The 139782-nt window shown below is 45.9% G+C and overlaps 6 protein-coding genes and 1 long non-coding RNA gene across 18 annotated transcripts; 5 read left to right on the top strand and 2 right to left on the bottom strand.

Annotated features, from left to right (window-relative positions):
- Positions 1–3816: 3816 nt before the first annotated feature.
- LOC140643600 (excitatory amino acid transporter 4-like) lies at positions 3817–23049 on the top strand. Of its 5 annotated transcripts, none has more exons than XR_012039601.1 (12): positions 3817–4169; positions 8270–8527; positions 9411–9548; positions 10366–10570; positions 11454–11496; positions 12107–12447; positions 14727–14960; positions 16026–16220; positions 16670–16804; positions 18229–18859; positions 20662–20689; positions 21359–23049. XR_012039601.1 is itself a non-coding variant. In XM_072845636.1 (12 exons), the coding sequence occupies exons 2-11, from the start codon at positions 8314–8316 to the stop codon at positions 20664–20666; spliced, it is 1614 nt and encodes a 537-aa protein (XP_072701737.1). In that variant the 5' UTR covers positions 4181–4347; positions 8270–8313; the 3' UTR covers positions 20667–20689; positions 21359–23049. The 5 variants fall into 5 exon arrangements, 3 of the variants coding, with proteins under 3 accessions (XP_072701737.1, XP_072701736.1, XP_072701735.1); XR_012039600.1 differs by lacking the exon at positions 3817–4169 and adding an exon at positions 4181–4347; XM_072845636.1 differs by lacking the exon at positions 3817–4169 and adding an exon at positions 4181–4347 and having other exon boundaries at positions 18229–18332.
- Positions 23050–24360: 1311 nt separating this feature from the next.
- Positions 24361–49268, top strand: LONP1 (lon peptidase 1, mitochondrial). 4 transcript variants are annotated; one of them, XM_072845223.1, is made up of 18 exons: positions 24361–24751; positions 26975–27063; positions 27473–27592; positions 30213–30441; positions 31008–31069; positions 31660–31789; positions 32188–32271; positions 33977–34197; positions 35782–35920; positions 38023–38201; positions 40794–40881; positions 42318–42440; positions 43214–43330; positions 44259–44399; positions 44485–44650; positions 45670–45878; positions 47190–47354; positions 48927–49268. In XM_072845223.1, exons 1-18 carry the CDS (start codon positions 24371–24373, stop codon positions 49089–49091), a joined length of 2808 nt encoding a protein of 935 aa, XP_072701324.1. In that variant the 5' UTR covers positions 24361–24370; the 3' UTR covers positions 49092–49268. The 4 variants fall into 4 exon arrangements, with proteins under 4 accessions (XP_072701324.1, XP_072701326.1, XP_072701327.1 ...); XM_072845225.1 differs by lacking the exon at positions 24361–24751 and adding an exon at positions 25009–25060; XM_072845226.1 differs by lacking the exon at positions 24361–24751 and adding an exon at positions 25053–25071.
- A 1218-nt stretch (positions 49269–50486) lies between these two features.
- On the bottom strand, positions 50487–53018 carry RPL36 (ribosomal protein L36). The gene is made up of 4 exons (XM_072845228.1): positions 52889–53018; positions 52719–52813; positions 51214–51348; positions 50487–50618 (listed from the first exon to the last, which is right to left on the bottom strand). The coding sequence occupies exons 2-4, from the start codon at positions 52809–52811 to the stop codon at positions 50529–50531; spliced, it is 318 nt and encodes a 105-aa protein (XP_072701329.1). The 5' UTR covers positions 52812–52813; positions 52889–53018; the 3' UTR covers positions 50487–50528.
- Positions 53019–53166: 148 nt separating this feature from the next.
- LOC140643456 (uncharacterized) lies at positions 53167–57608 on the top strand. The gene is made up of 2 exons (XR_012039583.1): positions 53167–53507; positions 54076–57608. It is a non-coding gene; the product is annotated as an uncharacterized lncRNA (long non-coding RNA).
- Positions 57609–67806: 10198 nt separating this feature from the next.
- LMNB2 (lamin B2) lies at positions 67807–110375 on the top strand. The gene is made up of 12 exons (XM_072845227.1): positions 67807–68109; positions 76156–76292; positions 89042–89198; positions 89868–89993; positions 92477–92647; positions 99568–99693; positions 99892–100112; positions 100723–101014; positions 101535–101642; positions 102482–102601; positions 103722–103823; positions 105053–110375. The coding sequence occupies exons 1-12, from the start codon at positions 67909–67911 to the stop codon at positions 105092–105094; spliced, it is 1803 nt and encodes a 600-aa protein (XP_072701328.1). The 5' UTR covers positions 67807–67908; the 3' UTR covers positions 105095–110375.
- A 2333-nt stretch (positions 110376–112708) lies between these two features.
- Positions 112709–113492, top strand: TIMM13 (translocase of inner mitochondrial membrane 13). The gene is made up of 3 exons (XM_072845745.1): positions 112709–112949; positions 113115–113183; positions 113260–113492. The coding sequence occupies exons 1-3, from the start codon at positions 112812–112814 to the stop codon at positions 113356–113358; spliced, it is 306 nt and encodes a 101-aa protein (XP_072701846.1). The 5' UTR covers positions 112709–112811; the 3' UTR covers positions 113359–113492.
- A 1478-nt stretch (positions 113493–114970) lies between these two features.
- On the bottom strand, positions 114971–139481 carry TMPRSS9 (transmembrane serine protease 9). 5 transcript variants are annotated; one of them, XM_072845766.1, is made up of 19 exons: positions 139098–139480; positions 130357–130524; positions 129329–129476; positions 128793–128860; positions 128178–128356; positions 126963–127004; positions 125757–125928; positions 125223–125497; positions 124910–125046; positions 123365–123683; positions 122339–122510; positions 120584–120855; positions 119718–119854; positions 118784–119144; positions 118573–118689; positions 117754–117925; positions 117161–117426; positions 116463–116599; positions 114971–115969 (listed from the first exon to the last, which is right to left on the bottom strand). In XM_072845766.1, exons 2-19 carry the CDS (start codon positions 130494–130496, stop codon positions 115808–115810), a joined length of 3276 nt encoding a protein of 1091 aa, XP_072701867.1. In that variant the 5' UTR covers positions 130497–130524; positions 139098–139480; the 3' UTR covers positions 114971–115807. The 5 variants fall into 5 exon arrangements, with proteins under 5 accessions (XP_072701867.1, XP_072701870.1, XP_072701868.1 ...); XM_072845767.1 differs by having other exon boundaries at positions 114972–115969; positions 128178–128353; XM_072845768.1 differs by having other exon boundaries at positions 114972–115969; positions 129329–129456; positions 130373–130524; positions 139098–139477.
- Positions 139482–139782: the final 301 nt, after the last annotated feature.

The raw sequence follows: 139782 nt of genomic DNA, 5'->3' as shown, positions 1-139782 counted from the left end.
GGGACCTCCAGAGAGCTCTGCGGTCCCAGGGGTGATGTACTGGATGGAGGCCCTAAGAAAAGGCTGCACTGTTGTTAGTGGTTTGCAAGCATCTAGTTTCATCTGGACCATGTAAAGTAGTCAAATGCATTACCTCTTCACCCAGCACAGCCTAACCCTGACCGTTGCCTGGACAAAACCAGACCAAAGATCTTCTGCAGTTTCCCCTCATGCTCAGAAAACTCACCGTCCCATGACCCCAGAGGCTGTTGCCTGTGACTGGAGTGAGGGCAGAGCCATAGGCAGGCATGGAGTAGATTTATTTCTGGTAGGCTTAAATGTAGTTTCTGTTCCTGTTGTGAAGGAGTGCTAAGGCATGCGAAGCTCTGTCTGGACAATGAGTTTACCCCGCTGGTTACAAACATAACAGTGAAACAGGTTCTCTGTGGGCAGGACAAACTGTCTGTTCTCCCTGGCAGAAACTCAATACATTGCTGCTATGCAGAACTGACCTTACCTGGCCAGCAGCACTGCCCTGACCTCTTGGGAGCTGTTTTCCACGTGGAACTAGGCCCTCTCTTAGCTTGTAGCTCTGCATAGGCAGATGCAGCCCATCTCCTCCAGGTTCCCCCAAAATCCTGCCCCCAGACGCAGCCCTACGGACATATAGCATTGGGCACTACACTGCACCAAACACTCCCAAGTTTCAGACACCATTCCCACAGGCCTCTGCAGGGCTACCCCACACACCATGAAACAGGTAGACCGAGAGTCTATGTGCCTGCCCGGTGCACAGACCAGATTCATGGCCTATGCATTCTCTCACATGTGCACCGCTCAGGAGAAACTTGCTTGCGGGCTCCCATGGATGCAAACTGCCTCAATACAGAAGTGCAAAATCTTTCACTGCATGAAAAAAACTTAAGAAATACTTACAGCCTGCTTCTTGATGCTGCTGTTTGAATAACTGAGTGCAGGAACATTTCAGTGATGGCAGCTTTATAAAAGTCAAACATTGGTTGTTTTTTTTTTCTGAAGCTCAGCCTGCACAAAAAGCAAAGTAAGAAGAAACCAAAGGCTTTGACAGTTGCTTTCTAACAATCTGAGTTAAATGCAAAATTCCTTCAGCAAACAACTTAAAATATGCCCCAACAATTTCATTTTTTTCTGTTGTTGTGACACAGCAGGTGTGCATGTGGAGTCTGAATACTAAAAAAAAAAAAAAAAATCCAATTTTGAGCATGTAATGGTTTTGAGCATTTAATGTTGCAACATAAAAGCTGTATTATTCCCCACAAGCGTAATTCCTGCCTGGGCACTTTCACTTTATCACAAGACAAAGTCCGACATGTCAACCCTATACCCTTGGGGGCCAACTCCAAATGTCTGGCCTCCAAGAAAGCCTTGTCAGGGAGCAGTGTGGGCTCATAGCTCCCAAAAGGACTGGGAGCCGAGCACAGGGAGATGCCCAGTAGGGCAGGGTCTGGCCAGCAAGGATGTAGCCACGTGGTGCCGGAGCAAGTCAAGCAGGGCAGGCCTGGGGGTGCCACTCATCCTCTCAGAGATGGAGTATGCTCTGTATTTCTGGGTGTCGGGGTTTAACCCCAGTAAGCAACTAAGCACCACCCAGCCGCTCACTCACCCTCCCCCTGCCGGTGGGATGGGGGAGAGAATCGGAAGGGCAAAAGTAACAGAATTCGTGGGTTGAGATAAGAACAGTTTAATAATTTAAATAAAATATAGTAATAACAACAACAACAACAACAATAATAATAAATTGTAATGAAAAGGAAAACAACAAAAGAGAGAGAGAGGAACAAAACCCAGGAAAAACAAGTGATGCAACTGCTCACCACCTGCCGACCAATGCCCAGCCAGTCCTCAAGCAGTGATCACTGCCCCCCAGCCAACTCCCCCCAGTTTCTATACTGAGCATGACGTCATATGGTATGGAATAGCCCTTTGGCCAGTTTGGGTCAGCTGTCTTGGCTGTGCCCCCTCCCAGCTTCTTGTGCAGCTCCTTGCTGGCAGAGTATGGGAAGCTGAAAAGTCCTTGACTTACTGTAAGCACTGCTCAGCAATGACTAAAACATCAGTGTGTTTGTTATCACATTATTCTCATGCTAAATACAAAACACAGCACTATACCAGCTACTAGAAAGAAAATTAACTCTATCCCAGTCGAAACCAGGACAGTATGTCATCATAAGACCATTTTCTTTTCTGTCCCCCTAATTTCTTGCATAATAATTCATAGCATTTTCTGTCAACCTGTGGTTTCATGTGATATTTCCAATATCTTTTTGAGTCACTAGAGTGTACAACTAAGAGTTATTCTTCCTGTGTTTACTGCTTTTCACTTATTCACACAGCAGCTTATCTTCCAGGTCACTTGTGAGCAGATGAATAGCTCAGCACTCTGCAGTTTCTTATTGGACCTCACAACTGAAATCCCTCTATTGGCAAAAATAGCCATTAAATTCTACCCGTTTTGGTTTTGTCTGTCACCACAAGTGATCATAAGGGAACCTTCCCTTTCATCCCATGATATATCCATTGCTTTAAAAACCTTTCATACAGGATCCTTGCCAAAAGTATTTTTAAAAATCTGGTTGATCTGACACCAAGGTTATATCCTTACTGATGTGTTTTTTTCTTCAGTTAGATGCATTTGAAGATTGCCTTTTACTTCTGCTGCTCTCCCTAGTTCTCAATTTTGACAAGCTGGCCTTTTCTCTGGGAGAGGGGCATGGATAAGGATGTGGGGAGCTGTGTGCCTTTAAAGAATCTGTAGTCAAAGCATACATTCAAGGTAATTTTTCAAGAAGTTCCTCTGCTGTGTGCAATATTTTACTCTCAGTTTCTAAATTTGGAGCTGCTCAGTTCCTGGTGTTTCAGGGGATGAGACTCTCCCCACATGCCACCAGGCTTCAGCGGAGAGATGGATGCAGAGCAGAGAGCTCAGCCCATCTGCTGGGGCTGTTTCATCACTGTCCTTACCACCACAGATGGATGGGCAGACTCGGGTTTGTGCCCAGCATTCCCCATTGTGCAAATGTTAAACAAACTTGCAAAAAAGCACTCAGTAGGTTGTAGCATATGGGCATATTTGCATTCCCTTGTCACAGATCTGAGAAGAGCTAGGATACGCTTCGGAAAATGAAAGGAGTTTCATGTCCTGATGTTGCTTACAACCTTTTTACAATAAAGCAGTATTTAAGGACAAGGGTGCACATGGGGGCCAAAAGTATGCAATTTGTGTTGAGGGGATGCAAATATGCCCTGATGGAGGGCCACACTTAGCCCTCCAGCGAAACTGCCTCCTGGTGAGTGTGCGATGGCTAGCTCCTCTTTCCCTTCAGCCAGAATATTACCTTCTGTCTTTAAAACATGCTCATGGGAAGGTGCTGCACACTGGATGGTTTCAGCTTTTCTGACGTTGGCTGCTCTAGCAGAGGCAAGGCATAAAGACAAGAGGTGTTCTTCAATGTACAGTACAAGTTGGAACAGCTGCATCTCAATTGATTCAGATATTTCCTGTTTTCTAGCTCTTTATAGGTCCTTAAGCACTATTGCCCTCCTCCCCCCATGTTGGAAATCTTCTCCCTGGGTAGATGGGAAGGTAACTACACAAAAATCTGGAAAGAGCAGGACAAAAAAATATAGTGCAAAAGTCTTCCTTCCCCATTTTTTACTTTCACCATCTTCTGACTGATGTCCCTAAAACAGCCAAAATTCCACTGTTTATGTGAAACCTCATTGCCAGGAACTAGGCATTAGTTTTGCAACACTGAACTTTCTTGCAAAATATCCTGTGCTTCCTGGTTCTAGCCTTGAAGTTACCTCCAAAAATGCTCTCTCAGATATCTCAGTGCTTCTGGCAGAGTGGAGCCTGGAGAAGCAGCCATGAATAGGATAACCTTCACCAAGACAGTAATGCCACCTTCTTCCTCATGAGAAGGAAAATCCAAGCCATTGACAGACAGTTGATCTGCAGAAGTATTTTGATGACTTTACTGCAGCAGTCTGAGAACTTCCAGCTGATGCAATAGAGAATATTTACACAATTTCAGGCCAGCAATGCAGAGGGAATGTGCTGTGGAGGAGGCCGCTGTATTGCAAAATATGCAGATGGAGAAAGGGAGCAAATCAGCAAGAGGGTGGGGACATCACAGGAGCAAGTTCTGCTGGTGAGTTCCTTCTGTGCGATAAGTTTTGCTCTGAGAAGGCTGCTGAGCATATGGTGGAACATGGGATCAAATTACTAATCCTGAACTTTCCCATATCAAAATAGAAATTTCATTTTGTTTGCACAAAAAAACGTTTTCCAGTGCACGTGGATGGGGAGACATCTGGAGAAAAGTGCAGGTGAGTCCCTTTATATGTGTAGGTTCTGCCCCCACCTTTCCTGTACAGGAATTCATGCCGTTGCTGTGGTATGGTCCAACTCTAAGAAAGGCAAGGTTTGGAGGAGAGGCGAGTCTGAGTTTCTGTACTCCTTGTTCAATGCGGGTCTCCTCAGGTCACCATGGCAAACGGGAAGCCTGGTTTGCATGTAGCAAGCCCGTGATGGGTGATTTCAGAGCCGTCAGTGTGACTGTTTTCACTTCACTAAAGGAATGGGAGCTTTGCATGTCCAAGTAAGGTAGCACTTCACCTTACCAAGGTGTGCTGGGTTGTTGGTGAAGAGTGAGTGATTTGAGAGTAAGAAAGAGAGTTTTGGGGGCTTGAAACTTTCTTTGGTGGTTCTACTTTTAGAAGTTATTGCCTTAGGTGGTAATCTGCTGTAGGAAGTTGCACTGCATCCCTGCTGACTGGAAGCTAGCCAATATTATTCCAATCTACAAAAAGGGCATGAGGGAAGACTCAGGAAACTACAGACCTGTGAGTCTAACCTCAGCACCTCGAGGAATTACAGAGAAGATCATACAGGGTGCTATTGAAAGCCATTTAAAGAACAATGCAATCACCAGGCACAGTCAACATGGGCTCACAAAAGGAAAGTCCTGTTTAACTAATTTGATATCCTTCTATGGTAAGGTCACCCACCTCATGGATGAAGGGAAGGTGGTGGATGTAGTTCTTCTGGATTTTAGTAAGGCTTTTGATCCTGTCCCTCACAGCATCCTTCTGGACCTTTTGTCCAACTGTAGGATAAACAGGTTCATGGTGCGCTGCGTGAAGAACTGGCTGAAGGGCAGAGCTCAAAGGGTTGTAGTGAATAGGGCTACATCTGGCTGGTGACCGGTCACCAGCGGTGTTCCTTGGGGCTCAATTCTAGGGCCAGTCCTGTTCAATATATTTATCAACGATCTGGATGCAGGAGTTGAATGCACCATTAGCAAGTTTGCTGATAACACCAAACTGAGAGGTGCTGTTCACTCTTGGAGGGGCAAGAGGCCTTGCAGAGGGATCTAGATAGATTGGAGCATTGGGCAATCATCAGCAACATGAAATTGAACCAGTCCAAGTGCCGGATTCTGCACCTGGGAGGGAGTAACGCCAGGCACAAATCTAAACTGGGAGAGGAGTGGCTGGAGAGCAGCCCTGCAGAAAGGGATCTGGGGGTGCTGGTCGGCAGGAGTCAGCAGTGTGCCCTGGCAGCCAAGAGGGCAAACCGCATCCCAGGGTGCCTCAAACACAGTAGAACCAGCCGGCCAAGAGGGGCAATCATCCCGCTGTATTTAGTGTTGGTGCGGCCTCACTTTGAGTACTGAGTGCAGTGCTGGGCCCCACCATTTGAGAAGGATGTGAAGGTCCTCAAATGCGTCCAGAGGAGGGCAACAAAGCTGGTGACGGGGCCGGAAGGCATGTCCTCTGAGGAGCAGCTGAGGGCTCTGGGTTTGTCTCGTTTGGAGAAAAGGAGGCTGAGGGGCGACCTCATTGCTCTCTGCAGCTTCCTGAGGAGGGGACGTGGAGAGGGAGGTGCTGATCTCTTCTCCCTGGGATCCGGGGACAGGACGCCTGGGAACGGTTCAAAGCTGCATCAGGGGAGGTTCAGACTTGACATGAGGAAGCATTTCTTTACCAAGAGGGTGGTCAAACCCTGGAAGAGCGCTTCCTGGAGAGGTGGTCCATGCCCCAAGCCTGTCAATGTTTAAGAGGCATTTGGACAATGCCCTAAATAACATGCTCTAACTTTTGGTCAGCCCTGAAGTGGTCAGGCAGCTGGACTAGATGATCGTTGTAGGTCCCTTCCAACTCAAATGTTCTGTTCTATTCTATTCTATTCTATTCTATTCTATTCTATTCTATTCTATTCTATCCCTCCAGCCACTGACAGTGCAGACAATTACTTTTCTCACCATTAGGGTAGTAAGCTCTGGGACAGACTTCTGGAGATCCTGCAGACAAAAGAAGATAAGATGGATCACAAAAGGGATTATTCAGTGAGTCTGTGATGGCAAAGGGTGAGATCTGAGAGGTGTCCTCTTCCTTGTAGGTCCAGTGATGACAGTAAGTGGCAAGACAGGAAAATACAAGATGTGTGAAACTCCTGGCTCATTGGAACCTGACAGCTAATAATTTTGTTTGTCCAACCCTATATCTGGGAGGCTACTACATAAATAACATAAGTCTATTCTAGGGCACAGGGGACTGAATCCATAGTTTCTTAACCTACTGTGGAGTTCAGGAGGCACAAACTCAATGAACTGAAGGAATATGTACTTTGCAGTTTCTTTCTCTCATGCATAGCTGTGAAAAGTAGTAGGACTGGCAGTGAAAAGGAAGAAGACAGGCAAAGTTTTCACTCAGTCTGATCTATATTGGCTCCATCAACAGATAAAAGCAGGGTGGTGTAATAAGAAAGTGAATGTGTGATCAAGCTAGAATCAGCGGACCAAAATTCACAGAATGCTGTTTGCTAATCCAAAAGCTTGAGTGACCACAGCAGCACTGCAAGGTTCCTGCAGCAAAAGCCCAGAATCTTTGCCAGTGCCCTTCACACAGCTTAGCCTTGGGAGGGCTTAGGGGGACTTGGCTGGGCCATCTCAGGTGTCTCTCCACTCTCTGAACCTCATGAAGGCATTAGCATCTCTGCAAACAAATCTTCTATCTGAATGGAGGTTTTCCTCCACCTGTCTGTTAGAAATGACCTTGCAATCTTGTACCATGAACCAATTCCTCTTTAAGGTGATGTCTTCAATTCATGATAGGCGTTCATCTGGGTCCAAATGGCAGACACTAGATGTATATTTTATAGAGAATGTAATCCCAGTTGTGATGGTTTCTTTGACTTAAATTTAGGATTGCAAATGGAGTAGCTCTTGCAACACCAAAGAAAGGTCTTTCAGCACCTGCTGATGTGCTAAGGCAGCTTTGTTCTTCTTTGGTTTCATCTAGCCTTGTATTTTCTTTGCAAACTCTGGAGAACAACAATCACTTTCAGACCTTGTATCTGTCAAGGCACAGTGACAGTAGGAAAATGGCACCTGCATAGTCAGGCAGTAATCCTCCTAATGATAAGAACTGTTGGATTGCTGGTGCCTTCTAGCACTCCAGAGTGGACTGGTATGACTGTGTAGCCCCCTTGTTCTTTTGTTTTGAGGAATATGGGAATAATATAAAACAGTTAAATAACAGTAGACTGCTCCAGACCTTGCAGCCAGTAGGTAATGGAGCAGAACTGGTCCTTTATTTACCTCTTTGGAGCAGGTTTGATCTCGATCTCAGTATTTTTGAAGACAGGACAGCAGGTTAACCCCAACAGTGGAGTTTGACAAGAGATACTACTTGAAAGTCCTGTTGTGCTTCAAAGGAAAGTCAGTAAAGCATTATCCTCAGGCTCCACAGAAGGCAAAGGGATCATGTTCCTTTCTGCAGAAACAGCCGGTGCCACTCACTGTCATGGGGAAAGCTGTTCTGGTAGGGGCCTGTCCATCTAGGAGGTATGTCAGAAATGCTGTTTGCTGCTTGATCTTGTTTGGAACAGTTTGTGTACAGGAACTGGTTTTATTGCCAAGTGATAAATATTCATTCCTGTCCAAAATGATAAAACTCCTAAGAACAAGCCCTTTCTGGCTGCCCAGGCCACCATAAGCCCGCTCCTCAGTGCAGGTAGGGTGCTAGAGGCCAGAGCTTCTCCAGAGACAGCAGAGCAGTCATGACAAGACCCTGGCAGGCCTTTAGATGCCTTTCCCCAGGGTCTGCTCCTTGCAGAGGGGCAGAGGAGCTCATTAATAAACTCTAAATAAACCTGCTCAGGGCCCCAGGGAAATGACCTAAAAATGAAGGCAAGGTGTCGGGTGCTGCAGCTTATGCTTTCCCTCCTGTGCTTCTCCCTGCCCAGCATAGGCAAAGCCGTGCCTTGGGGACTGAGCAGCCGTGCTGACCATGAGCGAGCAGAGTCATGTCAACAGCCTGTTCCTCAATGAGGACGCAGCCAAGCGGCTCAATGCTGAGAGCCGGGTGCAGCGCTTCCGGCAGGCAGTGCAGAAGCGGGCAGCGCGGGCCAAGAAGCGGATGCACAGCATCACTGCTGACAGCGCTAAAAGCTTCTTCAGGAGAAATGCCTTCGTCCTCTTCACCATTGCTGCAGTCTTACTAGGTATGGAGCTGGTGGCAATGCTGGTCACCTTTTATAAATGTGGGGAGAAGTTCGTTTATTCTACAAAGATTTTATTTTATCATAACGATTTGGCTGGGGAGGTGAAGCTGGTGAGCTGACAGCTCAAAATGCTGTCCAAATCAGAAGTACTTTTGTGTGCAAGGACAACAGACCTTCCAGAGGGCGTGTGTGAAGGAGTCCTTGTTGATCCTTTCTGGCTGCAGCTTAGGAACAGTCACAACAGAAAGGGTTTGATGATACAGCTCTACCAATCCTCATAAAAAATCATCCAGGTTTGTTCAGAGGCTTCTTGTGAGTGCAGCTGCAGGCACCAGGCACAGGGGCTCTTCAGATTCATCCCACAGCTTTAGCCTGACAGTACCAGAAGGGGGAACTAATGCAAAGGGCTGTGATACAATGGAAACTAAATCTGCCCAGCAGATAGCAGATTGTCCCTAGCTTTTGATCCAGGCTATGTGTCTCTAACTCACTGGCTGAACTCAGCTTTAAGACGTGGGTGGACAAAGTGTCTGAACTGTGTAGTCACACTTAGGTTAGGCTGGGAGAGCCTTTTTTTGTGTCACAGCATTTTTGTGTTCATGAGCTTCCTGGGAACAGACCCCAGAGGAGCAGCAGGCAGAGCAACAAGGAGAGCTGTGGTTTAGCACAAGGCTCCTGTGCATATAAATATGTCAGAGGGAGAGAGAGACCATACAGTAGAAACCGGATCACAGCCTTTTAGAAAAAGAAAGACCATTTGCTCCTTTGGGGAGAGGAGGAGCTGAAAGGAGATGAGAAAGAGAAAAGCCATGCTGTAGGACTGAGGGACAGACCACTGGATCACACTGTCCTGTTTCCATTCTCATCCCTTGCTGATCCACAGGGATCATCCTGGCATTTTCCCTCCGGCCCTACCAGCTGACCTATCGCCAGATCAAGTATTTCTCCTTCCCCGGCGAGCTGCTGATGCGTATGCTCCAGATGTTGGTTCTTCCTCTCATTGTCTCTAGCTTGATTACAGGTGAGAAGTGCTTTCTGCTGCTTTCAGCCAAGGTAATAATCAGGAAAGACAGATGCTAGCTGTTGGAGTACCCCTTTGTGCCCCAGCTGGGGTGCTTGAATTAGCTTGGCTAATAGTGACTGTAGGCCTGAACCTACCAGCTGTAGTGAACATGACTCATACCCTTGCTGGCTCAGTAGTGGGGAAAAGAAACAGAAGGCCTTGTGCTTTCTCAGAAGACTATGGAGGACACAATGTGGTGTTTCCAATGCCCAACACTTGAGCACTAGCAAGGATTTCATCCTACGTAACCTCAAACATCAATAAGTTTGTTGCCCAAGTCAGCTTCAGGTTTCCTCCAGCCTAGGGAAGGTTAATTCGTGTCAGTCCAAAAAAGCTGGAGTTGATCACCAGCTGGAGAGCTTGTTTCATCCAGGTCCTCACAGAAGACATGCCAGCCAGCCAAGCTTTCAGACAGCAGAAGGGACTGCAAAGCATTCCACCCGCTGAAACATCCCACCATTAGGGACTTAAAGGCCCAGTGTACTGGGAGGGGATTATTTCCCTTCTGAGAGCTTTAGCAGGAAATTGCTATATTCCCAAATGCAGCCTAAGACCCACCAGTGCTATGCTTCTTCATAACCACAAACCACATTCTCCCATATTGATATCACCTTGGAGCTCCAAAGGCTGCCCCTTGTACGCTGTGCTTCCTAGAGACCCCAGCTCCCCGTCCAACTCGTGCATGTGCCCTGCACACTTTGCATCTTCCTTGGGCTTCCCCCTTCCCTCTAAGACAATAGACCTTCTCACCTTGTCACTCTGTGTGACTCCCCAGGAATGGCCTCGCTGGATGGCAGAGCCTCAGGGAAGATGGGGATGCGGGCTGTCGTCTACTACATGGTGACCACGATCATAGCAGTCTTCATTGGCATCCTCATGGTGATCATCATCCACCCAGGAAAAGGATCTAAGGAAAAGCTTCACCGAGAAGGCAGAATTGAGCAGGTGCAGACCACAGATGCCTTCATGGACTTGGTGAGGTAGGTGAACAAGATGGTCTCATGTTGAGACCATATCAGTGAGATTACATTCCTCCACGGAATGTCCTTTTAAAGTGTCACAGCTTTAGGCATACACTCTTAGGGAAAGAGGTTTATGGCTGAGTCTTGCCCAGCCTACTACTTCTAGCTCAATCTAGCTAACTGGCTTTGCCACTCTGAGATTGAATGCTTGGCCTGGAGCTCTGGAGTCCAGCCCTTCTGTTAGAGGTTTTAATGCAAGAGGCCAAGGTGCGCTCAGCAAAACAAAAGTAATGAAAATTATCAATGACTGCATGCCCTTCAGAAATTCACCCAGCAAAGGCCACTCCAAATATCCATCTTCACTGACCCAAGTAAATCGAGGAAGTGGTTCCTGAGACAGTCTCTCCCTCCCTTGCTGTGACCTTACACAGTGAATTGCAAAGCTGTACCATCTCAAGTGGTATGAAGCTATGTTTCTGAGGTACAAGATAACAGGGAGCTCAAATGACAGCTGTAGAGATGAGGCTGAGAGCAAAGCAGTATATTAAAAATTGTAATATGGTACGGTTCGGTTGGGTTTGATGATGCTTTTACAATGGACCCATATCCCCGTGCTGTATGTGTGTAGTCTCTTTCCACATACCTGAAATACAACCTTCTGGAGTCTGAAAAGATGCAGCGGGAGTCTGAAAAGATGCAGGAGGGTGCCTGGCTCCAGATCAGCATATTCCCACCTTCTGTCAGTCAGACAGAAAGGGCCCATCTGCTCTGTAGCCTGAGCTGGCACTGTGAGAGTTGTGACCTGAGACACTGCTCCAGGACAGAGGTGTTGGCCAGGAAGCCCATGTTTTCTTGCTAGTCAAACAGCACAATAACTCTTTCCTTGTTCTGTCTACTGCAGGAATATGTTCCCGCCCAACCTGGTAGAAGCCTGCTTCAAACAGGTATGAAATCCCACCTGGCCTATCACTTCCCTTTGCATCCTGTGCCCTAGACCATGGTCCAACCTACTTCTCTGAGGGATGGAATAGTAATTGCTTTATACTGCCTTCACACCTCCCCAAGTCTGACTTCTCCAGGAGGCCCTGCAGTAATTAGTCTGTATTACAGCATCCCCCACGCAAGCTTTTCAAGCTGTCTGTAGATGGGGCTTCAGCCTCCATCCCATACCACTCAGAGTCAGGAAGGGTTTGTGTGATCTCGGGTAGCAGGCTTGGACTGGCAGTGAAATGGGAGCAGATTCTCCAAGGATTTGTCTCTTCTGTAGTGCTAGTACCCTTGGAAGCAGTATAAAGGGTTATCAGAGAAGCCAGAACATCTTGGTCCTAGGGATATGAGATGCTCCAATGGTCTCTTTTGACCTTCAGCTGTATGAACTTTTTGATGAAAGTGCTAAGCTAGGGAGCTTGAGAACAGGCAAGCGAAGTTTTCCACACAGGTCAGCAGTGAACTTGCAGTATTTTCTTTAGGAAGGGATGCAAGAGCCTAGCATGTTGTCCTGAGCTCGTGAACCAGGGCCTGTGAGTGTGCATCTGATAATCTGTGTTTTTTCAGTACAAGACGCAGTACAGCACCAGGATATTCACCAGAACCATCCTTCACAGCAGCAATGTCACAGCAGGTGTGACAACCACTCAGATCCCTGTGCCTGAGAACTTCACCAGCATCCTGGAGAACATCACTCATGCCCTGGGGACCATCTCCGAGGTGCTGACCTTTGAAGAAGTCATTCCCATCCCGGGCTCAGCCAATGGGGTGAACGCGCTGGGGCTGGTAGTGTTCTCCATGTGCTTCGGTTTGGTGATCGGCAGCATGAAGCAGAAGGGACGGGCCCTGCGGGAGTTCTTTAACTGCCTCAACGAAGCCATCATGAGGCTGGTGGCCATTATCATCTGGTGAGGAGCACGGCCGGTTGGAGCAGGAAGTCTGCAGGTGCAGTTTCCGCTGACCTGATGAGAAGTGGGGTAGCTTTAAGGATGACATGCACAGGAAAAGCAGACGGGCACAGCCCTCCTTTGGCTCCATCAGGCTGGAGGGAAAAGTCTGGATGGGATATTTGTTCACATTTCATTTCCTGTTTTTTGTTTTTACCTTAGAAATATCAGGTACACCAGGACTTGCCTTCCTTGAGGCTGCTGGAAACATCCTTGGAAGACCAGAGCTGGAGTGGAAGATCTCTTAGCCTTACCAACAGGGGTAGGGTGTGAGGCTTTCCCACCAAAAGCTTTCCTTCCAGCTATGTTCCAGGGGCCTGACTTAGCTACGAATCACAATAACCTAGTGCCACTTTCCTGCTACTCAAGGCGGCACCTGTATGCATTAGCTGTGAGAGCTGAGCTGGGTTGGCAAGGTCAGCTCAAAGTTACTGCCTTTCAACTTGAGGTCTCCCAGATCCCAACTCCTCTAGACCTCAGCTGCTTGTTGCTTTCTGTGTAAGGCTGCCTGTGCTACATGGTCCAGATAAGCAAGGCATTGCTGAGACGGGTCTTCTCTAGAAGGCAGCATTTTACCAAATCTTGTTATTTTAATCTCTTTACCCATCTAGGGATCAATGTCTAAATAGGAGTTTGTGGTAGGTACCACGAGACAGGAGAGATGCAGGGCTGGCAGAATATGTGGAAATGTCTGACAGGGACGGGATCTGTCAGCCCCGCACCCTCTCCTATTTTAGATCGCTCCAGCTTCCATTCCCTGGTCTTCTAGTCACAGTCTTTTATCTCAGCCCAACACCCTGGGCACAGAGGGACAGGCCTTACACAGAAAGACACAAAGGGAAAGAACAAACCTGAGTTCATAGCAGAGCGCTGGGGAGCCCCAGCCCCTCTGGGATCTCTTCCTCCATGGATGAGCCAGGACTTGGGGCTTTGCTTTCCTAAGAAAAGACAAGAGTTGCCCGAGGGCACAGAAGGGAGAGCACAAGCACAGTGGAACAAGTAGACCTGCACACTACTCCCAGAGACAATTTCAAGGTGCCTTCAACATGCCCTCCTTCAGCTCCCCCTTACAGTGAAGGAAGGCAAGGGTTACATTGGTTATACTCAGGAAACTGCCTGTGCACATACAGTAGGTAGTGTCTGGAGAGACCTCCTGACTTACAAAATCCTGCTGGTATAGGAGGCAGGGCTGTCAGCTGCAGCCCAACACTCCTTCCTGAAGCCACAGTCTGCAGAGCATCCCCCAGGAGCCTGTTTTTCCTGGGGAGATCTGGTCACTAGCTGCAGCCAAGAATGTCTTCTAAGAGGAAGGTCAGAGGAAATGAAATATTTGTGAAATCCTTTCCTGAAACTTTTCCAAACCTCCCAGGCTAAATTGGAGTTTGGCATGTGGACCTCTGAGCCTTGTGCATGAATTGCATGTGAGCTCTTGAGCTGTAGAGGCCAAGCCCTGAGAGGTGTGGCCGTGGAGCTGGGATTTTCTTTGGTCCAGTTATTTGTCCATATTTAGTTTAGTGCCCATGATATTCTCCATGTCTGTGTTATGGCTTCCTTTCTGTGGAGCCTCACTGCTGCTCATGAGATCCATTGTTATGGAGGGGGAAAAAGCCATAAGGAATGGAAAGGATAGCAGTGTACCTCAAAATGGGTTTTTATATAAGCCATGGCTGCTTTCACAGGTGTTGGTGTGCCCAGTCCTTGCTACACCAGATATGGATTCCCTATATGTTCCTATTTGCTAAATGTGAACATCTGAAGATAGCAAGGCTGATATCTCAGAGCCTATAGGACACTATTGCTTTTACTCCCTGATTCCCTGTTTCTCCTGTACTTCCCTGTGCCTCAGTAAAAAAATACTCTCAGCCCAAGCTCTGTTAGGAAAGGAAGGGACTCTGAAGACTCCTCTACATAACCTCCCCTATCAATTCTACAAGGAGTGTTGTGGAAACATGTAGGGAACCCAGAAAGAGGAGGAAACCTCTACCAGTGCCCAAGCTGTGTGCACAAGAGTGCTGGGTTCCCCGACAGTGCAACAAGTGCTATCTTTTGAGCATATGGTGAACAAGTCCCAGCTCTCTCCAGGTTTCCAGAAAATAAACCAGAAGAATCATCCAAAAATTAGGCTCAGTGAGCGCTTCTGGTTGCTGGCTTATTGGGGATTTGTCCAGACAGCATGAATTAATGCTGGTGTGAAAGTGTGAGCACCAGTTCTGAGCATCGTCCTTGTGTTTCTGCCACAGGTATGCTCCAGTTGGGATCATGTTTTTAATTGCTGGCAAAATCCTGGAGATGGATGACCTAGCAGTGATGGGAGGCCAGCTGGGGATGTACACACTCACCGTCATCGTTGGACTCCTCATTCATGCCCTCTGCATCCTGCCCCTGCTCTACTTCATCGTCACTCACAGAAACCCCTGGGTATTCATTGCAGGGCTTCTGCAGGCCCTCATCACAGCCCTGGGCACCTCCTCAAGGTATGATGGCTACATAGGAGTAGTGTTGGGGCTGGTGTGGATACTCTGGGGCTGCTTCTCAGCACTCAATTGCCCTCAGTGCAGCACTGCAGTCTCGCAGTTTCTAGCACTAGCAGCTTTTTGCACTGGTCCAGCCAAGTTCATTTGAGAGTGGAAAGATTCCCACTCCCCTGCTCAGGAGCCCTAATCACAGGGCCATCTCTAACCATCAGTGCATGACCCATATTCCTCCTTACCAAACATGGTGGTGACTGTCCTTGCAGCACAGAAATGCTGAGCTCAGGACAAATATCAAATCCCACTGAATTGCAGTGTTATTCCCCTTGCACATACCTCTCACACATATGTACTTACACACATTTGCACATTTCTCTCCCAGGCACACATACTGTATGCAGCCGGCATTAAACTCGCAGGAGGCCTGGGCAAAGGCATAAACTCCCATATGTTCAATGACTCACACTGCCATGCAACACAGCCAAAGCCAGGAATTGTAGGTAGCTGTTGTTTCACTAAGTGCCGTGTTTTTTGCTGTGTTCATTTCCTGGCAAGCACATAACAGTCTCTCCCCCATGCGTTCTCACAATAAAACACACTGCATTTTTCCTGCCCATGTTCTCTTTCAGAAACAATTCTCTGGTTTCTCTGCAAGATATATTCTCACACATGGGTCATTCTTGTCTTATGCACTGAGACGGGGTGAGAAAGGGCTCAAGTTTTTCTAATAGCTGGAAAAGGAGTTTTGGTCTTGAGGCTCTGTCCTATGTACCCCAAATCCTCCAGCATCACCTTCTTTTGGTGTTATACCAGCATCATCAGCCTCAGGGCTACACAGCCCCTGTCCCAGCCCCCTGAGGAAAGCCATGTCTGAATGTGCAACTGCAGTGTGCACCATATCTGAGGAAGCCTTGCTTAGACTGTTCTTTCTCCTAGCAGCTTCTGTCCTCTGGCTCACATGGCAGGGTGAAAAAGCAGGTGGGTAAGGTCATAAACCAGGCAGAGGCTTAGTTGCTCTTCTGAAGTCAGCATATACCCAATTCATGTTGTTTTGTAAATTCCTTTCAGCTCAGCGACTCTGCCCATCACCTTCAGGTGCCTGGAAGAAAACAATGGTGTGGATAGGCGCATCACGAGGTTTGTTCTGCCTGTGGGAGCTACAATTAACATGGATGGCACTGCTCTGTACGAGGCTCTTGCAGCCATCTTCATTGCACAAGTCAACAACTATGAACTTGACTTCGGGCAGATCATCACAATAAGGTGACTTTTGAAAGAGTTATGGGACTACAGGAAGGGCATCAGTTTTGTTGGCTTATCTGAGGTGTGGTCAGGTTCCTCTTTTCCTCAGAAGATACAAGAAAAAAAAGTATGGAAAAGAAGGGTGTACCACACCTCCAGGTGTAGAAGCGCATATGATTTGGGCACCATGTCTCTGAGGCTCCACTTGAGCCTTTATTGCATTTCCAGGTCTGGGCCATCCCTTAGCTAGAGCTGGAGTGTGCAGTCTATTATGGATGAGTGCCTGGCAGGGGGGAGCCTGGCTGCTGTGTTGATGTCCCATGTGTCACCATCCTGCTCAGTGACCAGGGCAGGAAGGCTGCCGAGATGTTTTGTAGATGATGAGTTTGAGCTACTTCCTGACATTTTTGCAAATGCGACTACCTCTTTTCTTCCCTTTGCTGATAGCTGTGCTTTCCTGTTCCCTCCAGCATCACTGCCACAGCAGCCAGCATTGGAGCCGCAGGCATTCCCCAGGCCGGACTCGTGACTATGGTTATAGTGTTGACATCAGTGGGGCTGCCTACTGAAGACATTACGCTGATCATCGCTGTGGACTGGTTTCTGTAAGTCCTCTGCTCAGCAGCATGCACTGCTCTGTGCTCCCTGCCAGTGCTTACGGAGTTCATCTGTACTCCCAATGTCTCTGCTACAAGCAGTCTCAGTAACCTGTATCAAAACACACCTGTATCCATGAGACCTTTGCACAGTAGCCCTCTCTGCCCATGCTGGAGTCTTCACCATGTACTTCAGTGACCCAAGGCATCAGAAGTCACTTTCAGATCAGCCTGGTCACCAAGCAGAATTTCCTTAGTTTGCTTTATCTTAAAAGGCACCCAGAAACTATCTCCAGACTGATAGGGACAGGTTGTGCTAATAATAAGTAAATACACACCACAGAGTGATGGTTCTGCGCTACCAAACACGGAAAGTGGAATGAGACTGGGCTGTACAAAGTCGCGGAGTGTTTAGATGGGTGCAGCTAGTCAGCTACATTGCTCCATTTCACCTTTCTTTCCCTTTTAAACCTTGGGACAAGTGATTTCACAGGAGCGCTCTTAGGAACTAGATTGAAGAATGCATTTGTGCACAGTCCTCGCTCTCTCAGTCTTCTCAAGCACAACAAAATCCTGACTCAGGGATACACTGTCAGTGTTTCCTCTGTTCTTCTGTATCTTGTATTGCTGGTTTGTAGCCAAAGCCCAAGGTCTGCTCCCAGCCATGGCTGAGCAGTTGGAAACAGAGTCTTGCCCAACACCTCCACTTCTCCTGTGAACTGTGCATAAGAACAGACTTGGCTGGAAAAGGCCCTGCCTCCTAAGACGCCAGGTTACCTCTTGTACTTACCAAGAAAGGTTGGTTTCACTCAGGTACCAAAAGTCTTATCTGTTATTACTGCTGAAGGATATGATGGGTTGCTGGACAGGTGATAGCTTCAGCTCTTACATACAGTTGTGGTTGTGGAGAATATCTCATTGCAAAGGGTGTTTTAGATTTGCCATTTTGCACAAAGAATCTGGTGCCTTGTCTTAGTGTGTACTGTCCATGCTGAGGAAATCTGGCTCCACAGCAGCACTAAGTCATAGGTTTGCACCAGAATTTCTGCACTTTTTGTAAAACAAAATGCAACTCAAGTGTAACAGATGTGGCGAGGCTCATCTGAGTCTGAAGAAAGGCTTTAGCAGCCCTTTGGAAAGGAAACTGTCCATGTGGAACCACAATAATGCTGCCCTCGTTTTGTGGCAAGTCCAAAACTTTTCAGTGAGAAACTGAGAATGCAATAGAGCAGGAATGAATGTGAAGCCTGTGCTCAGGGCTATCAATCAAGGAAGGGTTTCTGGGAGTCATTTTCCTGTCAATGTTGAAGTGTCAATTATTAGAGTGACTTGAAAAGTAGAAAAAGTTTCATTGAAGATGTTTCTTGAAATAGTCTTCATTCTCTTAGCTGTTACTAAGAAGCTATATTTCATTTTTCCCTCTGATTTTTCAGGGACCGCCTTAGAACGACCACCAACGTCCTGGGGGATTCTCTGGGGGCTGGCATTGTGGAGCATCTCTCCCGGCATGAGCTAGATGCGCAGGACTGCGAACTTGGTAATTCTGTGATAGAGGAGAAAGAGCAGCTCTCCCACCTGGTTTCTCCACAGAAAAACACCCACAGGCACCCCAGGAGTGAGACAGCACTGTGAAATCGGGCAGCAGAGTACAGATTAATGCTGTAAAAAGCCAAGACTTGAAACAGAAGTCCATAGTGGAGGACACAGAAAGATCCACTCTCCAAGATGCACACTTTTCTCCCCCCTCTGCCACATGCAGTCTTCCCTGATCCCGTTTCTCCCCCATCTCTTTCTGACTGGCATTAAAGAGGAGAAAATTAAACTGCAAAGAAAGATTTATTCCACAAAAGCCTGATTTAGTCGTTCTTGCAGGGTCCAAGAGTTAGACCTGGGTAAAGAAGACTCAGTGAATGAGCTGGACTAGGAGCTCCTTTGTTTCTCAGCTAAAGTATGAGCACAGCTAAGTGGCAAGGTGGGCCGGGGACACGACCACCTGTGGACTGGCACCAAAATGTTGCCATGATGACTCCACCCTGCAGGATACAGCTGCAAAGCCTTCTCTTGGTCAGTGGCTCCCCCAAGCATGTAAAGCTTTTAGCGTTGGCCATTTGGAGAGCTCTAGAGAGCCCCAGCACTCCTGTTCAGCTCTTCACTGACAAGAGTGTTTATGATAAACACAGTGTCCTCCTTGCTCACAGTCCTGGTGTTTGCACAGATATGTGGATGATGCTTTCTGAGAGCTTCTCACTCCTCTGGCAACCCTTCTGGCTGCAGCTACGAGGGTCACCTAGCTCCTCAAGGAATGTGGGACCATACAGCAGGGACAGGGCTTACTGTGCTGGCTGGTAGCACAAATAGGGGTCGATTGGCTTTTCATTAGTGGAAGCTACTAAAGGATTGTGAAAGCAGCAAACAATTAAAGAATTTATTATATCCATTATTCAGCCTCTGAAACAGCTCTCCCTTCTACCAAGCTCTGCCAAACACCAGTTAACTTAATTTCTCTTTAGCAAGCTGTTCTCCTCTTGGTGAAACCAGAAGGGGAAATGCAAAGTTTAAGAACAGTTTGCCCACCTGAGCAGCTGGGTGGTACCTCCATGCCAGGAATGACTCCCTGCAACCCCAGATTTGCTCAGGAAACAGTTTCATTCCTCATCATAAGACTCCTAAGGAAACTGTTCCTTTGCTCATCTTTGGCTATTTTCAGAAGTTACTTCCCTTCAGTCACATTGCTCCAGAATGTGCTACAAAATATCTGTCTTTCTACAGCTCCTTATCTCTTATAGGCAGTACCGAATCACTTCCCAGCACTTGTACAAGTTTGTCAGACCCCAAATTTCTAAATTCAGGATAAATTTCCCAGTTCCTACCAAATGGAGCTCAGCTTCTCTTTAACACACTTGGACATAAGCCCACATGACATCTGAAACATCTCAGACGCTCAAGCAAGAAGTAGGGACCTTCATCCATGCTCTATCCCCCTTCCCTGGCGTGGCCACGAACACAGCCTGTATTTCTCACTCCAGTGAACAGGACCAGCAGGGCTTGCTCCATAATATCTAGGTCCATGAACATGCAGAAATTAATGTCTAGACACAACCAGGAAGACGGAAAGAATCCACAGTTTTGGGGCTACTACAGTGTAGCTGTCCTGCTTTAGAAATGGCTAAGCCCAGAAACAGCAGCAAGCAGGCTCCTGTTGCACAGCCGAACTATCTAAACTGGGCAGCTTTTACTTGAGGTCTGCTCGCTATTCTAAACCCAGTATATCACTTAAACCCCTCTACCCTGGCTTTCCACACTGATCCTTTTCATCCAGAAGCCCTAGCCTTACACTCAGAGGTGCACCTAAGTGGACCTCAGGAAGAAAGACCTCAGAGGCATCAGCTGGAGTCAACTTTGCCACCTGCTCGTGCTTAGCTCCCCAGCACTAACAAAGCTTCCTAAAACACATTTCTTGAGATGTCCAAAGCCAGATCCTGAGGCTCTTTTTGGTCCTTCAGGAATTGCAGGATTATACATTGGTACTGCCACATTCCACATCCTGTAGGCAGAGTATTCTATTTTTATGGGCTGGATGATTGTTGGGAATCTGAGATAAATGGACAAATGCATCTCTTTCACATAAAAGTGGATAACAGAGCAAGGTAAATAGAAGTGTATTGTAGCTCCATTTAGTAGTAGTTGGCCCCAGACCCTAAGGCAGCAGGCTGTTTCCTGACTGTGGGAGGCAGGTTGCTTATTCTGACAAGAGATCTGCTCTAGCAGGGGGCAAGCGAGCAGGATAACAAATTATTATCCTCCTCTTTGCAGCATTTTTTATCTTGTATGAATACTATTATAATGTCTGCTCTTCTCCTTTCTAGACTAAACAGACCCAGTATACCCTCACAGGTAATAATCATTCACGTTGCTCTCCTCTGGACTTTTTCCTCGCTGTTCCACATCTTTCTTAAAGTGGAGTAACTAAAATTTGATACGACAATCCAACTAAAGATTTATTAGTGCTGAGCACTGAGGAAAGAATATTTCATGTACATTTAAGATTTAGACCTTAGACTCAAGTTACCATAGTTTAACAGCATGCTATGCATCAGCTGATCAGGATAACTGTCCATGATGCATACATACAGCAAATTCAAGTCTGTTCATCTTATCCTAAATCTTAGTGAGGTTAGACTCTTACTTTGATGAGATGGCTGTATCTAAAGACTGGATCTTAATCAAAGAGTTTTAAGATACACTGCATTAGCTTGTATCTATAGTGGGTTAAGACAGCACTAGCTTATCATTAACACAGCTCAGCTGACATGAGTCTAAACCTTCATAAAGAACAGACCTGCTTAAAACCTAATAAAGTGCTTTATTTTTTCACAACAGCATGATAGCATTGACTCCAATCCAGTGGTAATACATGATAATTCCTGCATCATTTTAAGCAGAACTGCTGCCTAGCTAGTAATTTCCCAGCCTGTGTTTGTGCAGTTGATTATTGTTACTTAAGTATAGTAATTTATATTTGTCTATATTGAACTGCATCTTGGTTTTCTTTTTTTTTTTCAGACTATTTGTCCAACTTCTCAAGAAAGCATTGAATTCTAATCCTGAAGAGACTTCCTGTATATGAACTGCAAACTGACGGATGAATTGGAAGAAAAGATTGTTGGATTGGATTATAGCTCAAATGGGAATTAATACTGGGAAGTCCTATGGGTTGGGTTATAGAGAGAGTCAAACTACATGAACATAAGGGTCCCTTCTGGCTTTATAATATATGCACGTGCTTTCTGGTTTAGAGATATTGCAAAGGGTCCTTCCGGCCAGATCATTTTTAAAAGCTATCTGGAAGGATCCTAATGATACTTTACTAAAACTCAGCAGGAGTCTAACCTGTTTTCAGTTGCTGTTAGCAGACATGTAAATGTATCACAAAAGGGGCTCTCCATACCACATTGCATCAACATGATCTCAGATGTTCCCACAAAGTAGTACACTCCAAGCCTTGCCATTTGTGATTTCCTGCTTCCAACACAAGATTAATGGAGCACAAACAAGTAGAGGTCTCATTTTCAAATACTGCAAACCAGCCTCCCATGGGGAATTTCTGAATTCAGCTGATAGTTTTTAGCTCTGGTGTTTACCCATGTTGTTAACCAGTTTATGATTGGAATTATCTGTTTACAGTACCTGAACAGTAAAGTATTGTCAGAAATTTGCATATATATATATATACACACATACACCTCTATATATATATGAAAGGGGCACATGTGCACAAACATACATATACATAGAGTTAATTTTTTTGTTGCTAATCCAAGAAGGCAATACTAAACTCTCACTCTGCAAAGCTGCATACCTCATTTTGATGCCCACCTTGATTTACCCAACTAATCCCATCCTTAAAAGAACAGAGGCTATTTTGGCTGTTTTACTTCATTCCAGTCATGAGTCTTCCAAAGCAAGGTTTACCAGGAAGGAGCTCAATGCATGCTGATTTTGAGTTTTACCTGCTGGTGATGTAATGAGAACTTCTCAACGTATAGAGAAAATTCTCCACTTCATCTTCGACTCCCCTGCACATATCCCAAGGACCCACATGCCCGCTGCATCTGACTTGGCACGGAGGCAGGCTTTAAGAGCTCAGCCAAGAATACAAAGTGTACTCCTTCCAAACCCAACACTGACCTTGTACTAACTCAGCCTTCAAAACTGGATAAATTAAAGTATTAAATAATTTTATCAACTGTCTTTTTAAATTATCAGCTATTTGAGAGTTTATGCAGTCTTTTATTTACTGCAGTCCTGCTGCTTCTACTTGCAGAAACTTTCAGAGTTTCTCCTATTTGCAAACAGGTTTATTCCTAACGATTAGATGGGCAACATTTGGGATGAAACAGAGAGCTATCTCAATGCATGCATACATAAGGAGCTCTTGGATTAGGACACATCTCTTCAAAATTAATCTTAAGAGAGAAAATCCATGAAGAATATGGCTTTTCAGATGATAGGCCATGTGTCACATTATGTATGTGATACGTGCACATTGTTTCAGGAGTCAGATCTGCCCATGAAAACTGCCCTGAAATTGTATGTCCTTCTTTTGCTCTGCCCAAGGAAGAAAGAGATAACTGGAAATCAGTGCTGTACAGCGTGTTCATAGCATTCTGGCAGTTTGACTATGTTAATTCCCGTGGGGTTTTTCTTCACGCTGTGAGTTTCAGTGTTAATAAAGATAGTTGCATATTTGAAAAATAAAGGGAATATTTTCCACAATGCTTTTCCATGATGTTTTTTTTTTATTATTTTTCCTCAGGACCATGACTGTACAAAGTTAGGGATGTTACTTTTAGCATTATATATTACACTTCCTTATCTCCATGTGAATGGGCTGACAGGAACCTCATGAAGTTGAACACAGAGAAATGCAAAGTCCTGCACCTGGGGAGGAATAACTCCATGCAGTAGTACATGCTGGGGGCCACCCAGCTGGAAAGCAGCTTTGCAGAAACGGACCTGGAAGTCCTGGTGGACACCAAGTTGAACATGAGACAGCAGTGTGCCCTTGCCGCAAAGAAGGCTAACAGGGGCTGCATTAGGAGGGGTGTTGCCAGCAGGTCAATGGAGGTGATCCTTCCCCTCTGCTCAGCACTGGTGAGGCCACACCTGGCATGCTGTGTCCAGTTCTGGGCTCCTCAATACAAGAGGACATACTGGAGAGTCCAAGGAAGGGCCACAAAGATAATGAAGGGACTAGAGCATCTCCCATGAGGAAAGGCTGAGAGAGCTGGGACTGTTCAAGCTGAAGAAGGTTCAGGGGGATCTCACCAATGTATATGAATACCTGAAGGGAGGTTGTAAAGAAGATGGCGCCAGACTCTTCTCAGTAGTACCCACTGACAGGACAAGAGGCAATGGGCACAAACTGAAGCACAGGAGATTCCCTCTTAAAACAAGGAAATACTTTTTTACTGTGAGGGTGACTAAGCACTGGCACAGGTTGCCCAGTGAGGTTGTCGGGTCTCCATTCATGGAGATATTCAAAAGCTGTCTGGACATGGTCCTGGGCAACTGGCTCTAGGTGACCACTGAGATCTTGGCCTACTGAGGGTAAGGTTGGGGCAGTGGCCGGACACATTCATGGGATCCCCTGAGCCCTTTCTACAGTGGAGTTTCTTTCATTTTTGGCCGCATACCTCTTTCCCTCCACGTCTCTCCACTCGTTTCAGCCGGGATGGTTTGGCTTCTGTGCACCCACTACCCCCAGCAGGGAGTGGTGAGGCTCAGCGGGTGGCCAGGCTGACACCACGGCCGCGGTGAAGAGTCACCTCAGGAGAGCGCGGGAACCCGGCCGCTGCCTGTCCCCCCAGAAATCCCTCCCGGCCCCCGCCGCGCTCCCGCACGCAAGCAGCGCTCGGCCGGGGCCGGGGCGCGAACCCCCGAACCCCAGGAGGACTCAGACGTGCGCGCCGCCACGCGCCCCTCAGCAAGGCGGGCCCTGGCGCTGCCAGAGCCTGCGCGCCGCGGCGGGGAGGGGAGGGGGGCGGAAGTGTCGCAGGGGCGCGCGCCGGCAGCATGGCGGCCGCCCGCTGCTTGCGGCTGTGCGGGCGCTGGCGGCCGGCGCTGCTGGGGCCCGCGCGGCGCCGCGTCTTGGCGGCCGCCTCCTCCGCGGCCCCCCCGGCCCCGCTGGGCTCCGCGCCGCGGGCCCGCGCCGCCTTCAGCACTGGCCCGCGATGGCACCAGCTGAGCCCCGGCGGCCTGGCGGGGGGCGACGCGCTGGAGGGCGGCGGCGGCGGCGAAGACGGTAGCGGCGGCGGCGGCGGGGCGGACGCTGGCGGGGCCGGGCCGGTCATGACGGCGCTGACGCCGCTGCTGGTCCCGGAGCATTTCCCCAACGTCCCTCTCATCGCCGTGACGCGCAACCCCGTCTTCCCGCGCTTCATCAAGATCATCGAGGTGAGGGGCCGCCGAGCCCGGCCCGCCCGCGGCCCGGCGGAGCGGTCCTGGGGCCGCGGGCTCGCCCTCGCCGCCCCAGCCGGCTCGGCTGGAAGGGGAGAGCAGTACCGCCGCCGAGGGGTGCCGGGGCCGTGCGGCGGGCGATGGCTCCGGGGCGGTTTTGCGCCTGGCTGCCGAGTGTGGGGTTGCCTGGCCTTGGCGGAGCGCCCTTAAAGGGGGGACGCGGTCTTTTCGGCCGGCGTTTTCCGGTGGGCGTGTAACCGTCCGTGACCAGGCGCCCAGGGGCGTGAGCTCGTCTCCCGGCTTCTGGTAATACCGAGGTGCTTCTCTCCTCAAAGCCATACTCTTTTGTCTTTACGGGTTTCTTTTAACCGTAGAGTGCTGGGGAGGGTAGCAAGGTGTGTGACGCTCTACGGCCTTCTGCTTCTTAGTGTTTGTTTCGAACTATATAGCCTGACCATATTGGAATGGTGGTTTCTTTTGGGGTAGGTACGGACTTCGGGTTTCATAAGTATTGCATCAGAGTCGGTAATGCTGCTTCTAACGGGGAAGGTCAGTGATTCACGCAGAAACTCTTTCAGAGCTTGCTGTCTTCTCCGTGTTCTTTTTCTGAAGGTTAAGCAAACGTGTCCTTGCTTTAGCTTTATGGGCTTGTGTCATAGCACCAAGAACAATATTTGTGAAGGCAGTAAACTGTGAGCTGCAAGAAGAAAGCAGGAATTCAGTATAGAGCAACACTGCTATGGTGGGAGAGGGTGCTGAGAGATGGGGATGGTAACCTCAAAATTTCAGAATGCGATCTTTCCCCTGTGCACCTCTATATGTATTTTTAAGAGCCATAAATTTCATCTTTGATACATGACTTGAGCTCACAGGCCAGAAATACTTTTTCCTCCTGCAATGCAATCATTTTGGAACAAGTACTCATATTTTTGTTCCTCACTAGTGTTTTACCAATCTGATTTTGAGGTAAATGTAACAAGAACTGAATCAATAGTTTCCTGTTCCTGTGGTGTTATTTATCATAATGTTATTTCTACTGTAGTATTTTTTGCATGTCCAAATCTAATATGCGCAACTTTTAGTGTCTTTCTAGATGCGTTGGGGGAAGGAGAAGATTATATATTATTATTATTATGATCTTTAGGCACGCAATCATATGACACTTTTATGTATAAGTCGTTAATTTCAATGCATAGGTCAACAGTGTTTTACAGTAAGGTAATTATTAAATGCTCTCTCTTATCCTGTGCATTCATTGTGCTGCCATTTAATACTTTATTTCCTGACACTGTGAGGTCTCTACAGTGAATATGGAATTATTGATTTTCTTCTTTCTGTTAATGTCTGTGACACTGGCAAGCATAGTTTTGCTAGACATGGTGCAAAATTAAAATAGGCGCGCCAAGATTAGAATAGGCCAACAACGGTGGTATTGCTCACGCTGCTCTGTCAAGACCATGTTGTTTCTTGTCAAAAGCATTGAGCAATGCAGCTTATGTCCATCACTTTGAAAGAACACTCAGTGGTCAGCAGCGTGACTTCATGCAGCAGCAAAATTCACAAGGAGGTATTTTCTCGGTCACTGAGAGTTCAGTCTGCTGTGATAACACTTACAGTGCTGCTGGGAGATCTGCCAGGGACAGATGTGTGGCATCCTGAGAGCAGAGGGGAGTAATAAAGTAAAGCAGGAAGAAATACTGGCTGGGACTCAAAGCAGGGACTCAGGTAGGCTGGTGGGTGTAGCAGAGCAATCGAACAGAGGGGGCTTTGGAGAAGAGGATTTAAACTAGGGTGGGTGGGCAGAATTCAGGCAATTGATGGGGAACATTGAGCTACCTCCCCAGTAGGAGTGGAGAGCTGGGACGTACAGGTACGGAAGGAGAAGAGAACAGTGATAGCCACAGAAACTCTTATAAAGTGTTGTTCAAGTGACTGAGAGGTTTCTTGCTTGTAAGACTTGCACAGATTAGGCCTACTTTCTCCCCCTGCCTTCGAGCTTGTCTTATGTACTCGGTGACTTGCTTTAAATACTCCAATTTCATGTTTCTCTAATATTCTTCCAGTTCCATATTACTGTCCCCTAATGAGGGCAAGACTAGAAAAATCCAAGATTAGACTTCATAATTCGGTCATAGGGTGTCACCATGCCTGGCCTTATACACTGAGGGTGCAAAACTTCTGGAAAATCCACCTCTGACTTCATACCTATTGTTGTCCTAGGTAAAAAATAAGAAGCTGGTTGAGCTGCTGAGGAGGAAAGTTCGTCTTGCCCAGCCTTATGCTGGTGTTTTTCTTAAAAAGGATGATAAGTAAGTCGTTTCTCTTGATCTTTTTAAAAATTGTAAAATAAGCTATTTCCAGTACATTTACACTAAAAGCTATGATCTAAAATTCCCTGCCTTGGATACTATTACAGATATTGTATATGGGCTTGGACCATCCTCTTACTATGACAGTTTTCATTGCCACCACCAGCACTGCTAGGAGCTTGAGTCTTGCTTTAGAAAAGACTATTATTATTTGGGAGGGAGATGAACCATCCAGGTAGTTGGGTGATTTGGAAAGGGGCTACATGGTGGTAACAGTGGGAATAAAGTGAAGTGTCTTTGCTCCTGAGTCCAGTTTAAAGTTCTGCAACCAGTGATTGTTTCTTTCTTTTTTAATCTTACCTGCTTTCTCAAGATTCTGAATGTCTACTTCAATCTTTTTCCTCAATAGCAATGAATCTGATGTGGTAGAGGATCTGAATGAAATCTACCAGATGGGAACTTTTGTACAGATTCATGAAATGCAGGACCTTGGAGACAAGTTGCGTATGATAGTCATGGGACACCGAAGGTAATTACTTGTACTTCCACTGCATCTCACCAGACTTCTTTATAAACAGATATATCCCTTTATTGTTTTCACCACGTATATGCATTTTCATACACAACTCGTGTATGGCAAGCTTTTGCTTTGTTACCACTACATATCCTGATAGTGCTTTGGTGCTCCAGCCCCAATATTCTATGTACTATTACAGATGTGACAGGTTAGCCCCAAAAAGGAAGAGCTAGTGCGTGTCATTCTCATATAAACTCTAATGTGATGCAACCAAGCATTCATTAAGCTGAAGTTTAGCAGTTTATTTGACAAGTACAGCAAGGTTCAGTAATGGTGAAATAAATTCTCAGGAACTAATTCAAGCCAGTATTTTTGCTTTAAAAAAAAAAAAAAAGTGGTCCAGAACTGTAATTATGTCTTGTCTACATAATCTTGTCCCAGAACTGAATTGAAGAAATAGGATTATTGTTGGGAATAGAGTTTTAGCTGTTTGTGCCAAGTATTTTGAGGTAAGACAATATACAACCATGGTTTTAAAAGCATCAAATAAGTAATTGCCATTAGAAGGGAAAATACAAGGACAGAAACATGGCAGAGGAGACAGATTCAGGGTGGGTTTTGCTTTGAAGCATTGCTTTTTTCTTCTACTTTGCTTCAGGTGCATTTGTTCTGGACAGCAAAGAATGGGCAGTATTTCTCGAAGCTGAATTTGCATGCGTTTGCAAGTCAGCTCCTTCCAAATGAAGTCTTAGACGTCCTGCTGCATTATCAAAGCACAACCTTGTTTGATCAGATTTTGGAAACAGGAAGCTATTGGTTTTGGTTTACTTGGAATAGAAATATTTTCCTATAACTTGGAAGTTGTGGGGAATTGGTCTTTATTTATTTGATTGAGACACACAGCACTGGTCAGTCGTGTCCACAGGAACCACACTGAATATCAGATCTGAGGAGCATGCTGCATTTATGGGGAAAAATGTAGAAAAGGAAACTCTTATATCAGCAGCCAAAATATGAAATGTGGTGTCCTGCAAGTGTGGGTCCTCTCATTTCTAAATACTTCCCTTAGCTCTCCTCATACACCTTCTAGCGTGCATTCTGGGTCAGGGCAGCAGCTTCTGTAGTCAATCCAGAGATATTTACATGCTGACTGGCCAGCTGGCTGCTGCCAAACTCTTTTCCAGTTGCTCTGTGAGGGGATGTTCTTCTACCCAGCAACTGATTTCCACCACCAGCAACCCCCACCCTCCAGAAAATGTTTTTGAACTTCATTGTGACTGTATTCTGTTGACAAGAGTAGTCAAAATTAGTCAAAAGTTGCTAGTGGCAGACAGTCGGAGTAGTTGAGGAGGTCTTATTTTTTGAAGGAGATCACATGGAAAATAAGACCTACACCCTGCATGTAATGGCAGTTATCTGGTGAGCTGGGAGTCTGCTACATCACAAGGTTTTTTTGGACTCCTTATTCACAGCCTAGTAAGAGCACTTTGTCAAAGGCTATTGCAGTTCCTGAGTGTTTGTCTAGCGCTCATCTTTAGTGGGGAAACCTTTTAAGCCAGTAGAGAGGGCAAGATTTTGGTCCCTTTCTGGAGAACTGTAGGGCATAATCTATATTGAAAACATCTGACGTGAGGTTGTATGCACAGCAGGCAAAATTCAGTAAAGTTTAAAAACAGTAACAGGGAAACTAATTTTTTGGAAGGTGATTATGCCATGTGATCTAGCCTGTCCCTTTTAGGGATTAATACTCAATTGTTGTGGAATATATTGTGGGTTTGATCTCTTTCAAAATCATAATCTAGGAAATCTCTTTGTGTAATAGGCCAAAATTTCAAATGTCTAGGTATGGAATGACTTCAAGGTCCGTTATACACATGGTGTATAATATTTAGTATTACAGTAGATAATGCAGCAGATGTGGTTTAAAGCAGAGAGATTGATTGCTGAGAATCAGAAAATCGAAAAAGCAGAACATTATATTCAAAATTAAAGTGAAACAGTGAAGTTGCTTTTCAGGAGAGACAAGAAGAGGGTATGAATCCACATCAGAGTTGTTCGTTCATGTAGCTAGAGAAACCAGTTCCTGAGCAGATATACTAAAAATGATGCCTTGTTAATTGTTCTATTCATGTGCTGCAACTTCTCACTGAGAAGTCAGCCAGTCTGTGATGTTGACCTTTGTGTGCACGTGTATGTTCACCAACATTATTTAGATTATTTTTCTTTTAATCATTAGAAATCTGGTTTGTAGTTCTGCAACTGGTTTAAGCTAACACAGTTTATGATAAAAGTGCTGTCAGCTCCCCTTGGCCTCTCATTCACACACCAATAGGCTAATTCCGTGGTCAATTAACTTTTTTGTATGGCAACTTACTTATTGTAAATTTACTTAGTAAGTCCTATCAATATCCACCACTTGATTATTACTGTTCTACTAAATCAAGCCTTATTTTGACAAAATGAACCAAAAGCTAAATCTTGTCAAAACATGTACAATCAGTCACCTTTATCAAAGTTTGAAATTTTAGTTTACTCAAAAATACGACTTAGACTCTTTCCTTTTCATGCTGAAGAGCTGAAATCACATATAACAGAGGAGAACTGATTGTAGCCAATTTCTTTTGGTTTTCAGAATTCGTATAAACAAGCAACTAGAGGTTGAGCCTGAGGAGCCTGAGAACAAACAGAAAGTTAGAAAGAAACAGAAGCGCTCTAAGAAGGAGGCTGAAGAGGAGCCTGGACCAAAGGACCAAGCTGTGGAAGTGGTACTAGATCCTGTAGCTGCTTCCTCCCAGGAAGTTCTCATGGTAGAAGTAGAGAATGTGGTTCATGAAGATTTTCAGATCACAGAAGAGGTTAAAGTGAGTGAATTAATAATGCAAGTCTGGCCTTGTCCTGTAGAGTTGTACCTACTTTTCTTGCTTAAAAGGAAGAGTTCTGAAATCAGGCTCTAATTTCAGGCCTCAAAAACCAGTTCCTCCTCCTCACAGTCACTGGATGAGGGGAGTATATGAAAATAATGATTTGTCATTACAGCAGCTCAATTCCTTAGAACAAGTCACTTCAAAAAGTTGCTGAATGAAGAGGTTGGGCTGTGCTTGAATCTGTGTAATATCCTCTATCAAACTGAGTCTTTGCTCCAAGGTGACTTGAGGGGTCAACCTGATCATATCTTCTGGCCAAGAAGCAGTTAAATTTTGTGCATGCAGGAAGCCAGCCTATACCCCTTCTTGCCTTTCCTTGTCTCCCAGGAGGAATAACTGCCCCAACGCCAAGTACCATTACAGCACAGCATTGCAGATGGGTGGCCAGGGGCTGTATTTCTGTGCTCCCGTGCTGGAAAGGTTGGGGAATGTCGTATTTGTACTGAGGCCTTGTCTGTCCTTTTCCAGTCTTTTTGTTGATTAAATCTTTGTTGTGTTTATAGGCACTTACTGCAGAAATTGTCAAAACAATCCGGGACATCATTGCCTTGAACCCCTTGTACAGGTATGTATTTCCCTTGTTGCCCTGCTTTGGAAACAGCGTGTTCTTAGGCTGGAGTACGCTGAGATTTTCTATTCCACTTGTCCTTTTGCTGTAATGAAGAAGAGATATTTGCTGAATCGTCACCTAGAATTTTGTTCTTGGATGCAAGCTTTATCATCCGTCGTTCAAAACAGAGGGAAAGTTTTGAAAACGCGATGTGAAACTTAGATACGAGGTAGGATGATAAGTCCTATGGCAGGTGATCTGGGTCTAAGTGGAGCTCACTGCAATAAATATTGTGGTCAGATCCATGTAATATGAGCACAGTAAGAGTCTTGGCATACTGGCACACAAAAATTTTACATAACTGCTAAGAGAGCATTTCATATATTTGGTTTTATTTATCAGTGATCATTCCTTTTATGAAGTGATTTATGTGTTTGTTACTGAGTATTGGCTAGTCAAATTAAAAAAAAATGAGTTATTTTGCTGTGAAACTGAGCTGCATTTCATTTCTTTACTCTGTCAAAACACGTAAATAACTATAAGGATATTCCCTTATGAATGTAAAAGTTTACTGAGCATTTTGTGTTTTATTACCATTTTTTCAGAGAGTCTGTACTTCAGATGATGCAGGCTGGACAACGTGTGGTAGATAACCCTATCTATCTGAGTGACATGGGTGCAGCACTAACAGGGGCAGAGTCGCAAGAACTTCAAGACATCTTGGAAGAAACCAGTGTAAGATGAAGCTTTTAACTAAACCTATGCTAACTGAATCAAAAGTGTGTCTGTTATATGTTATGGTTTCTTTGCCAGCCTCAGTACAGAGAGTACTTCAGTACTATGTTTGATGATAGGTTAATATCAGTCACTAGGTTCCTGTTGAAGAATATAGTAAGTCATTAATAACTTGCCTTAAGGGAAAGGCTGGATGCTCTGCACCATTGGTGGCAAATAATTGTCTTTCGCTCATTGGTTGCATGCTGTGGAATTGCTACACGGTTCGTCTTTTTACATCTGCAGGTGCTGGAGAGTTCTCCCAAACAACCTATTGGGAGCTTTTTATTCTGCCTTTCTCACAGGGAGTTGCCAAGAGTACAATGTGTGAAACATCATTTTGTGTCTATCTTTTCCAGATTCCCAAACGACTTTACAAAGCCCTTTCCCTTCTAAAGAAGGAATATGAGCTGAGCAAACTTCAGCAGCGTCTTGGAAGGGAGGTAAGTTTTTCAAGTAACACATACTTTGTATGTATATATATCATGTCCACCACTGTGATGCTTAGCATGGCCAGTGAAGAATTTTAAAGCAAGACAACGGTACACACTCTAAAGGGAGGTTATTTTAGAGTTAAGATTTAATATTCTTTTTTCTTCTTCTGTTAGAAATTTGATTTTTCATGCACGTTGTAAAAGTAACAAGACGTGAGGCTACAGCATCTGCTGTTAAAATGTGTCCAAGTTGTAATTTCATGCAAGCAGGTAAATCCTAGAGGACTGCAGTTTACCAAGCATCTGTGTAAAAATATACAGCATAATACTGTATATAGCACATAATACTCTAAATAGCACAGTGTTATTTTATAAGACCCTCTGCTAACCACTGTGAACTGCAGTTGTTCGTGACTGTTGTAAGTTTTAATCAGAATACAATAACTGCATCAAAATGGTAACGAAGTATATGAAGTACAAAGATTTGTGTATACTGAGTGAAAAGTTCCTGCATTTACTAACTCACAATAATTGGGGCTTTTAAAATTAATGTTAAGTGGAAAATGCTTTTGAGCCAGGGTAGGAATTGTTGGAGACTTAAGCAAATTGCACACGTGCAGTCTGTGGGACCAGATGGGATGCATCCAAGGATGCTGAGAGGGCTTATCAATGTCATTATTTTGTTGTCTCAATCATCTTTAAAACATTGTGGTGACTGGGGAGGTTCCTGGTAAGTGGAAAAAGATAAATGCCCACCTTCGAGAAAGAGAATCGGGGAGACTACAGACATGTCAGCCTGCCCTCAATCCCTGGGAAGATAATGGGGAAAATCTTCCTGGAAGCCCTGTACAGGCAAATGAAGGAGGACATGATTTGGAAGAGCCAGAAAGGATTCTCCAAGAGCAGACTGTGCCTCATCAACCTGATTGCCTTCTCTGATACGAAGGCCTAGAGCACAAAGGGAGAACAATAACTGTTGTATACCTTGACATTAGCAAGGCCTTTGTTGTGGTCAGCCGTAGTATTCTTATGACCAAATTGGGATGTTACAGACTGGAAGGATGTAGTAAAGGTGGGTGAAAAAATTGGCTAGACTACCGAGCAGAAAGGGTTGTGCTCAACGCTATGAAGTCTAACTGCAGATAGCTACTAGTGGTGTCCCTCAGGGAGTTGATAAGAACCTCCTCAAGTTCAGCAAAGAGAAATTCATAGTCCCACACCTGGGTTGGAATAGCTGTGCAACAGGACAGGCTGGGTGCCAACTAGATAGAAAATAGCTTTGCAAAAAAGGACTTTGAGGACCTGATGTACAGGAACCTGACCATGAATTAGCAGTCTGTCCTTGTGGCGAGGAAGGCCAACTGGATACTGGGCTCTATTTGCACTTGTGTAGACAGCAGGTCAAGGGAAGTGGTTATTCTCCTCTATTTGGCACTAGGGAGATCACGTGTGGCTTACTCTGCCCAGCTTTTGGTCTCCCGCACATAAACAAAACATTGAAGTACTGAATTATGGTCAGCGGAGGCCACTGAGAGGTGGAGGGAGCCGGAGTACATCATAGAGTCACTTTTTATATTAGAACATGCTGCAAATTATTTCCGAGTAGTATTTTCAGTTGCTGAGAGAGTCATAACTGAGAAGTATTTGGAAGCATTTGATGTTTGAGGGGTTGTGCCAGGATCAGAATGGTTACTATATTTGTTGCTGTGTCTAGGTTGAGGAGAAGATCAAGCAAACACATCGCAAATATCTTCTGCAAGAGCAATTGAAGATCATTAAGAAAGAGCTAGGTCTGGAAAAAGAGGACAAGGATGCTATAGAAGAGAAATTCCGTGAGCGACTAAAGGAGCTGGTAGTGCCAAAACATGTCATGGATGTGATTGACGAAGAGTTGAACAAGTTGGGCTTGCTGGATAATCACTCCTCAGAATTCAAGTGAGTGCATGGCTGTGTCCTCTGCTATCAGGGTTAGTTGGGAGAATGAGAGAAATCCATACAATTCTGTGAAGCTCTTACCTTAAGAGGTTCTTTTCTCTTTTTGTCATAGTTGTTTTCCCTGAATGTAGCATATGATCACATCCTAGCTATAGGATTGTTCTCCAGATCTCCTATGTTTTACTGTAATTTACCTCTTTTGATCACTTTAGGTCTTCTCTTGCAGCCTAATGCTGTGGATAAGAACTGTGCAGTTCCTTACCCCTCATGAAATGTGCAGTGATTCCTTCAGCCCTTGATTTTGGCTCTTCTCTCTTGTACTTAGGTGTTTTCATTAGATGTGAGAGAAGCTAGTTGCTAACATTGGCTAAGCTACCTAAGGTAGTCCCTGAAGTGTTGGGGCAGGGTTGGAATTGAAAGGAGTGAATAGCTTTTACCACATCATCTGCGACATGCATTGTCAGAAACTGAGCTTGCTTTGAACATTTCTTGTCTGTTGAGGTGGAGTGTGCTACACAATATTAGCAGCAGCACTCATCAGCACTTTAATGTCCTGGATCTTTGCTTCTAAAACAAAGTATCTCTTATGGAGTAAAAGACTGTGTTTGAGGGCAGACTGTGTTTGAGTGTCATTTGGATGAGAAACATCTTGATAATCATGTACTAGGAGGAGGAGGAAGGAAGCTAGGAAAAACATGCTGGGCTTCACAGCCAGCATAGTACCTTTCCCTCAGAGTAGTACAGTGGCAGCAAGTTTGCAAAGGAAATACTTGGGAGAAGAAAGCCAAAGCTCTCTTGGTGTGGTGACTGCCATAGAGTGAATCCTGGGACCAGCCAGCCAAGCATGAGAAGGCTGTGCTTCTCTGTGTTCATGACTGCACACAATTTACTATTTACTGCATCTTGCAGACCTCCCTGTACATTTGAACCCCTGATCTGAGTGTGCAGAGTTTTAGAACAGATGAGTGCTGCTTTTACACACTTGTGTTCTCCTCAGTAGTAGTCTGTTTAAACTATTATCTCTACTGCTAGCTTCTGCACTAACATCCTTATCTCCCAGTCTTAAACCTTTCCCTGTCATATTGTACATCCAGCTGGTTTTCCTTGCTTCTGAACCAGGAATTCTATCTTCTTTATGTTGTCTTGGTCCGCTGGGGAAACAGAGAAAACTGGTTTTCTGTTTTTAAGTTTCATGACCTGATCCAAACAGTTGACAGTAGTGCAGAGCTTAGAAACAATCCTGCTCATCTTCAGACAAGAATCAGAACACCAAAAAAGTCATACAGAGAATTTGTGTGCAGAAACCTAGGTCTCTGCATGGTATGTTGGAGGTTCTTTGTCTCAGGAAAGGAAAATCTGTGAAAAAAAGCTTGGGGGGGGGTGGGAGGAGATGGGGGGACAAGGGAATTAAGACCATAACGAAAGGTTAGCAATGACTGCCCAGATAATGATGTTCTTTTCATAGTCTCCCTTCCATGAGAAGTTTATATCCCACTTGTTCTGGATGAGGTTATTTTGGAAGGCAGCAGAGGATGGCATGAGCTGGTTGTTGTCAAATCACTCTCATTTGTGTGTTTCTGTCAGTGTTACACGGAACTACTTGGACTGGCTGACATCCATCCCGTGGGGTAAGTGTAGCGAGGAGAACCTGGAGCTGACCAGAGCCCGAGCAGTTCTGGAGGAGGATCATTATGGAATGGATGATGTCAAGAAGCGAATTCTGGTAAGGCAGGAAAAGGCAGTGTGTCCCATTTCACATTCTGCTTAGCATCAGGCATTTTGGTTGTGTTTCAGATTGCAGCTCTCCATTGAATTTGTATTAATTCATGGATCAAACAGAAAGCTGAATCAAAGAATGGGATGTTCTGGTGATCAGTTAATGTCTTTAATTGTGGCAATTATGTCATATTCTGATTTTGAACAGCAATATACAGTTTTGCTACTTAATGCTGAGCAAGTGAATAAGTGTCCAAGGGAAGCAGTCTCTGGATTTTAATCAGTTTGTTCAGAGACTATTAAAATGGTTCCGCTTGACTGGCAAAGTTACTGCCTTTCCAAAAGACACTGAACCTCTACTTGTACCTCTCAAATTAAGAGGGAGGGAAGTTAGCTAAGATGCATGTTTGCCTCACAACCTTTACCTGTCCCCAGAGTTGTGTTGGATACTCAAGGGTTTATAGTCTGGGCAATACAGCCCTCATATAAGCAGACAGGGTAGTTTTCAGTGCTGCCTTGTTCCACAACTTCTGTCACTTTTGCCTGAGGATGTCCCACCTGAGCTTGCTGTGGTTAGGGAAGCTGTTTTAGGTAAGAGTAGATACTTGCAACAGGTTGCAACAACTTCAACAACTTGCTGTGGGAACTGCCTTCCTTTCCAGGGGACAGGAATAGGTTCCTCCTTGTAGCCATCCAACACATTCAAGCAGTGGAAGACAATCCCAGTGCTGGCAGGATTTGTATCATACTGGGCAAGTGCGTGAAAGTGCCCAGTGGAGGGAAGACAGGTGCAGATACTGGCTTTGCATTAACAAATCGTGGTGAGAGCTTAGCAGACTTGGTGAAGCTGTTGAGTGTAGCTAGCCTTCAACTTGGCCATTTCCTTCCAAAGAGTGCAGTAAGGCAGTTTCTCTTACTGTTCCCGCGTGCTGTATTTAGCAGAGCTTTGTGTTACCTTGGGGACAGCACTGATGGTACTTAGGCCACCTCAGTAATTGTTGTGCACAGAAACCATATAGGCATCTCCTAAGCTAACAGTACGATGTCATTACATATAATGAATAGTAAATTCTTAGACATCCTGGGATTTTGCTTTTATTAAATTGCTTTGTTCCAGTCTCTTCTAGAAAAAGATAAAGGTTGTGAAGTATTTCCTCGCTGACAGCCAAAGGGGGCTTCTTTCCCTAGTAGTACCCAAGACTTGTGACTAGATCTTGCTATGTGATTTATTATTTTGAATGATTTATGGTAAGCCTGTTGTTGCACTATTGTTGTTGCACTAAGTCAGCACTATTCATGCTGACCAGGCCCAGCCTTTATACAGAAATAGATTGAGTTGCATCATACAGGTCTGTGGCTTTGATTATTGATGTGATTAATTCCACGCAGAGGAGGTTCCCCAGTTGTAGCAATATAAGCGAGGTTGATGACTTTAAGGTACTGAGGAATATCTCCGCAAGTTTGAGCCTGAATTAGATTGGTGCTATTGTCCTTGTATAGTATTGCTGTGGAGTTCGGTGCTGTAGGTGATAGAGTTCAAGGCTCATCTTTACTAAATAACTGCCTTGTTACAAGGGAACCACATCTCTCTGCCCACTTGCACGGTGATTTCTCCACTGTAAGCGTATGAGCAGTTGAGACTTCAGTTCTGAACTGTGATCTTTCGATTTCTCAGCTGCTGAGTATTATTTGAGGGTTGCCTCGCATAGGAGTGTGAAAAGACGCAAGTTTAACTTGGCAAAGAAGAAGTGGTACAGTAGGAGATGCTCACATGTAGCTTGAGAGACTCAGGTGAGAACTAAGGAAGCTGGGACAAGAACTAGAAGTCTGTCTTCCTGCTCCAAGACAGTGGAGGGAGAGACTGCTTCTCCCGGTGAGATGAGTACAGACCACAAAACCCAGGGACAACCAAGTGTGTAAATAACCAGAGGGAAAAGAGTTGCACCAGAATCCTTACTTAGCTTCTTCCCTTGCCCTCCCCAACTCCTTTGAGGACCAGTGTTGTGTATGATGTGTGTTTTGTAATTGTTGCTTGACCTGATAACAAATATGTTTTGGTGTTGCTGCAGTTGCCCTCTGTTCACTACTGGTGCTTCATTTGTTCTGCAGGAATTTATAGCAGTCAGTCAGCTGCGAGGATCCACCCAGGGGAAGATCCTATGTTTTTATGGCCCCCCTGGGGTTGGCAAAACCAGCATTGCCCGCTCCATTGCCAGAGCCCTAAACAGAGAGTACTTCCGCTTCAGCGTTGGAGGAATGACTGATGTAGCAGAAATAAAAGGACATAGGTCAGTGTAACTGGAGCAGTTTCTCTATCCAGCAATTTTTACTAATGTTGTCAAAATAGGAACCTAACTGAAGTTGGACAATGTGTGTAATTTTCACTTCTGTTCTGCCAACCCTTGCTGACAGGAGTTCGGATATAGGAAGAAGTGAAAAGGATAGCAAAGGGCAGAGTTTGGAACATAATCATATTTGTGTCTCTAAGTGCATTCGCTTCCTGCTTCTTGTGTATGCTTATGGGAGATCTTTGAAAAGCTGTGTGAGCTACCCAAAAGCACTGGACTGATGCCAAATGCTAATTCATGTCTGCCTATAAATGCCAGCACTAGAGAATGGTGACAGTTTGAACAGGGTCATTCACGTGTTCAGGTGTGATTGAGACTTGTTTTCTGAATGATCAGGAGGGAGGTGCTGCATGAGGAAGACTTGGGAACGAGTATTCATGGGGAGAACAAGAAGACGTGAATACAAAAATCAGTAAATCTGACCCTGCCATGGGTTTATTTTCCTTCCACATACACCTGAAAACAAAACTAGCAGTGTTTTCAAACTAGTAAGTGTAGCTGTTCTGCAGTATGAATTGAACCTGCAAGGTTCTGCCCTATATGATACAGAAGCAGAGGAAAATATTTTACATACTTTTCAGGATGTTCTCTGCTCTGTGCCTCTTGGCATTCACTCTGTTGTTACTTTCTTGCTCTGCTTCTGCATGTTCCTGGATGCCAGTTCCCTCTAGCAGAAAGATTGTGTTTTGCTGATAGCAGTTTGTTCCTTCAGTGTATCTCTTGATTTACACTGATCTTCCTTTTTTGTCACTACCAAGGGAATGAAACGTTCCCTTTTCTAATGTTTCTTTACCCAAAAAATAAGAAGTCACTATTCAAATATCTCTGTTCTCAGCCTTACCTCTTTGCTTCCCTCTAATTTAAAAGTGGTTAAAACTAAAGATAAAAACTGCAGTCGGGAGTATTCTGACAAAATTAATGTCTGATAGAATCATAGAATCATTAAGGTTGGAAAAGACCTCTAGGATCATCTAGTCCAACCGTCAACCCAACACCTCCATGCTTACTAAACCATGTCCTGAAGTGCCACAGCTACACGTTTTTTGAACTCCTCTAGGGACGGTGACTCCACCACCCCTCTGGGCAGCCTGTTCCAATGCTTGACCACCCTTTCAGTAAAAAAATTTTTCCTAATATCCAATCTAAACCTCTCCTGATGCAACTTGAGGCCATTTCCTCTCATCCTATTGCTAGTTACTTGGGAGAAGAGACCAAAACCCACCCCACAAACCAGGATGCCATTGGCTTTCCTGGCCACACTGCAGGCTCATGTTCAGGTGGCTGTTGACCAACACCTCGAGGTCCTTCTCTGCTGGGCAGCTTTCTAGCCACTCTTCCCCAAGCCTGTAGCGTTGCATGGGGTTGTTGTGACCCGAGTGCAGGACCTGGCACTGAGCCTTGTTGAACCTCATACAATTGGCCTCAGCCCATCGATCCAGCCTGTCCAGATCCCCTGCAGAGCCTTCCTACCCTCAAGCAGATCAACACTCCTGCCCAATTTGATGTCATCTGCAAACTTACTGAGGGTGCACTCGATCCCCTCATCCAGAGCATTGATAAAGATATTAAACAGAACTGGCCCCAGTACCGAGCTCTGGGGAACACCACGTGTGACGGGCTGCCAACTGGAGTAAACTCCATTCATGACAACTCTCTGGGCTTGGCCATCCAGCCAGTTTTTTACCCAGCAAAGAGTACACCCGTCCAAGCCATGAGCAGCCAGTTTCTCCAGGAGAATGCTGTGGGAGACAGTGTCAAATTCCAGGGAGACAACATCCACAGCCTTTCCCTCATCCACTAGGCACGTCACCTGGTTGTAGAAGGAGATCAGGTTGGTCAAGCAGGACCTGCCTTTCATGAACCCATGGTGGCTGGGCCTGATCCCCTGGTTGTCCTGCACATGCCTGTTGAGTGCACTCAACATGAACTGCTCCATAATTTTCCCTGGTACCAAGGTCAGGCTGACAGGCCTGTAGTTCCCTGGATCCTCCTTCTGGCCTTTCTTGTAGATGGGTGTCACGTTGGCAAGCCTCCAGTTGTCTGGGACCTCCTCTGTTAACCAGGACTGCTGATAAATGATGGAGAGTGGCTTGGCAAGCTCCTCTGCCAGCTCCCTCCATACCCTTGGGTGGATCCCATCTGGCCCCATAGACTTGTGAGTGTCCAGGTGGTGTAGCAGGTCATTAACTGCTTCCTCCTCGATTATAGGGGGTTTATTCTGCTCTCCGTCCCTGTCTTCCTGCTCAGGGGGCTGAATTTCCTGGGGATGACTGGTCTGACTATTAAAGACTGAGGCAAAGAAGGCATTAAGTACCTCAGCCTTTTCCTCATCCTTGGTAATGATCTCTACTAGAAACAGACTAGGTGAGTCTTGGTGCTTAGTATCATGATGGAGAATACTTTTTATAGATGTAGAATAAATATAGACTTGTTTCCCAGCAGGATATACCTGTTCCATCAGCTGCATGCTATGTTGTGTGATGTGTGCTGTACTTTACAATGGTTCCCTAAATACAGTCTCTGGTAAAACAGGAGGACATATGTTGGAGCAATGCCAGGAAAAATCATCCAGTGTCTGAAGAAGACCAAGACAGAGAATCCACTTATACTGATTGATGAGGTGATGTATCTTGTCTTTCTTCTAGTTTTTGCTCTTAAAAACATGTATCAATTCTTAACCCCAATAGGAAGGGTGAAGCAGTAACTCTCCTAAAAATCCCAGGGTTTTTTTTTTTATTTAAATGAGGCTGGGCTCTCAAGTTCTTTGGGTGACAGTGATACCTTAGACCCTTTGTTTTCTCTTCCTACGACAGGCTTCAACTTTAATATTTCAGTTGTGCCGTTCTCATTAAATTGCAGTTATTTGGATTGTGAGGATCCTAATGGAGCTGGCTGGGTAGTCAGAGGCTTCAGTAGCTCTCGTGTTCCCTACCTAGATGTGGGTACATCATTGTGCACAAAACCACTATTGCCCATGTGATTATTAGAGTCACTCTCTCAGCAGGTCTAAAGCAAGACTATAACAAATAAGGTGCTTACAGTCAGTTTGTGGTCTGATTTGAGAATGAGACAGGGCTACCAGCCTACTGCTTTGTGGAAAAGCAAATAAGGACAGGATATAATAGCAGGTGTTCGGAATAGACTAAAGGTCTCTCTAGCCGCTTTGTGTGCCATGCCTGGGAAAGACCAACAGCAGATGTCTTGGGAATGGTACGGAGGACCAAGAAACTGGGTAATGAGTTGCCGTGTAATGTAACCAATGAGTATCTTGATTTGAAAGGTAATGAAACCTGTAGGTCATGACGCTTAAGTGGTGTTGGTGAGGAGCCTTGCGTTGGCTGTAGTAGCAAATTGCATTATATGCATCTAGTTAATGCTGCTCTTTAGGGAGAAAAAGCAGTGGAGAGCAGCCCTGTTGTGACCTCTTCTTCCGAGGACATGAACAATGCTGAAAGAGACAACAACCTTGGACAGGTCCTGGGCAGCCAGCTCTCGGTGGCCCTGCTTGAGCAGTGGGGTTGGACAGGATGACCTCAAGAAGTCCCTACCAGCCTCAATCAGTCTATGATTCTGTGAAAGCAGCAAAGGCCACTAGCTGAGCTGTGATGAGTGGCTGTGTATAGGCACTCTGCACCTTGGGCGGAGTAAGGAGAGTGTCTTAGCTTACATATTAGGGAAATGGTATAAGCTAGCACCTGTAGTCCTCCCACTGGGGAATAAGTATTCTGGTCTGTGACTATAGCTTAGCTTAGCTTAACGAGTAGTAGCCCACTAATCCATGATAATTCACTTGCTTTTGATTGTATGCACACTCCCTGAGACTTCATGGTGCTTCTCTACAATACCGTTAAAGTCCTGTGTCTTGTCAGGTGTGTCATGTGCTCACATGGTAGGATAGTGGGGACTTGGGTGAATGCACAGAAAACTAGTAGACTGGTAGTGGCTGTTTATGAACAAACACATGAAGATTTTCAGATGGAGCCTTTAAAGAATCTTTGCATGATAATTTATTGTGGTGAGAAACTACTTAGAGCATTTAAAGTTTTTCTCCCATAGGTGGATAAAATAGGAAGAGGATATCAAGGGGATCCATCCTCAGCCCTTCTAGAGCTGTTGGACCCAGAACAGAACTCTAACTTCTTGGATCATTACCTTGATGTTCCTGTGGATTTATCAAAGGTATTTCTCTCTTCTGCAGAGGTTGTAGAGCTGGAATGTATGAATGTGTATCAATGCAGAGATTTCCCGTCCATGAAAAGATGCTGACGTTTTAGTCAGTTGGAAAGTCAGACAGATGGGATTGAGACACAAGTGGTATAGGGCTGTCTCTGCAGGAGCAGCCTTTAACCCAAGTGTCTGTACATATGTAAGAGAACACGATAACCAGCGTATGTCCTATAGCCCTAACTCCCTGTAGAGTTAGGGACACAAAGGTGCATGGTGTCAGCTAGAAAAGGCAGGAGTTTTTCTTCTACGTAATAATTGGCAGAGTTCCTATCAAGTGAGGTGGCCTCATGCTGCTGTCAAGCTTTTGAAATTGGTTGTCTTCACACACTGTTGCACTTTTTGTGCAGCTTACATTAATTGCAGAATCGATGGATTAGAAATATATATCCATAATTTGGCCGCTTCTGTGCTAACTTCATAGAAGGTAGACATAACTTAGAAGTGAGATCTAGATTTCCCCGGGCAAATAGTTTCCTGGTCCATATTGGACCATTCCAATTTCCCAGTTTGTGCTGTGTGTATTTCTAAACATTTATTTTGGGGGTAGGGAACATCCTACTACATAGTTCTAAAATCCAAAACTTTTCCTGTAATAAAAACTAGATTCCACAGAGATGATCTTGCTCCGGCCCTTCAGACAGCGAAGCACAGAACTGAGGAACTATTGCTTGGACTAAAGCAGCAGGTTAATGAAAATGCTTAATAGGATCTTGTAATATTTCTAGGTACTTTTTATTTGTACTGCTAATGTAACGGAAACCATTCCAGAGCCACTGCGGGATAGAATGGAAGTGATCAATGTATCAGGATATGTAGCAGAAGAGAAACTTGCAATTGCAGAGGTAAGAGAAACCACTGATGCACTGTGAATTACATCTGATAAAATATTTTTGGCAGATTCAGGCTTACATATTGTTGCCGTGAAAAGCCGAAATCAGGACTCAATAGTCAGGATGACTATTAAGCAGGTATTCTTTATTGCAGCGCTGGGCAGCACTGGGGATCGCTCCGCCAGGTTAGCACAGCACATCAGTTCACACAGAAAAATCATACATATTCATCAGATTTCCTGAAAAGGGCAGTTTTATGGTGATGAGTTCCCAGAATTCATTTACGTAGTCCAAGCATGCGCAGTAAAATTAGGGTTAGGGTCTTTTCACCCTCCCAGTGGTCTTCCATAGTCTTCCTCATGTTGTCCATTAGTTGAACTTTGGGCTTCCTTTGTCCATATATAGTCATTGAATTAGCTCATCAGTCCTTCGGCCTCGGAATGTCATAAGGGGGTTGATTTTAAACTAGTTCTTTGGTGCTTCGGCACAAAGGTCCCGAGTTCCTGTTATCAGTGATTTAATTAGGAAGCCTAACGAGCTTGCTCAAGGCCTGTTTAGTCCTATGAGGTAAGAAGTTACAGGCAATGTCCTATCATCAACTCCGCTCAGCAGGTAACTAAAACTATCTTTGCAGGGGAAGAGAACAAAAGAGAACAAGGATGCAAGTGAAACTCACAGTAAGGTCTTAGTCAGGGATTGTCAGGGATTTAACCCTTTCAATCTTTACATCCAACTGTGTGCAAAAAAAGTTATGCACATGGCATTTTGGACAGAGTTCCTCTGATTTGAACAGCCAGTGTTCAGTAACTCCAGTGTTCCATAGGCTGTGGACTCCAGAAAATGGCATTGAGCTAATAGCAGAATGAAGTTGAGTGAATTGGAACCACCAGGCTTTTGTCACAAATACTAACAGAAGGATGCGGGGGATGATTTCTTTCAGAGGTACTTGGTCCCTCAAGCACGAGTTCTGTGTGGCTTGGATGAAAACAAAGCCAAAATCACATCAGATGTCCTGACTGTTCTCATCAAGCAGTACTGCAGAGAGAGTGGGGTGAGGAATCTGCAGAAGCAAGTAGAAAAGGTGAGGGAAAGTTGTGTGTAACCATGACCACTGTGCTTCAGCCTTCTCAGCTTTTTCTACAGAAACAAATTACTGTCCCGCTCAGGTACTGAGGAAATCTGCCTATAAAATTGTGAGTGGAGAAGCAGAGACGGTCCAAGTAACACCCGAAAACCTGCAGGACTTTGTAGGAAAGCCCATCTTCACTGTGGATCGCATGTATGAAACCACTCCTCCAGGAGTAGTGATGGGTCTGGCCTGGACAGCTATGGGTGAGACAAAATGACTTTTGGGTTAACGTCTACATTTCCATATAATTTTTCAAATATTGAATGTGATAGTCAAACTGAATTTTCCCTACTGAGTCCAGTGAAGTTCTTTTACTGGCACCGGTAAAATTAACTTCTGTGGCCTTTTAGATCCTCACTTCTCCATCCCTGAAGAAGGGACCTTTTCTTACTCCCTTACCCAGGCTCATTTTAGCTTCAGGCCAGCATGTTTTCTCTTTATGCTCCATATCCTGTATGAACCACATAGATTAGGAACAGCAATGACTAAAAGCATAAGCCTTTTCAGAGAGGACAAGACCTTGTCTGCTTCCTTAAAAGCAGGAGGTGCCATTCTGACTTACGGCACAGCTGAGGCGTGCTGTATCTCTTCAGTGATGTCACAACACTGACTTGGCTTTCAATGTCAAGGGCAAATACAGGTATTCTAGCACTCTGTTGGGGTGGGTGCAGTTGGCTGGTTACCATTCATCGGATTACTCCCCTGGTAACTTGGGGGCTTATGTGCATCACGGTATGGAAATACAGCACACAGCAAAGGATATGATGCCTGCATACTCTAATTGACCTTGGGTAGAATTGAAGTAGTTAAGAGGGAAATGATCAGTACGGCAGAGAATGTAGGTAGATGTCTGACACTGGAAAGCTGAACTGGCTAGAAGTGTGTTATGGTATGAGGTCATCTTACTTTTTGGCTACGAAGACCCTGAAACCATTATAAGAGCTGATTATTTCCACTAAATAGGGGTTGCATCTGTATCAGTGGAGTGTGAAGTCCAAAGAAGCAATGAATGGAGACTGTCAGTGCAGTGCTGTTGAGATTTCTAGCTAGCCTTTCTGAAGGGATTCAGAGAGCAGGTTTCAACTGCTCTTTACCCAAGAGCTAGCATCTCATCAGAGAGCACCAGTTCCAAATTCCTGACACTGCTTCTGCATCACCAAAACCTTCTGGTTTGATTTTCCTTTAACTTTTCTCCGGATGTTGTTTTTCTTTTCTTTCTTAGGAGGTTCCACTCTGTTTGTTGAAACATCCCTGAGGCGACCCAAAGACAAGGAGAACAAGGATGGGTCCCTTGAAGTAACAGGGCAACTGGGAGATGTAATGAAAGAGAGTGCCAAAATAGCTTACACGTTTGCAAGAGCTTTTCTGATGCAGAAGGACCCCAACAATGACTTTCTCATGTCTTCCCATATCCACTTGCATGTGCCAGAGGTAAACTGATGCAGAATTCACAGAGCATGCATAGCAGCTAGGCTGGTTTGCTCCCCTAGCCGTGAAGCTGGAAAGCACTTCATTTGTCCATATGTTGTGCAGAATGCCCTCTTTTAGCAGTAAAACACAGAAAAGAAGACATTTTCCTCAGGATCTTGTGAAAGCATTCTTATGAGCTGTTTCCATTCCTTTCTGCAGCAAGCATGTGGCGATAAAAGAGGGGCTTGGATAATGCTGTAAGGAATCCTAGACTTTTGTTGTAGCTGTTGGCCCTGCTGTGCAGGTGGGGAAACCATGGCATAGAGATCAGTGATTTGGATAAAAGCTTGCATGCAGCTACAAGGAAACCAAAGCTTAGGTCTCTGTGTTACCAGGCCCTCAAAAAGGCTTCAGGTCATTTACACATAATTGAAAATACTACTCTTGGTCTCTGTGCCATGGTTCCTAATACATATAATGGCAGTGATTGCATTTTTCCAGTGTTTGGGACTGAAAATAAATGCACACAATGCTCAGAGGGGCTCATACACTGTGTAAGAGGCTTTGGGCAGGTGCTTTACTGAAGACAAAGTTTGTACTATCACTATGCCCAAGCTTTGCTTCTGAGGCATGCATGCTTTAACCTAGTCTGTAGTCTCCTTGTTGCAGCTTGCTCTGTGTCTGTCGAGGTACTTACTTGGTTGTTATCTGTGTGTCCATTTCCTGGAGGATCAGAGAACAGCAGATGTTATCTCTGCCTGTACTCCCTCTCCAACATTCATTTCTTCTGCTCTTATCGCAAAGATGTTTGATCTCAGATAAATCCAGACTGTTATTAGTTTTGGCCCGGATTTTGTTGGGCTTTCTAAACAGAATGATCTTTTCTGCCTTGAATGATTTTTCAGTATTGTCCTCCACTATTTTGTGACTCTTGATGCTCTCTTCCATTGTGATGCTGACCTCTCTTACTTGTTTCCATGGTTGGCTTAGGTCAACAAAAAGCTTCAAAGCATTCATGCCCTGTTTTTTGCTCATGTTGCTTATTCAAAGTCCTGAGCCTGATGAGTATTGTGGTGGCATCAGGCCAGAAACCAAATTGTAGACTCATGGATTATTCCTCACGAATAAGATGAGGACTGACATCGTTGTTAATAGATTGGCCAATTCAAATAGCAGGATTCCATCAGTGACACTTTCACAAAAACCTTTGTGAGACCCCCTGAAATTGGGGCCATGTTAAAACAGCAATGACAAAGGTATTGTCTGGTTTTGCTACTCTTTGAATGAGCTAAAGGCAGGGGGGTTGTGCTTTTTTTTTTTTTTTTTAAACAGGGAGCAACACCAAAGGACGGACCGAGTGCAGGGTGTACTATAGTAACAGCTTTGCTATCACTAGCCATGAATTGCCCAGTGAGGCAGAACGTGGCCATGACTGGAGAGGTGTCATTAACTGGAAAAATTCTTCCTGTTGGTGGAATCAAGGAGAAGACTATTGCGGTAAGAGCTCTTATCTTGTCTCTGTGCATCATCTGTGGGAGAGAGCCCTGGATTTGACTCAGTGGTGCCTGGGACAACCAGAGCGCTTGCTCCTGTAGTGGGAGAGGCAATGACGCAATATACACTGTGGAGAAGCCTGCGGGGGGAACAGGAGGATCTTGCCTGTGGCTGTGGCTGTGAGGAAGGAGATGGGACCCCAGGCTTTGTGCCCCAGCATCTGTGTTGATATGGTTACTAGACTGGTAGAATTAAGGGTGGAAGGGATCATCCAGCTGTTAAAGCTGTCTTCTCTGTCACAGACTGGTATGGTCCAATAATCTGTGCTGGGTTGAAGTGCCTGTTTAAGGAGGGCATCCAGTGTAGATTTGACAGTATCCATAAGGTATCGTCCTTAACATTAAGGCTCTGTTCCCTAGTTCCAGCTTGAATTTGTCTGACTTAAAATTTCATACAGATATCCCTATGTTTTTCTGTTTTAGATGGAACTTACTTTTAGTATCTTGCATTTTCCCCTGTGAAGTTTCTTTGTACATCATAATCAAGTTACTTAATACTTCTTTCTTTTTTTTTCTTTTTTTTTTTTTTAAGTAAGCTATATAGACTGAGTCCTCTGAAACACTCTTGCAAGCACTGGATTTATAGTGGTGCTTGCTTTTTTGGTTTCAACCCTTTGCAGTTTTCAGAATTCTTTCCCAAGCATTGAATCTTTCTCGGTGCTTTTCATCTGCACAGCTCCTGCCTACATCAGCCTTGCATCACACGCATTTTTCTGTCTTCAAGAATGGTATTAGCTCTTTCAGTAGCCTGCTGAGCTGGGGCTTTGCATCAGTGTTCTGTCCCCAAATCTGTTTGGGCTACAGCCTTGTGCAATGTGATTCCTTGTCCTCATGTGGCTTTAAAATGGGTAATTTTGCATTTTGTTTTGTGGTAGTCATTACAGAAGGACTAGCATATGGTAGGGATGTTTGTGGCACTGATGACTGGCTGCACTTGCAGCCGCGTGAGTGGCCACACAGGTAAGTGCAGGATCACCCATAAAGTGAGTGGGTACAACCCTGCCACTTGAGGATTGGGTTCCACTCTCTGTGCTCCTTCTGATGCAGGTGTCCATATCAAAAGGTTCTGTAGAATGGTGCTAGGGGTCACGCATATTGATGTGGTAGGTTGGTCTGATAAGCTGTTTGTAATTTTTCCTTTGATTGTAGGGTTTATCCTCACCCAAGTTGGAACAGACTTCTAAAACTCTGTAAAATAGTATGAATTGGTCTAAACAATCCCCCAATGTGTTGACATAGTCCTACTAAACTACCTCCCACTTCAGCTGTCCCTGCAGCTGAGAAGGTGGGACTGGAGAGTGTATTTTGGGGGCTTGGGGAGATCTAGAACATGATCCATCTTTAGTGATATCTCCTATAAGTAATGGCCTGCTGCTCTTCGAAGAACAGAGTAAAACCAGATCATGCTCCTAAATAACTGTTCTTGTTCTTGCTTTCTAAAGCGGGAGAGCATGTTTCTAGTAGATTGATGGATTTCTAGGACTCAACAGACTGTGTAACTTTCTTTTCCCCATAGGCAAAGAGGGCAGGTGTTACCTGTATTATTCTGCCATCAGAGAACAAAAAGGATTATTACGATCTTGCTGGATTCATTACAGAAGGACTAGAAGTGCATTTTGTTGAGCACTATAAAGAGGTATTTGACATAGCATTTTCAAAGCTGGATTCTGCTGGAGGATGATGTTTAACAACCCGATGGCTGGAAGGTGACCTGTCCCTTAATGCTCAGCCCCCACCCAGAAATGGGGCGACCTAGGGCGATCCTGAAAGTGGGACATGGAGCTATTGCTGCTGCGCAGCTGATGAAATGAATTATGGCTTTGGTAGAATAAAGTATTTCTCACTCTTTAATATTGAACTATGATCCACATTAAGTTATTTCCAATAAAATCGTGACATTTTACCTAAGGAACGTCCATGTTATCAGCCACCAGCAGTAGAGCTAGTCTAGTCTCTTCTAATTAAAGATTCTTCAGTTATTTCACTGCAATTCTAAGTACCTGCTTATGGAAACATTAACTCTACGAATAGAGCTGGGGCTATGATTCACATCTATAGTGTTCCTGATCTACTGGTAGTTGAGTAGCTCTCAGAAACCTCTCCCTGTCTCAGTGTATAAGCCTGTGCTAGGCTGGAGGCGAAACTGTGAAATTCTTCTAGGACAGTTCAGCAGAGCTAGTGCATTCAGCCGCAGAGGGACACTGTTCTCCTCCAGATTAAATCACAGGTCAGTACCATCAGAAACAACTCCAGGCTTGAAGAGAGCAAACTTGGACAAGGGAGCCATGTGCTCAGTATCAGCAGTTAGCATTGTGCTCCACCAGAGACTGTCTTTGCTACTGCAGCTGTTATGTATGTTCACCGAGTGAAAAAAGGAACTATATGTCTTAGCGTAACTGTCGTACATCAGTAAACACAGGCTTGGGCCAGAGAATAAGTACTTTGTCTTATGGCAAATGCTAGAAAAACTGAATTTAAACAGGGGAAGAGTAGTTAGATGAAGCCTAGTTGAAATTTATTTCTTTGTGTAGGAAGAACAGCACTTGTCCTGTCTCACAGCAAGGTAACTCTTAGCGGAGAATAGAATCATCCTGCTCCAATTCAGGGAGCTCTTACTGCACTTCTCTCATGATTTGATAATACACCACACAAAGTAGGGCGTGATTGGAGGGTACAAGAGGGAACTGCATGAACAAGAAAAGTTGCACAAGGCTGAAGTGCCATAGGGAAGGAGTGCGAAGTTGTTACTATTTTCAAGAGCAGTTTTTGTCCACTGACTTCTCTCCTACCACCATCTCAGTCTGGAGACAGACTGGGAGGTGGAAGGTAGGGCAGCCTTCAGAGGCTTCCACATCCTTTCTCAGGCTAGCTCTGCAAGGTCTGGAGGAGGAGGATTCCCCCTCTAGAATATATTACAGATCAGTATCAGCAACTCCAGCTGCAGGCAAAATAAAATAGCAATGCAAGTTCTGGATTACTGCAGCTCAGGGCCTTGTCAGCACAATCCCTCAGCATCCCCAGGACCGCACCCTTCCTACAGACTGAAGCAGATGTACCATCAACAGTCACTACACTGTTTTTGTGAGAAAGGACTTTATTGAGTTACAGGCTGCACAACTCAATCCTTCTTTGCAGCAGCTTTCCTCATGGCTGCCAGGACATTGCTGAGTTCTTCCCGCTTTCTCTTGGCCCGAACATGAGTGCCAACCTGCAGGGGAGAGAGCAGTGCAGTCAGCATTCATCCCAGGAGAGAACAGATAAAACTTCTTGGCTGCTTCAGGCATTCACTGAAAATGCTTTACTCAAAGAGCAGGCAGGACAATAAAGTCCTGGTAAACATGGACTCAAGCCCCATCCACCTCGACTGCCCAGCCAGGAACTAACTGCCATCGCATCTCAGTAGTACTTCTACCCAAGAATTATCTGAGGCAAGGGAGAAGATGCTTTCAGCTCTCACAGCTGCCCTCGATGAACCCCCTTTCAAGTTGCCTGATTAATGGTACCCAACCTCCATCAGCATTGCTCTCCTCTTCCCCACACCAGATCTGCAAAAATAGCAAGGCAAGCCTGGATTACCATAGCTCAGGGCCTTTTTGGCAAAGTACCCTTACGTCCATCTCCCTCTCTCCCACCCAACCCAAGGGGCATTCCCTCTGCTCCCTCAGATTAGATCAATAACTTCCCAAACAACTGAAAACATAAAGAGAATTAATTAAAAAGCAAACTATCCCTAGGGAAGGACAGAAAACAGTTAACGTCAGCAGAGTTTCTGCCATCCTCATTAAGCTGTTGGATTGACCTACCCGTTTCTTTATGAACTTCAGAGCACGCTTATCTTTGGAAACTTTCAGCAATTCCATAGCACGTCTCTCGTAGGGTGCAAAGCCACAGACTTCCCTGATCATGTCTCGCACAAACTTGGTGTGTTTGGTCAGGCGCTGTAGGAAGCAGGGGGGAGGGGGGAATATATGGATCACCATGAATGTAACTGCTAACTGACCCCGACTGGGCTGCGGAGGGTTGTGGCAAACTGGGCTAAGGCCCAACAACCAGCGTATGCTATTGGCACATCTCAAGGAAGCACGATGCCCTGGTAGGTGCCAAGCGGCACGTGACCTTGCTGAGACGTGCTATTCTCTTCATTTTAGCCACAGTATTGGCTATTTTGCACATTTGCATGCACCAACATTTTTTGAAACAGCAGGACCATGAGATATCCAGAATGTGCATTACTGTGCATCTCAAACACCACAATTAAACACAGCATTTAATCAAAGTGAGATAAAAGATGCAAGCTGAATTAATCTCTTGTGTTAACACACACATTGTTTGAACCTGGATAACTCCCAATATTTGTCATTACTGGGCAGTTTTATGGGGTACACCTGTTGTTGCTACCAAGAAAAGCAGACTAGGAGGGATGTCAGGAGTCGCCCAGCCAATTTCCTATTTCACTGCCAAGTTGATTTAAGGTGTGGTTGGAACGCATCTATTTTATTCTTCCATTACCAACTCCTCCACTGCCATTTTTCCTATAACCAGCTATTTCACTCCACAACCACCTTTGCAGATTTAATACTTTCCACCATTTAAACCCCCGCTCCAGTATAACTTCACCAGCTTTCTCACCCCTTAAAACGCTGAGCTCTGCGGCTGGTTTTCTGTTGGCCCCAGTCACTGCAGTCCAGGGCCGGACACCGCTCCACACCCCCAAGACCCGGAATGGCGCGGACCCGCAAAGCCAACCCTTCCGCCACCCGCCAGAGAGCCGCTCGACCCCTGCACCGGCAGCCACCCACCGGCCGTTCGGCCAGTCTGCGCCTACGCTAAGTCTTAGGGTTAGACAGCAGAGCAGCGGCCCGCGGGTGCCCACCACCCCTCCCGGCTCCGCGCCGTCAGCTCCCCCGCAGCCGCGCCATCGCAAGGCGCTGCGTGGGTTCAGAACCTTCTCGCCTCCCCGGCAGCCGGAAGCGGAACCGAGCTGCAGCACTGTAACCCCCGACCACGCTCCTGAGCTGCTGCGAACTGCAACTCATCCTTTTCACCCGCCCGCCCTCCCTCGCACCGCCGGGGGCCGGGGATGGGGGCGGATCGGCGGGCCTTCTCCGGCGGCGCGCGGTTCCACGGCGGACACACGACCGCAAAATGAGGTGCGCACCCCAGGAGCAACCGGCCCCTGTCCGGAACCCCCGCCAGCCGGCAGGCTCCGGAGGGGCAGCAGGCCCGCGCCGGCCTCAGCCCCGGCCGAGCCCCGCGGCTGCCGGCGGAGCCTCTCCCGGGGCTCGGCCCTCGCTCGCCTCATACTCACCCCACGGCGGCGGCACTGCCTAGGCTTGGACACGTTCTTCGTCACCTTATAGCCCTTGTTGAGGCCAACGGCCATGGGGTAGCGGATCGCCATGCCTGCGGGGAGAGAGCCGTCAGCCCCACCGCCGATGGACGCGGATCCCCGGCCCCGGCCCCGGCCCCAGCCCTCACCTGCCGCCCGGCCGAAGGCGCCGCACCGGAAGGAAGGAACGCGCGCGGAACGCTGGGACAGCGCCTCTTCCGGCCCGCGCACGCGGGGCCGAGGGCGCTCTGTTTCGCGCTGTGGCCGTAGAGGCGAGAGGGGAGGGCGGCCCCTGGGGGCGGGCGCTGCCCCCGCCGCCGCCGCCGCCGGAGGGACCGAAGGCACCGAAGGCACCGAAGGCACCGAAGGCACCGAAGGCCGCGGCCCCGCGGGGGGCGGGGGGGGAACCTTGTGCGGTGTCGGCGGCCTGTGGGGATCCCAGCGGCACGGGGGTCACCAGCACCCCCGGAAGGGCCTGACGGAGCCGCTGGTTTAGTATCAGATGGGACGGATCGGGCCAAAGCCGGGATTGGCGGGGACGGGGGGGCCTCGGCGCGCCTACCCCCGCAGCCGGCCCGGCCAGGGCCCTGGGAGCACGCGTCCTGGGAAAGGGCCGTTATTCTTTACCAGCGGTGGCTGGTGAAGACAAGAAGACAAAATAAGTGCAGGAGGAATGAGATTGTTGCAGGTCCGCAAACACGAAGCACACGTGCGTAGAGACGTCCGACCGACCCTGTGGCTGGACGTGATGTCTGGACACCAGAACTGGTAAGGGGCATCGCCACCAGCACAGGCCGTGGGTCAGACCACGCGCCGTGGCTAAGCCAAGCTCTTACAGATTTTTCTCCCACAAATTAAAACTTTTGTATTGCTTGGCCGTGATTTGGCCACGTTGGATAGACAAATCAAAAGAAACAGGTTAAACGATTTTGTTGAAATGAAAGAGATGATTGGACTTTCTTGCCTGAACAACATTACCTCTGAGAAAGAACTGAGGTGAACATGTTCAACCCAATGACCTCTTTTCTGCTTTCAAAGGCAATTCCATTTAGTTTTTTAAAATTGAAAATACTGAATTGAAAGTATAAATTTAATTGAAAAATTGAAAATCCTGAATTTTTAAACAAATTACAGAATTTTACGTCTTGCTGTTAGACACACTATAGAACTAGCCTTTGCAGAACTTGTTCCTGCCGTACCAGGACAGTTGTCCCAGCTAACACACAAAGTCTCATTGGACTCTCTGTCACCCAGCTCATGGCACAAATTCAAGCAGCAAGGCATATTTGTCCCTTAGATCATGGAAGGGGTCTAGCTCTAATGCTTTTCTCCACAGGAGGGCAGAATCTTGACAGATGTTTGCAGGGTGAAGATGACTGTCCTATACAGACAAAAGGAACCCCCCCTCTGCTTCACTCTAATATTTCTGAAAGTCAAGCAAAAAAAATCGGGAATGCCAAGTTTTTTATCTGCACCTCTAAAATCAACCGAAGTTTTATGTCATCTTTACTAATGAGAACTATCATACGGGGCAGCTAAAGGTCCACCCATCCACAAGCTCTGGTTTTCCTTCAGGCGGGAGGAGCTGCCGCACACCCCAGGCTGGATGGAGAAGGAGGTGTCACCTCACCTGCCACTGCTGTTGTGCCTGGAGCTATCGTAAGGCGGCTGCTCACATCAGCTCTGGGTGTGCAGAAGAAGGGGATCCCACCTGCTTTGTGACCACCATCAGGCACGGTGCCCCTGAAATAAACACTTGCCCGGGGGGGAGCTGCTGCTTTCTGCTGCCTGGTCTGTGAGCACCAACCACCCAGCAGAGCGTGCTGCAGACGTGGGGCTCTTCCCCCGCTCACCCTGGCTATTGCTATGTTCCACTCATGACACCTTCTTTTCCACTCGATGTGCAAACACATAGATGTACAGTTCCCAAACTCTCCTTTGGTTTCTCCTCATTTTACCTTCCTATTCTTCATTGAACCGCCCCCCCCCCAACACTGCCTTTCCCCCAAGAAAATGTTCTTTCAGACCCTTTGAGTCCCATCATTGCCTTCACAAGTCCCTACTAGAAATCCAGTTTTTCAGTTTCCAGAAGCTTTTGCCCCATTCCAACAGTGGTAAATTCCTTCTGCATTCCCAGCATTTGCAAATGGTTTGCATCTCAGCTGAGTTTCGCCCTTCCTTTGAATTCTGCATTATGTCACCACACTCTTTGCCTTGTTACTTTCCCAGAGCCCTTACGAGCACAGACCCCATCAGGTGAGCATGGGAGGGAGAAAAAAGGGAGATAAGGTAAAGGAAACCACATGATTGGGGCTGAATCAGAAGCCCCAGGTTGGGACTGACTGGCTCTGCAGAGAAGGACATGGGGGCTCCTGGTGGACAATAGGCCGAGCATCTGTAGTGTGTCCTGGCTGTGGTGACATACTGGGCTGTATTAACAGAAGTGCACCTGGCAGGTTAAAGGAAGTGATTGTTCCCTTTACTCAGCACTCATTAGATCACATCTGGAGTACTGTGTCTAGGTTCGGGCCTCGCAGTGCAAGAAAAACATTGATAAACTGGGATGAGTTCAGAGGAGGGCCGTGAAGATATTTGAGGCCTGGAGCATGTGTCCTGTGAGGAGGGTGGAAGGAATGAGGCTTTTTCAGCATGGAGGAGAAGCAGAAGTGAGCTGAGGTAGATGTGAAGCAACCACCTGAATTTCTGATTAACCAATGGAGAAGAACAAGTATAAGAACGATCCATCCCAATGTGCCAGAAGTTGAGCAAGTACAGCAGGAGGCCAGACTGGCTGAATGGGGAATTCTGGATTGAGTTTAAATGCAAAAATGAAGAGCATGGAAGATGGAAGCAGCATTGAGCCACCCAAGAGACATACACAGGTATTTCATGGCCATGTAGAGACAGAACTGGAAAAGCCAGAGTTCAGCTGGATTTAGCTGAAGACCATGAGAAGAAGGGAAAGTTCAGCATGTGAATACCTTGCCCTTCTCCCATCTGCTCCAGGTTTATAAAGAGAGAGCCATTCTCTGCCGCAAGACACATGATGTTTATCTTAGTGTCCCTTCTCTTTTCCGAGTATAGAATCAGCACAATCCATGATCCACCCCACAGAGGTGCAGGATACACAGCTGAATGATGATGCCTTGGACCCCATCATCTTAGGTCTGCTCTGTGCTTCATTAGCTCAACTTCACATGTTCATGCAGGGTGTTTCCCCAAGTGATGGAGCCTCACTGTCTTCCAGGAAATAATTACAACAGCAGCCAGCAAAAATCCCTGCACAGGGTTCATCATACACAATATTTCTGCAACTGAGGCCTTCACAGTCAGGAATAGAAATAACCCCATGCACCAAGATAGAACAGGGGTCTGAAAAGAGGATGTGGGGAGGGCAGAAGTGATAACATCTCCCTCTGCCAGCTAAGAAGTGGCTGTGGCTGTCAGACACAGAAACTTGTGATTATGAGCAAGGCCCCTCTTACAGGCATGCAGTGCTATGCTGGCACTGCTTGGGCACTTGGTAGTAGTTGCTACCATTGTTCCCCTGTGCTCTTTTGAGGGGGCAGGAGAGACCTAGGGAAGGGGTCCATCCAGCCTCTGTTGGTGAGATGCCAGAGGTGGAAGAGTCCCTGGTGTGTAATGGGGCTGTCCAGGAAGCGATCAGAGCCAAACCAAGGTGGCCCTTCCTTGCTTAGGCTTCTTGGGAGGGAAGTGAAGGTCGCTGCAGAGTCCCCACTGCTCCCTCTTTTAATAAAAAAAGCCCTCTCCTGCTGGAATGACTCCGCTGCCTTTGGACACTTTGTCTCTCTCCTACACAGTGTTTGCCAAGCTAGCCTCAGCACAGGGGAACATGCTGCATCAGTCTCAGCTCAGCCAGGCTAACCTCTGGCTGCCTTCTGCCAGACAGTTACCGTGTTGCTCACTGTCTCTCTCACAAAGTTTTAAAGCCCTGCTTTGAGGAAGTCGGAGACCCTAACCACTTTCTTTGGTGATGGTTTATTGCTTAGGTTTAAGCACATTTTTAAACAAAACAGCTTTGCACATCATAAGGCAGTTTTCACATTGGTCCTTGGTTCTTCCAGCTGAAGTAGTTTGAACCTGACTTTAAAGAAAACTCTGGCCTGGGTAAGTAAACTGGGGTCCAGACAATATCCCCCAGGAGTATCTGGTAACTTGCAAGACTTCCCACAGCAAAATCAGAAACCAACAGCCTCTACCACCACAACCAGGAGAGGAAACAGTAGGCTAAATCCTTCTCCTCCATCACCCCATAAGCAAGGGCACCACTCAAGCCGTGGTCTCCCCTCTGAAGCAGCATGTGTGCATGGGCATACAGACACACAGAGAAGCCACAAAAACTGCACTCCTGAGAGAGGAAAGGCAGACAACCCTGCAGCATCTGGGGGCAGACGACCCATCTACATGTAACACCAATGAACAGGGAAGGCTACGTGTATTTCTAATGTTATGTTTTGTGCAAAGGCTTCTTTTATAGCACAGACGCTCTGCTAAAACTGTCACCTATGCTGCCACAGACTGGCATCTGTTCCCGAGACCACCTGCTCCAGGAAAAAATGGAAAACAACCCCTGCCTGTTCCTTGGAGCTTTTCCTGAATGATGGTTTTCATCCACTTGGCCAGTCCAACTGCCTGCTCTGCCTGAGCAGAGGAACCATCTGCAGCTGCCAGTTCAGGCAGGCTGCTTCCATCTGCTGAAGGAAAGGATTTAACCCTTCTGGGGCTGTGCTGGGGCTTACAACACTTGGATTTTATGGTCTGGGCTAATCTACTTCACCTCTGTTGCCATGCAGTGGAATGCCTTAATTTTGTATCCACTTCTGCAATTATAGGTGCCTCAGCTTTGGTCTTCCTTGTAAGTTGCTCATCACTTCCAAGTGAAAAGGATACGCTTGGGTAAACAACCTTTATTTCTGTCACTGAGAAGCAAACTTCCTGCCTTCCTGTAGGGAACCACATAGAGGAGGACCTCCGTTTCCTCTGCGGCTGCTGTACTGGTGTATCGTATGCTGCTTCTCCCCTGTGCCAGCGCACCTTTCAGTGGGACCACAATGACTTACCTTCCTTTCCTACTTGCTGCTGTTGCTGGGGATGGAAAGGTTTCACCCATGTCAGGTGGGAAAGGCCATTTACAGCCCTACAGATTTCCCTCAGAATTAGCAACTTTGGACAAATGCAACCAACTTTTGTGTTATTGCTGCCTTTTACAAAATGGCCAGTGTTTTGCAATGGTTGAATGCCATATAGATATGAGTGGGTTCCATGGGGATGAGCCCATGCCGCAATTCCTTGGTGGGCCAGTTAAGTGTCACTGCAGGCACAAGGGAGAAGGCTGGATGGTGTGGTTGAGGCAGCGAGGGTGCATTGCCCCTTTGGGCAGCACTGGGATGCCAGATGAGCTCAGCCTAATTGTCAGCCTGTGCCGGTGGGGTCTTGGGCTGTCCCAGCCATGAGAAGCATCCCGGAGGGAGGCAGAAGCCCAGACTGGCATCTCAGTGGAGCCTTTGAGGACCTCATGGTACAGATGGAGGTTCGGAGCTGGCCCTCATGTCTCGTTCAGCAGGTGCTTGGCCCTCCATGGCTTTCCTTTACCTGGGCATGCCATTCTGGACTGGGAGGAGTGCTGCTCCAGGCCCAGGGTGCAGCTCTCAGCTGTGCAGTAACAGGGCACAGGAGAAGGGGCTGCCAGCATGGGAGCCTGCGGTGAGGCCCTTGGGGTGCCGAGACCCAGCTGTTGAAGAGGAGGTCAGAGAGGAAGGTGGGGTGAGGTGCTCAAGTCTGCAGCATGGACATGGGCAGCAGTCACAGCCAGCGAACGGGATTGCTGTGAACCACTGTGCACTGTGCAGGTGGATGCGTGTAGGTGCTGCAGGGGATGGACACATGTCCCAAGCTGCAGAGTGCCTGTTTGAAGGATCCTTCACCTTTCTGGCACAGGCTTTCCCACAGCCCCGAGGCGACCTGCACATGTACCTGAGCAGGCCCTGGTGCTTCTGGTAAGAGAAGCTAACTGGCACTATCTGTGGTTGGACACTGCCTGCCCAGACCTGGTCCCACTAAGCAAGGACACATCTCTTACCCACCCAAAAAGGCTTTGACTGGCATGGTGGAGGTGAGAAGGTCTCCCCAGCACAGAGGCTCCCCTTCATTTCTCCAGTGACACCATTCCAGAGGAGCAGCTGCACATGAGCTGGCTCTTAGCTGTGCCGTCTGTTTGCACTGTATGCCACCAGACAGCTACGAAGCGTTTTTACATGACTGATCTCATGACACAGCATGTTCAGCAAAGACTTAGAGCTCTAACATTTCCCACTCCTTGCTTGCATGGATGGATTACCTGCTTTATCCTTGGAGGCTGGGGACATCTGTAGAGTCCAGGGCATACCTGTGACCTCCTGCAGGGCAGGGAGCACCCCCTGGTCACAGAGGTCCTCAGGCCAAAGGAAGCCAGAAAAGCAGCAAGAATGATGCAAGGATTGAGGAAGATGGGGGACTGCAAAGGGGGGGTCCTTTCCAACGTGAGTTCTTTCGGAAGAAGACCCACCAGCAGGCCAAGGATTGCAGGGACAACCCTGCAAGACTGTTTCCTGAGAAGAAGGGAGTAATGGGGGTATCCACCTTCCAAGGAGGCATCAGTCCTTCCTTGTACATATGCCAAAAGGAGAGTCCTGTAGAAAGCAAATGTTGCTATTTCTTTTACATAAGAAGGCATTGTTGACAAGAACGAACAGAAAATCGCTCAAGAATTGGTTGGTGTGGCCAGGGTGCTGCCTGTTGTTGACACCAAAGGAGAAATGTGCAGGGTGGGAAGGAGAAAACTATTTGCATGAAAAAGTAAACAGAATTCAAGAGATTTGTGTCAAGACGGAGCAAAGGCAAAAAGGCCTAAGCAGTCATAGTGCCCATGGGTGGCCCATGTAAGTGTAGATTCCTCACACAGGATTTTGTCCTTGTGGGAGTCCTGCTTTCTGGTCATGCAGCCAAAGATGTCCTGAGGTTGGCTGAGCACTTCTGGGCACCTGAGGTGCCCAGTCGCTACACTGGAAGGACTCCCAGCTCCTTGCCAGATGTAGGGTGGAGGCATTCTCCTCTCTGGCCTCAGGCCAGTCCTGCAGACCCAACCCCTGCCACTGGGAAGGAAACTGGGTGGGGTGGCCACTAAACCAGAACCACTGAATGATGTATTATCAAGATTTGCTTAGCAGGAGGGGTATAGTGGGTGGATAGTGATTTCTGTTCTGCAACACGCAAACATGACAGGCTTGCACAGATCAGAGCTTCTACCCCTCCAGACCAGTTCAGACCAGCACAATACAGGCACAGGAAAGAAGATGCTCACTTCCAGCCATCAGCATGCTGACTCCTGCAAGTGGCAGTTCATCTACATGATGTCAGCCATGCATGTGGTGCTCCCCTACACAGACACATCACTGACTTAACTCTTTACTGCTTTTTAAATTCAACTGTCAGTATAAGCTGCCAATGGCCTCACTAACCACATAACGCCACACCAATCTCTCTACCTTCCTCCATACCTGAGGCCATTTAGCAGTTTGCAGTTTCCTAGCATTCGTCAGCCTCCCACTCCAAACGTGTTATAAAAATGCAAACCCAGCAACAGTTGCATAACAGTTTATCAACTGCTTCTTTATTATCCAGCAGATACCAGATTAATCTCACTTGTTAAAGCTGAGCAGACAGAGTCCAGGTATCACACATCAGGCAGGTGTTTTCAGGTAGACCACTCTCCAAGATAACCACCAAAGGGGTGCTAGACCCCAAGTAGGCATCAAGAACACAGCCACATGTGCCACGGGGGTTGTACACATCTGCACTGGGCTGTGTACACTGCAGCAGGGAGATTATGCCTGGGGCTAGCATCTCTGTTAATGGTGTGAGTAAATCCCCAGAGACTGATGAAGCCCTGAATCATTTATGATGGCAGTATTGCAGACCCCTTCAGAGCACCTGTCCACACTACTGAGAGTGACAGAGGTGGACAGCATGCTGGCAAACTGAGGCAGTCCTTCCTGATGTACTGAGGGAGAACTGGCCTGGTCTCTTTGGTGCATGGGAAGAACTGTGAGCTAGTGAATTAATGTCATTTATTAGTTCTCTGCAGGTTGGGAAGCTCAGTACTTCGAACTCACCAGTTATTTCTCTGGATTCCATGGAGTTATATTTAATCATTTGCACTTGAGGGAGCTCAGAGGTTCAGTCCGAGCAGGCCCAGCTTTGAAATTCCTTCATTCAGGCAGATTACCCACTAAGCAAGGACGTCTCTCCAGCCCCCACTGTGTAATGGCCCCAATCTTTCCGGTGGGCGAAACGGCATGCCACTCTGTCCACACTGCACCACGCAGGGCCAAGCTGAAGCTGATTTTCCTTTTACATGCAAGATTTCTGCAGACACTGTAAAACAAATTAAATCCTACAAAGCTATGATATTCTTATACCTAGAAATGGAGTTTAGCAGTGTTGAGGTAGTCTGCAAGTATCTCCATCAACTTAAAGCTTCTCCTCATTTGCTGTAGCTCCTGCTCATTTACTCCATCCAAGCAAATCTCTTTCACAGCTGCCCAAAACATCTGATTCTTGTACCTACCCACCCACACTCACCCACAGTGCGCTGGTGGTAGAGAAAGAAATGACGTGATGCTGCTGGCCTTCAAAATTCAGGACACAGCACAGGCTGCAGGAGAGCAGGGTAGGGCAAGGTCTCTCCTGGTTTGTACAGTCAGGTACCAAACTCAAGACAGCGAATGGCTTCCTGTTGTAGGTTCATGGCTAGTCAGAGCTGTCCCTCATGTTAAGGACATGCAGCTCCAGCACAAGTGCTAACTGAGCCTGTGCTCCAGCACTTCACTGTTGTCACCAGCTGTGGACTGGAAAAATGTTCTCCAATGAGACAGATGCATTGATAGGACCTGAAAGCCAGGTCCACCAAGCTACTCCATGAAGCTCAAGACATACAGACATTGACTGAGTCATCTTCACAGTCATCTTAATTTTGTTGCAAGATCATTATAAAGCTTGATAAATTATCCTTTGTAAAACACTTTGAGATGTTGGGTGGAACACACTTTGGAATTGCAGAAAGCATTCCTCTCATCTCCTTTATTAATCATGTAATATGCACAAGAGAGATTGATCCCATGCACATACCTCTCTATCTCCATAGACCTGTCTTCTCCCCTCTCACATACATTTACTCTGTAAACTTTACCTTTGACAGAGGCTCTGTCTTAAGGAATCTGAGCACGCCCAGATGTACACAGCATTTCTCACGTTAAGGCGCACGATGGGCTAATTATCTGTCAAAGGGGAGACAAAGGTTTCTGCTTTCACCTTTCTTTGCTAAAAACTGAGCTCCTAACACGCTGGGAGTTTGTTTGTTTGTTTAACAGAATACAGTTGAAATCTTAACCCATCTCCAGTGAGACCATGACAGAGGCTGAGCTAGCCTAGCCAGACATGAGGTACATAACAGGTTACTGCAGCTGCTGGAGGAAAATATGTAAATAGCTCTATGGTGATGGGCACTGAGCCAGCCGCAGTTGGTCTGCGGATTTGAAAATTAGGCGCCAAATGGTTGTTTTGAAAAAAACACTGGGTTTGTTTTCATTAGTGTTTGAGATCAGTGCCAGGTTTTCTATAATAACAGCCCAGGGGTGTGAGCGCTGCATGGTCCCCTCCCACAGCTCCACTGGTGTAGCAATGACCTAAGTGATTCTCAAAGCAGAGCTGGGATTGCTCCTGGCTGATAAAGCAAGCTTTGTGAACTCAGACGAACTGCATTTCAGAGCCAGTCCCCACCCTCCTCCACTACATTATCCAAACTGCCAAATGGCTAAAAGATTAGGGGCTTGCTTGTGTTATGAGGGAACCTGAACTCCACGGAGCGCTGAGAACCTGGGGCTACCCTTGCAGGCTGCATAGGAGTCTTTTATCTTTGGATCCCTGAAAGTATAACTAGAATGAAATTCAGCTCTGTATGTGAAAGTCAAAACTCATAATGTTAGAGATTATTGGCCCAATATTTCATTAAAGGTGATATGAATAATCCCTTCCTTGATCTGACATTAATTTTGCTATTTACCTGTATAAATACCAGCTAGTTACGCACACGAACACCCATGGCTCCATCTCCACAGACTTCAGGGCTGCCAGCAGCCTGGCTAGAAGAAAATGGTAATATGGTTCCTACCTGGCCACCTCATCTGTTTTCAGTGGTGTTTTCACAGTATTTTATTGCCAAGAAATCTGTCTTCCTATTACTTTGGAAGAATTCCTAAGCTATGGGGAGCCAGCGAGGGGAAGACTCAGTAGCTAATGCTACACTGAAGGCTGTGGTGTACCACACACTACAACACTTCCTTTGCCTGATAAAGGCTGTGAATGAGTTGTACCGTAGAAAGCCTCTCCCTTGCTCTTGTGTTACAGACATGGCTCTTTTTAGCATGTGGTATTACAAGCAAATCACTGTGTGGAAAAGTGACGAAGTGGAATTGTGGAAAGTTGAGAGGCCCTGAGCACTGACCCCCCCAGCTTCTTCCTTTGCCACTTTTCTGTTAAGAAGGGGGGAAAATATGAGAGTGTTTTTAAATTAAATTCTCATTTCTTTCTGGTCACATGAGACCAGGGTCTGGTTCCAGTACAAGAGTCTAAAGGGCCACCCAGGCCCTCCTGACAATGAAAGTCACTTGCCTTCTTGCCACAAAGGAGTGAACAATCCCAAGCACAGACTTGAATTCTCCTCCCCCGGCTTGGTTAATGCTTCCCCCAGTGTGATACAGGTTGAATTCTGCCTCAGAAAGGAGGTAAATACTGTAGTAGAAGAATATTATTGTCCGAGGCTCCTGCCAAACATTATATGCCTGGAATTAGAAATAAATACGCCCTCTACATGTTACAGCGTGGTGTCTTGTCTTGAAAAAATCCTTGTCCTACATACAGTCTGCTGTCTGTTTGCTTTAATCCCACAACTGTGCACTGTGTTCCTCTTTGCTCTTTTTTACACGTCTCTTAGCAAACTTTCTCATAGCAGATAAGGAAGATCTCATCCATGACACATGGCATACTATTAATTTTCTCTACTTGCCTTGGTGCTTTCTGTCCTGACACTGCTGGAAGCAATTTTATTCAATGAAAGCTGAAATTCTGGAGCAGAAATCTGTGGTGAGGTATGAGTGCTTCTTCCAGACTTGCAGTCATTGCTAGCAATTTTTTAAGCACTAATGCTGAGCTGGATTGAATTTGGACTGATAGGAAAATGTTCTGTGCTATATGTTCAGTCCTTGCCCCTTCCTGAAATTAATGAAAATATCTGAGACAATCGATTAAACATTGACAGGCTGTTCAGAGTGAGATAAGGAACACCACGAGGCAGAGGGGAAGTTAGGCGACTACAGAAAAGGTAGAAGTAATCCTGCTATTAAAGACATATAAATAATAAAGTATAGAATGAGAAAAGGGAGGGCATGGTAGCAGCTGCTGAGAAACTAAAGCAGTTGAGGTAAGAAATAGCAGTGGAAATCCTGCGTCCCCAAATCCATTAAAATGTCAGAGTCATTACGAAATCCCAGAAAGCATCAAAAAACTTGTTACACCCAACTGTACAGGAAACTGGTCAAAAGCTGAGAAGATGCTCTGCATCAAAGGATACATGAGGTTTTCCTTTACCTTTATTACATACTGTAAGTAATCTCTTAATTTATCTGATGGGAGAAGCACTCCAGTGCTAGGCAGAGCCTATCACTGCTGTCTGTGTTATCTGACATCCCAAAAATTTATTCTTATCCTACCCAGACAGTCAGATATATTGCAAGTAAGTACCTTTGAGCTAGAGCTCTGATACTGAGCCCAGGGCACTTCCAAGTTCCTGACTTTGTATCAGGGTGAAACCCGTACATGCACCAGCCTTCTCCTGTGCTTGGCTTTCCACAAAGAGTAAACCTGGGGGGGGTGGGTGAGGCAGGAGCCTTGGTGTGCTCCAAACAGGTTCCCAATCTGAAAAGCACAGGGAACGCAGCCCCAGGGATTGCCATGGCCCTCTGCCACCCCAGTCAGGTAAGGCTGACACATCCCTAGATTGTCCCTTTTTTAAACACTGAATGATTGTGTCCTGGGCTAACAAATCAATTCTACCTTCTGAAAGCAGAAAGGGAGTTTATTGTAAAATTGTTTTGGGTAGCACTGAACTGTCAAGGTCCTTAATTAGAAACTAATTGCTAAATATTGAGAGACAAATGACAACACTGATGCTGGTTCAATACTAACCTATATCATCAGAGTGATCCAAGAGGACCAGTATTTGAACAGATGCTAATCCCATGACTAAAGCATGCATTGTACTCCCTGTAAAACACAGTTGTCTAGTGGGCTCTCAGCTTTTGCACTTCCCCTCCTCCCTTGATTCTTTCCTCTCCCCATCCCACCCCAAACTGTTCTCTTCTTTTTAGCAGAGATAGGAAAAGTGAATATACATGTTCAGTTAACAAGGAGGGGAGACCGGTGCCAAGGATGGAAGTGGGCAACTGTTCTGGTTACTGCTAATGAACGGGACCTTCTGAAAAATGTAGAAAATATTAGGTATTATTATTGAGGCTTATTTCAGGAAGCATATTTAGAAAAAAAGATTTTACTGCAACACAGTTGATACCAGCACTATGAAAATAACTGGTAACATTAGAAAGGAAAAAAAAAGCCTAAACCTTTGAAACATTCAAAGTTTCTAAGCCATTGTCTAAAAAATCTGACAGACAATGGGGGGGTTTGGGCTAAACTTCATGAACAAAGGGGATTTACATCTGGATTACGTTATCAATCAAAATTAGGCAAAAGGTTTAAAAGAACTTCTAAAATATGACAGATGCGCAGAGTATCACGTCAAATCACAAGAGAAGAAATGAGCTAACCCAAAAATGCTTACACAGAGGCTTTCAGCATTCCTAAAATATTTTTTTCTGTCTTAACGTAACCAAATTTTATAACTGGTCTTCCACGACTTTGCTGGTATCGGAAACTGCATGTTGAGAGAGAAAAAGTTCATTCTAAGTGCACAGCTTGACGCTCGCACGCATTTTTTTGCGCTGCTCGGGGGAAGGCAGGGATGTTTGAAACGATACGGGTGGCACGCAGGCAGCTGCGGCGAGAGGCTCGGGGCCGGGCTGGAGCCGGCCCAGGAGCGGTTGGTTTACAGTTTGCAGACAGGCGCCAAAATTCAAAAAACGCACTGTACTTCAAACCCAGAGACGCGGGTGGAAACAAGGAGGCAGGAGGCGGCCCCCGGGTTCCGGGGCTGTCCCCGCTGTGGCTCTGTGCCCGGAGCAGGCAGATGGGGCAGGACCTGACCGCTCTGCTGCGCCGAGAGGCCACAGCACTCTGGGATTTGTAGTCTTTTCTTTCTGCTGTCTTTTGCAGATAAACGCAACTCAAAACCAACTTGAATTCAGTCAGAAAGCTGAGTCCCACACCGAGTTGTACATCATATGATCAGATCTCACTGATAAAGATCTGATAACAGTGACCTTCAAATAGGGAGGTTGTGTAAATGCCTACAGGGAGGGCACGTGTCATCATCTATAGGCTTATGTTCATTTTAGCTATCATTCATAAACTCCCTCCAAGTAACCCACTGATACCCCCGGCTTCACAGGCTCGGTGTGGAAATCCCTGCCCTCAGCTCTCTGTAGGAGATAGAGGTGAAGGAGCAGTCAATGCTGTTCTAGGAGAGATGATGCCCAAGCCAGGTGAGATGGGCACTCTGCTGTCTACAGAGGAAGCCGGGACAATTCTTTTCATATCACAAGCATATTTTTAAACAAATGCATTCAGGTGAAAACCTACTACATGGGTCAGCTGCTAAAGAGATGCAGTGATTGCAAGAGGGAGTTACAGCTATTTGCCGACAAGAATACTGAGCATCCAGAGTTCCTGGATTTATTCTGAGGTTTTCCAGTTTGAGGTGTACTTGATATTAGGATCCCAGATCCTCTAACACAAGGATCATCTAGCTTCTATTTTGAGGATAAACCCATTCACACCTATTTGTTCAGCCTGGCTCCCTAAGTTTCTCTTCATATATCATGTGCAGCATTTTCTTGCTCTCTTTCCTGTTTCTCTATCTAGATCTGTCCTCCCTCTCATGCACAGCACTTCTTTGCATTGTGCTCATGCTGCTTTTTTTCTTTGCTGTCCTTGCATATGGACAACAGACTGTTTTTTCTGCTTCTCCGGCAGAAAATCTCCCTTTTCTCAGCCTTCCCTGGTAGCTGAAAGGCACAATGGCAGTAAGGGCTTTTCAGCCTCCAAAGTTTTGGGACATGAGGAATGGTAATCCAGTTAACTAGTTAACGTGCAAGAACTGACAGAAGTTGGGGTATATTCAGTAAAAATATGTTTTGGGAAAAAACATATCCTGGGAACTGGGAAGAGAAAACTTCCCAGTGGATTTTAGTTTGTACAAAATTTGTCTGCATTCCCTGGGACTGCCAAAAGATTTCAGGATAGCTTCCTTCTTGAACGGCCTGATCAGAGACTGGAAGGCATTGCAACCTCTCAGTAAAACTTGAGCGTGACAGCAGTCAATGGTTCGGGTGGGTTTGGTGAGCCTGGGGCTTTACGGACAGCCTTGTGCTCTGGCAGGGTGGGGGGCCGTCGGTGACCCGTCGGTGACCCGCACCTGCCAATGCCCGAGCGGCTGCTCCGGCTGCGAGTGGGACTGGGAGCAGCTGCTGACTGCTGAGGAACATGCGAAGAACAATCCTGGTGGGCAGGTCTGGTCCCTCCCGGTTTTATTACCAAAAAAGTCTTGCCTTCAAGATTGGCTCCTCGCTTCCTGCGCTTTACTCACACTCACGGCAGCCCAATTTTATATGTTAATACGCAGCACAAGCTACACTTTTGCATGAGGAGCAGACTCGGGCCCGCCGGGCGCCCGGCAGCCCACAAAATGGAGGGCGGCCGGGACTGCACCTCCCAGCGCGCCCTGCGGCGCGGCGCGGAGCGGCCATCTTGGCGCCGAGACTTCATTTCCCAGGCGGCGCGGCGGCGGGGGAGGCGATGTCCGCCATCTTACCGCTCTCTCCTCCCCCGGTGCGGCTGGATTGAATGAGCCCGCTGCCCGCCTGCCCGCGAATTGAGCGCCATGTCAGGCACCCCGAGCCGCGGCACCCCCGGCGGGACCCCGCTGTCGCCGACTCGCATCTCCCGCCTGCAGGAGAAGGAGGAGCTGCGGCAGCTCAATGACCGCCTGGCCGTTTACATCGACCGTGTGCGGGCGCTGGAGCTGGAGAATGACCGGCTGCTGCTGAAGATCTCCGAGAAGGAGGAGGTCACCACCCGGGAGGTACGGCCCGGGGCGGCCTTCTGGCCCTCGCCCGAGTCTCCGGGGCGGGAGGGCAGGCAGCGGCGGCCCGTTGGAAGCGTTTCCTCCGCTCCGTCCCGGGGAGGGGGTCCGCGGCCCAGGGGCTCGGCCGATCTGTTCCCGCGCGGCGCCTCCGCCTGCCCGCCCGGCGCGGGGCGCGCTGTGGCGGCTCCGCGCGGCCCGGGGTTCGGCGGCGCCATGCGCGGCCCGCCGCGCCGTTCCCGCCTGGCTCTGGCCTCGGGGCGGGGGTCGCCTCGGGGCGGTGGGTTCTGGCTGTGCCCGGCCGTTGGGCTCGGGGCTGAGGGCGAGAGCTGTGGGGGCTGGGCGGAGCATCGGGCGGGGGGGGGGTGTTGAGATCGAGCGCCTGCCTGTGGCCCCTCGGGGGCCGTCGGGGAGGGTCTCTGGCCGCGGTGTCGGGCAAAGACCCTGCTGGTGACACGTTAAAGGCGGCTCGGGCCGGGATCGTCGCCGAGTGAAAATTCGACACCTGGAACGACGCCGGTGGCGGGAGCGGGCCGGCGCGGCTGGCGGCGGCCGGCCCTGCCGGGAAGCGGCTCAGGGCGGCGGGGCGGGCGCGGCGCTCCTCTGGCGGTAGGGTGGCGGTTGAAGTCGCACGCTGCCCTTCATGCTTCGGCCAGGTAGGGCTTGCAGCACGGAATATCGTTCTCGGGGTCCCCTGAGTCTTCGTGTGGGTCTCATCCGCTGTGGGCTGGTTCTTTGCTGTAGTTTATGGTCTGTTCCCCGTGCAGACTGAGCCTTCTTGGTGTACTGGACCCCATGCTGACATGCGTCCTGTGAATTGTAGCAGCCTGCATGTTATTTTTTCTTTACTGTCCCTATCCTGACGGCTGATGTGATGAGATGAAAAATTTGAAAGGGTTTAGGCTAACTCTGCCACTCGCCAGAGAAAATCTTTCTTAGTCTCTGCAAATGCCAGGAATCAAATCCTTGTAGTGTGAGCTACTCTGATCCACTTCCTGTGATCTTGGAGGCAAAACTGGCGCATTCTTTTCCGAAGCCATGTTTTGCTTTTCCCTCTTCTGTTGTATCTGCTTTCCCCCAGGACTCTCCTTCCCATATGGAGGAAGGATGTAGTCAGTGACACAGCTGGGGACAGTCCCACCCATCCTGTACCAGCTCAAACCCCCTCTACTCAATCTGTTGGAGGCAGTCTGCAAGGTAAGGTGTCCCACCTCTGAGATGAAGTTAAACTTCTGTGGAAAGCCTGTAGATAACAGCCTTTACTGTAACTTGTGTGATGCAATGGATTGCTATGCCACTGTGTAGGCTTTTTTTTTTCTCTTCCTATTTTAAGAGTCTGGTTTGATGATGCTAGGGGTGGTGGGAGGATGGTTTGAATTAATTTAGTTTAAGCAGGCCAGATATGATAGTGTCTTGTTTTGGGAGTGGTTGGCCTGTCTGCAATTAGTGTACACCCAGGATTGAAGTACCTTTAAAGTCCCTTTGTACCACTTAATGATATATTATAACTTCTGTGTTTTCAAAATAACTAGATATTTCTAAACATAAAACATGGCTACATCACTTGTCCTGTGTGGAATCATGCTATAAACAAAGTAACCATGTCTGGTTCAGGGAGCTTCTAAGTTGTAGATTTCTGGAGGCTAGAAGGAGTATGTATTTTAAATATAGGAGGCAGAACGTAATTCTGTTGACAGCACACATGTAACAAGAGTAAGATTAGGACAAGCAGAAAGCATAGATATGATCTCATTAGATTTTTAATATGAACATAAACCAACTCCTGCTAGCAGTTCTGTGTGTTATCAGTTCTGGAAAAATACTCTGATGCAGTAATCAGAAAATAAACTTGAGGATTTTGATATAAATATTTTGCTTACTTTGCCCTTGAGCTTTCCTTCCTCACTTTTCTTCCAGACTTCAAAAAAAGTCCTAATTCTTATACATATTCTAACAAACTTTGTCAGGATTTCTCAAGCTCTTCTTTGACACATCAGAGACAACGTAAGATACTTTAGCTGGTCTGTGGACCACATTTGTTAAATGCTTCCCCCATCCCTTTAGGACAGCTTATTTATTCTTTACATATGTCCAGAAAAGGACTTTGTAGTCTTACTGTTTTGATGCAGGATAGGGGACAGTGGTTGAGGACTGTGGGAGCAGTAAAACTTCAGATGGCTGTCAGATTTTGGGTTTACTGGAATGGGAGAATCCTGTCCTTTCACTTTCAGGACCAATCTAGTAAACTGGATTTTCTGCTGATAATTCAGTTTTCTTGTTACACTGTTAGAATTTGTGTTCATAAAATGATTAGGCTTAGCATGAAATGAGATATTAATTAAAAATAAATCCTCCAAACCCCACAAAAAACCCAAACAAACGCCAAAGCAACCCTAACTTCTGTGTAGAAGCGCAGTTAAGCGTAGTCCAGTGATACTGGCATACTGTTCTGGCTACATCATTATATCTTTATATTAGCCCCACATGCTTGAAATAGACTATTTTCTTTTCCCAACGTGTTCAAGATGAAAATTCCCCTTGGTTGTCTTCAACTGTGTGTAAATTTGACTCTGATTTTTTTTTTAGCCGTCTAAATATTCAAATATTTTTGGCTTATCTGTGGTAATGGCAGGGAACATCATCCGCCACTGTGGTAGATGGAATAATGCATGTTGTGGGATAGCAAGCAGGAGTGACTGCTCACCAGTGGGCTCTATGTTAACACCTGAGACTTTTGCCTTGAAAGGAGGTGATGGGCTCATAATCCAAGGCAAAGAGGAGGTTCAGGGTTGCTATGACAAGCAGTAGACAAGAGCATGATATCATGAGAGAGATGTTTGTCCATTGCTTGTCACTCCAGTATTCCACAGTGACCATGTCTGAGAAAGGGGCTGGGGTGAGACCATTACTAACATATTCTCCCCCCAGCCCTGCATGCATGGCTGGGGGGAGAGGATTGGCATTTCTGATCTTCTTCTCAAAGCTCTGGTTTAGGGGAGTATCTTCTAGATGAGAGAAGTTCTGCTGATGCTGTTAGGCAAGGACCATAGTCACTGTTCTGCCAGAGACTCTTTAACCATCAGCTGATCAGGATGTTCTTTTTCCTCATTGTTTTAATCACTAATCTGCAGAAGATAGAAGAAAACAACCTCTTTCTCCACCTCTTTTGGGCAATCTCCTTAGTTTTATGGACCACAGCTGCATCATGGCTTTGGAACAAAATAACTCTTGTTGCTCTTCTTGAGGAACACAGGGCTGCCACCTCTTAACAGTAGAGAAGAGGAACTTTGCAGAAGTTGAGATTCATCTCTAGTCCTCTACTAATTATAGCCCTTTTTCGTGCTCTTCCTAACTCTGTCCAATACTGTTCTACCTTTACTTGTATGCAGTAGGCCTCTAGAGAAATAAAAATGTACACAGTAAGCCCTCAGACAAATACAAAAAAATATTTTGCCTGTGTAGGTGGGGGAACCTATAATTGGCCTCATTCTTTCTCTGTTTGCTCTCTTGCATGAATCCCCTTGTGTAGCTTAGCCTGTGATAGAGATATTTAGCTCATCCCCTTGTTTTTCTACCTCCCTAGTATGTGACTGATGCTATTCTCACTGTGTTGGGGTCACTGTTACAATAACCTAATTTGTGAGGCTGGGAGGGGGAATACTGGAAGGGCTAAGAGGAAAAGAGTCCTAGAGCTCTCCTCATCCTGCGATGATGTCTTTATACAATACCTTGCTTTCTAGAAAGGTTTTATTCTTAACTGCTTTTTTTACTTGTTTTAACAAATACCTCAGTGTTCCCTAGTTGCCATGCTGAAACAATTGCAACAGTCGTAGGTTGGTGCTTTTGCAAGGATGCTGAAACCAAGTCAACTGAGGTTCTTGACAGTATTTTGGCAAATTGCTCCTGTGTGCTTCTGAGAACCAGGTGAAGAGTTGCTTTCTCTCTCATGGCTTCCTGGATTAACCACTCTATGGCACTCACTACTAGCGTATTAAAATATAGCTCGGGTATCACCTCCTGGATTACAGTTTGGGCTAATTGAAACCTGTTAGAATTACTCCATTTTCTGTGTCTCTGATCTCCTGTAATGTCCCTGTTTTCCTTTGTAGCTGGTGGTCAATAATCACTGTGTAAATCAATGTTGTTTCTGTATTCTGAATGCTGCTTGCCGTTCTCTTGACCTATTTTAAAACATCTAGAGCCTGGGAAAAGTGTGTAAGGAAAAGGTGGCAAAGATGAGCAGAGCAGCAGAATAATCTCTGACCAGGAGCAAATCTGGAAAAGAGATGAGAAGAAACCTGAGGTCTCTAAGTCATGAGTCCAAACAAAGAGATTTGTCTGGGAAGCAAATATTCAGCATTTCTCACAACACAAAAACTAAAGGCATGAAATGAAATTATCAAGGTCTTAATCCACCAGTTGTGCTTTTATGATGCTCTCTGATGTTGTGGAAACCAAAACCTAAAGAGATTTACAAAAGCATTAGACAAATTAACAGTATTTGGTGACTGCTGGTTTTTGGTGCCTAGAAGCAATTTTTGGCTCAGAATTTTTTTTTTAATTTTATTTTTAGAAGCTGGGAGTATATGTAAAATCATTGTCTGTTTGCCTCATTCTCTATGCTTTTTCCCTTCAGCGCTTGCTACCAGCTGCTGCTGTTACTGGCTTACACTGGAAGGATTGGCATAGGCTTCAAGGATGAGTTGGTATCTTTCTCAAATGCAGGGAGCAGGAGGCAATGGGTTGTGGTAACCCAAGCAAAATGATGAGAAACAACAAATGAAGGAAGGAATTTGAATTGATAGACTCTACTGATAGAAGATGACAAAAAATGGAAGATGTCATCAGGCAGGTTATCTCTTGCATCCAGTATTCTTTGGGATTGTTCAAGGACACTGTCTGGTGGCACTCTGTCTCATCACACTTCTGAGCAAAGAACCAGAAATGGTCTTCACAGTTGCCAGATGCATTTATTCAACTTCCTTCTCTTGTTGCTGTGGATACCAGCTGTTGTTACTATTGACTTTTTTTTTTTTGCCAGGAAAGGCATGTGAGACTTATCCTAGGAGGTCCTGCTTTGGTTTAACAGCACCTTTTTAAGAATGTCTGGAAGTGTCACTGTACTAGAGACCAAGCTGAGTAGCAAATGTAAAGTGGTTTAAAAAACAGAGTGGGCAGAAGAGTGTCTGTAGAGTCAAAACAAAGCAAAATCACAGGTGTACACTAAACAGAGGCACTTTTGGGACCGTACTTCTCTGGAGATTTTCAGAGAGTCAGTAGACTCTAAGTTCCTTCCACCAGAACAGAGTTTGAGGGGTGACAGTTTCAGGGAACAGAAATACTTTCCAGAATTTCTCTCAGTGCTGGGTTAGAAGGGTGCTTTTGATGAATAACCGTCTTGGGATAGAAGTGTTGTCCAGCATATAATACCAGGCTAGTTCAGCTAAGCTGGCGCTGGTTACTTTCCTTTGAGCCTACTGCTGCTTTTGGTTCTCTTCTCTGCTTGACCAGTGCTGAAATAAACAAGATGTTAATTTTTATGATCTAGAAAAACCATCTTGAACTGTCCTCCAGTTCAGTTTGATCATCTAAAACTTTTATCAATGTTGTTATGAATCCATGATCTCTTTGCATCCTGTTGTTAGAGTTCTGGTGAGTTTTTTTGGGGGGTGGGTGGAGGTTGGTTTTTGTGGTTTGTGCAGGGGTTTTTTTTGGGGGGGGGGGGTGTTTTGGGGTCTTTTTTTGTGTGGGGTTTTTTGTTTGGTTGTTTTTTGGGTTTTTTTGGGGGGTGTGGTGTGGTTTTTTTTCAGTGATTGAAGGTATTGCTGCTCCCAGCTGTCTGCTGCCTCCATGTGCTGGAAGCTGCAGTATGTCCTTATGTCTCAGTTATTTCTGTCTGCTCAGCAGTGCATTAGCTGAAAATTGTAGTGAAAGTGGCTTTTTGACTACCACTTTGGACTGTGAATTGGACCTGTGTGTTTCCTTTTCATGTTTGTTACTGGAATTGGAGCAGAGAAGAGGTTAACATGCTGCAGGAGAAAAATGCCTACTAAGCTACCACAACTGGTTATGCTGTGAATGAATCAGTCCTTTCTAATTAAGAAGCATAGTCTCTGGTTCTCTTTTTACCAACAGGTTCTGAAATGGCTTTCATCATGTAATTTTTAGCTCCATCTAGCTATATTCTCTCTACACAGGAATTAAATTAAGTGTTTATTCTCTGTTCAGAATATTGCTGTTCTGGAGTTGTTAAGCTCTGTATTATCTGTAATGCCTCAAAAGCATAAATTATTTACTGCCTGTTGTAAGCATCACACCAGCAACACCTTTTGGGACAGTATTTGCAAAAACCTAGGGAAAAAGGCTTTCTTCCTTTGTACCTTGACATGCAGTTCCAGTTTATGCCCTGGAGTACTGGGAAGGGATTTGTCCTTGTGTCCTGCACTATGATTTAGTGTGTCTGTCTGAACCTACAGCAATACGGCCCCAAGTTTCTGGTAGATGCCCTAGGGCAAGGATTTTAGCACATTTAAGAGTTGAAGGGCAGATGGTCTAAAGCAAGGCTGGCATTAGAGGAGTGTTGTAGATGCATTACATAATGGTGCAGAATCAGTGCTTGGCCATTGGGCAATTGTATTGTGTATTGCCATTTGCAAATACTGTATTTTCACTCAAGGGTCATCCACAATGAAAGGCTTTGCAACCTTAAAATCAACATTTTATTTTTTTCTTGGCATTGTGGAGTGCTGTATGAAAGAGTTTAGCATAGTCATGGTACACTTCTTTGTAGTACTTCCTAAGTTTTGTAACTGATAATACAGAGTTGTGTTGGCTTGTGCCATAGACAACCTCTGGCTATGAGCTATGGAACAAAACCCAAACAAACCAAAACTTAAGTTGAATAAAGCTTGAAAGAATTAATTCTTTAAAGAAAAGAAGTAAAATTGCATGGATAGACAGCCAGTTTGTTTCTGGTACGTGGTATGCTTGTAAACTAAGGCTTCTCAGCCCTCATACTGTTTTATTTTAGTTAATTTCAGAAGTTTTATGAGAATAGAGTATATCAGGAACTTATTAAAAGCAGTCAGGATATAATTCAGTCTTTTCGAAGACCAGATGGTTGAGTCTGTCATTGGTGCCACTCTGATGTTGAAATAGGCACTCCTAGGAATAGCGCAGTTTGTTTTCTTGTTTCTACATTTTATGCTTTGTTATGAAATTTCTCTTCTTAAAGTTAGTACATTCTGCTTTTGGCTCTTCTCATTCCCTGATTGCTCTGTTTCTGAATTTACATTACTAATAGTTGTTCTAGTATCTTTTCATAGAGGCAATAGCTGCAATCTTATATGGTCTTGACATTTTAGCTATCTGATATTTCAAATAATCTTGCATTCTAAAAAGAATAAAGGTGTGGAAGACTTTAAGGTGCCTTGCTGCAGTCTGAATAGCTGATTATGTAATATATTGAGTTGGGACAGGGAGAAGTCTGTAGATCCTTATCTTCTGAGGTAGAGAACAGGACTGGAAGCTCATCTCTGAACAGTTCACATTTCAGTAGTTCATCTAGTTTCCGATTCTTTTCAGCTTTATAGTGCAAGAGCAGCAGAGTCAAATTGGGCCTCGGACCTGTATTCCACAAAATAAGTCTATCATCATTTATCTTTAAGTGATATTACCGTTTTAAAAAAATCTCCCAAAGCAGCAGTATTAGAAATGAGGGCAAATAATTTAAGATCTGATTGTGGGGTGTACTGATCTGCTTCAGTTTATCTCTTTGGAAGATTTGCATACTTCAAACATAGTATGTTTTGTTATGTCCCACTGGGAATAAAAATTAAATCTTGTCTTTGGGACTAGATCACATCTAATTGTAAGTGCATGTTAATTGAAAATGTTCTATATAGGATGCTCTTAAACGACAGAAATCGTATCATACACCCTTTTTTTTTTCTCAAAGAAAGCTATGTGAAACCTGGTGCTGTGTTTCAGTTCTTTGATAGTTAGTCTTTGGGATGTTCTCATATCTGAATACTTTTTTCCCCTTAGGTGAGTGGAATCAAGAGTCTCTATGAGTCTGAACTGGCTGATGCTCGAAGAGTTCTGGATGAAACTGCCAAAGAGAGGGCTAGATTACAGATTGAAATAGGAAAACTGAGAGCAGAACTTGAGGAGTTCAATAAAAGGTAAGGAAAGTCCTGCATGATTGATTTTTTTCTTTTTTTTTTTTTAATTAGAATAGGCAATATTTGCAGTGGGAATGATACTGTTGATGCTTCTTAAAATGTCTTTTGGAAGCATTGCAGATCAATGAGAAGATACAGGCTTGTCAGAGGGAAATTCCTCAGCTTGTTGCTATAGCTAGTCAGAGCAGATAATCTAACCAGTATAAACACAAATGTATTTGTAGATATAAGATTAATATACTGTGATTTGAGCAATTCAGACATGTAGAGGCTGAAACGATTGGTTGTGCCTGCTTCTGTCCTATTGTACCTCTCCTTATGTGAGCATGCACACATGCAGCTGCTTGGTAAATGGGATTGAGGAACTGATCTCGATTTAAAATTGACCCATCCAAGGAAGGTTAATTTTTAAACACTATGAGTTTTATTGTCTGGTTCACTGTATTGACTGATGGCAGAAATGAAGGAAAAGGGCGGCCCTGAGCAATTTAGGAATATGGAAGCAGTCTTGCCTTGAAAATACGTGAAGCTACAATGTAAGTGTGCTGGAAAAAAACCTTGTACCAACTACATTTTTAAAAACTGCTGTTTAGTCTGCGTCAAAGAGAATTGGCCTAATAAACTGGCTACTGAAGCCAAATGTAATCCATTATTTCTATTCCCACTAGGGAGTTTTTGTAATGAAATATGTTTAGCAGTTGAAACTTCATTTTGAAATGAATATATGTGGTGGCAAAATTATTATTAATTTTTTATTCTGATTGGATTTTGGTACCTATTTTAGTAGATAAGATTTGGGAGTTAGAGATTTTTCCTGAGCATGTCAGTATGTACATCACCTGTATATGAACACTGTTGGCCATAAAATTGCTTTTAATCCAGCAGTGCCAGTACAGGGCTACGGTAAGTCTCTCATCTCCCTCCACTTGCATCTACGTGGTTATAAAAGGAATGAAGTGTTTCCCTCCCTTGTGGTTTTTTCTGCCTAGCTAGTTGATTTATGATGAAGTATTTTTTATTTTCTCTGTAAACTTTCTGTGCTGGGCCTTCTTGTTAGTCAGCCATTGGAGATATTTTGTGCACTTTGCCCCTAAAATAACTGTCCAAATATGAAATAGCTATAGTGTAAGCATCTCTATTTGAGTAAGTCGCTGTAAAGCCTATTGAACTTGGTGCACAGTTCTTACCAGAAGATATGCCTGCATGTGGTCAGACAACTTGTGTGCTAAAATTTACAGATGCAGTTAGCTAGGTCTTTGTTAGCCATAAAAAGACCCTATGGTAACTAGGTCAGACATAAACCCCTAAAGTTAACTGAGATGAATACCACCAAGCCCTGCTGAGATGTTCCTGTTGGGACTGAGTTCCCTCTTAAAAGCCTTAGGCCAGCAGTCTTGGCCTTTATTTCAGATAATATATTTTGCATGGCAGTCGGTGTTATATGGCCATCAAGGTTGTCTCTCTTGTCTCGGTGATAGCAAATACTCTGCTTGCTTGGCTTTTAAAGCAAGCTCCAAAAGAGAGCAGCAGTGGTAACTGGGAATTTGGCTCATGTCTCCTGTTCTGCAAGATGCTTATTTCTATATTATGATTAAGGTATCCTTGTCAGAAGTATCTTCACTTGGCAGCTAATGAGAATTGGTGCCACTTGAGTCTGGTTCTCTAGGTTTTTGATAGTGCTAAGAGATTTTACAAATACCTTGTTGTAGAATGTTGTGCACTTGAAGTGATGGAGATGGTATTTTTCCCTTGGGTCATCTCCCTTGCCCTTTGTTTGGACAATTGAGTTGCCCCTTACCAGTCACTTCAATAACTGGTTAATTCTGCCAGACTAATTTCAAACACTTTTTTTTGTTTTCTGAGGTAGACTAAATAAAAATAAAATATACCTGGTTTTCTGGTTTTCTTTCTGTTCTTACAGTTCATAGGAGGAGAATTGAATTCTTCCTTGGCTTGAAAGTTTCTTCTACCAGATTGCTTCCAGTCCCTTGAGAAGCTTGTAATGTACTTGGAGTGTTCTCAGGGTGTCCAGCTTGGGTCATGTGGAAAGTTATACTTGTGACGTGGCCAGATTTTAAATGTGATTCTTGCAAATGCAGCTTTTAAAAGTCTGCACAGTATCCGCTTGACGCCTAGCTCATGACTTAAGTGTTCCCTGCCCATGCTGACAGTCAGATGGTGCTTCTCACAGGCCAAGCTTGCTTCAGTGCTTTGAGAACTGTGTATAGTGGAAGAGTAGGTTAGTGTGTAATTTAATGTTCACTACAATTACCTCAGTCTCTCTTTCAAGCTCATGACAGAGGATAGGCTTAAGGATGCCAGCATGGTCTGGCCAGGAGTGATCCCAGATATTGCCACGTCATTGTTCCCTTGGAATAGGTTGGGTTGCTGGTACAGCAGATAATAGACTTCCATCTTGGGACATCTCTCCTCTGGTCTCCCATGTGAGAGACGGAGAAGAAAAGGGATAGTTGGAGTAGGCATAGTAGAGAAAACATTGTCCTGAAAGGATATCTAGGAAATGTTTCCTCAACATTAGACTGAATTGAATTGTAGTTGCTGAGCCACAGGCTTGCAGGGCTTTTCTAGCTATAGGATCCAAATACAGCCAACCTACTGCTTCAAGAGGTGACTTCCCCTTTCGCTTTTCCCCTAAAGCCTGGGTTTGTGAACGTGGAAAGCCCTTTCCTGAAGGCACTGAGGATGCTCCAGGGAGGCCACAGGATGTGGTGACATCAGGCCTAGTTTGTGTCCAAAGGAGCCTGAGGCTTACCCTGCTCGTAGTTTGTTTCTGAGTCTGTCCGCTTGCTCAACTCCAGTGGATTTGGGAAGCAGCTGACCAACCTGCAGTAAGACCCTTGGTTTGTACACAAGGATTTGTGACAAGGCCTATGGTCTAGGAAAGAACATGGTTTGTCTATCAGTGTACTGAACTTCAGAGCAAGCATTTATGCTTATGTCTTTCTGCAACTTGTTCAGATACTGACAAATTATACTACCCCAGTATTCTGTTTGAGTACAAATTCAACTCTTGGTGTTTGGATGCCTTTGCACATAATTTGGTTGTTTCAGATTTTTTTTACTTACTTACCATGTTACTGATGTCCTAACACTTTCTGGGGTTTTTTTAGTGCTTGGGATAATTGGATAACATCTTGCCTAGTAAGTCAACAAGAAGCATCCCAAGGCATTTTCTAGAGCAGTTTGTACTGGATTGAACCAAAGGTCCATCTAGCCTGGTAATCTATCTCTGTTAGAAGCCACTCCTAGGCATCTAGAGAAGAGTATGAGAACGGAGCATGCATAACGCTTCTCTGGAATACTCTTCCAGTCTTCAGCAATTCCCCTCAGCTAAGGGACTTCCTGAGGTCCAGCTGGATTCTGTGTAGTAAGCCTTCATGGGGTTTAATTTCATAGCGTGACCAGTATCCTGAGAACATCTATTTGTAGTGTTCTTAGACTTAGCAAGGGGATTCTGAGCTTACGTACATTTTGTATGAAGAAAAACATGTTTTTGAATGTGCCAGCCCAGTTCCATTTGTTCATTTATCCCCCAATTTTTGTATTTTCCTTCTCCTTATTTCCTAAGATTTTCTCTTTAATGATGTCTTTTTTTCAAGTGGAAACATCTTACCTACTTAGTTGCTGCTTCTACAGAAGCTGCTCTGTGCCTTCAATCAACATTTTACCCTCTCATTTTTCCCATTTTAGTGTATCCTCTTGGGGAGGAAGGCTGCAGAATTGGAACTTCAACCAGTATTCAAGATGTGGTTGTACTGTTAACAGTGTTCAATATCTTGTTCTGTATTTTATGTAGAAGTAATTTGCAAAAATAGTTGCATTTTTGAGTGCTCCTGAGCGGCTGATGTGTGAAGAAGGGTAAGCTCCAGATAGTCTTTTTACATCAGACTTGGAGATGTCTCCCAAGACTTGAGTTGCACGGGTGCTACAGAACCTTGAAGTGTTTTGTGGTAACCAGATCTGCCATGGCCTCTTTGGGCAGAGGTGAGGTAAGGCCCTCACAGAGCCCTGCTATGCAGGGTTCTTACCCCCGCTTACCTCCCGTACCTTCCCTTTACAAAAGCCAAATTGACTCTGAATTCTTTTGTGTTTATGCATGTGCCTACTACTTCTCTTCATTGATGCCTTTGTCTAATTTTACCCATACAAGTATCAGGGTCTGAGTTTCTCCATTTGAAAATTGGTATTTCATTTGTCATTTTCCTTCTTTTAACATACAGTCATTCTGGTCAGGTCCTGCCAAAGCTGCCTTATCTCCAGGTTGGTCAGACTCAGTTCCCTCAGCCTCTTTTAACAGGGCATGTACTCCAACTCTCTGACCACCTTGGTGGTCTCTGATGAACTTGCTCCAATTTATCAATGTCTTTATTGCACTGGGGGTGTCCATAACTGGATGAAATAATGGACACAGAAGTGATCTCCTGAGTGCTGATCAGAATGGGATAGTTGCTTCCCATGATTTACCAGCCATCTTCCTGTTAATACAGCCCAGGATGCCTTTAGCCTTCTTTGCTTCTGTGCCCTGCTGGTTCATAGAATCATAGAGTAGTTTGGGTTGGAAGGGACCTTTAAAGTTCATGTAGTCCAACCCTCCTGCAATGAGCAGGGACATCTTCAACTAGATCAGGGTGCTCAGAGCCCTGTCTAGCCTGACCTTGAATGTTTCCAGGGATGGGGCACCTACCAGCTCTCTGGGCAACCTGTTACAGTGTTTCACCACCCTCCTTGTAAAAAATTTCTTCCTTATTACCTAGGCTAAATCTACCCTCTTTTAGTGTGAAACCATTACCCCTTGTCCTATCGCAACAGGCCTTACTGAAAAGTTTGTTCCCATCTTTTTTATAAGCCGCCTTTAAGTACTGAAAGGCTGCAATAAGATCTCCCTGGAGCCTTCTCTTCTCCAGGCTGAACAGCCCCAGCTCTCTCAGCCTGTTCTCATAGGGGGGTGCTCCATCCCTCTGATCATTTTTGTGGCCCTCCTCTGGATCTCCTCCAACAGGTCCATGTCTTTCCGGTACTGAGGACTCCAGAGCTGGATGCAGTACTCCATGTGGGGTCTCACCACAGCAGAGCAGAGAAGAGGGGCAGAATCACTTCCCTTGACCTGCTGGCCATGCTGCTTTTGCAGCCCAGGATACGGTTGGCCTTCTCAGCTGCAAGCACACGTTGCCGACTCACATCCAGCTTTTCATCCCCCCAAGCCCTTCTCTGTGGGGCTGCTCTCAATCCCTTCATCCACCAGCCTGTTTTGATACTGGGGGTTGCCCCCACCCAGGTGCAGGACCTTGCACTTGGCCTTGTTGAACCTCATGAGGTTCACATGTGTCCACTTCTCGAGCTTCTCCAGGTCCCTCTGAATGGCATCCTGTCCCTCAGGTGTGTCAACCGCACCACTCAGCTTGGTGTAATCTGCAAACTTGCTGGGGGTGCACTCGATCCCACTGTCTGTGTCATTGATGAAGATAGTAAACAGTACTGGTCCCAATATGGACCCCTGAGGGATACCACTCATTGCTGATATCCATCTGGACATTGAGTCATTGACCACTACCCTCTGGATGTGACCATCCAACCAATTCCTCATCCACTGAACAGTCAATCCATCAAATCCATACCTCTCCAATTTAGAGAGAAGGATGTTGTGGGGGACCATGTCAGAGGACTTACAGAAGTCCAGATAGATGACATCCGTAGCTCTTCCCTTGTCCACTGATGTAGTCACTCCATCACAGATGGCTGCTAGGTTGGTCAGGCAAGACTTGCCCTTGGTGAAGCCATGCTGGCTGTCTCGAATGACTTCCCTGCCCTGCATGTGCCTTAGTATAGCTTCGAGGAGGATCTGTTCCATGATCTTCCCAGGCACAGAGGTGAGGCTGACAGGTTGGTAGTTCCCAGGGTCCTCCTTTCTACCCTTTTTAAACAGGGGTGTAATGTTTACCTTTTTCCAGTCACCAGGGACTTCACATGATGGCCATGACTTTTCAAATATGATGGAGAGTGGCTTGGCAGCTACATCAGCCAGTTCCTGCAGGACTCTGGGATGCATCTCGTCAGGTCCCATAGACTTATGTATGTTCAGGTTCCTCGAGTGGTCGTGAACCTGAGCTTCCAGCACACTGAGGTGCTGGAGCGTGTCCAAAGAAGAGCAATGAAGCTGGTGAAGGGTCTGGAGCACAAGTCTGATGAGGAGCGTCTGAGGGAACTGGGATTATTTAGCCTGGGGAAAAAGAGGCTCAGGGGAGACCTTATTGCTCTCTACAACTACCTGAAAGGAGGTTGTAACGAGGTGGGGGTCGGTCTCTTCTCCCAGGTAACAAGTGATAGGACAAGAGGAAATGGCCTCAAGTTGCGCCAGGGGAGGTTTAGACTGGATATTAGGAAATTTTACTTCACTGAAAGGGTTGTCCAGCATTGGAACAGGCTGTCCAGGGCAGTGGTTGAGTCGCCATCCCTGGAGGTATTTAAAAGATGTTTGGATGAGGTGCTTAGGGACATGGTATGGTGGTGGTCTTGGTAGTGTTAGGTTTACGGTTGGACTTGATGATCTTAAAGGTCTTTTCCAATCTAAATGATTCTGTGATTCTCTTACAGTGGGAAAGACTTTGCTCCCCCAGTCCCTGTCTTGCGCTCCATCCACTCGAGAGGTGTGGGAAGAGAGGGTGCCTGTGAAGACTGAGGCTAAAAAGTTGTTGAGTACCTTGGTCTTCTCCTTGTCTCTTGTTACCAGTTTGCCAGTTGTGTTCATCAGTGGGGATCTACTCTCTTTGACCTTCCTTTTCTGGCTGACGTACCTGTAGAAGCCCTTCTTATTCTTTGCATGCCTTGCCGAGTTCAGCTCCAGCTGCACCTTGGCCTTCCTGACCCCCTCCCTACAAAACCGGGCAGCGTCCCTCTGCTCTTCCCAGGATACTTGTCCCTGCTTCCACTGCCTGTGCATTTCCTTCTTGCCCTTTAGTTTGACCAGCAGGTCTCAAGTCAGCCATGCTGGTCTCTTGCCTTCCTTTCCTGATTTCTTACACCTGGGGGTCGAGAGCTCTTGTGCTCTGTGGAAAGCGTCCTTAAAGATCTGCCAGTTCTGTTCTGCTCCCTTGTCCTTGAGGACAGTTTCCCAGGGAGGCCTGTTAACTAACTCATTGAACAGCATCAAGTTTCTTTCCTAAAATTCAGGGTCCTGGCTTTACTCTTTGCCTGACCCATATTCCTCAGGACTATGAACTGCACCAGTGCGTGATCACTGTAGCCCAGGCTGCCTCCAATCCTGACATCACTGATTAGCTCACTTGCGTTGGTGACCATCAGGTCCACTATTGCATCCTCTCTGGTAGGGCTGTCTATTATCTGGCTTAAGAAGTTATCCTCAACGACCTCCAAGAGTCTCCTTGGATTGCCTACAGCTCGCTGTGCTACTTTTCCAGCAGGTGTCGGGGTGGTTGAAGTCGCCCAGCAGGATGAGAGCCTGTGAGCGCGATGCCTCCTGTAGCTGGAGTAAGAAGGCTTTGTCAACAGGCTCCCCTTGATCGGGCAGCTGTAGTAAACACCAACCACGAGGTTCCCTTTAGTTGCCTCGGTCTCTAATTCTCACCCATAAGCTTTCAACCTGCTCGTGGCTACCCTTCAGAGACAGCTCTTCACAATCTATCCATTTCTGGATGTAGAGAGCAACCCCTGTGCCCCTCCTTCCTCTCCTGTCCCTTCTGAACAGCCTGTAGCCATCGACAGCTGCACTCTAGTCATGGCATTTGTCCCACCAAGTTTAAGTAATGGCAACCAGGTCATAGCATTCTAGCAGCATGGTGGCTTCCAGCTCCTCCTGTTTGTTGCCCATGCTGTGTGCCTTGGTGTAGAGGCACTTCAGCTGGGCTGTTCGCCATGTCACCTTCTTAGAGGAATACACCTTGATTCCTTTGAGGTATTTCACTGGTGTTTCCCTGTTGGCTCCTATTACCTCAGGAGCCCTGACTCATCTCCATAAGACTTCCAGTGTGCTCCAGTGTACCAGCATGTCTCAGAGCAACAGGCTGAGGGCCCTTGCTGGCACCCTGTCCCTCTAACCTTAGCATGTTGTCCCACAGCTTGTCATGGGCAAGCCTGATATTATCCCCCTTCAAGTCTAGTTAACTTTAAGTAATGCTCAACTCTAATTTCTTTAGAGGGAGCTTTGTCATAGAGTGAAACTAGTTTTTGTTTCAAATTATCTGTTCATCTGCAGAAGATAGGGAGGAGCTGTTGGTTAAGATGTTAGCATCCATACGCATTTCAATTCAGTTTGCAAATGAATAATGGGATATATGACTTCCTGACATGACAAGTGGGATTCAGATGCCTGAACATCAATGTCTCTTGCACTGGTAGACATTGTCAGTTATCCTGTGCTATGATATGAACCTCACACAGGTCCTTTTTGTGTCATATGTGCCAGTACAATGTGGATGTTGCAGATCCCAGGGATTAAGTTGAAGCATCCAAATCTTAACTAAACTTAAAAGGGTTTCCTGTGAGGGAGGTCTTCTGGGAAAATATCTTAATTTTCCAGTCATTGCCTTCATCGTTGTCATAAAACTGCCTGTGTTTTTTTATTTGTTTTTTGTGCTGTGGGTGTTTTTTATGGGGGTTTGGGGTTTTTTTTGGTGTTACAATACACATGTCACTGTCCTTTACCATGTTCTTTGATCATCAATCAAGTTAAAATCAATGATCAGGTTTCAAATGTAAGTTAAGAAACCAAAACCACTTTGAGGCAGAGGCCTTCACACTGCTTGTGACAGTTGTTTTGCAATGAAAACTAGTAGATAGAATTGTGTTTTGTTATTTACAGCTTTTACTTTTGTTGCAAGATGCCAGTAAACTATGAAAGAAACCTCCTGAAAAGAAATTGAACTTGAGACTTGTTTGGGGCAGGGGGGGAAGCACCTTTTTTTTTTCCTAATGTGAAAAATCAACCAAATGTGTGGTGTAGTTGATGCTCTAGAGGGAAGGGATGCCATCCAGAGGGACCTTGACAGGCTAGAGAGATGGGCCTGTACAAACCTCATGAAGTTCAACAAGGCCAAGTGTAAGGTCTTGCACCTGGGTTGGGGCAATCCCACACTTGGATACAGGCTGGGTGATGAGTGGGTTGAGAGCAGCCCTGAGGAGAAGGACTTTGGGGTATTGGTGGATGAAAAACTGAATATGAGCCGGTAATGTCTGCTAGCAGCCCAAAAAGCCAACCGTATCCTGGGCTGTATCAAAAGAAGTATGGCCAGCAGGTAAAGGGAGGTGATTCTCCCCCTTGGCTCTTGTGAGACCCCACCTGGAGTACTGCGTTCAGCTCTGGGGCCCCCAGCGTGAGAAAGACATGGACCTGCTTGAATGAGTCCAGAGGAGGGCCACAAAGATGATCAGGGGGCTGAAACACCTCCTGTATGAGGGCAGACTCAGAGAGTTGGGGTTGTTTAGCCTGGAGAAGAGAAGGCTCTGGGGAGACCTTATAGCAGCCTTCCAGTACTTAAAGGGGGCCTACAGGAAAGATGGGGAGGGGCTCTTTATCAGGGAGTGTAGTGATAGGATGAGGGTTGATGGTTTTAAACTGAAAGAGGGGATATTTAGATTAGATAGTAGGAAGAAATTCTTTACCATTAGGGTGTTGAGACACTGGAACAGGTTGCCCAGAGAAGTTGCGGATGCCTCATCCCTCGAAGTGTTCAAGGCCATGTTGGATGGGGCTTTGAGCAACCTGGTCTAGTGGAAGGTGTTCCTGCCCGTAGCAGGGGGGGTTGGAACTAGATGATCTTTAAGGTCCCTTCCAACCCAAACTGTTCTGTGATTCTATGTATTTTACAACAGGTACAATACATACATGTATGTACAATTAGTACCTTGAACACAACTCATGAGTTTAGAGTTTTTTCTATTGAGCCCAGTTCATAAAGGAGTTGAATAGTTTTACTTTATAAAAAGTGAAATATCTTTAGGATGTTCTAACACTGTTTATATGATATAAGGAACAGCTTATCTTTTTAGTTTAAAGATGTTTGTATCAGGAGTAGGGACTTTAAATCTAGAATTAAAATATTGTTGTAAAAGTAGACATTCTGATGTCATTCTGAAGCAAGTATGGTTCTTTCCTATATGTTATATAACAGCTTCCAGCGCTTTGTGTGCATCTTTAGCTGCTTGACAAAACTTTTGACTGCTTGAGGGAGGGAGGGGATGAGTGGAAGAGGTATAGATGGGAACATTTAATTTACTAGTGAGATGCACAACACTTTTGCTTTGGTGGAACAGCACGCTCCCACAAGACTGCTGAACCAGACCTGGTGTAGTGATCAGGGTGCGTTCAGTCATAGCAGAGGTAACTTTGATGACCTGGTTATGGAAAGTCCCCTGTCCTGATGTTCATGAAGTGTCTCTTCATATCTTTACCAGTGTCACAGGTCTCCAGGCCAAGCAAAGCCTGGAGGCAGATAGATGTAGGCCTCATCCATCTGCTCCTTTTAGCAGTCTTCCTGCTTGAGCTGCAAGCTCCCAACTCTGAGTTGTGTGACTGCCTTGCTGCGGCTTCCTCTGCCTGCTACCCTGCATGGTCACTGAAATATTTCCCTTGAGCAAACTTGGCTGCTTTCTGGAAAAAAGAGCTCTAGAGGGTTATCCTAACCTGGTGTCCTTCAAAGAACACTGGCACATCTCAACAGACACGTTGACTGCTGTTTGTAACTTCCAGGCATCTTGGAGACCCTTATGGAAGCAGGTTGCACGTTTGTAAAGCCTTCTGTCAATTTTTTTTCATGAAGACAATAAACCAGGCTGAAATTATAAATGTGGATAAAAATGTGAATGAAAGCAGCTTGGAGTGTCTTTCAGCGTCAGTGTTCATGAAGGAGTAGAAGTTCCTTATCACTGTCAGGAATTCTTTATGGTGCTTTGTCAAGCTGTACATTGAATGTTTCTGTTCATTCCCATCTCCCTAGGACTACTTGCATGCTTCTTGGCTTCTGCAGGTGGGAGGAAGCGATGGGCTGTGTAAGCATACACTGCTGTTCATACTCGGTGTGAAGTGGCATTTGCCCTGTAGGGTACTGCACAGGCAGAAGGTTTCCAGATCTGATTGTCTCACACATGCACAGTGGCTTGTCTTACTAGGTGACACATGTGATGCAGGGGCATGTGTCTGGAGAGTCTATTTTGAAGACTTTCTGGTTGCTGCTAAATAACTGTGTTTTAAGCAGAAGTCATTTTTTTGCTATATGTCTCCTGCAAGCTGCTGAGCTTGAAGACACTGCACATATGTTGCAGAACAGGATTCACAGTGGCAGATTGGACCAATGATTAAGAAAAATTGGTTACAGTTAAATGAAAACAAATTCAGAGATCTACACCAAGGAATGCAGAGAGAACTCATGAGCCTTGTAGCTAGAGCGTATCACAAAATAAGTGTGTTGACTTATTCTGTAGTTAGAAAAAGATGCACATCATGCTGAAGCATATGAAGAAATACTGTCTGTAGGGCACACCAATACCCCATAAAGCAGAATTTTTGTAAAATAATTCTGGGCATTGCATTTTGTTAGTTATGGGCAAATTAGAAATTCAAGAGGACAGTACAAGTGATCAGAAGTTTGGGAACCAAGACTCAGGATTTGGGCTGGGAAGCAAGGTTTGTATAATCTAGAGCAGTGGTTTTCAGACTTTTTTTTTCCTTTGCAAACACAATGTTCTTTCCATGTTTGGAGCTGCAGACCAAATACAGAGCTTTTTAAAGCCTATAGGTAGTAGGACTCCTCTTCAAAGTTATTTCTGTGGGCCCTTAAAAGCAGCTCACTGACCACAGGCTGAAAATTACAGATCTATAGAAGAGAAGTTTGAGGAAAGGGTAGGAGGAAAATGAATTTTAAAATGGTTTAAGAGAAAAAGACAAAAAGCCATTCCCTGCATTCTTAGTGGTGCGAGACTAAGATAGCAAGCTTAAGCTGCAGCAAGGAAGGATTACTTCACAGAACAAAACAGTTTTTTAATAATATGATGACACACACCTAGAGAAGCTGCAGAAAGTCAGTATGTTAGAGGAAAAGGTAGACAAATACTTGGTGGGCAGGAGGAAGATGACCTTGACTTCTGCGAGTTGGATATAACAGCTCAAATAATCATATTTAAAGTGACCAGAGTTGCTTTGCTTGTAATGAATACTGCTGAAGAAATACTGTTTTATTCCTGAAAGGTGACCACATTTCCATAGTGGATTACTTTATTACTTTGTGTGGGAATACATCCTAGGGAATGGGCTTGGCCACATCAAGTACAAAACACTGGGGATGCTCATGGACCTCTTTGGGAGATGCATGCACTCTGCTTCTCAGGGGCTGTAGTCCAAAGTGATAGATGTCAGCAATTAAACGTGCTGTGCAGCAGTGAGATGAAAAAATACTCTTTACACCTTGTATGTAAAGCAGCTTTATTGTCATCTCTTAGCTGTCAGTTGCCTTCTTGTTTTTCCCTTGCCTGCCCATGACACATGTTCTTCTTTAGTAGGCAGTGCATTTACAACACATTGGTGGTACAAGCTGTGAGTTTTAAGAGGTGTTTGTGATTACTTTTATTAGCTACATTTGCAGGTTACTCTAGGAGCCACCTAGTGGTATACTAATCCTAATAAAATGTGCATAATAACAAAATCTCTGTAGTTGTAACCAAGACATGCTCAAGATGTGTGTGCACCCACGTATAAACATAATTGACTTTTTTTTTTTCAGCTACAAGAAGAAAGATGCAGATTTGTCTGTGGCTCAGGGTCGCATTAAGGATCTTGAAGTGCTGTTCCATAGAAGTGAAGCAGAGCTCAATACTGTCCTGAATGAGAAGCGCAGTCTGGAAGCGGAGGTGGCCGATTTGCGTGCCCAGCTTGCTAAGGTATGGCAGTGAATGCTTCTTTGCTTTAGCACAGGAGAGGCTGTGTATTGTAAAATGTGTTATTTTTCTTTTCAGTTAGTTTATAGTCTGAACATCATTGATGCAGCTCACTTACTGATGAACCTTTGCCTGCCTCTCTTGGATGTAAAACTAAATTGTAAGAAATCCCTATAAAACAACCAAAGCAATATGGTGTTTTAGAAATTTTGCTAGTCAGAAGCTTTTATTTAAAAATTTCTGGTAAGTGTTTGTGTGTTCATGAGATATCAGGTTACTAAATATTGTCCTTTGTAAAGTCCTGCATAATATTAAACTTATGCTGGAGTACCCAGTGGGACTACGCTAGCAAGAAAAAGAAGAACATGCAACATACTGTGCTGGAGGAATTAATAATCCTCAACTCCCGTTATCATACTGTATTGAAATAATCCTACTTTTTAAATAACTGGTATACAAACATGAAAGCTTGTTTTAAATATTCATAAGCACACACACTCTTTTTCTTTTTTAATTTATTTTTTTTATTTTTTAGATCAGTGGCTTGACATTAGATTTGTTGTTGTGGATAATTGGTCCAAAGATGTCAAATTAAGACCATAAAGGGATTCTGGGGGTGGAAAATAGGGATCCAGACAAAATTAAATCTTTATCTTCAAAATTCTTTACTAGGCTGAAGATGGTCATGCTGTGGCTAAGAAGCAGTTGGAGAAGGAGACACTCATGCGTGTGGACCTGGAGAATCGGTGCCAGAGCTTGCAAGAGGATCTGGATTTCAGGAAGAATGTGTTTGAGGAGGTATTATCAACCTAGTAATCTCATCACAGTCTGAAGTTTATGTAGCTTTTATTCAAACTGACTATAACCAATTACTAACTCGTTCAGGTAGGGAAAATCACTATTATCCTTGCTATAAACAGGTTCAGTAATGAAATAATTAAAGGTTTTGCAAGAGTTACATGGTAAATCAGTGGTGGAGCTGGCATGACAGCCAAGTGTCATGGGTATTGTTCCACAGGCAGGTGAGCTAATGTAGCAGCTGACTGCTGTGGGAAAGGGAAAGTCTTGTTTCCCCTCTGTGGACCTGGTTGCATGGCCCTGCTCCTTACTTTCACCAGCTTTGGTGGTGGTTGGACCTGACTGTAACCTGTTTTCATTGACGAGAACAGTATGCAATTACCCTGTTTTTTGCAGGGGTAGTTTTCTGCCTGTTTAGAGAGTTGAATTGGCTCATAGTGGTTCTAGTGAGGACCTGAGTTTTTATGGAGTAAATAGTGGGAATGCACAGGTGGGGATTGGGAAAGGGAAGCATGACCTCTCTGTACCAGATGCAAAGTGTTATGTCAGTTTATTCCATCTTGTGAAAACCAACTCTGACCTTTGGTTCTTCTGCAAACTCATTCAATTAGTGGCTGCTGAGCAATTGCCACATGCTTCTGCCCTTCATCTCACCTATGCTAGTTGTGACGTTTGGCTCACCATGCACCAAACCATTTCAGCCTGATTGACTAGTAAACTACTTAGGGTTTTTTGTTTGAGTTCAATTTTTGCCAGCTTAGTGGCTGAGTTCTGTCTTACCACGGAATCAAACGAGTGCCCAGACTGGATTAAGGGATGGGGCAAGGCTGTGTGGCTAAGGACAGGGGCTGGAGCAGGGCAGAGAAACCAACCAGGTAGATCACTGGTAGATCAGAGTTGTACTGACCGTTGTCTCACTTCCATGCCCTGGAGTAGTTGGATTGCTGCACGCGACTGCAACGATAGACCCTTGCTTGGTTGTAGGGCCTTAAAATAACTTTGCTTCCTGAGGAGAATTGTGTTGCTACTGACTAAAGGTGAAGCTAAATGAGACAGCAGAAGCTAATCGTAAAGCTTGCCATGCTGAAATGGGGGTGTTTCTTTAGTCATCCCTGGAGCTCTTTGATCCTTGTATGGACCAATTCAACACAGGAAGGAAAAAAGGAATTGGTTTCCTTTTAGGTAAGTGAATTCATTTGGTTCAGTGAAGGGTCCAAAGCTCCATTAGAGTTAGAACGTCATGACTGGGAGTGTGGCAAGTGAAGCCTGCTTATTCTAGTGGTGTTGAACGGCTAGATCAGCTCAGCCCTTCACCTGATAACTTTGTAATCCTCCATGATATTTTTGTGGCCTCCAAGGAGTCATTGCGTACAGTTACTGAGAGACTGCTGCTTGCTAGTTTTCTTGGTGTAAAAATTCACCACAGAAGGGAAAGCTTCTTCCAGATCACATCAGGGCACGTTTCTGTGAGCAGAAGGGCCTGTTTGTAAGAGTCTGTTTTTATATGTAGAGCATTTCTGCAAAACAACTTGTAAAGTTGCTCTGAATTTGTGTTAGCCTGCTATGACTCCAGTTTAGGCATGCAAAGTGAGCCTTGCTTCACTTGCCTGCTATTCCTCCTCGTGGCTCTGCTGCTACCTTCAGGCCTCCTCCCAGTACTCGGAACCACTCCCTTGTTGTTTGTCCAACCCTGAAGGGAGAAATTGTTTCTTTCTCATACCATGTATTCAGGCCTGGCCAGGTCTCTGCAGACCGCAACATGAATAAGTGCATGAGTAAGCCGTACCTCACTAGTTTGTGACCAGTCTTCTAGGCACAGAGAACTCTTACTTCTCTAAAAATGAAAATTTCTTAGTACAAACTCTGACCAGAAAAAATTATATTTATGTTTTCAGGATTGCTTGGGTTGCTGCTTCATTACTAATGTAATCAAAATCAATGAGTAGAGTTCATCCAGTATATAGAAAAGGAGAGAAGATCTGCATATGATTAAAAGTGAAACTTGAAGATGCAGTTTTTCTCAATAATGATTATTTTTTCAATGTATGTAATGGTCACAAAAGGTGTTCATTTTTATCTGACTCCTTGTAGACTGCTATTGTAATGTAGGCATGTATATTGAGACGGTAAACATTTGTAGTGCAGCACATGGAATCTATCTTTGCTATGTAAAAAAAAAAATGTTTTCTTCTCCCCCCATTTTGACTTTTGTAACATAAAACAGCTCCTTACTTAAACTGTATGTGGTTATCTTTAAACCTGTTTTTAAGTCGGATCACTTTTAAGAATTATATCCTGACAAATGAGAACGGTAACTTGCATCTGTTAGTACATGCAGCAATTCCAAGGCTTAAACGCCTTTAGTACTGTAGCTCCTATATACTAAATGATTAGTACTGAAACAGTTAATTGTTGTCTGAATGTAATTGCTGTACTGTTTACCCTAATGTGGGAATTTGTCCCCTTTTTTTGTGTGTGTGTAGGAAATAAGGGAAACAAGAAAACGACATGAACATCGTTTGGTTGAGGTGGACACTAGTCGCCAACAGGAGTATGAATCCAAAATGACTCAGGCCCTGGAGGATCTGCGAAATCAACATGATGAACAAGTCAAATTGTACAAAATGGAGCTTGAGCAGACCTATCAGGCTAAGGTAACTATTGCTATCCATGGCACTGTGTGACAGGAAGTGCAGTTGGTGAGATAAAAACATTTCCATCAGCCCTGCTGTCTTCAAGGAGACAAATAATTATAATGTGAAGAAGCTTTGTCCCAGTGTTCAAATGCCTCCTCTGGTGCTTGTGCGTGGATGCATTTCCAGGGAGGTTATAGCCAGAGGTAATAGCTAGGAATAGTTTTAGCCAAGAAAGGCCAGTTTGTAAGAAAACACATGGAACTATTGGTCATTGCGGAGGACACAGTGGGAATAGTGGATGTCACGCAATAGCATATTAGACGATGTCTTCTGCTATAAGGGCTTTTTTCTTTATGTCGATAGATCCAGTTCTTCCTCCAAAATGGAGGTAGTGGAGGAGACTTGCAATAGGTGCAATATGTTGGCTCTAGGAAGCTGACTACCTGGAGGGATGTGTTGGACAGCTTGAGGAATGGCTGCATTTCAAGACAGCCTTTTGCGTGGATGCAGTGAGCTTAGAATCATAGAATTGTTTAGGTTGGAAGACACCTTTAAGATCATCAAGTCCAACTGTTAACCTAGCACTGCCAAGCCCACCACTAAACCACGTCCCTAAGCACCACATCCACAAGTCTTTTAAATACCTCCAGGGATGGTGGCTCAACCACTTCCCTGGGCAGCCTGTTCCAATGCTTGACGACCCTTTAAATGAACAAATTTTTCCTAATATCCAACCTAAACCTCCCCTGGCGCAACTTGAGGCTGTTTCCTCTTGTCCTATTGCTTGTTACTTGGGAGAAGAGACCAACACCCACCTCGCTACAACCTCCTTTCGGGTAGTTGTAGAGAGCAATAAGGTCTCCCCTGAGCCTCTTTTTCTCCAGACTAAACAATCCCAGTTCCCTCAGCCGCTCCTCATCAGCCTTGTGCTCCAGACCCTTCACCAGCTTCATTGCCCTTCTTTCAACATGCTCCAGCACTTCCATGTCTCTCTTGTAGTAAGGGGCCCAAAACTGAACACAGTATTCGAGGTGTGGCCTCACCAGTGTCAGGAAAAATCACTTCCCTGCTCCTGCTGGCCACCCTATTTCTAATACAAGCCAGGATGCTCTTGGCCTTCTTGGCCACCTGGCCACACTGCTGGCTCATATTTGTCTGGCTGTCAACCAATACCCCCAGGTCCTTTTCTGCTGGGCAGCTTTCCAGCCACTCTTCCCCAAGCCTGTAGCGTTGCATGGGCTTCTTGTGACCCGAGTGCAGGACCTGGCACTGAGCCTTGTTGAACCCCATACAATTGGCCTCAGCCCATCGATCCAGCCTGTCCAGATCCCCTGCAGAGCCTTCCTACCCTCAAGCAGATCAACACTCCTGTCCAACGTGGTGTCATCTGCAAATTTACTGAGGGTGCACTCGATCCCCTCATCCAGAGCATTGATAAAGATATTAAACAGAACTGGCCCCAGTACCGAGCCCTGGGGAACACCACGTGTGACTGGCTGCCAACTGGGGTAAACTCCAGTCACCATAACTCTTTGGGCCTAGCCATCCAGCTGTTTTTTTTTACCCAGGGAAGAGTACACCTGTCCAAGCCACGAGCAGCCAGTTTCTCCAGGAGAATGCTGTGGGAACTGGTGCCAAAGGCTTTACTAAAGTCCAGGTAGTCAACATCCACAGCCTTTCCCTCATCCATTAAACGGGTCACCTTGTCATAGAAGGAGATCAAGTTAGTCAAGCAGGACCTGCCTTTCATAAACCCATGGTGGCTGGGCCTGATCACCTGGTTGTCCTGTACGTGCTGCGTGATGGCATTCAAGATGATCTGCTCCATAACCTTCCCCAGGACCAAGGTCAGGCTGACAGGCCTGTAGTTCCCCGGATCCTCCTTCTGGCCCTTCTTGTAGATGGGTGTCACATTTGCTAACCTCCAGTCAACTGGGACCTTCCTGGTTAGCCAGGACTGCTGATAAAGGATGGAAAGTGGCTTGGTGGGCACTTCTGCCAGCTCCGTCCATACCCTTGGGTGGATCCCATCTGGCCCCATAAACTTGTGTGTGTCTAAGTGGTGTAGCAGGTCGCTAACTGTTTCCCCTTGGATTATGGGGGCTTCATTCTCCTCCCCGTCCCTGTCTTCCAGCTCAGGGGGCTGGTACCCTGAGAACAAGTGGTCTTACTATTAAAGTCTGAGGCAAAGAAGCTATTAAGTACCTGAGGTTTTCCCTCATCCTTTGTCACTTTGTTTCCTGCTGTGTCTGATAAAGGATGGAGATTCTCCTTAACCCTCCTTTTGTTGTTAATGTATTTATAGAAACATTTTTTACTGTCTTTTATGGCAGTAGCCAGATTAAGTTCTAGTTGGGCTTTGGCCCTTCTAATTTTTGCCCTGCATAACCTGAGGACATCTTTGTAGTCCTCCTGAGTTGCCTGCCCCTTCTTCCAAAAAAACCTCTCCTTGTTTTCCTGAGTTCCAGCCAAAGCTCTCTGTTCAGCCAGGCCGGTGGTCTTCCCCACCGGCTCATCTTTTGGCGCATGGGGATGGCCTGCTCCTGTGCCTTTAAGATTTACCTCTTGAAGAGTGTCCAGCCTTCCCTGACTCCTTTGCCCTTCAGGACTGCCTCCCAAGGGACTCTGTCAACCAGTCTCCTAAACAGGCCAAAGTCTGCCCTCCGGAAGTCCAAGGTGGCAGTTCTGCTGACCCCCCTTCTTACTTCTGCAGGAACTGAAAACTCTGTCATTTTGTGATTGCTGTGCCCAAGATGGCCTCCAGCCGTCACATCACCCACAAGTCCTTTTCTGTTCACAAACAAACTAATAGCTTGCAAACTAATATGGACATATTGAGAGGGGCTCCATGTCTAAGGTTGCATTGTCACTTTATTCTTACTGTGGCCTTTGCAATGTTCTTACTAGCCCCAATACTCTCTTAAATGTGTGTAAGCCTTATCACATTTCAGTGATCTAAGTTAGTTCTGGATTGGAAAATTACTAGATGCAGTTGTGGTTTCAGTGGTGGTGGGCAAACTTCAGGCAAGGTATTGGACCTATTTTGGCCAGCTTTGGTGATGAAAACCATGGTAAGGAAACTGGAAATCATGGAATCAGAATGGTTTGGGTTGGAAGGGACCTTTAAAGTTCATGTAGTCCAACCCCTCTGCAGTGAGCAGGGACATCTTCAACTAGATCAGGGTGCTCAGAGCCCTGTCTAGCCTGACCTTGAATGTTTCCAGGGATGGGGCATCTACCAGCTCTCTGGGCAACCTGTTACAGTGTTTCACCACCCTCCTTGTAAAAAATTTCTTCCTTATTACCTAGGCTAAATCTACCCTCTTTTAGTGTGAAACCCCTTGTCCTATCGCAACAGGCCTTACTGAAAAGTTTGTTCCCATCTTTTTTATAAGCCGCCTTTAAGTACTGAAAGGCTGCAATAAGATCTCCCTGGAGCCTTCTCTTCTCCAGGCTGAACAGCCCCAGCTCTCTCAGCCTGTTCTCATAGGGGGGTGCTCCATCCCTCTGATCATTTTTGTGGCCCTCCTCTGGATCTCCTCCAACAGGTCCATGTCTTTCCGGTACTGAGGACTCCAGAGCTGGATGCAGTACTCCATGTGGGGTCTCACCACAGCAGAGCAGAGAAGAGGGGAAATGTGAACAGAGGAGTAATTTAATCCAGGAGAATGCTGCTTAAACTTCTTAAAAATATTTGCGCTCTCTTTCTTTATCTGCCTGTTGTTGCAGATGAGTGGAATGCACCTCTCTCAAAAGAGAGAAGCAGCAATGTTTTATTGAGATAAAATAGTAATTTGACAGAGTTCAGTAAGTTCGATGGAATTTAACAAACAGTGGTTTGACAAGGTTCAGTAAGTTTGGTGGCAAGGTTCACCGTATTAATTACTGCATGGAAGGAACACACAAAGGAAAATTGAGTTAGAATGATTCACACAGAGACCGGAGACGCAAAGAGTAAGGAGGACCCTCCTGTTGAGTCACGAGGTTCAGAGTGGACCCCCTTGCTTTCTAAACTCCTTTTGGAGCCTAGGTGTTGCTGGATCCAATTTTAGTTTCAGACTTCGTTAACAGCTTATGTCTAATGGAATTATCCATACAGTGTTTATAATAATATTGAGTAGCTATATGGATTAGTAATGTTTCATAGTATTAATTCAGCGTGCTACCAGTCACTTACCAAGGATCTGTTGTGGGTGAGGGATCTCTCTGCCTTGGGTAAGGAAGGACCTCTTAGTCTCAGGTAAGGAATCTCTAACCTTGAGAGGCATCCCTGCTCAAGGGGAGAGTCACCTGGCGTGCAGTCCAGCTGCAATTCAGGGAGAGCTCAAATTGGGCCCATTTGAGGGTGAAGTTATTTATAGGGTGAAGTAGTTGTCTGCTAGTCAATAGTATAGACAAGATAGATGTCTTCGTTTTAGCTCTGGTATCTTGTTCTGTGCATTGGTTATCTTGCACTTCTGGGTTTCAAAATCACCTTTTGAAATATTTTCGAGACGCCTTCACTCCCTTGTATGTGAAGCAGGGCCTTTCCAGCTTGCCAGTTCCCCCTGAGGATGTGAGGCTTGTTGCTCCCTAGTCAGCCTGAATCAAAGTACTGCTAGGGGTCAAGTGTATCCATCACACCTGTGCAAATCCTGAGTTGGCAAATCCCAGTTCATCCTGCACTGTCGACGTGTCAGGAAGTAGCAGCTTTGTTATTGGTACAATTGCTGGTTATAGGTTTGGTGGGGGTTTTTTTGGTGTGGTGTGGTTTGGTTTTTTTTAATATTCATTGCCCTACCTGAAGGAATTAGGCAGCTGCCAGTTTTCTGGTTATTGAAAATACTTGCCAATAATTACAGCCACTTCTAATTCTCTTGTGGTGGAGAAATTATGGTGCTGGTAACATTGTTCTCCCCTACCCTTCACTGAGACTCCATTTGAATTCTTTGGTTTGATTTACAGTTTGAGAAATACTGATCTACAAATATTTAACTATTTCTTATGGCAGCAACAATATAGATAATAGATACTAAAAACAAAAATTAAGTACAGTTAGCAGTCTTGCGATTATTCACGGAAGTTAGGAACATACGATATTTTTATACAACAAGGTATTTTGATTACTTGCCACAGTCTGAAGAAGATCCAGGGTAGAAGATGCCTAGTAGAAAAAAAAAAAGAGTCTGCAAAATACAGACTTAGAGAACGAAAAAGTGACAAGATTTGAACAGAGGGGTGAATAAATTAAGCTTTTTTTTTTTTTCCCCGGTACATAAAAGATGGTGGTTGTTATGGATCAAGTTGGAATGTGAAGGGAAAAACGGGCTTAGCTGTGAACTTCATTCTGTGGATTTTTGGATAAAGATGTGTCCCTGTTCAGAGAAAGCCTGAGCTGTTAAGGAATATGATGTCAAAGCACATTGTTAAGTTTAGCCACTGAACTTCTCCAGGATGAGAGGGTCTTGGGTAAAAGCTCACTTCTTGCTCTGACCATGATCTTTGACAATAAGCAATAGAAATTCTAAATCTGAGGATTTGGCACTATGCCAGCATAGTGGAAGTGAATGGTTGTCAGCATTCAAATAATTTTTAATTTTAAACTGTACAAGAACTAATGGAGTATATATTTGACTTGAAGTTCCTTCAAAACCCTGAGCCTAAAGAAGGCTCTATGTGTGTTTTCTTCCCTACTCAGAACCCAGAGCTAATGAACAGCAGAGCTAATGAAGGTTGATTTTATAAAGCTTTGTGCTGTGTGGCTAAAGAACATGTTCTGCCTGTAACTGTTCTTAGAATTGGGACAGTTTAGTTCCTGGGTGGATTCCATGGTGTGTAGCAGAATTGTTGAACTCCAGCTGCAAGGCATGAAAAGGATGCTTTTTCTAGCTACCTACTTTGATGAAACTTACCATGTAATAGCTTTGAGCTCCTTTGTTGCTCTGTCAGATTTGGTTAAAATTAGCCACTAGAAATGAAGCTTGTTCTCTAGGTGAAATTAACAAAAACTGAAAACAAATTGAATGTTGACAACTATTAGGGAAAGAGAATACAAACAAAAGCATTGTTTTGCCTCTGGGGCAGGATGTCATCTGGAGTGCTGCAGGTAGGTTTAGTGAAAGTAGGTTTACCTTGAAAAGGTAGTACAGAGTAATACAGAGAAGACTAACAAAGACAATTAAGAGTATGAAACGGGTCCTGCATGAGGAAAGTTTAAAATAAAACTTCACCTGGGAAAAGAGATGAGGCGAGGGAAGGCAAAGATCCAGTGGATGTCTGTAAAAGGATAAATAGCACAGAGAAGGTGAATGAGGAGTGATTGTTTATTATTTTTCAGCAGAAGTAGGGACAGTGAATGTCCAGTGGCAGATTCAGAAGAAACAGAAGAAGGTTGCTCTTCATTAATATATAGCTAAACTCCTTGCCCCATAAATTCAAAAAGCAGAGACAAATTCCTGCCTGAAAGATCCACTGAGAGATAGTAAGCATCAAAATACTGTCTCTGGCTTAGGAAGTCCCTGAGTTGCAAATAGCCAGCTGATACATAATACCTGTGGAATATTTTATTGAGCTTAGTCCCTGGGCATCCAGGGAACTGTTAGACCAGGATGTGAACTAGGTAGCCTTTGCTCTGACCCAGTGTGATTGTTCTTACGACAAACAGGCAGATAGTGTGATCCCATGAACCTCAGTTTTTGGAAACTGTAAGGCTGCTTGTATAATGGAAGGGCTAATAGACTATTTTTTTTAATAGCATAAGCAAATCCTATAGCAATAGGACTGAAACAGATTTTCCTGGTCCTTAGGGCATTTCCTCAATGTTATGCAATTCTTATCATAAACTTACCAGATTCCCATTTAAAATTATTTAAGATTAAATAGCTTCTATTTTTTACCAAAAGGATATTTGCAGGATATCTAACTCAATGCAAGTGACTTGTATAAAACTTGCCTTCCAGCTAGAGAATGCCAAACTGTCCTCTGACCAGAATGACAAAGCTGCTGGTGCAGCTCGAGAGGAGTTGAAGGAGGCTCGCATGAGAATAGAAGCTCTCAGCTACCAGCTTTCTGGCCTTCAGAAACAGGTAAAGGGACTAAATTTGCTTTCATCTTTAATACAGAGCACTGTATTATGTGGATATATTAACATTTCTGTCCCTTCATATTTTCTGAATTTTATGGAGAGAAATCTTTATGTTTATTTGGGAGGGAGATGAATTTTTAACTTTTTTACTGTACCTACATAGATGCCAATTGGGTCTTCCATTGTGCTGTCTACCTAGGCTAGTGCAGCAGAAGATCGCATTCGTGAATTGGAGGAAATGATGGCTGGTGAGCGTGAAAAATTTAGGAAGGTGCTAGATGCAAAGGAGAGAGAAATGACAGAAATGAGGGACCAGATGCAGCAGCAGCTTACAGAGTACCAGGAACTCCTTGATGTTAAATTAGCACTGGACATGGAAATCAGTGCTTACCGAAAACTCCTGGAAGGAGAAGAGGAAAGGTACGTACAGATTCCATATTCTTTTCTTAGGACTATGAGATGTTATTTTCATTTCTTATGCTTATTTTTTACCACTTGAGCAGGAACGCCCAGATTTTGTTTCACTGAAGTCATACTGGCTTCACACCACAATATGTTGCATGGAACACTTACACGGAACACTTGCAAGCGTTCTCATCTGAACACCATCTTTATTTTCTTTTGGTTTTTTTTATAGTGGTCTCAGAGTACAGTAGAATATATCATTCTGTGCTTGACATTCATCTCATCTTTTTACTTAAGTGCTTATACTTCTCTGTTTTCCTGTTTTTAAATGATGTGGCCCAAGAATAGTGTGTTAGGTAGTAGATATACTGGAGGGGAGGGTTAAGTGATCTGTGTTGCTCTCATTAGCACTGCTTTCCATGTCACATAATCATACTACCAGAAAATTTCTGAGGGATGGATAGCCCCTCCCTTCTCTTATATGTAGTCCTCCTGACACACACAGTGAGGCTGCTTTCAGCCTTGGGGCATATTACTGTCTGGTTCCTGAGTATATTGTAGCATGATTGCTTTGTGTGTAGTTCCCTGAATGAGTTAATTAAAATGCTTGCTTTGTTGTATTAAGGTTGAAGCTCTCTCCAAGTCCCTCCTCCCGTGTGACAGTCTCTCGGGCTACCTCCAGCAGCAGCAGTAGCAGTACTTCACTTGTTCGCTCTTCCCGAGGCAAGAGAAAACGTATTGAAGCAGAGGAGCTCTCAGGCAGCGGAACAAGTGGAATTGGCACTGGAAGTATTAGTGGCAGCAGTAGTAGCAGTAGCTTCCAAATGTCCCAGCAAGCTTCAGCTACAGGAAGTATCAGCATAGAAGAGGTAGACCTGGAGGGCAAATATGTTCAACTTAAGAACAACTCAGAGAAGGTGAGTGTCAGTGGAACTCCTAGAAAACAAGAAGGAGGAGCTAAATTGAAATGTTTACACAGCCTTTTGTAGCACAAGTAGGTGGAGTCACTTGGAGAGCAGGAGCAACATCTCAAGGTGCAGCATCCTGCAATAATTAACAGGAGCATTTGCAAGTTGAGCGTTACAGTGTGCTAGCACGAGTGTAATGTTTGCTGCAGGAAGAGAACATAGTTTGTGTCCCAAATATCTAAACGTGTGCTGGTACCTTGCTCATGTAAATAGCCTTGCTGGCTCTAGCAGAACTTTTTTGTGTGAAATGTGTGTCTCTCTAAATTTTGCTGAATGACCTTATGGGATTTACACTTTAGACTATTAGTGGTATAGAAAAATACTTTCAAGTTAGAATGCAGAAGTCTAACAACCATGTAAATAAATTTATATTCACATTATTCTAATAACAAAGAGACCTAGAGAAAGCTCTGATGCATGTTTGCTCTGTTTTGCTCACCCTAAATAACCTTATGACTCTCTCCATTAGGATCAGTCTTTGGGTAACTGGAGACTGAAAAGACAAATTGGAGATGGAGAAGAAATTGCTTACAAATTTACTGCTAAGTATGTCCTCAGAGCTGGGCAGACCGTAACAGTAAGTTATGCTTACAATACATCAACAACAAACTCTTTTGTTGATGCTGTGGCAGTTGTAAATCTGATGTTTGGTACAGCCCGACTTGGTGTGTGACTTATGGTTTCATGGCTCTCGCTTTAGAGGAGGAGGATTTCAGTTATAAAAATGCAGAACAGAAATTGAATTGGCACAGAGGAAGTTGAAGAAAAAGGTATTTTGAGGAGTGGGTCAAGGGCTGTTTGTTTTCAAACACCTTTGCCCAGGTTTGGAATCCTGCTTAAGCTCTTAATGAAATAGGAACATATCAGAGCATTCACTCAGTCTAGTAGACTTTAGTTAAGACTAGATGTTCTCAGCCTTAACTGTAGTAGAAAGGCTGCTTTTCTATAATTTTGTATTTTATTTTCAGTCTGCAACAGATGTTCTTTCAGAAGAAAAAAATGTCTGTCTTCTAATCAGTTCCAACTATTTCTATTTAAGTATCAATTGCTCAGATAAAACATATAAAACATTAAATTGATACACTACAAGCTGCATTTTATGTCTTGGCTCCATACAGTATAGTCATTGAGACAGTGGTAGGAGAAATTTGTGTATACAGAAAAGAATTGATGACTGCAATATTAGATAAATTTTTTCTCTTGTTTGTTTTTTTTAATGGCTAGTGTTACTTTTTGTTGTAGACTGAGAATAATACCTTACTACAAGTAATGGTGTAGGTAAAAGCAGAGTAAAACTACCATTGGAATTCAGAAACAAAACTGGTATGTAGAGAGAAGTAGGAGAATTAGGGGGTTCTGTATATTTAAAAATAAAATGTGTGTAAATAGCTAATTACAGAATGTCTTCCTCACTAGATTTGGGGTGCAGATGCAGGTGTATCTCATAGTCCCCCTTCTGTTCTTGTGTGGAAGAATCAAGGCAGCTGGGGCACTGGAGGAAATATCCGCACATACCTCGTAAACTCTGAAGGAGAGGTAGGCTGTGTCTGTAGAAAAAAGCTGTGGGCTGGGTTATCTCCCTAACTCTTCAGTTGGGGGGTGGGGGGCAACGATGAAAAAATCCTGATTTTAAGATCTCCCCTATTGCCTTCTAAAATAAGACAGTTTATAACACTGAAATAATTAAATATCTGTACATATCTCTGGGATTTTGGGGAAATTTTGGAAAACTGTGGTCATCATCCTGATTACATCCATAGGCTTTTTTCCTATTTTAGAAAAAAACACCCTGCTAGTAGAGAATGTGTTTGGAATTTGAGTATGTATTTTCAGAAGAGACAAAATAATTATTGCTGGTGATTCGAAGTTACAGTATATAGTAGCTACAATATTCTGGGATGCAATGTAAATATTCATGTAGGAAGATAGCTGTCCTTTCAATGTTGGCAGTGTATCAGAATTTTTCATTTGGCACAGATTCTGTGTATTCTGCATTGTCCTACATCTGCCCACAAGTGATTTTTTTTTAAAACCATCCCTGCAGAAGACTCCTGCAAGGGAGGATCGTGCTTTGGCTGTTATTCATAAATGTGCCATTGTCCCAGTGATCTGATAGAAATAGGAAGGTGAAACAGACCACAATTGTATCAGTTTTCATGCTGCCTTTCTTGCTGGCAATTCTATGGAAGCACTTTGTGCAGGAACAGCAGCAGCACAGGACAAGGTAGGAGGGAGGGTCACTTGTACAAATAGAAAGCTAACTGGCTTAGTATTCAAATAGAAGTGGTTAAACTAGTATCTGAAAAAATTTCAAATCCATGTCCATTCCCACTGTGGTTACCTTTAGTATCCCTGCTTAGAAGTGTGTTTAGGGCGACTTTTTCCACAAGTAGAAATTTGCACCTATGATTTCAAGGGTGCAAGTGTGCAGAATAATTTCTTACTACTAAGAAGTGTTAAACATAATTTAGTAATAAAGGAAGCTTCCTGGGGTTCTAGAATTCTTTTTAGTGCCTGGTTTGGAAGACCGTCCTGATAATTGATATATGCAATTGATATAGACTATTTAGTAGAAATTAGGAATATTCTTAATGCTGTGTAATCATACTGACTATTTGTGTAATCTACTGGCCATCTCATCTGTCATTTTGTGTAGGAAGTTGCAGTGAGAAGTGTTACTAAATCAGTAGTGGTGCGAGAGAATGAAGAGGAAGACGATGAAGCAGAGTTTGGAGAGGAAGACCTTTTCAACCAGCAGGTAATACGATGCAGACCAGATGTTTAACTCATGCCTTGTTTGTTGGATTAATCAGGCATAAGATTTAGGGGAGGTCCCTTCAACTTTTGCCAGCTCTGAGCTTCCTGGTCCATTTTTCCAATGGATGCTTGCAGAGGACAATCTCAAAGTGGCTTGCAACCCTGCAGCATTACTACAATGCAGAGAGAGAGTATGATGTGAGCGATTCTTCCAGGAACTGCTGCTTGAATCAATGTTACAGCTCAAGCAGTGGCTAGTGTCAGGTCAAGATGCCAGGGTATCCATGGAAGTATGTGACAGATCACAGATTTACAGCATCGCAATGACGTAGACTATTTTTAGGGTTAGTAAGATTAGTTTTAGCAGTCAGTGTTCCTCCCATTCCAGTATTTGCTTCTCTATAGAAGAGACTCTGTGGCATTCTTGCTGTAAGCAAAATGTAACCATTGGGAAATATAACCACTAAGAACCAGGAAAGGGGGAGTGCTTCTGTTGCTGCAAGCTTCAGCTTATTGGTTTATTTTCTGATAGTATATACCTGCTACATCTGAAATAAACTTGTTTTTTCTTAATAATAACAACTGTATGTTTTCATAACCTTTAGTTAAGTACTGTGAAATAACTGACCAGCAGTTGGCAGAGTGAAAAGGAGAAAGATAGTTCATACAGGTGATACCAGAAAATATTTTAAATTTATTTCTAACTCAAGCGATTTGTTCTCCTGATCAGTGGCCATTAGTAGCTCTTTTCACAAAGAACTCATTCTGTGCAGGTTTGAAGTTGAGTTCTGAAAACTTTTTTGGTCTCCAGGAGATTGAGCAGTGTATTTGTAGTATAAAGCAGCTGAAACAAACTTTTTTTTTTTACCCAAAGCAGCAGCTATGCAGCATAGATCTCTCTCAGATGGAAACATAATTTGAAATAAAGGAAGGAACTTCCTGTTCTAAAGCTCATGACATAATGATTTTCATTTGTCATCTGTATTAGTGTTGAAAGTGTGGAGATAAACCAATCAACCCATTGTAGAAAACCACAACCAGAGTAGAGGTGTCTTAATCCTGGCAGTAGACTGTGACGTGTGCTATGCTTTCTCTGTAGTTGTGACATTCCCTGAATATAACTAAACTACAAAAAAAATGTTTTTAACAACTGAGATGATAACCAGAGTCTAGGCTTATGATATGAAAAGCTAGTAAGAATTGAGTTCAACTATGTCTGTCTTGTTTTAGGGGGATCCCAGAACAACCTCTAGAGGATGCTCAGTGATGTGAAGAAAAAAAGAACCTATTATTTGCTGATTTTTTTCATTTATTTCCTTTTATTTTTGCTATTTTTTCCCTCCAGAGCCACTGAAAACTATTTTTATATGCATCATCTGATTTCTTTGAAGTTTACTCCTTGGTACATTTTTATAAAAAAAAAATCAAAAAAAACCTTTACTGAACAAAACTGCTAGAATTTTTAATAGATTTCTTTATTTTTCCCTCTTTGTTGAAACACTATATTGGAATACAGCATTTTTCCCCATACAGAGTTTAAAGTCTTACGTACAAACCTGCAGCAGAAGAGAAACTTTTAGCTAAAATGGGATGAGACTCCTTGAGTGTATGGTAAATCTATAATTGCATATATAACCAGGATAACTTAAAAGTTTTAAGAAAGCATGTTCATCTGCAGGGCCCCAGGAGAGATCCGCAGTAGTGTTTCCTCCATACTTTAAGAGATGGTAGTATCTTGCCTGGTAGCCTCAGCAGTGTTCAGCTTAGGAAAATTAGACTGCAGGTTCATTAAAAATGCTACTCCACCAAAGGGAAGTTGCATTTGAGACATTCTTGGCTCAGGACCGTGGCATCAATCAGGACCTACTCCATGATTTGACAGCCTAGTGGTAAAAACATCTAAGTCTGTCAACACCTTAGCTCCATATCATTATTTCAGAAGATGGAGAATGATGGGTTCTGCTTACTGAATATATACACCATCTTAACGTATGGAAGTGTCAAAACCAGAGTTTTAACTTTATTTTTCAGGGGATTTTGACATTGTCACAAATGAGACCTTGTTAAATCATGGAAGCAAGTTGTGATGTACAGTATTTGTGATGTTAAGCATAATTATTTAATGCTTTTGACATTCAGCATTAAACAGAATGATTAAGATTTAGTTGTTAAAAATATTTTTACTTTTGGCAATGATAAATATTGGGGATTTTAAAGGTTATCCTGTGTAAATGTTGACTTAAAATCAGAGCTAGATGCAGCTTGTTCATACTTCTCATATGTTCAAAGGGGCATTGTCAGACATCTTAAGGATCAGTATTTGCAAAAATAGTACAGAAATAGTTTAATGACTCTTTAAAAAGTTAAAAGGAACTGCTGTAGTTTAGGACATAAGCATTGCTTTGCAATGTTCAAATGCTCCAAGTAAAGTCTAACAGTGAGTGAAGGGAGAATAATGCTTTTTATTAAAAAATGCTTTGTATGAGCAGCAGGTGATTTTTATTTCAGTATGATGCATTTTGTATCTGACAGTGCCCCTTTAGCTTAAGGTTTCTTCTGCTGCATTTCTGTGGAGATAACTCTGACTCCCGTAAGGGTTAGTGTTCATATAGTAGTGCATCTTTAAGCACTAGGAAAAAAATACTTGACTGCTCCAAAGAACGTATTGGCTACTGTACAAGCAAATGTCTTTTCCACTAGTAACTAGTTTGGATACAAAATTTGGATACCATTTGATGCCAGCGTAGAATCCTGTTTTTACCTGCACTCTTGAACTCTCATCTTGTCATTCAAATAGTTTAGACTCATCAAACAAGCTACAGGGTTTGGATGTTTTCGGTGGCTTTTGGACATTATGTTCTCTGAACAGTATTGTGACTGACAGATATAACCTAGAAAGTCAGTTTAGTGGCTTTGACTGATGGCTTTGTAATGCAAGCAGGGTGGGAACAAAAGGGGTTTTTTTTAAGCTTAGGGATTTATTTTGCCATTTAAAAATAAATCAAATATACTACTTTTCTTTGAGTGGGATGACTGAATTACTGAAGTTAAACTAATACAAATTTAGAATTATGTTTTAGTCTATTATGAGAAGATCCATTACAAAAAAGCAGTATGAAGATTTGGCTGTTTTTGGGCTAATGGGATAACTTTATTGATGTACTTAGCCGTTTTTCTAATGTGAGTTTCCCACTCTGCTTGAGTAGAAGGTTAACTATGTAGTAAATCATGTCTATTTCTCTGTAAAATGTATCTAGTGAAATTATGTTTCTCAGACATACTGTTATCAGTTACCTTTTTTTAATTTGTTGTTATGCAAATGAATGCAATCAATGTAAAAGTAGTTTTGCAATGCACCTTCCAACCACTGGACAGCATTTCCCTTTCTGACCCACAGCTTCTATGATATACTTACATAATGTTTGAGGGCTTTTTGCTTTTTTTTTTCTAAAGATCTGTATTTATTTTTTTTACATTGGCCAGTTTTCAGATTGCTTATTCTTCTTTAAGATTGTCCTGTAAATTTAAGATTGTTCTGTGATCTTAAATACTAAAGCAATTAGTGTGTAGTTCAGTTGCATTTTTTTTCTGTGATTTTTTTTTTTCTGTAAAGAATGGGCTAGGAAAGGCAGCTTGAATGAGGAAAAACCTCTTGCTACCTGAGCCATAGTTTTCTTCACAGCTACTGTATGGGGAATGTGTCTTCTTGTAGCCTTAAGGACTGGTGCTTGCAGATCTCTTGTGATGAGCACTGTGCCCTTCTGTAACAGTCTGCAGAATTTGTCCTTAGATTTGGAACTGTGTCCTTTATAACTTTGGGAACAGTTTATTTTATTCTTCAGTACCATGTTTAGGTATATACAGGTGTTCATATAAAACAGTGATTGACACTGTGGGAAAAGCTGAATGCCATCAATCTAAATGTGTGTAATTCTGTCACCACAAGTGCTTTCTAAAAGGCTACTAAAAATATGAGAAATAATTCCTAGCTGTAAATTACAAGACACAGAAAAACTACTGTATTCTATGTGTACTTTCTTTTTTGTGTGTGCATCTTCTCTAGACACCATCCTTTCCTCTTCCTGTTGATGCTGAGCTTCAGTGTAATGGCACTATCCCTTTAAGGTTGGTGCTCCATACTGGGAGCTTTTTGGCTTTACCAAACCAAAAAGCATTGTTTCTTTCTTTTCTGTCTTTCAAGTATTTTTTTTTTCAGGATAATTAAAGCTTTTTGTTCAAATAAAATCCAGTGCCCCTTGCCCTCCTTTTCCTGTTTGATCCTCTATGTCAACCACTCTTGAAGAAGCTGGAGGATAGTCAGCATTTCTACTCCAGTGTCTGATACCAGGTGTAGAGCTTCAAGGAGAAATAATATGACTTGTCAGGAAAAAAATTATTTTAAGGCTTCTCTGATTAGGAAAATTAACCAGTATAGGTTTTATCAGAGTAGTTACTTGAGTGTAACCACCCATATGGATGTCTTATTCCAGAAAAATAAGCAAACAACTTTATTCTGGATGAAATCATAAAAATTATTGCTAAATTATTCTCACTGGTTAAGAGGGGGAAAGAATAACAGCATAACTGCAGCAGAATAGTTAAGCCAATCTTTTTGTTGTGTAGATCATAAGAGTATCATATAAAATATGATTAACACGTACTACCTACTCCTAAGTTTGTACCATGTGAAAACGCTTGTGTCAGAACAAGTCCATCCACCTGCAGAACCATCGGTAACGTGGTGTCCTGCAGTGTGAGATACAGTTACAGAGAGCCTCTGACATTTCATGCCACTTCCTTCTCCCTTGTTTCTATATTTGTAACTGTAGCTGTTGTGTTGCAGTGACTTATTCCGAGTAATAGAGTGGCTATGATTCCTTTGTTGCTGCACAGCTTTATTTCCCAGTGTCTCTACTTAGGCTAGTTTGGGACTCTAGATTTGCCCTGGCAAAGACCATAGTTTACACTGATGCATTGATCACTTGTCTTCAGCACCATTTTGCGATTAGATGGGAGTTGGCTGGTATAGTTTGTGTTTGTAGCAGGAACCAAAAGTCTCAGGAAGAAAATAAAGATCTGCTTCCCATGACCTGTAATGTAAAAGCCAGACGAGCTTGTCTGCAGCTTGTATTAGTCAAGAAAATTGTATTGCAGTGTGAAGCAGACCATACTGTGAAAGGAGATCACTTAATGTGCATGTATATCCTTGAGCAACGGGACACCTCATGTTCAGTTCAGGGATCTTACTGTTTTTATACACCCTTTTTTCTTCTTTTTAATGCTCATCCTGTATAAAGGCCCTTTAACTGCAACCTGAACAGGGGTTAGTTAGAAGCAGCTTGTAGAAATCTTCTCTACACCCCAGAACATTTGAGAATGTTTCTTTTGTGTGCATCAGAAATTTTGATGCTGTATGAAAACATGCATGCTGTATGTTTTATACCTCTTGTAGCCACTTCTCTCACTTCCTCACTGTTAAGCCATTCTATCTCTTCTTTCTGTATCTTCTTTTGAAAGTCTTACCTCTAAACAAAGGCATTATCCACATTTGATACTGCGTTTTATTGCCACTGTTGGGTCCAAACCCTGTGTAGGCAGGAAACAAAGCCTTGTAAACCAGTGAGTGGAAGGTGAGATAGCGATTGCATTTTTCAAAGCATTGTTTTAGCTAAATGTCAAGACAAATTATATTGGAGAGTTTCTTTTCTCACTTAAAATGGCCTGGGAAACAGAATTTTTATTTGCCCTTCAATATGCTTAGCTTTAAACCAGTTTAAAATAATTGAAAGGTTTTTTTTATACAAGACCATATTTACATGCAATTATTGTTTGTAAACATAATGCCTTTCTTGAAATGCTAAGGTCTAGAGAGTTAACAGAATGCTTAATATTTAAAGACTCCGTTCAGAATAGCACAAGCAGTGAATTGACTTGGAGTTCAGGAAAATAAAATGTGTTTTATTGAACTTCCAAATTTTCTAGTTAGCTTTTAATGAAGTGACAATTCTGTGTTGATAAGGTAGATGTAATTGTGTATTCCAGCTACCCAGATCATCCTTACACTAAAATTACAAGCAATAAGCTATTTTAAACAAGTTTAAGCCAAAATGCTTTCCATTTGGGCACAATAGTACCTTCTCAGTTGAACTCTTATTTTCATAACAGTGATGCCTTGTGACTTGAATTGTGATTTTTTTAATTTTTTTTTTTAAACACAATCTTTATTTAGATAGCTCTGTTTCTAGGTCACTGGTCAGTTTAACTGACCACCTCGGGTCAGCTGCTGCAGATGAGTTTTTGGAAGGTTCAAGTTTTTAAAATAAGGAATTGTGAAAAAGGTTGCAAATTGAAATACAAAGACAAAATGATGAAAATGTTCACATGGAACTTATGAAAACTACATAATGAATCTAGACTTTATCATTTCAAAGTGGGTTTTTTTCTTTCTAGAATATGCATGCCAAATGTCTTGTCTTTTTCAATGATTTGTAATATACATTTTATGACTGGAAACTTTTTGTACAACACACTCGAATAAATGTTTTGCATTTTATTTGTTTCCTTGTTTCATTTAACCAACACAGAGGCCATATGGGCTGTTTGAGATGATTCATCCCAAGGGACCTTCCTGTGTGTAGAGAGATAGGGGACAATGAGCTATCTGCACTCCTGAAAGAGACCAGCTGAAGTGTGTGGTGTGCTCCGGAAGCAAATGAATGCTTTCCTTTGAACTGTGCACGGATGCAGTGCTCATGGAAAGTGCTGTCCTGAAAAGCAGAGGGAAGAACTTGAGTAGCTGGAGCAGATAAACTTCCCCTTCCTTTCTCCTCACCCTGCTGACCTCTATGGCCCCTGCACTGAAGGCCTGGGTTCCATTTAGCCCACTTGATCTGGACTTGAGAGAACAAGAGCAGATACTGAGCTGGGGCAGTGATTGATTCTTAGGAACTAGGAAATGGGCTGAAGCATTGCTGTGAGCTGCTGTGTTCATTGTTAGCCTAGCTCAATTTCCAGTCCATTTCTTTTCACTAGTCTGTACTCATAAACTTGTACCATAGGCAACTACCCCATCATTAGCACTAGCTGATAATTCTGCAAGGTGTAGGAATGGTTTCTTTTTCAAGTGGACAGACCCACAGCCAGGATGATATTGTCACCAAAATCGGGAATCAAACTCCTTAACACCAATGTAGTATGAAGAAGCAGGCATTCTTTATTATGGTGCCAGATGCACAGGGGCTCGTTCCACCTAGCGTGCATACCGCAGGTTACATCAGCCAAAACTTATATTGTCCAATTACATACATATGCATCAGATAGGCATATGCATACATACATATGCATCACACTTCCCAGAATGATCATGCATATTCATTCTGTTTCCCAGAACCAATTATCATATTCCCATGGTCATTGCACATGTGTCCTTGAGCTCCAAGGGGCTTCTGTGGGGGTCTCTGGTGGTCCTCGGTGGTTGTACTGGTGTGTCCTTTAGTCGACCCCTTCTTCTGGACGTGCGCAATCCCACCTTGCTTATGTAACTTGCTCCCCTTCTTCATGGTGCACGGTCCCTAACAATGATTTGGCACCCTTAACCCAAACCAATTATTCTAACCACCCTCGACTCGTTGTCAAGATGGGCTGGGGCTGTACTGGGAACACAGCAGCATGACCGTACTACTCCTCGTCCAATTGTCTTTGGGCATAGCAGCACATCCATAGCCATAGGTGTACAAACACAACATTAAAGCAGTGTCTACCCTGCTCCTATCTCTATGTTGCTTAGTTACAAAAGAATGAACTAATCATTTTGGTTACATCTGGTTACAATATGGTTTACAATACTCTCTCTTCTGAGGTGGGCTCTAGCTAGTGAAGATGAGGGTAGTTTTGGCTTTAGCTCTGCTGTAATGCTCAGTTCCTTGTCTCACAGAGAGGCGAGGAGCGATCTCCTTTCTGTACATCACATCTACTCCTGGAAAAAGCTCTGTAGCGTTATCGTCTCCCATTTGCTTCTGCCAACTCCCACAGCATTCTTACATTCTTACTTGATGGAGGATATACCATTGTGGAATTAATGCAGTCTTTAAGGGTATGAGCCTCTTACCAGAGCCATCTAAGGCAGAGCGAACCATCATCATAGCCTCAAAGGACAGAATTAATTCCAGAGAAAATTCACCTGGGAGCTGCTCTCTGTAGGGAGCCTAGATCATAATGCTCGTATTTCACGTCAGGATGTAGTTGTGCAGCATTTTCCTCTGTGGTAAAGCCGGTACCTTCCTGTTGCCTGTGTGGGGCTGCGCTGAAAACCCGATACTTACATGCTGTGCTGTATTCAACCCGCAAAACGTCCCGGGTCTGGCGGGCAGCCCAGCCCAGCCCAGCTCCATACCCAGCCTCCCGCACTTGCTCCGCTGGGGAGCACGAAGCTGGGGCGTTACTTGGCAGCCCGGGGAACCGCACCCCCAGCCGCCCCTGGCCCCAGCACCGCGGGTGGTGCGGGCGCGCCTCCAGCCTCCGGACTTAACATCTTTCTCAGGGCCACCTCCACCACAGTCGGTGGTGACAGCAAAAGGCATCCCGACACGGGCCGCGACCCGCTGCCCTCACCCCCGTGCCCGGCGGGGCCACGAGGCGCGGTGGTACACGCGTCCCCCCCGTCCCATTCCCGCCCCGCCCCGGGCATGGCGGGGAGCAGGCCCGCCCCCGCGGCCTTCGCGGGCCCCAGCCCGCCCTCGCCGCCCCGGCTCCGGCTTCGCTGAGGCGACACCGGTGGCCCGAGCCCCGCCGCCGCCCCCAGCCGCTGCACAGAGCGCCCGGCCCCCCCGCCCCCGGCGGAGGGGAGAGCAGCGCGGTGCGCTCTGGGAGCGGCGGTGCCGTCCGGCGGCCGCCCCGCCCGCCGGGCGCGGTGCACGCTGGGAGCCGTAGTCCCGGCGAGGCGCCATTTCGCCGGCAGCGTGGGGGCCGCCGCCCGCGGTGACTTTGCGGCATGGAGGGCGGCTTCGGCTCCGACTTCGGCTCCGACTTCGGCTCCGGGGGCGGCGGTGGGGGGAAGCTGGACCCGGGGCTCATCATGGAGCAGGTGAAGGTGCAGATCGCCGTGGCCAACGCACAGGAGCTCTTGCAGGTCAGGAGGGGCCGCGGGGGGCGGGCGGGGGCTGTCCCGCTCCCGCTCCCGCTCCGTGCTGGGCTGCGGGGGGCTGCCCTGCGGCCCGGGGGAGCCCGGCCGTGCCGCTGCCCCTCAGCAGTGCGGGGCGGGGGACGCGACCCCTCTCACGGCCTCTCTCCGCAGCGCATGACGGACAAGTGCTTTCGGAAGTGCATCGGGAAGCCCGGCGGCGCGCTGGACAACTCGGAGCAGGTGAGCGTGGCCGGGGAGAAGCGGGGACCCGCGGGCCACCCCCCGGGGCGACCGCTGAGGGGTCTCTGTCCCGCAGAAGTGCATCGCCATGTGCATGGACCGGTACATGGACGCCTGGAACACGGTTTCCCGAGCCTACAACTCTCGGCTGCAGCGGGAGAGAGCCAACATGTGAAGCACCCCGGCTCCTGGACCGGGGAGGGACCATGTGGGGAAGGGACGAGCGGCCAGTCCAGGTGGTTGGGGGCGAAATCCTGCTGCCTTTCCAGCCCCTGCCATGGCAGAGCAATAAACCCTCGCTGAACCTTTTGCATCCGTTGGCTTTTATTAGCACCAGCCCCAGGAGCGAGTGAATTTTCCAGCCTTGAGAGCCACCGTGAGCTGCTTGGTTTGCTTCATGCCCTTCCCAACAGTCCAGACTGGCCAAGGCATATAGCAGCTGATAAATGCCTGCTGAAAGGGCTGCAAGAGGCAAGGAGCCTTCTGTGGAAAAGGGGGTCCAAGCCAGCAACACAGTCCCCTTGCCCAGGAAGCAAGCATGGACCCAGCCATCAGGTAGTTACCCAGTCCCTTTTAATCAGTGGAAAAGCTGCCATGAGATGCTCCACATGCCACACGTGGCTCTTTCTTCCCTTGTATTTGTATAGCTGTATGTGGGGGCTCACTTTTGAGCTCATAGGCTTTGACTCAGCTCAAGCAGTGTGTTGGGGAGCTCTTATTAGGTTTGCAGCACAGCCTTGCAAATAGTTGTAAAAGTACAGCTGGGGATGAAAAGGGTCAGGAAGTGCTTAGGTTGATTTCTTTATAGAATAAAATGTGTTGTGTGGCTGCGATACTCTGTAACTTCTGGTTTGGCTCTGGCACAGACTTTCCATCTTGGAGCTTACCTTCTAGGCATCATTTTTTTTGAGGGAGGAGTACTTCTGCAACAGAGGACTTGGGTCTGCTTTGGGGCTGAGCTCTGTATTGTTCTTGGCTTACACACCTCTCCTGGAAAGGTCAGTTTATGCTGTGTAGTCAGCAGTGTGCACAGCAGCTGGAAGAGGGGAGTGCTGGAGATTAAAAGTGCCTATGCCCCTGTAGGGAGATTTTTGAAATACCTTCTTTTGAAGTTCTTCTGTATTTTATAAAAGATTTCACTGTTTGCCGGGGCAGGGAGACAGACTGGAAGGATGATGTCTCCTTAGCTGCTAGGACATTCAAAGGGATGTGGGGGAATCTGATGTCATTTAATCTCCCAATGTGGTAGCTTCTGTGAAGGGACTAAAGTGTTCTCACACAAGGTAAACTATTAGGAGATAACTGGATATTTGGACTAATTGAAACTGAACTGGAGTTTCACCTCTAGATTGGGCAGAATGACTACTTGGAAATAAAGTGCTTTCCAGCCATGTTTGCTTAGAGGCCTTTTTACTTTTCTTTATGGCTGTAGGGATTTTGTGGTACTGGCTGTGCAGCAGTCCCGTTTCATTGATGGGAGCATCCCACAAGTGTTCCAGCCATGGATCTGAACCCATCTTGAGCTGAGCCATGCCTGGAAGCCAGGTCTCCCACCTTCCCAACCGCTCTAGCAGGGAAAGTGGTGGATCTCACTGCCAGCTGGGTTGAGAAACCTCTTGCTATACCCAAATGCAAGAAACCTCTGCTATACCCAAATGCAGAGCTTAAGTGCCAAAGACTAGGAAGGAGTTTGGGGTACTAGCTGCTGTTCAGTTTTGGTGGTCGAATCTATGAGATGTCTAAGTCTGCCTAAGACTTGACACGAGCTCTGCAGCAGTTTCTCCTTGTGAACAAAGGTGTCTGTGTGCCTTTATGCTGGCTAGTGGGACCTGACTTCCCACTGAAGGAGTTGTATCCTTGGGCCACATCTCAGCATGTTGAATTTTTCCCACCTAGCTTAATCAGAACAGTGGTCTGTGTGGCTATGCCATAATCTTTGTCAATTTAATCACCTGTTCCCTTATGCAAAGGGAGCTGGGGGCATGGGGGGGTGTGAGAAGCCTGTCCTGATTGTCTAATACAGATGAGGGCCTGTGCAGTCTTAAGTCCAAGTGTTTTAGTCCTGCCTTCTCTTGTGATCAAATGGTGAGCCAGGGGATGGTCACTGAGCTGACTAGTACCAAGCACTGAGTGGAAACAGTAGCATACCCTTTCCAAAATCCATTGCACAACATAACAGCTCCATCAAGGCAGTGAGGTTCTGCAAGGGCGTAACTCTGGGCTGGGACAAAGTTCACTTGTCTCAGCTTTTGGGATGACAGCTCATAGATAGAGGTCAGCCAGACTACGTGAATCTCTGGCAGATGTTTTGGGCACCCCTCCAACTAGAAAGGCCACATTTTAATGCACAGGATGTTTAGCCAGGTCTTAAGATGGGACAGGCCTCATTTATTTATAGAAAATGTCTAGAATTGTACCTTTCTATGCAGAGCAGTTATCAAATGCCCTGGTGTCACAACTGCAGTGGGTCACACAACACTGGCATTTGCTTAATACTTCACTTCCCTTGGCCATCTTCACTCCCTTGCAGCATCAAAAAAAAAGGACAATAGCTGAGGGGTTAGTGCATCCTCTGGCAATTACTCCTCTCATTCGTTGCCTTCCCTGAGTGGCGAAATGCAGCTTCAGAGCTTGAGGTTCTGTGCAATCCAGCCCTGGACAGCTGTGACTTTGGTGTAGACACCAGGGAAGTATGGCCTGGCACAGCCATAGCCCCAGCTTGTGATTCCTGCTAGAAACCACTTTCCTGAGGGTTCTTTACATGCCAGGGGCCCACCTGCATCACCCTGCAGAGAGAGGAAAAAGGTCCTGTATCAAGCCAAAAAGGCAGCCCAGCCCCTCCAGCTGTGAGATGGTCTTTCTCTCTGGGACATAGCAGCATTTGCTGTCCTGTTCCCCATCTCCCCAGGAGCCTGCTTCCAAGCTGGAGGACTGCTCAGTGATGTACTTGCACGCACAATCTGAGGTTGGGGTTCTGGAACATGGAAGAACGTGGTCAGAGGCACAACAGGGTCATGAAATGGGCTCCATGGTATCCCTGTGGCCTCTGGCTTGGCATTACCTCTCTGCATGTTTCCCTGACCTGTCACAGGTTGGTGGGGCAAGCAGAACAAGGTGTATGCAGGATGGACTTGGATAATGGCAACAGCCAGTGGAGATGGATGGACAGACAGCTGAGCTAGGGGAGGCAGGGCAAGGCCCTCCTGAGAGAATATAGCCCGGGGACTTTGCACAAGTTTGCTCTGTCCCAGCCGCAGCATTTGCTGCTCTTGCACTCACTGAACAACTGTCGACGGTGCCCTGTGGGAAACCGGCACACACCATCCTGCTGCTGATCTGAACAGGGTAGAACTTTTTGCAGGCCTGGTCTCCAATCATGTTCACTGCTGCTTTTTGCAGATGCTTTGACATGAGACCTGAGGAGACAAGTATCGTTGTTAGCTTGGTGCACAGCAGGTGAGAAGCAGCAGCACGTGTAGGAGTGGGGTCTCTGTGGCCTTACTTGCTTGCCAAAGGGGGAAACCTGCACTGGGAAAGTGAATCAGGCCTGGTTCCTCCCCAGCAGAGCAAGCCCAGGAAGGTCCCTTTGGCGTGTAGTTTGTCAGGCAGCTTGGCTGACCAGACAGAAATGGTATCAAGGTGGTCCTGATAGGAGCATAGGAGCACAGCACACTGCAGGAGCACAGCTGGAGCAGCTGCTACAGGGATGGGGAGCACAGTGCCTGGCATGTAGAAAGCTCGGAAAGGCTGCAGGAGGGCAGAGGTACAACCAAATGGAGGAGTACAGTGCATGGTGGCTGAGGAGGAGACTGTGGTGACACCAGGCCTTGCCCAGGTTGGTATCCCCTGCAGGGTCTGGCCTGGCATGGGGAGTGCTTGGGGCAGTGGATTGTGGGAATCATAGATGTTTGGGCTCGAAGGGTAGACGGCACTTAGCTTGGCCATCGTGGATGTGAGGGAGCACTCTCAGCCAGTACCTCCTTCCTTTGTGGAGCCCCAGCCTGTGATGAAGCATCTGGCCCCCTCACGGAAGATGTGTGAATTGTGTGGGAGACAGATAGGTTTGATGGTGTTGCTGAACTTGACGGGCATGTTCAGCTCTAGCAGGGCCACATCGTAGTCCAGGCTGTAGACGTTGTAAAAAGGGTGCTTGTAGATACGGAATATTTTCTCCATTTTGCCATCGATGCCACTCAGGAAGGGTGTTCCTAGAAAGGCTACCCACATTTTGGGGTCACTGTAACTGCAGAAAGACAGCAAACCTGGCTGTTAGGAGCATGGCCTCACAAGGAGGGCTGTTCCTCCACTAGTGGGGCTGGGATGTGCTATGGCCACACCTTGTGAGGCCAGGACCCCTGTCTCCATCACACTGTGGACATACCCAGCCTTTGCTCCACTCATTCCTCTTCATGCTTACCTGTAGGGGCACATCTATAATAGGGAGTGTGTGCTTCCAGTGGGGCACAGCATCCCAGCCATGGCACTGGACTGCGAGGAAGGGGAAGGGCAGGTGGGCTGATGGGAATGAGGCCAAGAGCCAGCTGGCTCCACTAGCCTATCTCAGACTTACACATCAAAGCAGTGAGCTGCAGAGAGCAGCCACCGGTCGGCAATGAGGACAGCCCCACACTTGTGTTCCTTCCGCCGAAGCCACAGACTGACTTGCCAGGGCCATTCTCCTCGAGCTGCAGTGCTGCCACCCACGATCTTGCTGAAGGCCAGAGCAGTTGTTAAGCCACAGTCTGAGACAGAAGAAGAGGCACCGTGGTTTTAAGCAACCATAAATGAAAGGGTTATCTGCCCTCCCATAGCCTGTGCCATGGGGCAGCCTTCTGGGGAGACGTATGCAAGGCGGTAGGATGTGATGAATTTCATTCACCCATCTGAGGCAAGGCTTGGCACAGTATGCTTTGGGAACTTTTAGTTCACACAGATCACACCTTCCAGGGATGTGGTACGTGAGGAGGGGACGTTTGGATGGACTGGCTGAGCTGTCACACAGCAAGGAATGTGCAGTCCAAGGAGCAGTCCCAGGGATGACAAGACATCTTCTGGGCTGCCATGTTGTGCAGAACTGTCTTGCCAGCTTGTACTAGCAGACTGACTGGCCAGAAGGCCGGTGTGGTGGGAAATGGGTTCTAATGTTTATAGCATAGGAGAAGAGGCCACATTCCCTGGCAGAAAATTTGGACCCTGCTCATCCAGCTTTATCTTGTTATACCTACTTGGCAGACCAAGTAGGACCTGGACCACAATGGGCTGGCCCAGGCCCCCAGTGTACAACGTGAGGCCCAAGACAGCCCATGTGAAGTTGGTGGATTGCACTGGGGAGTCTGGGTAATGTAGAATAAGGCTGGGCAGCAGTTGCAGGCTGCAAAGCAGCACTCACCGCAGTTGTGCTCATCGAAGCCGTTGCTGCAGTCAACAATGCCATCACATTCGGGATTTTCTTTTCCAATACAGACCTTGCTGGAACACTTGAAGGTGAGGCTGGTACAAGGCACCACTGGAAGGCAATAACCCATGGCCTGCTCAGTACCCTCTGTGCTGGGGCTGGAGGTCTCCTACCAACACGTCAATAAATATGTCGTCAATTTTACCTGGGGTTTGGGTGGGCTTGGCAGGCTCAGTGGTTTTCAGAGCTGTGGAGTTTTCTTTCATGGTTGTGGTTGTCTTCATCCCCAGGGTGGTTCTATTGACTGGACTTGCAGCTGTTGTGCTGGGCTGCCGGGTGAGGATGGCTGCAGTAGAAGTTCTAGCGAAGGCTGAACTGAAAGGGGTGCCTGTGCCAGGAATGGGCAACTGTGAGATGGTATCCAGGATCCAGTCTTTGAGTTTGGCAATTCTGGAGTACACACCGGGTTTCATAGCCTGGGCACAACCAATTCCCCAACTCACGATGCCGGCCAGATAAAACACTCCTGGGGTCACCTCACAGGCCAAGGGTCCACCTGAATCTCCCTGAGGAAGAAGCAAGGCAATGGCTGCTCAGCCCAGTCTCCCCAAGACAGGTCTACATGGAGCTGCCCCTCAGGCACACTGGGAGGACTTAGCTAGCCCTAAGCTCTTACTCCAGCCCCGTGAGGCTGTCTGCTGCCATGCATTGTGTGTGCAAGCCATGAGTGTGCAGAGGCTGAAACCAGGGTCAATGGCTCAACCTGGCTGCACAGAAACAAACAGCATTTGTCATGAAAGTTAATAGCTCCTGACAGCACCTTTCCACAAGTGGAGGACAGCCACCGCCAACTACCACTGTCTCACTGCCACAGGAGGAGACCTGCTTCATCCAGGACTCCCAGTCTAGCCAGACAGAGCAGTGGGATGTTGGTTTAAGTCATGCTCAACTTGATGGAGCTTTATTTACTTTGCTAAAGCTCCAAGGCAGTGGGCTGGGTTTTTTGAGCTAAGGTGCATGTGGATTGCAACCTGGCCACAGCAGCTCAGTAAACATTTCCCCAGTATGTGCTGAGGCTGTGAGTTAGCCCAGCTTTCTGGAACAATCCACAGAGGAGTAGAGAAATCCCAGACTCTTACCTGGCATGAGTCTATCTTCCCCTCCAGGAAGCCAGCACAGATCATTCGGTCAGTGAGGGAGAAGTTGTAGAGGAAATTGCAGGTCTTCTGGTCTATGATGCCCACAGAGGCTTTCTGCAGGATCTCAGGCTTGGTGACTGCATGAAAACCACAGGATTAGTGAGTACAGCAGAGGGAAGTGGGAGCTAATGGGTTTTAGACTGACCCAACATACATTTCAGAAAAACAAACTCTAATCCCACACAGGAGTTGAGTCCTATATGAGCTACTCTCTCAGCAGCCCTGAAGCTCCTGGCTCATGCCAGGGTGCAGTTTCATACCTATGCAAAGGATACTGCACACAGGCAGCAAGTTTCTGTTGTCTTAACAGCTTGTGGGCTCCCGGTCAATTGTTAGAGGGACAGTAGGGCCTCTTTGGTAGCACACGTGCCACCCTCAGGCCTTCTCCCTGCAATGGGATCTTTGCTTTTTCTAATTGCTTGGAACATCTTTGCGACTGAGCATGGTTGCTGAGGCTGACATACTGTCCTGCCAGAGCTACAGCAGGCCACTGAGGCAGTGCCCCACTCTTGCCCACTCATGGGAAAACTACTGAGGGGAGCTCAGCAGGTTTCTCCTAGTTTCTGCCAAGCTGCTCTCTCCATTTTCTTGTTTGCTGGTGGCTCCTAAATAACTGCACTTTAAGGTAGTGCTCTGTGTACCCTTACTCTTGCTTATTCTTATGTTTCTATCAGTTCCTGACTGTCCCTGTTACTGTCCCCTGTTCTGTACGCTCCCAGGACTGTCTGGGTTGCAGTGGCACAGGCTTTGCTGCTGGGTCTGTCACTGCTCCAGAGCAAATCAACTGGTAGTGCATCACTGCTTACCATTCCCTTCTTGGAGGTTACCCCACCCAGAAATTATGCATTTCTTGCCAACAGGAAACTTCTCCACAGTGAGTGGGAGACAGACGGGCTGGATGTATTTGTTGAAGACAAGAGGTCTTGCCAGCTCAAGTACAGCCACATCAAAGTCCAGAATAATAGGGTTGAAGAGGGGATGCTGGATCACTCTTGTTACATTGACTTTCACTGCACTCCCATCTGTTCCATTTAGTGATGTTGTTCCCACATAGGCTTCGATCTCTTCTGGATTTGTCCTGCAAATACATAATCCTAGACACGCATGTTCACACACATATGCCTAGCATGAATTCTGACATTTAAATTGCAAGACAACTTTAAATGATCAGTGTTTGTAATCTTACTTTACGAAAGCTGAGCCCAGCACAGAGAAGAGCAGCCCTGCTAAGTCAGGCCCAAATAACTGTTTCCAGCAGTGGCACATGTTGGATGTCTCCTGAAGAGCAGGTAAACATGTAGTAATCCTTTCCTCACCTCCAGAAATTTGTGATTTCAGGAGTGTTCTGGCACACAGATGGTGTCTCTATATGCAGTAGGTCTTGATAGATTTGTGGGTTTTATTTGGATTTTTCTAGAGTTGCATTTTATTCCTTTTTTTTAACCCCACATGAATTTTAAACATTCAGTTTAGTGACATTTATGAAGAACTGCTTCCTTTTGCTTGTTTTCTACCTGTTCTTGGTTGTTATTTGATATCTTAAAAAACAGTAAGAAGGCATTCCCTAAACACTTTGTACCCTTTGTAATTGTATAGTCCCTATCACACACTCCCTTCCCATCCAGTTGTCTCTTTTCCCAAGTCTAGTCTGATCTATTTTGTCGTGCTTGTTCCACACCTGGCTCATCCTTGTGTCTTGTGTTAGCCTTTTTACAATATGTTATTCTAGGACTGCATGCAATGTTTGAGAAGTCAGTATGCTGTGGATTACCAGCAACATACTGGTAATCATCTCAGTTGTTCTTCTAATAATTACTAGCATTCCTTTGCTCTTTAACTGCCACTGCCCACAGAACTGCTGTTCTCATGGCAATATCCACAGTATTTCTGACCTCTTTTTCTGAATGGTAAAAGCTGATGGAGATCCATCATCATCTGCAGACAGATAGCAGTGCCTTTTTTGCTGTGTGCCTCACTTCACACTTGCCTACCTTGCATTTCACTTGCTGCTTTATTGCCCAGCTATTTAATGCATAAGGCTGTCTTGAAACTCTTCATAGTTAGTCCCCCACCTTTTCTACCTGCAAGAATTGTTATTCTTGACAAACATTATCCTCTTGCTACTCATTTCTTTATCTAGGTTATTTATCAATCTGGGCTTGGGCTCTTGCTGTTTAACAGAACTATGCAGGATTGAACTGACCACAGCTGACCACGTGTCTCTATTTCCTATATTACAGCCAATTTTTAAAGTTAAATTTCTTGAAGAAACTCTCTTGTGGCACCTGTCCTTTTCCACTCCTTGTTAGATGTGGTGTCCTTGCTCCCTGCCCAGGCTACTTTAACCTTTCCCTGCCTCATCCCAGCCTCCCCACAAAACCCCTTTTACTATGAATCTGTAACTATAACAAAAATTAATGTCCAGTGTGGGTTCTTGTTTTTGCCCAGTGACCCCAGTGCCACAGCTGTGGGTTTGGCTATGCGGCTGCATAGAGCTGCCCAGCTCTGTGCAGGTGGGCAGGCGAGCTGGAACAGCAGCGCTAGCAGGGATGGACTCTTACTCGTTGAAGCAGTGAGCTGCCGACAGCAGCCAGCGGTCCCCAATTACGGTGGCTCCACAGAAATGCCTTGAGTCTTCTTTCAGGCTGACTTGCCAGGGGATCTCTCCTCTGGAAGCATCTGTTCCTCCCACGATCTTGCTGGGTTTAGAGAACCCAGGTCGTCCTCCACAGTCTGAACAAAAGCCAAAGCATGACTTGTGAGTACTCCTAGCAGAAGACAAGCGAGGAGAGACTTTTGCTCTCTAACCAGTAAGTGAGTGCGGACAGGTCAGGGCTGACGTGTGAGGCATCTGCCCAAGCCCTGGCCTGCTGATCGTGGCAGTCCCTGATAGTGGCTGTGGCACAGCCATACATGGGCTTTCACCCTAACTGCTGTTCTGCATCTTGCTCTTGGCAAGTCCTTAATCCTGTGCCTTTCTTGAAGGCAGAGTAACCAGCAGCTCTGTGCTTCTTCACCTTGCCATTCCATCTAAAAAGTTAATCCTAAATTTAGAAAGATACCCTGCATCTGTATCTCCCTGCAGAGCTGCTGGGAGGGCTCATTGGAGCTGACAGGTCATCCTATGGACACCTGCCGTCCTTCCCTCCGGGGAAAAGATGCATGGCTGCTGTGAAGTTGCAGCCATCAACTGTGAACTGCTGGGAGATCCTTGGGTGGCAAACAAAAGTGAGTGGTCAATGGGTTAAACAGTGTCAGACGCTGCTGTGTCTTAGTACCCTGTCCTGGGCCTGCTGGAGCAAACCAATTATACAGACAGCAGACAAAATTACACGTTCAGTTGCATAAGCAAAGGAGCCCATGAAACTCATCTGCGCAGGTACTGAGTGACTTTGGCAGGCTGCTCTGGGCTCAGCCGGGGCAGCCAGATAGTGTCACTTGTGCCTTGGTCCTTAGCACTTAGGCAAGGGTTGCATGGGTCACCCTACTGAAGGTCATTTCAGCTCAGTGGAAGAACAAACCTGACATTTGGAACTGTACCAGCTACTCTTCCTGCCCAGGTACACCCACCCTGTGGGTGCTCATACCTTGTGGTCTCGATGCAGTCACTGGCTTGCTGGCAGCTGGGGCTGGTGAAGTGGTGGGGATTGCGCCGGTGGTGGTGGTGTTGAGCTTTTCAGAGCTGACCACGTTAGTATTAGTACTGGAGTGTGTTGGAGGGACAGTACGGGCTATGGAGGCGGGAAAGGCAGAAATAGCATCCAAGATCCAGTCTCTGAGTTTGGTAACACGTGTGTAAACCCCAGGCCGCCTGGCTTCAGCACATCCAATTCCCCAACTCACGATTCCTGCCAGGAAAAACTTGCCAGATGGTTCTTCGCAAACCAGGGGCCCACCAGAGTCACCCTGCAAGAGAAGCCAGATGGTGAGCTCTCCCTGGGGATGCTCCGAACTCGCCCTGCTCACCCTCAGCATACCTCTGCCGGACTGTGTTTCTCTGTCCTGTGTATCCCAGCTCACCTCTGCTTATTTGCTCTACCCTAGTGATGAGTGAAGCATCTCCTGTGCTGGCCTTTGGATGCTCCTGTGTGGACACACTGTGCTGCTATTAAGCAATAGCCTTGTGCCCTTGATAGGCCAGAAGAGCACAAGGACACTGTCCATAAAATCTAGGGTAAGCATTTCTATTGGTTTAATCATTTATTGCTGCTCTTAAAGGTTAAGCCCAGCAGCCCCTAAACAGCCAGATGATGGGTGTTCATTGCATGATATGCAACCCAGGGAGACCATGCTAATCTTTGCATGATGTTTTCTTGATTTGGGCTATGGTTCCCTGGTCAGTTCTTTGGCACTGTGGGGCCATATGAGTGTCACCGATATGGGACATGTGGTGTTTGTGAAGCTGGCAGTGCTTTCTGGGGGTTGGATTGCTATAGGTGAATAATGAATAACTGGATCGGTCACGTTCATCATCCAACCTCGAATCTTCCATTCTTGGCCCCTTCTCTGGTGTTTGTGCTGCATTTGGTGCAGAAATATTAAGTGCTACCACCAGAGAAGTGCAGTTTTGCTCAGCTGGTGGCTGCAGGTATGAAGGGCCCTGCCAAACCACAGGGACAGCCATGAAAATCACAGTCCTCCTCTCCCCACACACTCCTCCTCTCCCTACGCATTGTGAAAGGCAGGATTTTCTCCAGCTGACCACCTGCAATTCCAGGCTGGATAAAGGCTAACTAGGGAAAATATCAAGTTGTTCACCAAAAACTGTTGTGTATGTTTTAGTTTCCACTGCTGCCCTTTACCATCTGAATTTTGATCTTAGGACCTGCCAGGTACATTGGTAGCACCAGCCCTGATTACAGCTCAGGAAGTAGAGAAAAGTAGTTAAATAGCCAAAAGAGCCCCTTAAACAGCACTGCTGTGTCCTAAGCAGTAGAGAACATACATATCCTCATTTTTGTCTTCTGCAGTCCCTGATCTGTGCTTGGGTTCCTTGTGGAACCCAAGGTTCCTTGTGGGGGGAACTGTGACTATGGTGTCAGATCCTGCTTCTTGGAAGTGCTGCTTGGTGCATACTGGGAGGGAAAAGACTCATGCGGGGGGGTGTGCCAGCTTCCCTGGGCAAAGCATACCTGGCAGGAGTCGATTTTCCCCTCCAGGTAGCCAGCACACAGCATCCTGTCTGTGAGGACGTGGCTGTAGAGGCTGGAGCACAGCGTCTGGTCCAGCAGCTCCACTGTTGCTTTCTGCAGGAACTCGGGTTTCACCACTAAACAAGAAAGATGTGACCATGAGCTCACTGCAGGGAGCCTTGCACTGGACCAGCTGCCCATGTTACAGCTCACCCCATATGGCGAGAGCACAGCCTGAGTTCCCTTCCCTGGTGCCTCCTGCACCGCTCACACCCCACCATGCCTCCTCTGCTGCCTGCCATGCTTTGCTTACAGAAATCCTCCCTGAGGTAGCCCCAGCCAGAGATAAGGCACTTCTTGCTGGTGGGGAAGTGATGCCCAGCATCTGGCAGGCACACAGGCTGGATGTACTTAGTGAAGGTCACAGGTCTCTTCAGCTCCAGCACAGCCACGTCATAGTCAGCCGTGTCGGCGTTGTAGGAGGGGTGCAGGATGATCCGTGTGATGCCCATTTTCACTGCACCGCTGTCTGAGCCTCTGAGGGAGGTGGTCCCCGTGTAAGCTGCCCACATGGCTGGGTCCTGAAACCTGGAAGAGAGACAGCCGGGACTGTGTGAGCCTGTGGCCACAGCATCGCCCTACAAACCAGAGCTGCTTGGTGCGGGTGGTGCTGCCTCCTGCCCGTCCTGCCATCCACTCTGGGACAGGAGCTCCCCGTGGCTTAATCTGGTAGGGGAAGGGAACCAGGCGTGATGGGGCAGTGTTGTACAGCGGGAGCATGGCCCAGAAGGTAACGGCAGCTTTTGGAAATTGGGGGGGGGGGCAAGCTAGTGTGGCTAGAGCTTACTCAGTAAAGCAGTGAGCAGCAGACACCAGCCACTTCTCCGTGAGGACTGCAGCACCGCAGAAGTGCTCGTTGTTCTCTCGCAGGCTGACTTGCCATGGGAACTCCCCTCTGGATGCCTCTGAGCCTCCAACTATCCTGGTGGCAGTTTGCATGGCAGGGCGGCTCCCACAGTCTGAAAGGGAGGAGAGAGCCAGTGCGTCAGGATCCTGCCAGCTCTGGCCCAGCAAAGTGCTCTCGGGACCAAGTGGGAAAAGCTGCTTCAGCTTTGTGCATGCTCCCAGCACATGCTCAAGCAGCAGGACATTGCCAGGGATGTCACAGGGCAGACTTTAACCTGCAGGCTTGGAAAAGAGCACTGCAAAGCACTGGCCCATCACAGCATACTCCCTGAAACTCTTCTAAAGCAAGAAATTCTGGAGAGACATATCTTGGCTAGTTTCACAAGCTCAGCCACTGCCTCATGATCTTCTCCCAGCAGCTCGTGGGCATGTGGGGCCTGCCCAGCACGCCAGCCCACCAGGAAGGTAGGCCTTGTCATGACCCTTTGCAGTTGGTGGTAAGACCAAGGTGTTTCTAGGGTACAATTCCCCTCATCCTGATGCAGACATCTACTATTGGCCTGACAAGTTGTGCCATGTCCTTGGCTCTCTTCAGTGCCCAGAAGCCAAGTGGTGTTACAACTGTCAAGGTCTGCAGCAGTGGGTTGTGGCCCAACCCCCATGTCCAGGAGACCTGCTGCGAGAGACTCACCGCAGCCCCTTTCATCAGAGGCATTGGCACAGTCTTTTTGGCCATCACATTCAGGGTTTTCTTTCCACGCGCACTGGGTGTTGAGGCAAGTGAACATGTCTCCAGGGCAGCTCCCTGGGGACAGCAAGGCTTGAGTCACTTGTGTCTTCTGCAGCCCTCCCAGAAACTGTCCCCCAGCTTCCACAGGGGCAACCACCGCGGTGTCCTTATCACTCTGCTCCCTGGCAGTGCTAGTGTCCCTGCGGGATGGAGCCGGGACCGGAGCTGCAGCTCTTGGCGAGCTTGCAGGGGGAAAGGGGTGCAGGGCTCTGGACCACCAGGTTATGAACAAGATGGGACACAAACGCCTCTTGTATCTGCAGCCAGGCCACCAGTGAGGAGGAGGCTACAGGTCAGGCTGCAGAGTGCAGCCAAGGGAGCTGGGGCAGATGGCTCTTCCTGCTGCCTGGCTCTTACCTGATGTCAGTCCAGGTCTGTGGGGAGAAACCTCACTGCGACCTGTGACAAAGTGGAAGGAGTGGGGATCAGTGAGGGCGTCCCAGTCGGGGGGCACAGGAGCTGTGTGCTCCCGTGGACTGTGCTGCTCCCAGGCCAGGGCTGGCAGAGGCTTTGCTCCATCTTTTCCTCCTGCCTGGCAATCACTTTCCCTGGCCAGCGGTGAGCTCCTGGCCCAGTTCCCTTCCCGGGGCCCTTCCTCAGTTTGCACCACCACGGGCACAGTGCGCAGCGGAGGAGCAGCTCTCTGCAGCCCTGCAGGCTGTTGGGGTGATCCCAGGTGCAGGGAGAGATTCCCAAGAGCTGTGGCAGTGAGCTGCCTCCCAGGAGCAGGCTCCAAGGCTGAGGCTGTTGCCTAAAGCCAAGGGGTGTCTGTGCACCCTCCATTTGGGCTGCACAAGGCTCCCAAAGATCCAGAGACCCTGCCCATCATTGCAGGGAGTGCAGAGGGAGCTGCAGGGGAACCCACACCTTCATGTTTTCCAAGCACATGTTTTTTTTAAATCCGCTGGCCCTGGAGGCCTGTGGTCACATGCAACTCCACAGTCACTGAAGGAAAGGAGAATTTCTAGTCAGGTAGTTTCAGAGAATAATTCAAATATGAGAAATATCTACCTAAGCAGGAATTATTGCTACAACTCTGAGGACTGCCTAAGGGCTGCTGCGCACTTGTAGGTACAGACAACCCAGCAATTAACCTCCTGAGGCTTGATCTCCTGTCCCTCAGGCTGGTTCCAGGTGCTGCAAGAAAAGCCAAAGAAGCTGCAGTGTATGCTTTAGGCTCTGTTGTTGCTGCAGGCCCCCAAAGCTGCTCTTGCAGGGCAGAGAGCAGCAGGACAGCATTAGTCTTGGAGGGGGAGCTGGGGACTCCCCATGAATGTCTGTTCAGCAATGACCAAGAGCTAGACATGTTTCTACTGCTGTTTTGTGAAGCTGGTAGCACCTGGGAGCCAGGCAGAACATCTTTTGTTGGTTTGCTTGGGTGCCTGGCAGCACCTCCATTTCTAACATTGCTGCTGGCCATGAAGCCTTGAGTGGACATCCAAAGCTAAAGCCCTGCAGCAGTCTGGCTATCTGAGACACAGTTTGTAGTTTTGCTAGTGTGACCTTTGATGCTAGCAGCACCAGCACAGGGCACCTTGCTCTGGCTGCCCAGCAGTTGCGGGAGGAGCATACCTGTAAGAGAAGCTGAGGATATAGTCCCATAGGCAGCCAGGGAGAGACCCTGCTCATGCAGGGCAGCCGCCAGCCCATGCCTGAGAGCTTCTTCCTCCATGGTAGAGCTCAGGGGCTGGGAATCCTGGGGGGTGCAGCGGAGGCGGAAACGCACGATCACACTTGAGTTTCCATTCCTGCTGGAAGACAGAGAATTGATGGGTACGTTGGATCCATGGTCAGTACAAGAGACGGGCTCTTGTGCTAACTGCCTACAGTGAACTCGAGGGAAACAAAACTAATTCTTAATAATTTAAGGCACAAGTTTCTCTGGAGATGTGCTCTGGGTTGAAATGGTCATTTGCATTTTTTTCTTTGGCCCAAAGTTCAGCTTTGGTAGAACAAAGCCATTTTTCCTCTGCCTTTCTGACTGCCTTTCTGACTGCATTTCCAAATGAAAGAATCCAGAACATTGGTGCGATCCCAGAAGAAAATCCAACCTTGACCAAAAAGCAGTCTCTCTGTTTACTAGGTTTGAACAAGAACACAGGTGTGAGCTCACCTTCTTGGTGGAGCTTGTCAGAATGCCCTGAAACATGAGCTGCACAGACTGCAGAGAGAGCTGCCTACACTCACCTGTAGCCCAGGATGGTGCAACCAGTGCAGCTCCAGTCCAGCTGGGAGTCCTGGAAACTGGACAGAAACTGCAAAGCAAAGAGCAATGGTCACACACTTAGCAGGCAGAAGACCCCAGGGAGATGGGACTAGATGATGCCTGGGATTTTGCAGGGAGCTGGACCTAGCTGGAGCATCTTCTCTTGTCTCTGCAGGCAGCAGGAACACCTGTGTCCACCTCATGTGTAACCCTTTTCCCACCCTGGCTCAGGGCACAAAGCAGCACATCCCTTCTTTATGCCTTCCTAACACCTCTCTTTTGCAAGGAACAGACCTGAGCACACATTTCCCACTCCACAAATGTCTCTTAGGGCCCTGACAGGGCCTCTCGAAGGGCAGCTCAGCCCCACGGTGTACCCCGCTGATGTTTAAGAAGTCCCTGTTTTCCTCCTGCCCTTGCCATCCAGATTCTCCTGAATGAGGACAGTTGAGCTGGGCCCTGGGGAACCACCACAGTCTTTCCCAAGTCTTTTCCTGGCAAGCCCAGCTCAACTCACCAGCCTCTCAAGAGCAGGTGTCAGCACCCTGTAATAGTCCGAGTTCTCCATCTGTAAGCTGCTGTTGAATGTGATTCCTCGCAGCTCCACTGTATGCTCAAAGCTGGTCTCTCCCGCAGGATGATAGGCTGCCAGAGAGGGAAGGTGTCTGTCAGAGGCACAAAGGACACACGGAGGTCTGGGGCGATGGCTGGATCCAGCTTTCCTCACTGCCTGCTTTGCAACATGGGTCTCATCATGTCCTTTAGATCCCCCTGGTTTGAGCAGCTTGACAGTCCCTGACCACCCCAGGCTGCCTAGGGGGCACCCCACGGCTGTGCTGGGCTACACCGCACACATGCAATAGGAGAAATTTGCACTGAACTAATTTGAACTTAAAAATGGTGGATTTTTGTCAAGCCTGAGACAAAACAGATGGGTGCAATGTGCACTTGCAGTGCAATCCCAGATTGGCCCCATCCTTGCTGGGGAAGGGTTGCTGGGTACCGAACAGGCTGGGGAAAGGTGTGCTGGGTACTGAAGCCAGCTTAGAAAGCGATACTGTACAGTAGAGCTGTGCTGGTGCGATCTGTCAGTCATGTCAGGCTGGGGTCCACATCAGGGTGCTGGCCTGAGGTGGCATCTGGCCATGGGGCACCTGAGGCAGCAGGAGGGAGGTGGCAGAGGCAAGGAGATGGTGGTCATGCTCTGGAGTGGGACAGTGAAACAGGCAATGGTCAGTGGCTGCAAGAGGTTGTGGTAGGAGATGGCTGGGGCAGCGAGGTACAGTGACAGGAAATTTGGGAGTTGCAGGGAGAGATTAGGGGAGATGAACAGAGCATACATGTCATGCAACACTGAAGATAAAGTGCTTTAAAGTCAGATATTCAGAACATGAGTTGACTATAGCCCTTGCAATTTGTGTGTGTATGTGGGGTGAGTTGACCACATTTTGTCCTCAGCAGAAGGCTTTTGAGGATTTTTGCTATGAGGACTGTGAGCTGTGCAGACCATTTCTTTTTTGGAGCAGATAAACTGAAAGAACGTACCCGGCTGCACACTCACCCAGCAGGATTCCCAGGTAGAGGGCTGTCACGCTACCCACCACAGCAGCGGCAACGGTTACTTTCCAGCAGCTGGCCCTCAGTCCCCTTCTCTGGGTGCCTAGCACTGGCTTTATCTGGTCCATGCTTTCCGAGCAGCTCTACAGATGGCCTCTGTGATCAAAAAGCAGAGGAGGAAAAGGACAAGACTGGGATGAAAGGTGACATGCCAGCTATGGTTACCCCAGGAGCTCCAACCAGTACATTATCACAAGAGGTAAAAGGATGGACACACACTGCGTCCCCTGAATGTGCCTCAGGCTGCAGTCAGGAGATTTTACTAATACACCCAGGTTGTAGGACCTGAACACATCAACCATGGTGGCCCCTCCCTGCCTGGTTCCCCTTCCCTTTCTTCCTGGAAGGCAACCGCTGAGTACGGCCATATCTGTTGTGAGTACCAACCAGCCCGATGCCTCCACCTCCGTGCTCTGCACAGGCACTACTGTTGACACAACCTCTGGGTGAGCACTGAACCAGTGTCCCAGCATCATGGGCCCTGCCTCGGGGTCCAACCAAGACAGCACACAGTACCTGCTCTTCAGCAGACCATTCCCCAGGCTTGATTTAGCAGCAGGGTTTCAAGGTCTTACCGCCTATGATGCCAGGGTGAACTGGTATGCCAGCTCATAGCAAGGGCTGAGTATGGACCAGGCTTGGCATCTTGGCTTGTTCTTTCTGCCTCAGACATCACCACTAGTAAAGATCCTAAAACCAACCAGTGTCACTAGTAGATGCTTTGGTCCTGCTCAGGAGTCACGGAGCTGCAGTGGTGGGTGGAACAGTTAAGTTGGAAAGTACATTTATCTCAGGGTAATCTTACAGGCCTGCAAATAACATCCTTAAATATGAAACTTTGCAGTTTGAATAGAAAGCTATGGAGAGAGACCTACCTGGGACTCTGGCTGGTGATGTACCAAAGGCAATTGGTACTGAAAATCTCAAGAATCCTTGGCTGCTTCTACTAGACCATTCTGACCTGGCTACTGAAATCCTGACAGTAGGCTACTTATATCCCCATGGTATAGGTTATGTGGATCGAAACTGGCTAATAAACCTCACCCTGTAGTTGTCTGAGGCAGGTTCCAGGGTGAGGTTTCATATATAGCCCAATGCTATTCATATTTTTGCAAGAATTGTGAAGAAAATATAAAATCACAGTCAGTAAATTCAGTGGATGACAAAACTCCCTACAGTGTTTAGCAGAGAGCTCCCAGTGCCTAGTAACGCAGAGCAATTAATATGTGCTTTAATTACAGCTATGCTACTGTCCTGATGAGCAGTTTCTCCTTCCCTGTGGTCAGCACTGCCACTGGTGCTTCCAGTATTTTGCTTCAAGTGGTACAAACATCCTGCACAGGAATGAAAGCCCCTTCATCTGATCTTTCCTTCCTCCTGAGATCAACTCAGTGGCCTCTGCTAGATGTGTTCCAGTATGTCAGTGCTTTTCATGCACTAAAGATGCTCAGACAGGATATGGTACTCCAAACGTGATCTCAAAAAGTGCCAAAAATAGGGTGCTTATCTTGGTTTTCTGTCTGCACTCTTGCTAGTACAAGCCAGCGTGTGGTTGGCCTTCTTTTGCAGGTCATCAACAACTGGATATCGGTAGGAATGAAACAGCCTGGGATATCCTTCTTTATCCACAGTCATTTGATCAGCCATACTTCAGCCATGTTCGTTTTTGCAAGAAGCCTAATGAGACAAGAAGGGGCACTGATTTCCCCTAGCCCTAAAAGGTATTAAATTACTGGATTAATATTCCTCCCTCACAGGTAGGAAGAAGACACACAACCCTTCCCTTCAGAATGGCACACAAAAGTCTACTGAAGACAATTTGGTTGGTCGGAGTTGAAATACATGGCAGTCCAGCCTTCTTGGCCAAAGGTCCAAAGTTCCTCAGCTTCAGAGTGAGTTTTTTGAGGACTCAACCTCTAGCTGCTGGGGAACTTCAGATTTACAGGTCACACCAGAAGAGTCTTGGCAAGGCAAATTCCTCTCTCAAACTTACTCTGCCTAGATATCGACAGCTTCAAGAACATAAAACCCACTCAGCTTTTCCTTCCTCAGTCCCAAATTCCATCCTGCCAAGGAGCATCTCATCTGGTCACTTCTGCACCAGCCACTTCCTACCAGTTCAGAAGACGCTGTGAGTGGTTGGGCTGCAACAGCAGCTATTTACTGATGCTACAAATCAGGCTGTGACTTCAGCAAACAGGGAAGCTGCGGAGGAACAGCCTTTTCTAATGCAAATATATCTAGCAATGAAAGAAAAAGAGGGAAGAAGGGGACCCAGGACACAGGGAGCAGCAGCACTGTTTCAGAAGAGCTTTTCAGTGTTTTCCAAGAGGCGTCAGCAGGTCTTTAAACTGAAGCTTCTAGATAAGAGATTTAAAAAGGTCAGTTCTTTGTGAGGCAACAGACAGAGAGAAAGGGGAGAGGAAGGGAGAATCTGTCCAAGATGCCTCTTTTTTTCTAACAGACCTCCAAATATTCTTTTTCAGCTGTAACTGAGCCTGGCAGAGATAGGCACTTTGGGCCCCTGTGTTTTGCTAACAATATCTCCATTTGACAATTCAGCCCTGGCTAAGAGAAGACAGGTAGGAAACATTTTTTCCAGTGGTCTCTGTGACCTAAATACCTAGAGATGAGCGATCCCTCCTCTGCTCTTTCAATCGTTTTGGAGTCACTGGCTCTCTTGCAGTATGCTGAACGTGGAAGCTCAAAAATCTAGTCCAGATATGCTGACCAGTGCAACAGTGGTCTTACTACCAATGGACTGTAAAGGTAGTGTTGGACAATCGCATCTGAGAAAAAAAATTAACATCACAGACAAAATTGGCTATGGCTGGGTGTTACTTTGACAATACAAGTTAGATTGAACTAATCTTGGCCGCATATAAAAAGTCATACTACAATAAAACATACTTGGGACCCTAGAAAGAAGTTCATATTATTGATTGCACTGGCATTTTAACTGGAAAAAATACAGTATTTAGAGACAGAGAAGCCTTCTACTTCCCAAAACAATCAAAACTTGTCTTCTTTGCTCTCCCTTTTAGCATAAGGAAAGTTTATTTTCTTTTGGTGTGAGTGGTGCAAGTTAAAAAAGAATTTAAAAGACATAAATGAAAAGCCCATCTTGCAAGAGCAAAACAGAGATTGGAATTTTTTTTAGTGACAGAAGATAAGGACCATCTATAAATATGTAATGGAGATGAGTAGCAAGGAGCTATATACATTGAAAAATATCATTGCATAAAATCAAATGAGCGAAAAGTAAATTTTTTTGGTGGGGGCAGAAGTTAGGAGAGTATTAACAGCCAGAGGAGCATGAATTTCCAGTAGGAATGTTGAGAAGAAAAAGCACATTTATGGTTTTTGTCAGATTCTAAATTATGAGTGGTTATAAAATATGATGCCCCTGATAGCGGGGTGGGAGGGGAACTCAGTGATCTAAGAGAGTCCTTCTGGTCCTATCTTAGTGGGGTTTCTTTTCACTGCTCTGTTTTAGCAGAGAAGACATGTAAAGTGTGCTACAGAGAAAGTCAACAAGAAATGTCCTGTGAAAATAACCATCTCTGGCTGTCCCTAAGGATCTGCTGATATCCCTGGGAGATGGCCACCACCTCTGCTCTTCTGCTTCTTGGCAGCTCAGGGTTTGTTTTCTCCATGGCATTTTGCTCCAGGGCAGCCTTGAGTCATTCCATAGGATTTCCTTGGAAGATGTGTTTTATTTCTCAACTGGTTCAGACAGGGAAATTTCAAAATATAAAGTGGAATGGTACAAATATCCATTTATCCATAGTATTTCTTCTAATTAGCCAAACTGTCACTAACACCCTCTCTTCTCATTGAGGAGGACAAGAAAGTAGCACGTGTGTGTGTGTGTGTGTGAGCATGTGTGTGCACTCGTGCAGCAGGTCAGGGGCATGGCACATGCAGGAGCAATGATGGGACAAGGCAGGGCCACAGGAGGGAGATCCTGGGTGTCCGTCCATGCATTGGGCACAGATCACACACTCCTCATGGCAGGGGTCTGTGTGTCAGTCTGGTGAGCCCCATGGCTTGCACACCTGTAAGACTGGCCCACAGCACACAACTGTTCAGCACAAATTGTGGTGGTTCCTGTTTTTAGGTAGAAACTGGCTTCTTGCAAAATGTGGCAGCTCCTGAGGTTGAAGTACGACAGTGACCTCCCAGCACTGTGTTGATGGCTACCCAGTAAAAGGGCTTGGTTTTTCTTCATTTACCTCCATGTTCCCCAGCCTCTTGTCTTTCACTACTCGGTATTTCTCTTCCTTTGCCTCTGCTGTGTCTTTCCGATCGTGTTTTCACCTCCTGAGGCCTTTCCTTCCACCTTCCCAGCCCTTTCCAGCTCTTCATGCTTAGTCTCTCCCCCTTCAGAACAGGAATGCTCACTCCCCTATCTCACACTGCTTTGCCCCAGGCTTCCTCCTGCTCTTCAGCTTCTCCTGTTCCTGGTCTGCCAGCACATAGCAGCAGCCCTCCACCATGAGGACACGAGCCAAGCCTCTCCTCTGATCTGTTCTTTGTGCTGCATTTCTATATTCTAGCATGTTTGGATGGTTTTCTCCAATGCTATCATTATAAAAGGCAGCCGATATGTTGCAACCATTTGAATAACCAAGTGTTAATAAAACATTTGCTTTATACCACATTAAGTTGGTACCATTACAGGGTAGTCTGGCTCTCAGCACAGCAATACTGTGTCTGCTGAGCCTTCAGACACAAGGGTTGTAAAACCGTCTCATGGTCTAAGGTCATGCCTGTAAGTCCTCACCCAGACAGAGCCGTTGCAAAATGATGGCATTGGTATGAAAAATATGCAATTTGCTTGAGGCAGACAACAAGATCAGCAGCAAATCCACCTGCAACCTCAGGAAATAATGAGCGTTTGGTCAAAGGTGAGTGAAGGACTAATGATTTTATCACCAAGATAAGACTTGTGGCACTTCAGAGGAGGAATACAGCAGAAGCAGAATCACCTTCCTCCAGAAGGAGAAAGCCCAAAATGAAAAATTAGACTCCAACGTGCCTCACTTGGTGGGTTCACCATTCAAAATCACAGGTGCCAGAACAACAAACCACATTTGTGCCACCAAACCACAAGCTTGAGCAGAAGCAAAATGATGGTCACTTGCGGTAAGTGAAAGCAGAAACATAACCAGAGGAGACGACGAGATGTGGGTGTGCAAACAGGTCTGCTGGCAGAGCCTGGTGGCGAGAACAGCAAAACCCAAATAACTCAGTTAAAATGGGGTCAAGCCTTGTGATTTTTTTCCTTACAGTTGGGAATTTAATTGTATGCAAATGGAGCTCAGCAACTTGTGGGAGCAGCTACTGATAGAAGTTAGAATATTTTCCTAGGGGAGTGGATTTATAACCAGAGGTATCTGTTGGGTGGTGGTGCAGTGCAAGGGCATGTCAGTCTGGAGAGGCCAAGAACCGTGTGCCAGTTCCCCCTTGTGGCTCAAGGGCACCCCAGGGCTGCACCGTGAGTGGAGTTCCAGAGGACGGGCGTGTTGGAATAAAACTGTTGCTTCCTGGTGAGCCCATATGTCTTCCCTTAAATATTCTGATGAGATTATGATATGCCATGAAAAAAAAGCCCGTGCAGAAACAGCAGCCAGCTGGTAGAACACATAAAGAAAGGAGTCAGCTGCTCAGCATCATGCCAGCCGGAGCAGACAGTACCTTTGTGAGCAAAGACAAACCGCCCACAGGTAGCTGATCAGCAGACACAGTCAAGCCAGGTTTGGCTAACATGGCCTTTTTGTTTCATGTGTCATGAGCATCTCCTGCCACCAGACTGGTTCCTTGAACCACCTAACACTGTATTTCTTTAATCCTTTTGCTTTAACCCATGTCCAACTTCTGGAACTGGACATGTAGAGCTGTGCATGTTTCCCCACCTCTCTGTAGGTTAACATTTAGTGGGGTTGTGCTGCATTTAAAAGGCTATACCCTACTTTCAAACATAAGGAGACACTGTCACCTAAGAGGCTGCAGACCCTGGGCTGAGGACACCATTTTTCTATCAAGGTAAGTGAGCAAAGAGCCCCCAGCACTGTCAGCCTCCAGACCACGAGCAGCCTGCAAGTGAACAAATCTGCTTGGGGTGTTACCAGTCCCTGCCATTCAGTTTAGTAACAATTCCGAATGCCTGCTCACTTGCAGCACTCCTCTTGAAGGTGCATCTGGTTCAGCTGCAGTCCTGCTCTCAGCAAGCCCAATGACACTGTGTGGGCCTTGTTTATTGTCCCTCTTGGATTTCAAATATCTCTCAATTTACAAGTAAGAAGATCCTCTCCCTGCCTGCCAGCTCTGCAGTCTCAGCTGGGACATGACAGACAGGCTGAGCTCCCCATTGCTTGTATTCTCACCGGTAACAAAGGCTCTAACATCATTTCCACCTTGGAGACACTCAGCCTTGAGCTCTCCCGTTGGTAACAGAGTACCGGGCAGATTTGGACCTGCAATTACTTTTTAAACTTTTAGCCATGGATTACACAGTAAAATAAAGGCTGCCTTCCTCCCTCCGACTGTGCTGTCTTGACAAGTCAGTACAGATAGTAAATACTGAATACATATGGGGAGTATCCAGTAAGCAAACAAGTGCCATTTTTGTCCAGTTACTTTTCACAATAGGAGCACTATATAATATGATACTTTTCAGCTCAGGAATGGCCAAGAAAAACTCACATGCTTAACTCATGGCATTTCCTTTAGTGACAACTACCCTCCTCCCTTGGACACTTTGTCTGGCTCAGTACAAAGGCTGTGGGAGAAATCTTAGTCCCAATGAAGTTGGTGGACATACTGGGACCAGAGGTTGTTGGAGGAGCAGGGGCTAAAGTAGATGTCTTCATTTTGCAGATAATCACATTTTATTCATTCTTACCAGCTTACATACATTAGAAGCAATGTCTAAATTACATTTTTTTGTACCTAGCTTCAGCCTTTATTACAGTTTGACAGGTAGGCATTAACATTTATGGGCACAAAACCCCCATGCTACCCTGAAACCAGTCGTCTGCAATGCATGCTCCCTCAAAGGAAGAATTCACATAGAGAAAACCAGGCAGTGATGAAAGATATCAGTCAAGCGGGGAACTCACAGCAGATTTTTGTCATTGACTTCAGAGGCTGCAGAATGAAACTCCACACGTATCGATATGGGATAGTGTCATCTGCTAAACTCAAGTGCTGAGCCTGTGTGACCATGTACAGCTTCGGTCAGCCCCTCCTGCCTGAGGAGACCATCCCCAAGCACAGGCCGCAGGATGCTGGCACACATGGACTGCTCAAATCCTGCACTGGCCTGTGCTGCCTTGCATGGCACCTTTACCCACAGGGACCTCCCTTGAGCAGGATACGGGGGAATATGCCTGAACTCTCTGTAGGGCAGCCTCATGACTGGAAAACAAGTGGGTGCAAAGCAGCGTGACAGCACCCTCAAGCCCTTTCCTTCAACCGTGGGAACAAAGCACCATCCAGCTACAGAAACATTTAGTTCAGCTCAAATGATGGTACTACTCCAAGCCCATGGAGGTTGCTGCAAGATTTGTTCCATGCCAAGGTCAAAATTGCTCACAGCCATGGCTGTGTCACTAGCATATTTCATATAACGATAATTGCTTATTTTAGCATTTAGGTCTGCATTATTGCTAAAGCTGCACTTTTTATTTCCCATTAAGTACCCTGAACTTTCTTTCTAGAATATTTCATAATTTGTTATAGCTTTTGAATAATGTAGACCATTCTCTGCGTTTGTTTTCCAGAGTGTTAAAGAAACTAAGATGTTTCTCCTTAACCAGTACTTTCAGAGAAGAGGGAGGGTCCAGAGATCACTTTCCACCAAGGCTCATCCATCAGATCACATATTTGGTATAGCTGAAGACACGCTGATTAATAGACAAAAGATGAAATGTCCTACAGAAATATAACCTGCAGGGCACAACTGGCAGAAGTGCAAACTTCCACAGGCACTCAATGGGGAGCCCATTTCTGTGGTCAGTGTTGGTTCCTTTGGTCTGACGAGCAGAATGAATCCCCTCCAGCATCACCCATTCGTTTGTGCGAAGCGCTCCCAACCTCCCCCGAACCATTTTAGAGTCACATGGAATCGAAAAACACTAAAAAGCACTCCAGGATCGCATACAGAAAATTATTTAGCCACAAGCTAAAAGGAAGCCACAAAAAGGAAGCACTGAAGTTACTTGCATCTATTGCTTTAAATAAAAGGTTAGCTGTTTCGCCTAACAGGCGATAACTTCAGAAACGAGCAGTTTCCTTAGAGCCGACAAAGCAAGAGGAATTTCCCCGAGCACGGGGGGAAATTCAGCGAGGAGGAGCACTTCCAAATCCCCACTTGTCTGGAAATCTCGAGTGCAGGCAGCTGACCCTGCCGGGCCGCCAGCCGGAGGGGCCGCGGAGCCCTTCCCGCCGCCCGGCCCCAGCAGCGGCGACGAGAGGGACCGCGCTGCCCGCGCTGCGAATCTGCGCTGGTTGGCGCGTGCGGGCGGGGGACCGCGGGGGCAAGAAGCCCCCGCGTGGGTGCGGTTATCAGGGAAGGTGCCGGTTTTTCTCTTCCCACCCGAGCCAAGAGAGCCCGACACCGTGAAGGAGATACAAGGGACTGCTAGGAAGGAGCAGGAACTCACCTGCTTTGCTTTTCCCGCTGCCACCGAGCTGGTTTTCCCCGGACACCTCTGCCCCCGGCGCGCTGCCTCCCGAGCTCCCCTCCCCCGGTGAGTGCCCGGCCACGCGGGCGGCGGGAGAGGCTGAGAGGAGTGTGGGAGGCACACGGGGAGTTTGCATACGGAGCTTAAAGGCACAGGCTGCGAAGCAGAAACGATTCACCCTGGAAAGCTGGCTTGTTTCTTCACGGACTTTGGGTTTAAGCACTTTTTTTTTCCCTAGCTGCCTGCGTTGGAAACTCGAGCAGAGATGCCCCAGCGCGGGCTCCTCCCCAGCCCGGAGTGCAATTTCTGCAGTTCACTGTGCAACTCCCATTCACTTCAGTAGCATTTCACCAGCAGGACAGAAAGCAAAAATGCTGCCTGAAGTGCTGGTGATTCATACCAGCAGCACTGATTTCACCCCACTCACCAGAACTTGTCAGCCCCACACAGTAAAACCGTGCGGGTGATCGGTTAACAAGCACTGTCCCATGCAGACAGAAAACAGTAAACAAAAAGCCAGCACTTTTACAAAAAACCACTAATTTCCTTAGTCAGACATCCATATCCCTTACAGTCCATACTCTATCATCATAACAATCTCTGTGTGAGGAAAATGGCCTAACTGCTACACAGGGACAGGCAGGGACTATCTAGCATCACACAG

This window comes from Ciconia boyciana, chromosome 24 (genome assembly GCF_034638445.1).
Source record: "Ciconia boyciana chromosome 24, ASM3463844v1, whole genome shotgun sequence".
Lineage (NCBI taxonomy): Eukaryota > Metazoa > Chordata > Aves > Ciconiiformes > Ciconiidae > Ciconia > Ciconia boyciana.
The sequence above is the reverse complement of the archived record's forward strand: the minus strand, read 5'-3'. Positions and strand labels throughout refer to the sequence as shown.

Coding starts and splice junctions, on each gene's coding strand:
- LOC140643600 (XM_072845634.1), top strand. CDS start 8,314: ATGAGCGAGCAGAGTCATGTCAACAGCCTGTTCCTCAATGAGGACGCA. Junction 12,448..14,726: donor CTGGTGGCCATTATCATCTG/GTGAGGAGCACG, acceptor TTTCTGCCACAG/GTATGCTCCAGTTGGGATCA. Junction 14,961..16,025: donor GCCCTGGGCACCTCCTCAAG/GTATGATGGCTA, acceptor AATTCCTTTCAG/CTCAGCGACTCTGCCCATCA.
- LONP1 (XM_072845223.1), top strand. CDS start 24,371: ATGGCGGCCGCCCGCTGCTTGCGGCTGTGCGGGCGCTGGCGGCCGGCG. Junction 31,070..31,659: donor GCCTTGAACCCCTTGTACAG/GTATGTATTTCC, acceptor CCATTTTTTCAG/AGAGTCTGTACTTCAGATGA. Junction 34,198..35,781: donor AATCACTCCTCAGAATTCAA/GTGAGTGCATGG, acceptor TGTTTCTGTCAG/TGTTACACGGAACTACTTGG.
- RPL36 (XM_072845228.1), bottom strand. CDS start 52,811: ATGGCGATCCGCTACCCCATGGCCGTTGGCCTCAACAAGGGCTATAAG. Junction 51,349..52,718: donor GGCAGTGCCGCCGCCGTGGG/GTGAGTATGAGG, acceptor TGCTTCCTACAG/CGCCTGACCAAACACACCAA. Junction 50,619..51,213: donor TGAAGTTCATAAAGAAACGG/GTAGGTCAATCC, acceptor TCTCCCCTGCAG/GTTGGCACTCATGTTCGGGC.
- LMNB2 (XM_072845227.1), top strand. CDS start 67,909: ATGTCAGGCACCCCGAGCCGCGGCACCCCCGGCGGGACCCCGCTGTCG. Junction 102,602..103,721: donor TCGTAAACTCTGAAGGAGAG/GTAGGCTGTGTC, acceptor CATTTTGTGTAG/GAAGTTGCAGTGAGAAGTGT. Junction 103,824..105,052: donor AAGACCTTTTCAACCAGCAG/GTAATACGATGC, acceptor GTCTTGTTTTAG/GGGGATCCCAGAACAACCTC.
- TIMM13 (XM_072845745.1), top strand. CDS start 112,812: ATGGAGGGCGGCTTCGGCTCCGACTTCGGCTCCGACTTCGGCTCCGGG. Junction 112,950..113,114: donor ACGCACAGGAGCTCTTGCAG/GTCAGGAGGGGC, acceptor CTCTCTCCGCAG/CGCATGACGGACAAGTGCTT. Junction 113,184..113,259: donor CGCTGGACAACTCGGAGCAG/GTGAGCGTGGCC, acceptor TCTGTCCCGCAG/AAGTGCATCGCCATGTGCAT.
- TMPRSS9 (XM_072845766.1), bottom strand. CDS start 130,496: ATGGACCAGATAAAGCCAGTGCTAGGCACCCAGAGAAGGGGACTGAGG. Junction 123,684..124,909: donor GGAAAATCGACTCCTGCCAG/GTATGCTTTGCC, acceptor CTTCTCTTGCAG/GGTGACTCTGGTGGGCCCCT. Junction 120,856..122,338: donor GCAGCTCACTGCTTCAACGA/GTAAGAGTCCAT, acceptor ATGTATTTGCAG/GACAAATCCAGAAGAGATCG.